This window comes from Geotrypetes seraphini, chromosome 8 (genome assembly GCF_902459505.1).
Source record: "Geotrypetes seraphini chromosome 8, aGeoSer1.1, whole genome shotgun sequence".
Classification (NCBI taxonomy): Eukaryota; Metazoa; Chordata; class Amphibia; order Gymnophiona; family Dermophiidae; genus Geotrypetes; species Geotrypetes seraphini.
Window position 1 is genome coordinate 34,880,512 of NC_047091.1, and position 102,976 is coordinate 34,983,487.

Below are 102,976 nucleotides of genomic sequence, written 5' to 3' on the forward strand. Positions count from 1 at the left end.
GAGGGAGAAGTATTAGGATCCGTCAGAGCTAAAGTGTCATAGAGGTCTGTCAGAGCCATAACCTGTCCTAGGCTGAGACTAAAAGTGGCACAGACCTCAGATTTTTAAGGACGTGCAGGTCAGATCCGTGAGGTCTGCGTTTTACCCCTTCCCACAGTTGCTCTTTACCGTCCCACGAAAGCTGCTACCTTGGGCGCCCGCCTAGTCTTGCTTAGTGGTTGAGCCGGCCCTGTCTCCTCCCCCTCCCCGAGCTCGCGCTGCCCCGCCCCAGGGTTTCCGATTTGCATAAATAACCCCGCCCCCCAACCCTCGTACGCTGGAAGTTTAGTGCGGCCCTGCCAGGGAGTTGGGGGGCGAGCGTGCAGAAAAGTTGGCGAGGAGGTGGCCGGGGGGGCGACCGAGGCGGCTCCTCCGCCAGCCATGGACGCTCTGAAATCGGCGGGGAGGGCCATCATCCGGAGCCCGAGCCTTGCCAAGCAGTCGTGGAGCTCCGGCAGGCACAAGAGTAAGTTCTTCCTCTTTGCCCGGCCCCGGTCGGGCCACAGTTGCAACTCTGCCGGCTCGCTGCTGCCGGCTCGCTGCTCCCTCGGGTCCCCCGGGGGCCCTTTGCAGTGCGTCGAATGGGCCCCGGCTGCACCGGGGAAGCCCGACGGCTTGTGCCGGCTCTGTAACGCTCTTCCCCGGTGCAGGAGCTTGAGGTCAGGGTCCAGGTCTTGCCGAGGTTGTGGGTTCGAATTCCGCCCTGGGCAACTCGCATGGGAGCTCACTAGGACAGGGACAAACGCTTGAGAACCTGACTAATTTGCATAGAATTGTAGGATATGCGGTGTCTAAATGATTAAAATCTAATTGGCATGAAATAGTCCCAGAGCCTAGGACCTGGCTGCTTTTGGGGGCAAAGTGGGGAGGGTAACGCCCAGCTCTGCTACCTAAGGTTTAAAGCCCCAGCAGCCCATGTCTGGCATCAACACTTTGCCCCCAGGGAGCTCCTGTAGTGCCCAACATCTCTGGTTAGAGGGCCAGGCTAGTGGCAGGCAAAGGGCTCACCAGACAAGGAAGCAGTGAGGGAGGAACATGCAATTTAACATTTGGCTTTATTTAATTTTGTTGCTGTTTAAAGCAACAGTGGCACTTGTAAACTTTTTTTATATTGTGGTAGCTTTACTTTTCAGCTCCGGGAAGGGGTAAAACGCGGACCTCAAGGACCTCGCGGATCTAAAACTGCACAGCCTTAAAAATCTGAGGTCCTTGCATTGACAAGTCTGTCTTTTAGCTTATTCCACCGCTTTCCCTGCACACTCAGCTCAGGCCCCCCCTGCGCTGCCTTCCCTAATGGCTAAGGAGGGAGGCTTTTGCTAATTAGCCCGATCGTCCCTTCCTCCAGATCTCTCCCTCCGCACTGATTCTGAGAGCCCCCACCATATGACACTGGATGGCAAATAGCTGGGTTTGGGGGAGGGGAGGTTAAATGTGTGCAAAGGTCTGCAGTGCATCTGACCTCGCGGACCTGAATGCACATCCTTGAAAATCTGAGGTTCGCGCCACTTTTAGTCTCCAGCTCTGACAGACCTCTATGAGAGTTTAGCGCTGACGGATCCTAACGCTTTTCCCTCCCTATGCTGAGACTTAAAAGTGGGGAAGGGGTAAAACACGGACCTCACTGACCTTACGGACCTGACTTCATACCTTTCCTCTTTCTAATTGCAATATTTTCTAGACCAGCAGCTTTAAGCTTAGAAAATCAATGTTGTAGAAATTATTCAACTGCTTCTGCCTTTTTTTTTTTTTTTCAGGCTAGACTAGAGAATTGTTCAGGTCCTGCCTTAGGGTGGCGCTCTTCCTGGTAAGAGTTTGATAACCAGCACGGATGCTCCCTATCCTTAAGGATTTGCCTATTTCTAGATGAGGGAGGAGATCTTGATTCTGGAAAAGTGACGGACCACTAAGGTTCTTGGCATGCTCCGCTGCCGTAGATCCGCGGTCTCAAACGCAAACCCCTTTTCAGGGCCACATTTTGGATTTGTAGGCGCTTGGAGGGCCGCAGAAAAAAAAATGACAATTTTGCATGAGGTAAAAAGAAAAGAAATAAAAACCACACTTTTCAAGAAATTCCTGAAACAGCAATAACACCACGACCTCTTAGTAACTCTAAAACTGACATTTGATCTACCCATTACTACACTAATTATAACAAAAGAATCTCCACTATGACCACCTATTAACTCTCTTACAAACCACCTCACCTTCAACAACCCGCAAAATGTTTATAAAATCTACAATCTACCTCTCTAGCTAATCATTGTAACTCTGTTCTTTTTAAATTAACCTTTTGTAATCCGCCTTGAACCGCAAGGTAATGGCGGAATAGAAATCCCTAATGTAATGTAATGTAATGTAATTTATAGTTTATAAATCTTTCCCTAATTGCTTCTGATAATTTCAGCTATACACAGCTGAAAGCAGTGCCACATGCAGAAAGACAAAAACCAACAGAAGCAATTAAGGAAAGATTTATAAAGTATAACAAGTTTTACCTCATGCAGCATTGTGATTTCGATTGGTGTAGTCCTCTAGGCCTTTTTTTTTTTTTTTTTGTAGAGGGGAGAATCGGTATCTGATTTGTGCCTGGAAAACTTGTGCCTTAAGTGTCCAGTGGTCGTGTCAGTAATTGCCTTCAGCTCTCGCCTCCTCCAGCACTGGATACAACCGCCATCTTACATCAAGCAGTCAACGCCAGGAGAGGTGCTGAATTTCACAAAATTACGTACACACGCACAAGCTGCACTGCCTTCAGTGGTTACCTAACATAGAAACATGACGGCAGATAAAGGCCCGCCTCACTGCTGTAACCTCACTCATTCGCTTTCTTGCGTCTGTACGCGATTGGCCTCTCCATTCCACCTCACAATTGCGTACAGACACAGGAAAGCGCATGCGTGAGGTTATAGCAGTGAGGCGGGCTACGTTCCAGAACAATGGTAACATAACCAGGGCCTTAAAATAGTACCTGGCGGGCCGCATGCAATTTGAGACCACTGGTATAGAGGTTCCATCTCTCTTCCAGCTGATCCATAACGCTTCTTCCATTCCCCAGGACCCCGTATTTCAGCTGCTGTAATATTTTTCGCATATAGTGCCACCACTCCATCCTTTTGGCCATCTCTAGCCTTTCAAAAAAGGTGTTAGACTGGTATGTTTGCATCCCACTCATGCGATAGCAATAAGATCTACGTAATCCAGCTTCTAACATCGGAGCTTGCAGATCCTGAACTTTATTAGCTAAACTATAAGCATTTGTGCTTGTCACATTCCAGCAATGTTTTACTGGTATGTCCTGTATAGTGTTTTGCCTATGCTCCCCTTCCCTTTTGTTGATGTTGGCGTTATCTACCCCTCAGCTGTTGCATTTCTGCACTTTCTGGGGGGTGACCTTTTTTTTGATTCCACCCGTTTCCCTTTGTCACCCCACACTCCCGTTTTAAACACTTAGGACCCGATGCACAAAAGGTTTCCTCGCAAGTAAGACTGGCTTCAGGGAGTCCTGCTGGCTCAGCTGATCAAGGCTTCCCCTGCTGAACCGGCAGAGGGAGCCCTAATTGTCTCTTCCCCCCCACACCCCCTATACCTCTGGATGAAAAATCATCAGGAGGGATGCCCGCTGCCTCTTCAAAATGGATACCTTCCCTCCCAGTGCATTCCAAGGCTTTCTCAGGGTTTGAGCCAATTAGAGACTTAGAGCTGCTTCTTCAAAATGCCCTTCTCCTCCCACTGCATCCTGGGATGCACTGGGAGGAGCCTATCGGCAGTAGGGAGTGGCCAGCTCCTGCCATCCTTTCTTTTCATGCAGGGGGTGTTAGGGATGTTGGGGGTGCTTTCTTTGGAGGGGGACTGGGGGAGATCAGTCAGTGGGTGGGAGGGAGGAATTGGGACTCTTCCTGCCAGTTCAGCTGATCACAGCAGGGCAAGCCCCGATCAGCTGAGCTGGTAGGACATCCCGACATCCCCCTTCTTTTTTTGGTTGGTTTATGGCAGAGAAATAACCAGCCACCAAATTATACCAGAGTTTTTCAGATATTGGTCAAAGAGGAGAATTGCTAAATGTTTGCCAGCCAATCAATGAAAACTGTAAAATAAAAACCAAGCAATGAACTTGGCTCTCTTCAGCTGTCGTCTTCTCTCCCAAAAGCAAAGGTAATTAAGGGAGGTTTGGAAAACGACTTGAAGCGTTTAAGGCCTCAACGTTCAAAAGCACACTGGCAGGCTTAAATGATGGGAATTTAGGACATCAGCCAGGTCACAAATGTTTGTCTAAAGGATCGGATTTTGCAGGTGGACTTCAGCCTCTCAGCTGCCGAAAGTGGGCGAATCTCTTGACACGATAAACTGTAGCTGGATCATGCCCCCCCTTTCGTTAGACATTGGTGGATTTTACCTTTTTTAGGAAGGTGAAGGTTTACTAGTGTCTAGCTCGGAATAAAAGGATCAAATCACTTTGCTCTCCCCCCCATTCCTTTTCCCAGCACAGAAGAATTTACCATGCCATACAGGTCAGGGCTTGCAGAGAACAATGAAAGTAATGTTTTTAGTGTGTAGATCAGTGCCAAATCCCCCCCCCCCCCTGTAGAATTCCAAGCATGCAGTGCAATGTGCATCCCTTAAGCTTCCAAAGTATACAATTATGGTAAGGAACATGAGCCCCACTTCTTATTCCAAATCATTTTCTGGATTCACTCTAATGCCTTTCTGTAAGATGCCAAGTTGATGTCCCAGCATGCTTCTGTAAACGTTTTGATGGCCTGATGTAGACGCTTGGTCACATAGGACTATATTGTGCTCCTTGGTTTGGCTTGCAAGCTACTTTTAAATGACCAAGTCAAAATGATCTACCAACAATAAAATTTTAAAAAAACACAAAGCACGCTGTATGCAGAGAAAATGTTAATAATTTATATTCCGCGGGTTTTTGAAGAGGTCAAAGCAGATGACTTTATGCAATGTCACCTCAGTAACAACTATACAAAAATAGACAAATATACCCCCTCGCAGCTCCCTGTGCTAAAAACCGCAATAGCGGTTTAGTAAAAGGGGGCATAGTGCAAAATATAGACAGCAGATATAAATTCTCTAAATGGACATATTTTGATCACTAAATTGAAAATAAAATCATTTTTCCTACCTTTGGTGATTTCATGAATCTTTGGTTGCACTTCCTTCTGTAAATCCAATATTTCTTTCTGCCCTCTCCCCTTTTCTTTCTGTCTTTCTTTCTTTCCCCCTGCCCCCTCTTTATTTCTTTCTTACTTCCCCCTGCCCCCTTTTTTTCTGTCTTTCTCTCTCCCACTGCCCCCCCAAGCCACAGCACCGATTTCTCCCTGCTTCCCCAAGCCAGGCCTGGTACATACAAGTGCTGAGCCCAAAAGCCTTCTCCCCCGCCCCCCCAGTGATGTCAATTCTGACATTGGAGAGGAAGTTCCAAGCAGCGATTGGCTGGCCCAAAACTTCCTCTTCGACATCAGAATTGTCGGAGGTGAAGGCTTCTGGGTCCGGCGCTTGTACGCGCCTGGCCTGGCTTGAAGACGGGAAGAACAAGATCGCAAAGGCAATGCGATCGATACACGTTGCCTTTGATCTACTAGTCGATCGCGATCGACCGTCTGGGCACCCCTGGATTAGGTATTGGGTCCTTGGGTTTTAAATAGTTTTAGTAGAGAGCAAGACTGTAACTTCTGTGTACCTTTTGCTCCTGGACTCGGTCCCAGCCACCTCAACTTATCAAACAAAACAAGATCAGGGTTAAGGCATTTGACGTGTTTGATGTCTGATTAATTTGCAGCGATGCAGTCGGCCTGCTGTAGTTAAACCCAGTGTCTCGTACTTGTCATTCACAATAGCAACTGTACTGTGAAAGCTCTACAGGAAGTGGTTTTCCTGATTGCAATGGCTTTTCCTGTGCTACCTTATTTTGTAAACATTGAGCCTTGCTGTGATGCATCAACCTTGGGATGGCAGAGGTTATGCTGGAGAAATACATTTATTTACTTTATTAGGGTTATATTAACTGCCTCTTCATGAAGATTCACCCAAAGTGATATATAATGCATTGGTGGCAAAGTGAGGGTGAGAGGCATTCCCCCCTCCTCTCCCCGTACCTCTAATTCACCCCCGCGGGCAACAATATCGATGTGCTCCTCCCGTCACTTCCTCTGCGTGGCATCTGGAAGCGACATCGGTGGGAGAGCTGACACAGTCACGAGGAACATGTTGAAGTTGCTTGTGGCGGTGAGCAACTAGTTATTTAGAGCAGGGGTATCAAATGTCGGTCCTCGAGGGCCGGAATCCAGTCTGGTTTTCATGATTTCCCCAATGAATATGCATGAGGTCTATTAACATGCACTGCTTTCATTGTATGCTAATAGATCTCATGCATATTCATTGGGGAAATCCTGAAAACCCAACTGGATTGCGGCCCTCTAGGACCAACATTTGACACACCTAAGATAGAGGGGAAGGAACGCACACGTGGTGAGGGGAGGAGTGGGAAGAGGAGGAGGGTTGCTGGTGCCCTTACCAACATGGCGCCCAGGGAGGACTGCCCCCCACTCCTATTGCAGTAGCATAGTACATCGAATAGTAATCGGCTACTCGAGTATTTTCCCTAGCTGTCTGGCAGGCTTAGTTGTACTCGGGGGTAGGCAATTCTGGTCCTTGAGAGCAGGAGCCAGGTCAGGTTTTCAGGATATCCACAATGAATATGGATTTGCATGCACTGCCTCCTTGAGATGCAAATCTATCTCATGCATATTTATTGTGGATATCCTGAAAACCTGACCTGGCTCCAGCTCTCGAAGACCAGAATTGCCTACCCCTGGTCTAACTATATGTAATCAATGTTCTGGTTGCTGTTTTGTAACAATTTTATTAAAATATAATGCTAACTATTTAAGGATATCCTTGTTTGCTTGCAGAGAACACACATTGGAACGTACAGTCAAATTGTAAAAACTAGACTTACTCAAGCTGTAGGGATCTTCATACGTTACCTGCTGTTGAAGTTATCTTGCCTCTGAAGAATGGTAAAATCAAATGCACGACTTGTATTCCACCAGAGTATTGTTTTTCTCGTGTTACCCCTATCCTCCTCAAGTCGCTTCATTGGCCCTCCATCCACACTCACTTCCACATACAGTTAAAACTCCTCTTAATGACCTACAACAGGGGTAGGCAATTCTGGTCCGCGAGAGGGGAGCCAGGTCAGGTTTTCAGATCTCCACCATGAATATGTATGATATGGATTTGCATGCACTGCCTCCTTGAGAAGCAAATCTATCTCATGCATATTTATTGTGGATATCCTGAAAACCTGACCTGGCTCTGGCTCTTGAGGACCAGAATTGCCTACCCCTGACCTACAAGTGTATTCACCCTTTAGATCCTCTATCTCTCTCCCTACACTCCTCTCCAGGAATTCTGTTCATCAAGCAAATCTTATCTGCACTCTTCGCTTCTACTGCCAAATCCAGATGGCACCCTTTCTCTCTTGCTGCACCTTATACCTGTAATAAACTGCCCGAGTCGGTAACGTTGCTCTCCGTCCCTGGAACTATTCAAATCAAGAGTAAAAGCCCACCTCTTCAAGAATGCATCACCCTGATAAGCTCCATAAGCCCCTACTTGTCCTGTTGCCTGTCAATTTAGATTGTAAGCTCTACTGTGCAGGGACCTTCTCAGTGCTGCATATGCTTATCAATGCTATAGAAACGTTTAAATAGGAGTAAATACTACATTTGAAACTTATGTTGGTACAAAGCATGGTTCTTCAGTTCAGCGAGAGATTAGAGAAACTGGGCCTCTTCTCCCTTGAAAAGAAGAGACTGAGAGGGGACAGGATCGAAACATTCAAGATAATGAAGGGAATAGACTTAGTAGATAAGGACAGGTTGTTCACCCTCCCCAAGGTAGGGAGAACGAGAGGGCACTCTCTAAAGTTAAAAGGGGATAGATTCCGTACAAACATAGGAAGTTCTTCACCCAGAGTGTGGTGGAAAACTGGAACGCTCTTCCGGAGGCTGTTATAGAGGGAAACACCCTCCAGGGATTCAAGTCAATGTTAGACAAGTTCCTGCTGAACCAGAACGTACACAGGTAAGGATAAACTCAATTAGGGTGCTGGTCTTTGACCTAAGGGCCACCGTGGGAGTGGACTGCTGGGCACGATGGACCACTGGTCTGACCCAGCAGCGGCAATTCTTATGTTCTTATAAAGATCTCAATACTTCTATTCCCTCTTTTCCCCAAGCAGCCATTTGGCCTTATTTGGTGAGGGGTGATGGGGGTCAATTGCATGCAAGACAGACGCACCGACAATGCCGCCCGGACAATTGTGCACAGGATGTCAGCATGCTGAATTTAAACAGTATTTTAAAGTGCTCCAAGGGGGTGGGGGGGGCCCCCCACTTTACTTAGAACTGTTGGTGCTCCCGTGAGGGGGGGAACCCCTATTACAGAGGAAACTGTAATTTTTCCCTAAAAACAGGGAAAAAAGGCTGTTTCCTCTAATTGGGTGCCCCCCCCCCAACGAGAGCGTCAGCGCTTCCAAGTAAAGTGGCGGGGTTCTCCCCACACTCCTCAGAGCACTTTAAAATACTGTTTAAATCAGCACGTTTACATCCTGCGCGCGATTGGGCAGCATTGTCTGCGTGTCTGTCTCGTGCGCTTTCGTCTTATGTACCTTGGTGAGGAGGAGAGAAAAGTTAAGTTGCACATGCTTTGCAAATTGCATGGAGAATAGCTTAGTGGTTAAAGCACTAGACTGTCGACCCCAAAGTCAGATTCAACGCCCACTGCTGCTACTTGTGGCTTGCCCAAGGTCACTTGCCCTCCTTTTTCCTCTGCTGCAAAACTAGGTTATCCCAGGACAAGTAGGCAAGTATTGTCACATTTGGTTGACGTCATCGACAGAGCCCGAATGCGGACGCCTTGCAAGCAGACTTGCTTGAAGAAACTCGAAGTTTCGAGTCGCCTGCACCGCGCATGTGCGAGTACTTTCCCACCCAGTGCAGGGTGCGTCTCCTCAGTTCTCAGTTTTCCGCGGAGCCGAGAAGCCCGTCTTTGACTCTGCGTTTAACTCGTTACTTCATGCCTTCTCTGAACCACGGTTTGTATTTTTTTTCCTCACGAAACGCTGTTATTTTATTTCTTCATTTTCAGCTTAAAAAAAAAATAATTTTTTCCTCTTCCGTCCGTTTCTCGGGACGGTAAGTAACTGTGCTTTCAGCAACCTCTGGGGATAGGGAAATTGCCTAGTATAGTAACTCTGCTCTGGCTGCCACAGAAAAGATATGAGCTAAATCAAATCCAGCTGAAGTGATAAATGGAGATGTGGTTTTTGTCTTGGAGGAGGAAATACTGAAGGCAAGATTCTCAAAACTTTAACGCCTTCGCTAAACTGTCTTCCGGCAGTTTAGCCTGCATGCATTATAGCAGCGGGTTATCTGTCTTTAGCGAGGTTTCTAGCAGTCTCCGACAATGTGGTCTTCAACATTGAAATGAACCCTCCGGTGGATTCTTAAGTCGCTGAGGCATTTTTGAAGAGCGTCGTCTTTTGGCGATAAAGCAGCGACTGGTCCGGGGTGCCGTTAGTGCCAGCACATGTGTTTTGACTGTGGCTAATGAAAAAAAAATGTGTATCTAATATTTTAAAGTGGAGAGTAGTGAAATCACGCTTCTTTTGAGGTTTTTGGGGAGAGAAAAAGCATTTTTATGTGCGATAAGTCTCTCCTGCTGCCAGCGGGGGAGGTTTTTTGGGGGGTTTTTTAATGGTGTTTTTTCTGAACATGTGCCCATCAGCGATGGGCAGATGCAAATGTAGGAAATCTTCGCTGTTGTCCACCGATCTTATTTGCATGCGTGATTTTTTTTTTTTTTTTTTAAAGTCTCGGGTTTTTAGATTTGGTATCAAAACAGCAGCATTAGCTGACTGTCGCTTTTTAACACGGGTTTTTGAGAATCCTGGCCTGAATCTTTCATAGGGTTTTGTTACTGCATGTCCTTTAGTCTTAGCCTGATACCTTTTCTCTTAGAAACAATGCAGGAGATGAGTCTGGCATTACACGAGTGTAATAAACACTTATCAGACCTGTCAAGTGGATTTAACAAGTGATGTTGGTCCATTAGAGATCTCATCTTGTTTTATGGACAGCATTGTTTGTTAGGTCATTTTGATTCAGTGGTACCTTTTTATTATAGACCAGCTGTTGGGACCAGTGTGGAATGCTAGTCTGGACAAATGCCGAGTGAGTAGGACACTGGCGCGCGGCATATTAAAATGAATTCTAATGAGGCTATTAACGCTTCAGTCCCAGTACATGGGTGACTTTAAAGTGTGCAACAGTGCTGGAACTTGGACACTAGCTCTGAGAAGATGAAGTGTTTCATCCTCTGGTATTTTATCCTCTCTAACCGAACTGCAGACTTTTTTTCCTTTTTGCTGCAAGCATCATTTTTAACGCAGAACGGGAGGTGACAGTTCTGCACACAGGACCGAGCAGAAAAACAATGCATCTGTGCATAAATATTCAGCAGTGAAATTGGTGCAGGAACAATTCCTCCTACACTCCTGCCCAATGCACCGCTTCACCACTAGACCACCAGGGCTTGAGGTCAGTCCAGCGGAAGCCCACAATGGGTCCATGAGAGGGGAAAGGGGCAAGATGATGCAGAGTTTGAGTATAAACTGATTTACTGCTTGGACCATCAGGGCTTGAAGTAGGCCAGACAGAGGCCGCAATGGGTCAGGGAGGGGGACATGGTGTGAATCTGTGCATTTCACTGCTTTAAAGGTAAGCTTGAGACAGGGAAGGGAGGCTGGGGGTGGTCTACAGCCAGCCGGTTCAGGACACGGGAGGATATTTCTCCTGTCCCTGCTCACCGCTGGGCCTCCAGGGCTTAAGGTAGGCCTGGTAGAGGTCCACAGTGGGTCCAGGGGTGGGTCGGTGCAGAGCCAGGGAAGAAGGCAGGAATATGAATGTCAGGAAGGAGAGAGGGTAACAGTATTTGAATATAAACCCTCTGATATTTGGCTTGACTTTTTTGATGGGGGGAAGGTTACCTCAGTTTATATTCTACTATATACAGTAAATGCTTAGGTTTGAATCTACCCCTAAGTGTTGCCATTAAAATGTTGGGCTGATTTTTATATCGTGAAAAGTCAGTGAGGCTCTTATTTAAAACATAGGCTTGAACCACCAAAATGCAAGGTTGCTTGGCCTCTGCTGGCCCTGGGAAAATTTGTCCATATTGTGTGGAGCTTCATATGTCTTAATGTCTTGTGCTGCTCACTACTTGCACCCTTGAGTCTGATTATGCTGTAGACAATGACCTTGAAGACCAAACAGTCTTTAAGAGAAGGAGTTCCCAAGCAAGGAAGGATGTGTGTTTCTGCGACCTTGACAATTATCGTCATACTTTAATCTGTGGCTGGTCATCTGAAGTGGAAAATGGCCAAGTTCCAGACTGAACCTCCCTCTTCAGTCTTTGAAAAGGTCCTTGAGCTACCCCAGTGCTAGGGATGCTGTGTTTTGACGTTCAGTAGTGCCTCTGTGTCGGATACAGTTGTATAGGTAGGCTGATGCTTGGTACCAGTCTACTTTTTGTAGACTTATTTAGATCGTTTGGGATCGATGCAGAAGGCTTCTGTGAGTGAACAGGTTAAAATATCAGGAATGGAGAATACATAGTTTAAAGAAGGGGTGTTAGTCCCTCCTCGAGGGCCGCAATCCAGTCGGATTTCCCCCAATGAATATGCATGAGGTCTATTAGCATACAATGAAAGCAGTGCATGCAAATAGATCTCATGCATATTCATTGGGGAAATCCTGAAAACCCGACTGGATTGTGGCTCTCAAGGAGGGACTTTTGACACCCCTGGTTTAAAGTGATTTCAACTAGACCTGATAAGTCAGTGATCAGACCTGTAGCTAAAAAAGCAGCTGTTCCAGCTTGGGAATTAATTCTGGCTCCCAGTGCCTTCTCTGACAACCAATAATAAGCTGCACAGTCTTCCCTGTTCTCTTAGCAGGCTTCTGTCAGACAATTCCCCTGGGTGCTCGTGAACTCTCTTCCCTCTTCATCAGGTATGGCGCTGCTTAGAGCGTTTCAGGCAGGCATAAAAATAGAGGGCCGTGTCCCCTTGTGACTTTTTGCATCCATTGCATGTGTAATATTTAATCGGCTTGAGGTGAGGAGTTAATTCAACCGCAGGCTTCTAAATTTGAGCCTGAAATCCCAGGGAGGGGGTGCGGGCTGGGAAATAGGATCCTGCAAAAGTTGTTTGGCAGGATGTTTGTTAAATCCCTGCAGCTTTTAAAGAAATTTATCCTCCCTAAAAGAGGTCCGTTGTAGACTTGGCTTTTGGATCCAAGCTAAATAAGCTAGGGAGGAAGCGAGACTGAGAAAACAAGCAAAGACAAGCAGGCAAGGCCTTGGTTTGTCCACTTCAGAATTGTTCACTTTTTTTTTTCTTGCTTATATAATACTAGTGTTTGCAGAATTTCAGTTAGACTAAATCTTAATGTTCAAAGGGTCTGAGCATACACTTAAGCCTCAGATAGCGAGTAATGCAGTTTGCGAGTTTTGCTAGATGAGCAAAACATTTGATTTTTTTTTTAACTCTCAAAACGAGCATTGTCTTGCTATACAAATGCAGCACGCAGAAGGACACACAAGAACGCACAACATAAGCGCAGTGCATACACAAAGAACCAGAACAAAATTACAAAAACCGCAAAGCCCCAAATAAAGGCTTAAACTAGATGGAGCGTGCATAGCAATCTGTGCGCATTGTAGCTTATAATACTAATACGCCGAGCATTCTAGATGGGGTTAAGGGGACCAAGTAAGTTAACAGAGGGAAAGCTTTATAAAGCTTCGGAAAAAAACAAAAGGAAAACAACGAACAGAAAGCATAAAATAGAATTTTAAAAAAAATAATCCTTTGGGGGCGAGACCAGACTGACTGGGTTCTGTTTGCTATAGACTTGGTAGCAAGAGTTTATAAGTTGTACTGTTCATTTCTGCCAGACACTTGTGACTTCGGTTGGCTACTGCTGGAAGCAAGATACAGTGCTAGATGAACCATTGGTCTGACCCAGAATGGATACTGGGTTGCCAGATTTTTTTCCTCATATAAACCCCAAAAGTGTGGCCCCTGGCCCCTCACACACCCCTTCGGGGCCACATCTGGGGGGCATCTGCTCATGCGTTGATGCCTTCCAGATGGAGCCTCGAGCTCGGTGGTTTCAAAACCCAAACAAGTGCCGAGTTTTGAAAACCCATCCAGACACCTGGACAGGTAAATCCAGACATCTGGTAACCCTATATTTTCTTACCCGCAGAGTTGGATCGAGAGTGTGATTATTGCATCCCTAATAACACATCATGCATGGAACACACTTGCAGTATTCGGACACCAGCCCACACAAGCCGTTTCCGGCTAGTTTCTCCCACTGCCTTAGAGCTGCCACCTTGCCAGACTCGGGTTCTGGCTTTAATTGGGCACCGTGCCCTTCTCTTCATGCTTGAGGGATGAAATAGCTGTCCATTTGAATTTCCATACTTGGAAGCAGATGATTTTTTTAAGACAATATTTACATTCCAACTTCAACTGAGCTTCTGCAGAATAACATATTTATGGCAAGAGATGAATCTTTTCCCTGCCCCAGCCTGACAGCATGTGACTGGCATCTCTAGGTATTCAGCTAATTATAGTAATTGAATATTTGCTGATCAAAGGCTGCCATATGCCCTGTGCAACCTGACCTAGATTTTGTCTCATTGGCTGATTATTGCTCTGGTTACACTGCTTATCTGTGTGGGGTGTTTGGTTTTTGATTTTTTTTTTTTTGGGGGGGGAGGAACACTAGCTAGATATACCACTCATAAAATAGAGCATATACAATTTATTTGCAGTGGTACAAGCCATTTGTATGACTTGTTACAATGCCTAGCACTTCTGGGAGAAGATATTGATTCTGGGGCTCTTAAATGAGCCCAGTTTCATTTTTATTTTGGCAATTTCTTTCACAATTGGATCACATGGCCATGCCAAACCTAGCTAGTCACCGTGATTCACTCCTAATTCATCAATTTGTAGTTGCAAAACATGCTTATTGCTTACTAGAGAAGCTTGTCACGAGTGGGTGGGGAATGAGGTTTTGTAAGTCACCACAACATAAATGCGAGACACCCGATAATACCACCCAAAATGTGTTGCCTTTTGTTAGTACAAAGTACTTTGGGGCGGGATTGAGTTCTAGAAATTCTAGGCTTAAATTTATTTCTTCAGCTGTGAGACATTAAGTGCAAACTTGACTCCTAGGAGGGGGGTGGAGAATTCACATCCTCTGATCTTTGACCATAATGTAGAGCCCAAGAGCTCGTCTTGATCGATGACTTTAACAATGGGCTGGAAGGCCCGAGTTGGTCACCCGTTAAAGAGTTTCTGGATGGGTCCTTTTTTTTGGGGGGGTGGGGGAGAAGGAGGGAGGTAGTTTTAAGTTAGGTGCCATTGACTTATGTTAGAATCCTAGTAACTTGATTTTACAGATCTAAAAAAAAATCTGTTTTGTGCTAGTCTGGTAAGGGCCTCCAGCATCATCCCTATGGCTTTCAACATTTCCAGCCATCTGATTGCAGGTTGCCCTCTTTGTCTGGTTCCTTCGGTCTTCCCAAACACAATGTCCTCCTCCAATGATCTTTCTCTTCTGACGGTGTGATCATTTGAGCGTCAAGTGACATAGCTGGTTTGGTTTGATCTCATCCAGACGTAGGGAAAGTCTCTGCTTGCCCTGGATAGGTCACTTCACACCGATGCAAATAATCCCAGAGGGTAATAAACAAGTACAAAGCTAACAATCCCTCTATTCCAATTTAGAATGGTGGGTAACAAGGTTGTATTACCTCAAAGGGGTCAAATAACCTCTGTATCTTATCCTAAAATATTTAAATCTTTTGTAGATGTACCCTCAGTGCAATGATACCCCTTTAGGACACAGGGCATGTAATGACTAGTATGTGCTATTTCTTTAAATGTGGATTCATTGACCAACCCGAGTAATGGTAAAATCTATTGATTAAGGGGATCCACCAAATCCACTGAAATGATTTATGGAATCATTTGCCCGTGGCCTCATGGAATATAGGTCGAATTAAGGCAGTGTCTTGAAACACTTTGGATTTTGCACGTGCATGGAAGAGGGTGAATGGCAGTTCAGCCTTAAGTTGCATTCACTTTTGGCCTCATGTAATCTGTCCTCTTAAAATTCAACTGGTAAGTTTTTATTTTGGGTGTGAGCATGTACCCGGACTTTAATATGCCTGTAGGGTGTTTTTTGTATTCCTGGGGGGAGGGGGGAGTTCTTTTACATATGACCTGGATTGGCCACTGTTTAACAGGGCTTGATGGATCTTCAGGGTTCGATTCTGGAAATGACGTCCTGATTGTAGTTTGTTTTAGGCATCCAACCTACCGCCGTCTAACGGACCAATCGGGCCGCACATTTAAAGAAACAAAAATCTGCGGTGAGGTGTCTACAATGTAGGCATCTGGCTTGCACCTGTGGAGGCATCTAGGCATGCGTAGGGACACTTAAGGCCTTACATGGGTGTGGCTTATGCTGGAAGTGGCCTTAGGCATCCGTAAGCTTGCCTAGGTGCTTCCGTAGGCGGGAGTTGCTGGCCTATACTTAAGGTGTCTGTCCGAAAAATACACTCTTCTGGATGCAGTGCCCAACTTTGATTTGCATGCGGTTGATGCCCGTTTTGCAGGTGTTTACAGCAGCAGGTGCCATTTCCAGAATTAGGCTATTGTCTGTGCCAGTATGGCAATGCTCGTGTTCTTAAATCCCAATAAAACAACCACTTTTTTCCCAGATTGTTTAGAACAGGTATAATCTTTGGTTAGATTGCAATGACATGGGTAAAATTAACCAGCTTGTTTGCAATGCTTTCAGGAATACATTCAGCTATGCCGGTATTTTCCAAAAATGAGATCATATGGCCACAAATGATGAAAATACCCCCCCCCCCCTTTCCCTTAAAGTATAAGAGCGGTGGTCAGTTTGTTCTCAGACCCCAGTATTCTGTGGATTTCTAAAGTGCTTAACAGGAATCCCATTGGGGGGAGGAGAGTGTGAGTGTTCAGACTTGCAAACCCCATGTTAACTATGGCTTCTGGTACCCGCCACAGTCCAGGCCTAGGGAGGAGGAAGTTCAGTTTCTACAACTTCTTTCAATTTGGGAGCAGCTGAGCTATGCTTCAAACGTCTGAAAGAGTTAAACTTTCTCATCTGATACTTGCTTACGAGTTTGCATTCACATGTGCCTCAAACAAGAGCTGAAACGGGGCAATCTTAGGTACTGCTGTATTAATCCCTCGCAGGCCAATGTTCAGATCCTAACGCTGGCGCTAGAGGCGACGAGTGCCCGTATTAGGGTGTGCAGAATGTCCAGAGGGAGCCAATGCCGGCAGCGTGTGCTCCAAAGTTGGCCACAAGCGGCATTTAAATGTTTAATCCTATGCAAACATTTTCCCTCCAATGCTCAAACGGCACACAAATGACACGAGGACGAATTTGTCCCCATCCCCCCCCTTAGGAACTCAATTTCTCCGTCTCCGTGGGGTTTGTCGCCGTCCCTGCCTCATTCCTTTAAGCTCTGTCTTAAACTGCACAAGCCTCAATATGTATGAGGCATGTCCAGATGACGACAGAGCTTTCGGGGATGGGGGAAAATTTGTCTATAAAACTTAGTAGTCACTAGAGCAGAAGCGAAGATGAGTACGTGAGGCAATTTGGAAACTTTCACCACAGATATCAACTTCACTACTTAGGGATTTGATTGTAGAATGGCTTCACAACTTCTGTCAATGTTCTGTATATATTCATTCAAGCCTTCTATAAGATGGTAGCAGATATGCTTATTCAATCAGCTTAATTGCTTACTGTTAGATTAATATCTAAAAGAAAAACAGCAGCTTAAGTCTCTTACTTATCCTTTAATGCAGTGTCTCAAGCATAAGCATGCCTGACGGGACCCGTTTCGCCCATACGGGCTTTTTCAAGGGTTCAAGCAGGAGCTCTTATTTCAGCGTCTTCACAATGTAGGGGCTAGAGCTGCTAAGCACACACCCAGCATTCCTCCACCTTATCTCTCCAATAAGGGGTGCAGGCCTTTCCCGTTCTCTCACAGCAAGCACGTGGGGGGTGTAATGTCCCGGCACTTCGTACGCAGTGCAGGCAACGGAAGAGCTTGCTTACAGCAGCTCGAGCACTGCGTCCGGGCTAGGCCGAAGCGGCAGTCTCACTTGGCAGCAGTGCCACGCCATCTCTGGGGAAGGGTGTCTCCTGCCCTGGGCAGGCAGGGCTCGATGGCACGCTTGGTGTGGCGTGGGAGGAAGGGAAAAAAGCTTTGGAGGGGGAGCGAGGTTAAGAGATGCCTACTTCGGGTTCGGGCCCACCCACTTTGGGCCAAAATTGGCTGTCTGGCTACACCACTTCCCAATGCTCAATGCTAGCAGCATACATATAACTTGCATACCATTGGCGCAGAGCACAGGTGTCGAAGTCGGTCCTCGAGGGCCGCAATCCAGTCGGGTTTTCAGAATTTCCCCAATGAATATGCATTGAAAGCAGTGCATGCACATAGATCTCATGCATATTCATTGGGGAAATTCTGAAAACCCGACGATTGCGGCCCTCGAGGATCGACTTTGATACCCCTGGCGCAGAGAATTGGGGAAACTTATTTTGCTGCGCTGTTGTATTTTCTGGCACGGTTCGTACTGTGCCAGTTTTGAGCATGAAGAGGAGCAGACAGATTAAAACTTAGAAACATGATGGCAGATAAAGGCCAAATGGCCCATCCGCAGCATCCACTATCTCCTCCTCTCCCTATTGGCTAAGGCTCTTAACACTTGTGTTGTGGATGTCATAGAGCTTTATGGTACTTGTGTTGTGATGTCATAGAAACATGATGGCAGAAAAAAGTCAAATGGCCCATCCAGTCTGCTCATCCACAGTAACCACTATATCTTCCTCTCTCTAAAAGATCCCACGTGCCTATCCCAAGCTTTGTCGAATTCAGTCTTGTCACCACCACTTCCGGGAGATTGTTCCACGCATCTACCACCCTTTCTGTGAAAAAAGTACTTCTTTCGATTACTCCTGAGCCTATCGCCTCTTAACTTCATCCTGACATTTGAGAGAATTTGACTTGTTTAAACTTGCCAGAGCGTTCTTAATGGCACCACCTCTTCGCACACAATTTTCAGTTTAGCTCTGCTGCGATTTTTAGCTGGGACCTGAAGTTCAGGTCCGCGAAGATTCAGTAACGCGCATGAGGATTTTAATCATAAGATTCGTGAAGTGAAGGAAGAAGATGAGCACAATGAAATATGCGTGAAACTACTTTTCTGAGCAGTCTGAAGGGATATAATGTTTCTGTTAAATGCAAACATAGCAAGACTTATTGGTTAGCGAATTATGCAAGATATAAATTCCACAGTGTTTTTGAAGAGTTAAGGATTGATTTACTGTCTCTTTGAAGAATTTTACCCAAGGCTGTGTCCAGCAAGAATAACTGTTTTTTTTTTTTTCATATAATATTTATTTATTGGGCATAAAGAACATCAAACAGTACAACATCAAACTTGTATATGGCAGCAACACCTAGACAGAAACTAAACCAGAGAAGCACCGCCGATACAGGTATACATATCATCAAAACAGCCCAATACAGCATTTTATTATTAACCCCAATCCGCCCTCCATGTGAACCTCCCGTCTATTCCTTCACCCCCACACCCCCCCCCCAACAACCCCCTAAACCCAACCCCAACCCAAACCCAGACCCGTGTGGTGCATAACACTCGGCATGAGGATATACCAAATGAAGTGTAGAAAGAAAGAGAATAAGAAAGAGAATGCGAAAGGAAATCAGGACCAACGTCCCAGCTCATACACTGTGAAGGACAGAGCTCACGGACCCCCACCCCCACCTCATTGTCCCATCTATCAGTTATTCAATAGTATACTTCGTTCCCTATGAGAGAGGGACAACCAGTACCCCTCCCACACATCCTGAAATTTAGCCCATCTGCCCTCATCAAGGGACCCCACCATCCTACGCTCAACCAGCGCCAGTTCAAATAGGGACCCCTGCCATTGGGGAAAGGATGGGATAGAGGAAGCCCGCCAAAATATTAAGATGGTCCTCTTGGCCAGGAGTAAAGCCTTAAACACCAACAATTTTTGTCCCCCAGAGCAATTTGAGAGAGCCGCTCCATCGTAGAACAGCGCTACTTCCGGGGTACATGCTGGGAGCGTGAGGGAGATGGAGGACAAGAAAACCCACACTCGCTTCCAAAAAACCTGTATGAGAGAACATCCCCAGAACATATGTCCCAGGGTAGCGGGAGTCATTGAGCATTTGGGACAGCGCTCATGCTCCGCAAAGCCAGCTCTGTAGGCTCTCCGAGGAGAGATGTACATTCGCTGAAAGAATTTATACTCCTGTTCTCTGTGTATCATATTGCAGGAAAGGGAGCGCAGGAAACCAAAACAATGGGAAAGTATATTGGGTGTAATAGTGCAGTTCAGGTCAGCACTCCATGCCCTAGCCAAGAAGATAGCCCTCTCCGATAACAAGAACAGCCCCAGCTCAATAACATAAAAACGCAGGCGCGGAGCAGAATCCTCTCCCAATGCCAGGCAGCGACCCAGCCTTTTTGCCGCCGCAGCGCATCGGTCAGCCCCCTTAAGCCCAGCAATATAGTGACGAAGCTGTCCATAACTAAACGTATCTACTCGGTCTAACCCATATAAGGACGCCAGTCCCTCGGCGGATATAATAACACCATGGTCATCAAGAACATCCCCCACTCTGCGAATTCCCCGCGAATGCCAAAGTCGAAAGACCCGATTGTCACTACCCGGGCTGAACAGGGGGTTCCCCACAAGTGGTAATAGTGGAGAGGCATCATAAGGTACACTCAGACGCTTACAAAGCAATTTCCAGATGATTCTCATATATGCCCATACCACGTGTCCCCGTTGTAATAGGTCCAACTGGGCCGATGGGGCATGCAGCAAGAACAGCCCGGAGACCGGATATAAAAAGTCCCGTTCAACTGAAAAAGTCAGGAAGGAGGAGCTCTCTAAACACCAATCTCGGACCAGTCTCATACCACACGCTAGATTGTAAGCTCGTAAGTCCAAAAGGCCGAACCCGCCCTGCGCCTCCGGTAGCATCAATACACTCAGGGGCAATCGGGGCCGCCGCCCCTTCCACAAAAATATCCGCAGGGCTCCATACAACTCATCTAGATCCGCCCGGCGCAACCAAAGTGGCAAAGTCTGTAGCAGGTACAGCCAGCACGGCACTATCATCATGTTATATAAAAAAATTCGACCTGCCAGGGAGACCGGCAGAGCTCCCCATAGGCGGAGGCTCTCAATAGACCGCCGAATTAGGGGTCGGACATTTATCTCATATAGGCGAGATAACGACGCTGGGATGAAAACTCCCAGATATTTTACCTGTAGGGAGGCCTCCTTCATGGGGAAATCTGACCAATTATGCGCGATATTTAGATGGATAGGTAAAGCCTCAGATTTAGATACATTAAGCTTCAGACCCGATAGAGCTCCAAACGTATCAAACAGGTCCAATAAAGGGGAAAGATGAGCAACCGGATCGGTGAGGAGGACCATGATATCATCCGCGAAGGCCATGCATCTCAAGGATGAGCCCCTCATCTCCACTCCCACAATCGAAGGATGGGTGCGGATACCCAATAATAGAGGTTCTAGAAATAAGATGTAGAGTAGGGGGGACAAAGGGCAGCCCTGCCTAGTGCCTCGCCGTAGGGAGAAAACCGAGGATGGTTGCCCATTAACCAGTACCGCAGCTTCCGGATTGGAATACAGTGCTTGTAGAGCCCCCATAAAAAACCCCCCAATCCCATATCGGTGTAACAATGGGAACAGAAAGGCCCACTCCACCCGATCAAAGGCCTTTTCGGAGTCAAAACTAATGGCTAAAGCTCGCTGTTCCTGGGAAGCGCAATAGGCCAGTGCAATCAAGAGCTTACGGACATTATGACCTGCCTGTCTCCCCTTCACAAAACCCGCCTGTTCCACCCCTACCAATGAGGGAACCATAGGGGCCAGTCTATTAGCCATTATTCGGGCCAAAATTTTTAAGTCAACGTTGATGAGCGAAATAGGGCGGTAAGACTCCACCAGAAGCGGGTCCTTGCCAGGTTTAGGTAGAACTGTTATCAACGCCCGATTGGATCCCATCGGAAACTGTCCCCCGTCCACTGACTGTTGAAAATAGTTTCGCAGCGGGTCCGCCACATAGCCTTGGAGTATCCTATAGAACTCCCCACTATAGCCGTCCGGGCCCGGGGACTTACAGAGAGGGAGAGTCTTTAGTACCCCCAATACCTCCTCCCGAGTAATTGTGGTGGCCAATCTGTCTCTATCCTCCTCTGAAAGGCTCGGCAGGGGTAGAGAGTCTAAGTAGTCTTGAATCGGAACATCCTTATCCACTACCTCCGCCGAGTAAAGGGTGCTATAAAATGTAACAAAAAGCCGTTCTAAGTGGGATTGTGCTGTCACTAGTCGTCCCCCGGCCTCCCTGAGAGAGGTAATGGAGGAGGATCCCCTCCGCGCCCTAGTTAACTGAGCCAGCATTTTACCCGGCTTGTTGCCAAAGCGATGTAACCTATACTTATAGTAAAAGAGGGTCTTTTGGGCACGTTCATGTAAAAGGGCATGGAGCGCCGACTGCGCCATTTGAAATTCCCGTTTATGAGATCCCGTAGGGGACCGCAGGGCCAAAAGCCTGCTCTCCCTAACCTTGCGCTCAAGGGCCAGAATCCTGGCCGCCAACATCTTCTTTTTACGAGCACAGTATGCCAGCACCGCACCCCTAAGCACCGCCTTAGCTGTTTCCCAAAAGAGACATCCATCCCCAATATGTTCCCCATTGAATTCTGCATAATCTCGCCACTGTTGCTCAAGGAAAGTTTTAAATTCAGGGTCTGAGTACAATGCTACAGGAAATCTCCATTTACCCCCTCCACCCTGTTGGCCCCCTGTCAGGTTCACATCCATCCACACCGGAGTGTGGTCAGAAATGACCAGCGCACCTATTTCTGAGGTATATACTGCTGAAAAGAAAGAGCGAGACAGGAAGACAAAATCAATTCTAGATGAAGAATCATGCGCTCTAGAAGAATGTGTGTAGTCTTTTTCATCAGGGTGCAAAGTTCTCCAAACATCCACCAAATTCAAAGCATCCATCCACGCCAGTAGCCCATTGTCAGATCTACCCGACGGCCGGAGGTCTCCCCTGACAGAATCCAATACGGGATCTAAGACAGAATTAAAGTCCCCCAAAAATATCATAGGGACCTCCGGCGTCTGAGAGATGGACATCAGAATCCCCAAAAGTTTCTTGTAAAAGGCTCGTTGGGCACTATTGGGAGCATACACTGATACCAAAAGCACCGGCCTATGGGAGAGCTTGCCCTGAACTATCACGTAGTGACCCTCTGGATCCGAAATAATTCGAGAATGTTCAAAGGGTATCGCTTTATGTATCAGCAAGGCCACCCCGGCCTTTGCCTTAGGGGAAGAGGCTGAAAAGCATTGTCCTACCCACGACCTTTTCAATTTACCATGTTCCGCTTCACTAAGTTTAGTCTCCTGCAACCCCACAATATCTGCCTGGTGTCTTGCTAAATGTTGTAAAATCTTAGTCCTCTTAATAGGAGAATTGATTCCCGAGACATTCCACGTCACACAGCGAACTCCTCTCTTAGGGGACATCCCACACAAAATTCATGTCCACTTTCAAACCACATGTAAAGGAAACCGTTGCCAGGAGTCCCAGCCCTCCCCCTAGCAACCAACCATCCAATCCCCTTTCATCCATGTCCACGTCAGCACCACACACATCCCCTCCCTTCCCTCCCCTCCCAGAACCCTCACACCCCATCCCCACCCTACCTCCCCCCGCCAAATACCACCACATCAACAGGGGGGCTTACAGAGGCCCAGTCCCCCTCCCCCGACCCATGAAAAACAGTGCCCCAGAAAATCACAGCTCTAAAGCACAACATAGTAAACCAGAATTTAAACACATAAATGTGTCTATACCCCATCCCAGCTAAGTTAACAAACCCAGGTACCCCCACTGAGTTCAGCCCTTGAACCCCTTAGAAAAAACCCATCTAGTGAGTACTGATAAGCCAGCACTTAGCATATGAACATAGTCTCACAGACCCTAGAGCCAGAGAAACAGCATACATCAAGGAAGTCCCACTGAAAGCCCTGGAAAGGGGCTCACCCGTTCTTCAGCAGCCTTAGGCCGCCAGTCACTGGACGCCAGGAGCCAGCGCGCCCCTTCAGGTGCGAGCTGCCAGGTCAGGAAACCAGGCATTCAGCTGCGTGCGGGCCGCCGCACTCGTGTCAAACACTACAGGTTGTCCATTGTAAAGAACCCGAAGTTTGGCTGGAAATTGTAGGGTAAACCGCAACTGTTTCTCCACCAAGATTTTGCAGACGGGTGAATAACCTCTCCGCAGGGCTGCCACCTGCGCTGAATAGTCCTGAAACAGCAGAATCCTATGGTTCTGGAATAAGAGTTCTTTCCGTTGTCTAAAGTTCTTCAACAGCAAATCCTTAAGAGCAAAATTCAGAATGCGTATGATCACTATTCTGGGTTTAGGTGACCCCTCCTGCTTTCTGCCCAGTCTGTGAGCCCTCTCAATCCTGAGCGGGCCGAAGGTAGAGGATAGAAGCAGCTCCTCCGCTAGCCATTTCTCCAGCACTGTATGTAGGTCAGAGTCCAGCACAGTCTCTGGGATGCCTACCAAACGTAAGTTATTTCGCCTGGAGCGATTCTCCAGGTCTTCCAACTTGTCTGATGTGCTCTGGACTGTGCATTTGAGCTGGCGCAGTTCTTCCTGCACCATAGTAAGGGAATCTTCAGTAGTGCTTACTCGTTGCTCCACCTCAGTCACCCGGTTATTAAAGGTAGTCACAGAAGCTGAGAGTGTTGCCAGGGATTCAGTAACCTGATCCAGCCTAGTCCCCAGTGCCAGAACCACCGCCTCCGTGATTCGTGCGACCATGTCCTCGCACGTGGCTTCCGCGGTCTCCGGAGCGCCCGCCATTTTGCCTTCGGCCCCCACTCCCGACTTCGGTTTTTCGCGCTCCTTTCTGCCGCCTCTAGTTGCCATCTCCGGGGTTCCTTTATGGACAAATTTGTCCATATACTTGCTGGCTGGTTATGAAGTATTTTGGGGTATTTTCGAGTAAAGAATTTCGTTCAAAAGGGCCGGTGCAGAGGGAGAACAGCGGAGCTCAGGGGAAACACGTCTTCCCTGCGCTCTGCACGGCCACGCCCCAATCGAATAACTGTTTTTTAAGACACACTATTACAGCAGTCAAGGTGTTTGGTTTGTTTGACCTAAATGGTTTATATTCAGGTACTCGCGCATTTTCCCTGTCTGTCCTGGCGGGCTCGCATTCGATCTCCATTGCCCCAGGTACATTAGGTAGAGTGACTTGCCCAGGGTCGCAACAAGCAAAGTAGGATTTGAACCCACAACCTCAGGGTGCTGAGGCTATAGCTTTAACCACGGTGCATGTTTTGTAGTTGAATGCTTTTCATACATATCTACATGCTGATTGTAGGTCCATGTGAAGTGGAATAGAAATGGTTAAAACAAAGGTGTCATTAATCCAGCAAAACAAAGTTTTTGATTTTAACACTTTTTTCTAGGATCCGGGTTGGACAACTGCAGCCCTCAAAGACCACAACTCGGGTTAGGTTTCCAGGATTTCCACAATGAATGTGTACGACATTGACATTAGAGAATGACATGGGGAAAAAATCTGTCCCCTTCACCGCCCCTGCGGCCCAAGAATCTCCCTCCCTCCCCCTTACCTTTGCGGTGTAAAGAAACTTGAGGGAAGGTGTGCGGTCACGGATTGCACACCCGGCCCCTTCCCTCACTCCGGCCAAATCTGTCTCCCTCCCCCTTACCTTTGCGGTGCTTTAGAAAAGAAACTGATGCCAGCAAAGCCTGACTGTGCCTCCCTACAGTCACATGTGTGTGAGAAGAAGCTTGTCCTCTGACAGTTGTCTGTCATTTTATAAACACAAAACAGAGCAAGGTTCAACAAAACCCATCTCCCCTCCCTTTCATAAATATCCCCTTCTATTGTGAAAACTGAACAAACCAAATTACTACAGAATGCTACATGGAAAAATCAAGCTAATGGAATACTTTAGTCACACATGGCAAGAATAATGCTAGGGGAGTGCAACTGGGGCAACAGCCCCCTGGTCAGAGAGAGCCCTAAGCTAGCTGGAAGCTAAAGAAGCAGCTTTGCGGTTCCCAGTTATGTCTAATACCAGTTCTAGCAGGATACATATTTCAAATCTGAAATATTCTAACTACAAAATATAAAATTTATTTTATTTTTCTTTTTGTTTGGTAATTTTATTCTTCAAATCACATTGGTCTCGGGCTTTGGTTTTAGGTTCCTTCTGTCTTTATCATGGCATGGCTTGGACCTGAAGGTAAAATAGGTGCAAGAGGAGCTGGGGAGAAGATGCCGAGTCTGACACAGGCGCAATTTTTTTTACCACAGGAGTAAGACTTTTCACTGCTCCCACGGGGCGGTAAAAGGTCTTGTCTCCATTCCTGCGGATTTACTGCGGTTTACCGCGGTAAGCAGTCCCCGTGTCATTCACTAATTGACGTACGTACTGCTTCCATTTGTATGCAAACAGATCTCATGCATATTCATTGTGGAAATCTACAAACATTGTTTAAAACCCTAATAGCAGTACAAAATACTGCTAATTAGGGTTTTAAGCAATGTTTGTAGACATGACCTGGTGACTAGTTTTGAAGGTGCACAAATTTTCAATTAATGCACAAACATAACTTTTTTTTTTTTAAGCTTTATATTTAAGTACCATACGCACCAGTTAGAAACACGTTTCTCCAACGCTCAGCAGTTGTCTCTACCCTCAGTTCACCTGGCAAGAGTAGGGTTGCCAGATTTTCCTTTTGGAAAATCCAGACCCCCCCCAGCCCCGTCCCCTGCTTCCTGCTCTTGTCGGGCTTGCTGTGCTCCCTGCCAGCTGATCAGTTGAGCCAACAGGACTCCCCAAAGCTGCCAGTCGGTGGCTTTGGGGGCTTCCTCTGCCACTCAGCTGTTTAGGACTTCCCCCTGCTGGCTCTTAACCAGTCTTACTGGCACGGGAACATTTTGTGCATTGGGGCCTCGGTAAGCTAGTGTAAGTCTGATCCTGGCCAGGTTATGTTTTAAAGTTTGGAGATGTTATAAAATTTTCCAGAACTCCTTTTTGACATGCAAAACAAGTTGAAAGCTTTTAAACTGCTTTCAGTCAAGGATAGAAACCTGTTGTAGCCCTGAGCCGAATGCCATGGCTGAGTTAATTGGCCTCCAAATGAGTTTTATAATGAAAACATGGAGGGTGCCAATGTAACGAACCCTGTCGCTCCTGTATTACCACTACTTCCTCCAAATGTTTGGCGTTTACTCATTAAGCGCACTTTGATATGTGGATTGTATTCAGTTTAATTTTGGTGGTTTCAGATTTGGATTATTTAAACTGCCCCCTTTGGAAACTGCACGTCGACCTGTGGTTCTCGTTGCTCTAGTCAGCAATACATCTTTTTTGTGTCTCTGTTTAATATCAGCAAATTTAGGCTGAAGGTGTTAATGAGCAAGGTGGCATCGCATTTTATGGTCTAATTTTGAGACCCTGCTTCTAGCGTTGGGTCTTTCAGAACAGATGGCTCTGGTTCCAATGACATTGTGTGTTAAGTGTTGCTAATTGATTGATTTAGTTTTGAAGGGCAGCGGCGTTCTGTTGCATTTGTAAATACACACGCCATTTTAGAGCAGTGCGACTCGTGTTCACTCAAAGCCCAAATGATGAAGTTGCGACTTTTTTTTGGTCACATCAGAAGAGAGGTCATTGTGTTTGGGAAGATCAAAGGAACCAGGCGAAGAGGGCAACCTGCAATCAGATGGCTGGACCAGTTGAAAACAACCATGGGGATGACGCTGGAGGACCTTTCCGGGCTACCACAAAACCTGATTTTTTTATTTTTTATTTTTAGATCCGCAATTCATCAAGTCACTAGGACTCCAGCATGAGTCAATGGCACCTAACAGTCATGCATGGCAGCCCAGCCAGCTTCTTAATTTGAGAGAGAAAATAAGTTTGGTTTTTTTTTTTTTTTTTTTGTTTTTGTTTTCTCACTCCTTAAGAGTATCTGAATCTGCTTCAAATAGTTGAAAACACCTCACAGGTTTCATTTAATTTGACTTTAATATTTACATCCTGCCACGCTGCCATTTGAAAAGGTTTATACTTACCATACGGTACATATTTAAAGTCCAGAACAAACAGTAGTAAAACAAAATTTAAAATAACTGAGCCAGATAAAATGTTCTTTTAACATGCATGTCCATCTTCTAACATTTCAGAGCTTGTCACATCACCACTCGCCCACAAGAAATGGGTAGGCTGTCTAAATGTCTTTCCTTTTTAAGGTTGTTTTTTTTTTTTTTTTTTAAGGGTTGCTCTAATCTTAATGGGATGACAACATATTCAATAACTTGGGGCCCCATAATATGAAAAAGTACCTTGAACACTATCTGTTCACTTCATGCCTCCCTCCTTCCACAGCTGGTACACGGTGATAACTGATCTCAGCTAGGTAACTTTGTTCAGCTGGCCAGTAGGGGTCACTGTTCTGTAGTTCCTGGGTTCTGTCTCACAGCCACAGGGAACTTGCTGAAATGTTACAGTATCCAGCAACTCAAATGTGCATAAGTGAATTGTCTCTAACAACTTTTATGTTCTAGGTAGAGAATGACATGGGGCCAAATTATTCCTCATCCCCACAGGAACTCATTTTCCCATCTCGTCCCGATGAGTTCTTTTCCCATCCCCTGCCCCATTCCTGCAAGCTCCATCCTCATCTGCACAAGCTTCAAACACTTTAAAATCTTAAGTAGCAACATTCTAGAGCTCAGATTGTGATGTCATAATGCCTCATTCCACCAATGCCTAAGCTCCGTCCTCATCTACACGAGCCTCAGACGCTTTCAAATCATAAGTGTTCGAGACGTTGCGGTTAAGGCAGAGCTTACAGGAATGGGACAGGGAGAGTGACAAAACTCATGGGGACGGGGTAGGGAAATTTTGAGTTCCTGCGGGGATGGGAAAAAAATTTGTCCCTGTCATTCTCTAGTTCTAGGTTTTGTTCCTGAAAAGAGAAATGATTTGGGGGAAGTAGTCAAATGCACAGCCTTGGTGCAGCTTAGTCCGTTTCCATAGCTGGATCTTCTAGAATCTCTTGTACATGTTCAGTTAGGATTTTGATAGAAAGCAGTTGTTTGAAACCTACGCAAGGTTTCCGAGCAGAGTTCTTGCAAGTGGATGGTAACTAGCGACGCTTTCAATGTCTGCTGTGACACTGGGGCGCAGGTATTGTGACTGTAGTATGTTTAATGCTGAAAAAGAGAGCGCAAACAGTCGCATTAGTCTCGCTACTGACGGCAGCAAAATGAGGCTTCAGGAAAATGGATGGTGCAGTGAAAGTGCAAATTGCATGTTACAGATTGAAGAAATTGCTTTGGGGGGGAGGGGTTGGAACTGCGCTGTAACTTAGCACGTGTTCACCCTTCCCTCGCTGCCGAGTCCTTACACTAGCTCAGGTCTGATGTAAAGATGTGGCTGGGAGCAAAAACGGTCATCTGAGGTGAAGTGACATTTTTATCCTCAAATAGCCCGCTACAGCTCCCCCATACCTCCAGTATTAGGAAACAAGGATGTCCTTTTTGGGGAGCGAGGCCCACTTAGGTCTTCAGAGAACATCATTTTTTTATTTATTCAATTAAGTCCATCTTCCCATAGGAGGTCGGAATGGGTTAAAATTGTGTACTTAAGCTTTTTCCCCATCTGTCCTGGGTCTATCTTCATGGTTGGAGTATGTGTCCTAGGGCACAAGGGATATTTTGGGGCAGGGTTACCAGATGTTTTGATTCACCTGGCCATGTCCTCTCTTTAGAGGACTGTCTAGGCATCCGGATGTGTTTTTTAATACCTGGCACTTTGTCCGGGTTTTGAAAACCGTTGAACTCGGGGCCGCATCTGGAGGGCGGCTGCACCTGCATGGATGCCTTCCAAACGTGGCTGTGAAGAGATGAGGTGGTTCTGCGGTAGAATGGGGCAGGGCCACACATCTCCCCCTTTTATTTTTTTTTTTACTAAAAACATGGTAACCCTCTTTTGGGGGGGGTCTTGGAGTCTGTGTCAAGAGCATCGGAGTGGGGAGGTGCAGTGGAGTGTCAGGTCTGTGCTGTTTGAGCACATTTGTTCTGGGCCTCTATTTTTTAAAGTATGCAATATGGTGGTTAATATTTACGGTATATGGCCAAGCTCTGCAATATGATTAGAAGGTGGAAGAGAGACTAACACACAGGCACGCTGCAATTTAAGAACTGGGTGTTGGCACTTTCCAACTCAAAAAAAAAAAGGGTTAAAAGGTGGTTATAGCTGCTTATTTATCAAGCCACAAAGAAATGGCATGATCTTTCTATGGATATTAGAACATTTACATAGAAACATAGAAAAAAGCAGCAGAAAAGGGCTATAGCCCACCAAGTCTGCCCATTCCAAGTATCCCCCCTCTGAATTTACTCCCTTAAAGATCCCACAAGAGTATCCCATTTTTTCTTAAAATCCGTCACGCTGCTGGCCTTTATCACCTGGAGTGACTATACAGTTTGGAAAAGTCTTAAATGGGTTATTTCAAAAATGTGTATTTGACTTTTATGCTTTGTATCTTTCCTTCTTTCTTTAACTGCATTGAACTAATTTAGGTATACACTTCTTCCGTATTTGTGGTTTCGATTATTTGTGGTTTTTAGCTTGCTGGCTCCTCCCCCAAATTACTTCAGCTTGCATAGAGAAATCGCCGATCCCCAGCACTTTTCTTCACCGTGTTCATGTCCTTCAGGAACAGGCCTGGTCTCCCGCCATGTTCATGGTTTCACCATATTCACAATAGTTTAATAGATAACAGCGAATAACATATGAAAAAGTTATTCAATTTTTCTGTATTTGTGGTTCTGTTAATCCCCTATCACTGCGAATACGGAGGGAGACGTGTATGTGGGGTATAAACATTGCACCTGTATCTTGTAGGCTACATGGTTACTGCTTTGGGGAGCAAAACTTTCTCTTGCTGCTAGGAAACTGTGCTAAGGCTTAAATACTGTTAAGATTTTTGCACTGGTCCTATTTCTGGCTAACATGGCACTGAAGACCTCGCTTCTCCTCTGCTCTTGTCCACTGACCCTCAATAGTTATAGATGGGGGACATAGGAAAGATACTTGAAACATTCTCTAGCAAAAAAACTGTGTAGATACTCAAACTTCCCACTGTTTCTAAACAGCTCCCAAACCGAAAATGTGAGTTCTTGAAGAAACCAGGCACGTTCTATGCTTGGATACTTTCCAGAATTCTCTAAACTGGACTCAATGCCAGACTCTTGTTAGACTTCATACTCTAGTCTAAAGCTTCTAACTCAGGGATCTCAAAGTCCCTCCTCGAGGGCTGCAGTCCAGTCAGGTTTTCAGGATTTCCCCAATGAATATGCATGAGATCTATTAGCATTCAATGAAAGCAGTGCGTGCAAATAGATTTCATGCATATTCATTGGGGAAATCCTGGAAACCAGACTGGATTGCGGCCCTCGAGTTAACCAGTGTGCTTTACTGGTGTACTTCCTTAAGGCTGAAAAAATAGTTGGCTAGGTGAAGGATGATGTCTAAAATACAGGTTGTCCAACCTCAAACCTCGCCAGGTCGGGTTTTCTGGATTTCCACAATGAGTATGTATGAGGTATAAATGGATAGGGTGGGAGGGAAAAGTATGTTAGGTGGGGAATGGGTGGAATTAGTGACCATCTGGCTCAGTATAGGTGATCGAGTATTACGTTAGCATTTATGGATTGCTAATACTCCCCAGAAGGAGTTCAATGCAATTTACCAATTTAGAAGAGCCTGGCTATATCTTTAGGTTGGGATTGGTTTCTACCATTCCCCAGGAGAGCTCAGAATGGTTTACATGAGTTTCTTCTGGTACTCAAAGCATTTTTCCCTGTCTGTTCCAGTGGGCTCAAAATCTATCTAATGTACCTGGGGCAATGGGGGGATTAAGTGACTTGCCCAGGGTCATAAGGAGCAGCATAGATTTGAACCCACAACCTCAGGGTGCTGAGGCTGTAGCTTCAACCACTGCACCACACTGACTTGCTTTCAACTCCTAAGTCCTCTCACATTGGGTTCTGCATCCCCAACCCTGTGTCAAGTCTGTCCAGGTTAGGTTGTAAGCTCTTCTGAGCAGGGACTGTCTTAAATGTCAAAATGTACAGTGTTGTGTATACACCTATCAGCGCTATTTAAATAGTAGTAGCAGCGTATGATGTTGGCGCATGGTTTATATTCTTAAACTCTTTCCAATTGCTCTACAATGAACCAAATTTGAGTGCAGATGGACCTAATGTGGCTTGTCGCATTGCTTCCAACTAACCAACTTGCCCTGTATCGGTAGCATAAAGTATTGCTAATCCTTGGGTTTTGGCCAGGTACTAGTGACCTGGATTGGCCAACGTGAGAACGGGCTACTGGGCTTGATGGACCATTGGTCTGACCCAGTAAGGCTATTCTTATATTTTTGTGATAAAGTCTCTTGTGTTTCTCTCGCTTTCCTTTGACTGCTATATATTCCAGGCTTCCTTCAGCCTTGCGTTGCATCGGTGACATTTTTTGATGCAAGGGGGCTGTTCCTTCCGTTCTGGGAGCTAGCAGCATGACTTATGCTTGCAGTCCCTTAGACTCCCAAGCAGCGAGCCCATAAAGGGTAGTTAAGGACTTGAAGGTTTCTGGTCTGCCCTGGTTTTTAATCATCAAGCCAAGCCGAGTCGGCTCAGAGCTCGAGCTTCCTGTTCCTCGCAGGGGTGTCAAAGTCCCTCCTCGAGGGCCGGAATCCAGTCGGGTTTTCTGGATTTCCCCAATGAATATGCATTTAAAGCAGTGCATGCAAATAGATCTTATGCAGATTCATTGGGGAAATCCTGAAAACCCGACTGGATTCTGGCCCTCGAGGACCGACTTTGACACCTGTGCTCTACAGTTTGCTGCTTCCTCTCTTCAAAACTAATACATGCAAGTGCAGTTTACTTCAGCCTGGCCAAAAATATTTGCTGATGTGTGGTGGTGTGCATTTTTTCTCCCCCCCCCCCCCCCCCCTACTTCTCCAGAGTTGCCAGAAAACTGGACAGACACCAGAGAGATGCTGCTGGAGGGCATGGTCTTTAACCTGAAGTATCTTGGAATGACACTGGTAGAACAGCCAAAAGGGGAGGAGCTGTCCGTCGCAGCCGTGAAAAGAATCGTAGCAACCGTGAGTATCTCCTGTAACTTTGTGAAGGGACCTTTCCCCCTGCTTTGGAGAATAAGACATACTGTGATATTCTAGCTGGGGGAGGAGGGGGGGCACATTGGAGGTTGATTCATAGTTACTGCTGGCTTTCATTTACCCATCCTTTTTTAACCCAGGATAGAGGCCAGGATAGAGGCCAACCAAACCCAGGATAGAGGCCAACCAAATAACAGCTTCAGCTTTGGCACTGAAACCGGACCGAAGTCTGTATTCAGCCGCCTTCTGGTTTTGACTGAAACAAAAACTTTTTTTTTTTAATCCTGGCTCTTTTCTCTCACCTCTTCACCGAGTCTGTCCTTGTCTAGTGGATAGTTGGGGCTGGAGTGATGACCGGTGTCAGGTCAAAAGTGCGCCCAGACAATTGAGCGCAGCGCGGAGGCGCGCACCGCTCAAAATTTCTGTTTTTAGGGCTCCGATGGGGGTGTGTGGGGGGGAACCCCTCCACTTTACTTAATAGACATCGCGCTGCGTTGTGGGGGCGTTGTGGGGGGTTTGGGGGGTTGTAACCCCCCACATTTTACTGAAAACTTCACTTTTTCCCTGTTTTTAGGGAAAAAGTTAAGTTTACAGTAAAATGTGGAGGGTTACAACCCCCCATAACACCGGCGCAATGTCTAAGTAAAGTGGGGGGGTTCCCCAACAAAACCCCCTGTCGGAGCCCTTAAAAACAGTAATTTTGAGCGGCACGCGCCTCCGCGCTGCGCTCAATTGTCCGGGCGCACCTTTGTCTTTCGCGCCGTTGTCTATGAACCGTGATGACCAGTTGCTTCTGGCCATTCCCCCCCCCCCCCCCAACACCAAAAAAAGTCTGCTGCAATCTTTATCAAACTTTCAGCTGCAGTTTTGGCTTAAACTAAAGCAACCATTTCTTTCAGTTGCCCTCTAACCCAGGGAAGGGCCAGAACTGTGGGACTGATGAATTTCAGTTGGTAAGAGACTGGGTAAAATAGGAGCGGAGTGAACTGAAATTTAACCCAAAATGGTTCTGAATGTGATCCAGATGGCTAGGGATTCCTGGGGTGGGGAGCCTTATTGTAAGCAAAGCATTGTAGATGCCGTTTCTACAAAATAGTCAAGTGGACTAAAGGGTCGGACACCTTTTATAGGACTAACTACATCCCTTAGCCTTTTGAAAAAGTTGAGTATTAAATAAGCCCTGCCTGCAGCTTTTAAGCCCAATCTACTCGGAGATGAGGTTAGTCATTCTGTGACGTGAATTAGCTTCCTATGCCTGAAACGAAGCGTGAAGCTCTCCACTAGGTTTGTTTATTAAAATCTTTCTATACCGTCTATAAAGCCAAAAAGAATTGACATAATAACTTAAGCATATTTAAGAAAGAAAATAAATGAACATTTCTAAAACATATCCACTAAAACTGTTATGAAATAAATCCAAATCAACACGAATCAGTACAAATTAATGTAGATTGAGGTCCCCATTCCATTCTTCAATTCGAGAGAGCCATTTGAAAAAAATGTGCTTTTAGATGTCTCATAAAATTTTGAAATGATTCTTCCTTCCTTAACTCTACTGGTAAATTGTTCCACAATATTGGAACTAAGTAGAAAAATGCACCATTTCTGGTTGAGGCAAGGTGGGCCTTTGAGATACAGGGAACAGCTCCTCGATTGTCATTTAAAGATCTCAACGAGCGACTTGGTGTCTAAAATAACACTAGATTAGAGAGAGATAATGGTTGTAACTCAAATAATGCCCTATGTGTCCACACGGAGGCTGGCTTGTCATTTTTTTTGCAGCTCTCAACCCTGCGCCCCCTTCTGTTAGTTCCTGTTACTGCTGTGTCTGCTGCGGAGGCAGAACTGGCCAGGCTTTGACAGGCTCTGTAAATTTTCAGAAAGTCTATTCCACACACTGCAGTGTTTAAATCTTGCAGTAACATGAGGGAAGAATGAGCAAACCTGGTCCCATTCCTCTCCTCCCCCCCCCCCCCCCACTCCCCCCAATTGATGTGTAACTTTTCTGATCCTAGTATCTCTCTTGCGCTAGTGTTCCTGTGTCTGGTATTTTCCTCTTAAACCTCCACTTATGGACTGGCCATCTGATCATTGCACTCATCTGCTGGCTGGATGCATGAAATGTGGTTGGACCATGGAATAAGATTTAATTTCTACAGTATTTGTGGCTTTCTAATAAAGACCATTACATTTCCATTTCTAGGCAGGAACTAAACATATTATATTCAGTGTAGCAAAATAGGCTTTTAGTGTCTGGAGAAGTCTAATCAGAAATAGTACCAGGTAATGAATGTGCATGAGATTTGCTTATACTAAGGATTTCTGATGCATATTGGGGTTATCTTAAAATAAACCCGGCTAGCTGGTAATGGTGAAGGGTTCACCTTCTGCCTTGAATGCAGAGTTCAAGGGACGTTACAATTCCTTTTATCTTCAGCATTAAAGCTCCATTCTCCCTAAATGGTATTCTAGCATTATGAAAATGACCAAAGGAAATGTCTGCTTTACTCTTATTTTTGGAAACACTAAGTTGCCAGTGAGGAATAGGAAGCAGGTTATTAGTCTGGCTTTTTGCACCGTTGCCTGTAGAGCAGGGCTTCACAAACCTGTCCTGGTTTTTCAGGATCTAATCTAGTATTTGTGTGTCGTGCACACCTAAACAGGCTCTAGGCCAGTGGTTCCCAACCCTGTCCTGGAGGACCACCAGGCCAATCGGGTTTTCAGGCTAGCCCCAATGAATATGTATGAGAGAGATTTGCATATAATAGAAGTGATAGGCATGCAAATCTGCTCCATGCATATTCATTAGGGCTAGCCTGAAAACCCGATTGGTCTGGTGGTCCTCCAGGACAGGGTTGGGGACCACTTGTCTAGGCGACTTGAGGATGTCACGATGAATCATATTTAATCCAGTACTTCTGAGTCACACTATATTTTCAAAATTTAGAAACTGCTTGAATCTAAGCGGTGTACAAACATCATACGTACATAAATTATCCCAGGACAAGCAGGCAGCATATTCTTAACGCATGGGTGACGTCACCGACTGAGCCCCGGTACGGACCTTTTTAACTAGAAAGTTCTAGTTGGCCGCACCGCGCATGCGCGAGTGCCTTCCCGCCCGACGGAGGAGTGCGTGGTCCCCAGTTTCTTCGTTTCCGCGGAGCGAAGAAGTCGCATGTGGTTTCAACGGCCGTTGAAAACTTCCTTTTTGCCTTCCCGCTCACGTTATTTTCTTGTTTTTTCTCTTTTTCCCTTCGGGTTTCTTTTCCGTTCTAAATTGTAAAAAAAAAAAAAAAAAAAACCCTTTTGTTTTTTCCTTTATTTTTCAGGCCGGCCCCGGCGGGGCCTGTTGCCATCATACAAGCCTCCGGGTTTGATTTTGAGGAGGCCGTGTTCCCATTCATGCCCCCGCAGCCGGGTTTTAAGAAGTGCCAGCGGTGTGCACGCCCGATCTCCCTCACTGACCCACACAATTGGTGCCTACAGTGTTTGGGTCCTGAGCATCGGGCGGACTCCTGCACCCGCTGTGCTACTCTGAAAAAAGTACTCTAAAGAATCGACAAATCCAGCAGAACATCCTCTTCGGCACCGCATCTGCTATGGAGCCAATTCCGTCGACTACGGTACCGCCAAAATTGGCACCCACCACTTCGACGCCCGATCCTTCATCGGCGTCGCTGGCGCCAGGTAAGCCGGCTAAGAAGCCTTCCACCTCCCTTGAGCACCCTCCGGCCACAGTGGCGACACCGGTCCTACCGGCTTCACGCCGACCCCGGAAACGCTCCGCCCCGATCTCGGTGAGTGCCTCGTCATCGGCCTCCTCATCGCCGGGGCATGGAGCGGCACCTAAGGAACCGAAGCAGAAAAAAGCGGTTCCGGTGCAACCACTGGATGATTGCATCGCGACCATCCTCCAAGACAAATTACAGGAACAGCTGCAGCAACAACTCCAGCACCTGTTACCGACCCTCCTGGCACTGCTCCTTTCGGTACCAGACCGGCCCGAGCCTCGTACCGTCCAACCGGTATCCACCCCATCGGTGCCCCTTAACTCTTCCATGCCGATTCTCTCGGCTGAACACCTTCGTGCCCACCCCGTAGGTCATACCCACGCTGATGCCGATCCTCCTCGGTACCAGGCGGGGCACTGGACCGAGACCGGCACCGTTCTTCCCGGGACCGAGACCAGCTTCGCTCTTCCTCTCCCGGTAATGTCTCGGTGCGCTCTGGCAAATCTCTGTCTAAGACCCACCATACTGAGCCTTCCACCCCGATATCTCGACATGCGCACACTGATGTCAGGAACCCGGACCTATGGGAAGACTCCCCTCCCGGTACCGAGGAGGACGCATCATCATCGGACGAGGAGCCCTCAGCGCCCGATACCACTTCTAAGCCTGAGCAATCCTCCTTCTCAAGGTTCCTCAGGGAGATGTCAGCGGCTCTCTCTATCCCTCTAGAGTCTTGACTCCAAAAATTCCCAGGCCTTTCTGGAGGCCTTGGATTTTGAACAGCCTCCCAAGGAGTTTCTCAAGTTACCCGTACATGACATACTGCGGGAAACTTTTTATAAGAACTGGGAGAACCCACTCACCGTCCCCGGGGCCCCCCGTAAGCTGGATAGCCTTTACAGGGTCATCCCGATCCCGGGTTTTGACAAACCTCAGCTACCCCATGAGTCTCTCCTGGTTGAGTCTACCTTGAAGAAAACTCAGGGCTCCAGTGTTTATGCCTCCACCCCTCCTGGCAGAGAAGGCAAGACGATGGACAAGTTTGGCAAGCGCCTTTATCAAAACTCAATGCTGGCCAACAGGGCGAACAATTACACATTTCATTTCTCATTTTACATGAAACATCTGGTTCAACAACTGTCCACCCTTCAAAAATACATTTCAGAACGTAAAGTTCCGCTCTTCCAGCAGCAAATTTCCAGCCTTCTTCAACTGAGGAAATTTATGGTGCGCTCTATTTATGATTCTTTTGAGCTCACCTCCCGTGCATCTGCCATGGCCGTGGCCATGCGCCGCCTGGCTTGGTTGAGGGTATCTGATTTGGACATCAACCACCAAGACCGCCTAGCCAACGCTCCCTGTCTTGGGGATGAACTTTTTGGGGAGTCCCTAGACTCGACCACCCAAAAGCTCTCGGCCCACGAGACCAGATGGGACACTCTTATTAAACCTAAGAAAAAGGCCCCACCTGCTCGCCCTTACAGACCACAGTCCTCATATCAGCGCAGGTTCTCTGCCAGACCCCTCAATCCGCCTTCATAGCAACCTCGGCGACCCCATCAACAACATCAACACACTCAGGCTCGTTCTCAGTCTAGTCAACCTGCCAAGCCTCTCCCTCCTTCGAAACCTTCTCAGCCCTTTTAACTCCTCTCTCCAGGGCATAGCCAGTCTTCCTCCCTCGTTGCCTCTTCCTCAACCAATCGGAGGATGTCTACATATCTTCCTCAGCTGTTGGGAGGTCATCACATCAGACCAATGGGTCCTCAACATCATCCGCCACGGCTACTCTCTCAACTTCCAGACTCTTCCACCGAACAATCCTCCCGTAGAGTCTGCTTCTCACTCCCCCCAAACCCCCCTCCTCCTGAGGGAGGTTCAATCCCTCCTTCTCAATGCCATCGAAGAGGTGCCTCCGGACCAAAGGGGTCAGGGATTCTACTCCCGCTACTTCCTGGTTCCCAAGAAGACAGGAGACCTGCGTCCCATCCTCGATCTCAGGGACCTCAACAAATGTCTGGTCAAGGAGAAGTTCAGAATGCTCTCCCTTGCCACGCTGTACCCTCTTCTTTCTCAACATGACTGGCTATGTTCCCTGGACCTCAAAGAGGCCTACACTCGCATCCCAATCAATCCGACTTCACGTCGCTACCTACGGTTTCAGATATAGCACCGTCACTATCAGTACAAAGTGCTACCTTTTGGCCTCGCTTCATCGCCCAGGGTGTTCACCAAGTGCCTTATTGTGGTGGCGGCCTTCCTCAGGTCTCACAACCTCCAGGTGTTCCCCTACTTGGACGATTGGTTGGTGAAAGCTCCTACGTCGCCGCTTGTGCTGCAAGCCATTCATCACACCATCTCGCTCCTCCATCTCCTGGGGTTCGAGATCAACTACCCCAAGTCGCATCTGCTTCCTACACAGCGACTTCAGTTCATTGGAGCAGTTCTCGACACCACACTAATGAGGGCGTTTCTCCCCTCCGATCGTCAACGGACCCTGCTCCACCTCTGTCGTCAGGTGCTCCTTCATCACTCCATTCCCGCCCGACAGATGATGGTCCTCCTGGGCCACATGGCCTCCACGGTACATGTGCTTCCTCTGGCACGACTCCACCTCAGGACACCTCAATGGACTCTTGCCAACCAATGGTCGCAGACCACGGATCTTCTTTCTCATCCCATCTCTGTGACATCGTCTCTTCAGCAATCTCTTCAATGGTGGTTGAACTCCTCAAATCTTTCCAGGGGTCTACTCTTTCATCTACCCCCTCACTCCATGATCATAACCACGGATGCCTCCCCCTATGCGTGGGGAGCTCACCTAGGAGATCTACGCACCCAGGGACTCTGGACCCCTCAGGAGCGTCAACATCGCATCAATTTCCTAGAACTCAGAGCCATGTTCTATGCTCTCAGAGCCTTCCAGCACCTTCTCTGCCCTCAGGTTCTTCTCCTGTGCACAGACAATCAAGTCACCATGTACTACATAAACAAGCAAGGCGGCACCGGATCTCGCCTCCTTTGTCAGGAGGCTCTCCGTATCTGGACCTGGGCCACGGCCCGCAATCTCTTCCTCAAAGCTGTCTATATCCAGGGCGAACAGAACTCCCTGGCCGACAATCTCGGCCGCATTCTTCAACCTCACGAGTGGACTCTGGACCCGTCCACACTCCACTCCATCTTTGCTCGCTTTCCTCCACTACCTCTGATGTTGCGGACGTTAGCCAAACTCCGCAGGGACAGGGCCACCATGATTCTCATCGCTCCTCGGTGGCCTCGTCAACACTGGTTCTCCCTCCTGCTTCAGCTCAGCTCCAGGGAGCCCATTCCTCTTCCTGTGTTTCCTACTCTACTTACGCAGCAACTTCAGTCTCTACTGCATCCCATTCTGTCTTCGCTCCACCTGACAGCTTGGTTTCTCTCGGGCTGACCTCTCCAGAGAATCTGTCTCAGCCTGTCCGTCGCATTTTGGATGCCTCCAGGAAACCGGCCACCCTCCAATGTTACCATCAGAAGTGGACCCGGTTCTCCTCTTGGTGTCTGCTGCATCATCACGATCCCACCTCATTAGCGGTGGAAACTGTACTGGACTATTTGCTCTCTCTGTCCGTCGCTGGCCTCAAGTCTACCTCAATCAGAGTCCACCTCAGTGCCATCACTGCGTTTCATGAGCCTATCCACGGAAAACCTCTCACGGCTCATCCACTGGTTTCCCGGTTCATGAGAGGCCTCTTCAATGTCAAACCACCTCTGAAGCCTCCTCCTGTCGTCTGGGACCTGAATGTGGTTTTATCAGCCCTCATGAAACCCCCTTTTGAGCCTCTTGCCACAACTTCGCTCAAACTTCTAACATGGAAGGTGCTTTTCCTCGTTGCCATCACCTCTGCCAGGAGGGTTAGTGAGCTGCATGCACTGGTCGCCAATCCACCGTTCACTGTTTTTCACCATGACAATGTGGTTCTGCGTACCCATCCTAAATTCCTTCCCAAGGTGGTCTCGGCTTTTCACCTCAACCAGTCCATTGTGTTGCCTGTCTTTTTCCCTAAACCCCACTCTCATCCTGGGGAACAGGCGTTGCACACGCTTGATTGTAAGCGTGCCCTTGCATACTACCTTGACCGTACCAGGGCTCACCGCTCGTCCCCTCAGCTCTTTCTGACCTTCGATCCTAACCGTCTAGGTCGTCCTGTCTCTAAACGGACGCTTTCCAACTGGCTTGCTGCCTGTATTGCGTTCTGTTATGCTCGGGCCGGTCTCTCACTGGAAGGTGCTGTCACGGCCCACAGGGTCAGAGCTATGGCTGCTTCTGTGGCTTTCCTCCGTTCCACGCCCATCGAGGAAATCTGCAAGGCTGCCACTTGGTCCTCAGTTCACACGTTCACTACTCATTACTGTCTGGATGCCTTCTCCAGACGGGATGGACTCTTCGGCCAATCCGTGTTACAAAATTTATTTTCCTAATGGCCAACCATCCCTCCTCCCTCTCTGTTAGCTTGGAGGTCACCCATGCGTTAAGAATATGCTGCCTGCTTGTCCTGGGATAAAGCACAGTTACTTACCGTAACAGGTGTTATCCAGGGACAGCAGGCAGATATTCTTACGTCCCACCCTCCTCCCCGGGTTGGCTTCTTAGCTGGCTTATCTTAACTGGGGACCACACACTCCTCCGTCGGGCGGGAAAGCACTCGCGCATGCGCGGTGCGGCCAACTAGAACTTTCTAGTTAAAAAGGTCCGTACCGGGGCTCCGTTGGTGACGTCACCCATGCGTTAAGAATATCTGCCTGCTGTCCCTGGATAACACCTGTTACGGTAAGTAACTGTGCTTTATAAACAGAGAAAACATTATAAAATACTACAATTGGTTCAATTTAATCTTTCCAAATTTTCCTTGGTACCAAAACTTACTGAAATCTAGATAAAGCAAAGCCCACTGAGTTTAGAGAGGCATCTGTGAATAGTTATATTTTTAATAATTCCTTAAATGACATACGATCTGTACATAATCTCATTGTTCCTGGGATAGAAATCCAGAGGCTTTTACCAGCAATGGAAAAGAGATTTTAGATTTCAAATAACGAATCCTATCATCTTTAGACTACGCAGTTGGTAACACTTCCCAGTAGATCTCAAACTTCTTGCAGGTTGATAAATTTCCCACAGGTTCAAGGTGACTTACAATATAAGGAATTATAGAATGTATAAACTACATTATATTGTAGCAATTTGAAGAGAACAGAGTTATGAGTGGAATAATGGAGAAGGGAGGATTGAGGTTCCATGACTGTACTGGTATAAGTATGGACTTTAGTGATACTAAGTATATCGAACGAGTCATCTATAGTGCATAAGCTCTCAAAGAGGTATTTTTTTTTTTTTTTTTTCAGAATTAGTTGTCAAATGTTCCATCCTAAGGTCAATCAGGAGGTTGTTCCAGGTCTTGGTGTCAAGTTGAGTGAAAAGCGAGTCGACTATGCGTTTGTATTTAATTCCTTCGGGAGATGGGATGAGTAGTTGAAGTGATTTCAGTTTCCTGGTTGTTGGCCAGGAATTTGGCAAAGTTTGAGTGGTGCTGCTGTTTGCATATAGAATTTGAAACATAAATGATAAGTTTGAAGGGGAAGTTCATATAGTAAGGCAAAACGGGAGTCAATTTTTTTTTTTTTTTTTTTTTATTTGAATTAGTCTGACCATTCCATTTCATATCATCTGCAGTTTGTTCCGGAGTGTAGAGTTTAGACCAGTGGTTCCCAAACCCTGTCCTGGGGGACCCCCAGCCAGTCGGGTTTTCAAGATATCCCTAATGAATATGCATGAGAGAGATTTGCATATAATGGAAGCGACAGGTATACAAATCTCTCTCATGCATATTCATTAGGGATATCTTGAAAACCCAACTGGCTGGGGGTCCCCCCAGGACAGGGTTTGGGAACCCCTGGTAGACCCTGAAGGCTCAGTAAAGGGAATGGGACCTGCCTTTCTGTGGGTGCATCAAGGCAGTTTACATATTATATATAGGTAGTTATTTTGTACTTGGGGTATTGGGAGGATTAAGTGACTTGTCTGGCGTCACAAGGAGCTGTAGTGGGAATTGAGCCCAGTTCCTTAGTTTTCAGCCCACTGTACTAACCTCTAGGATACACTTTGACTGATCTCGTGCATTTTCATATCCTGAAAACCTGACCGGCTGTGGGGTTCCCAAGACAGGTTTGGGAAGCCCTGCTCTAGTGTTTGCATAATATCCGGGTAACCTCTTTTGCTAATTCCTAGAAGATCACCTGTCTAAATTCCGGAAACTGAAGAACCATGGGGTGGACGGAGATGTACATAGATGATCAGAAACTGGTTGGCGGGTAGAAAACAGAGGGTACAGGTGAAGGGCCACTACTCGGACTGGAGGAGGGTCACGAGTGGTGTTCCACAGGGCTTGGTGCTCAGGCCGCTGCTATTTAATATATTCATAAATGATCGAGAAACAAAGACGAAGTGTGAGACAATAAAATTTGCGGACGACACCAAACTATTTAATGTAGCTAGGACTAAAGAGGACTGCGAAGAATTGCAAAGGGACATGAACAAACTAGGGGAATGGGCAACGAGATGGCAGATGAAGTTTAACGTTGAGAAATGTAAAGTATTGCACCTGGGAAGCAGAAACCCGAGGTACAACTATACGATGGGAGGGATGTTAGTGAATGAGAGTACCCAAGAAAGGGATTTGGGGGTAATGGTGAACATGACAATGAAGCCGACGGCACAATGCGCAGCGGCTGCTAAGAAAGCGAACAGAATGCTAGGTATAATCAAGAAGGGTATTACAACTAGGACGAAAAGTCATCCTGCCGTTGTATCGGGCGATGGTGCGCCCACACCTGGAATATTGCGTCCAATATTGGTCACCGTACCTTAAGAAGGATATGGCGTTACTCGAGAGGGTTCAGAGGAGAGATAAAAGGGATGGAAAACCTTTCATACGCTGAGAGATTGGAGAAACTGGGTCTCTTTTCCCTGGAGAAGAGGAGACTTAAGAGGGGATATGATAGAGACTTATAAGATCATGAGGGGCATAGAGAGAGTAGAGAGGGACAGATTCTTCAAACTTTCAAAAAAATAAAAGAACAAGAGGGCATTCGGAAAAGTTGAAAGGGGACAGATTCAAAACAAATGCCAGGAAGTTCTTCTTTACCCAGCGCGTGGTGGACACCTGGAATGCGCTTCCAGAGGACGTAATAAAGCAGAGTACGGTATTGGGGTTTAAGAAAGGATTGGACAATTTCCTGCTGGAAAGGGGATAGAAGGGTATAAATAGAGGATCACTGCACAGGTCCTAGATCCGTTGGGCCACTGTGTGAGTGGGCTGCTGGGCACGATGGACCCCAGGTCTGACCCAGCAGAGGCATTGCTTATGTTTTTATGTTATGTTAAACAATTGGCTGGGGATATTGCCTTTGACTCTGAAGTCTGTGTGCGTTTGCATGAGATGGACACTCCCAACAAAGTTTAGGTCTTAACCATTTTCTATAGCTGATCTTTAATGTATGGCTTCTTTCACTAATACATGAGTGTCTAAGTGTTTAGAACAGCAGACTGTGAACCAGTCGGGGTTCAAAACCCATGGCTACTCATCACGGCCTTGAGCAACCCTCCAGTGCTTCAGGTTCAGATTTGGTGGCCCTTTAATAAAAGCTTAGTGTGAACTAAATGCTAAGAAGCTTGTTTCATACCCATGGGGGGACTTGGGTGTTTAGCATGAACTAACTTTTTAGTAAAAGATCATAAGTTCTCTGGAGACGAGGAAATGCCTCCTGAGTGTAACTCACCTTGTAGTATCGCTGGGAAGTGAGTTAAAATATTAAAATAAAAGGAAAAGTCCAAACAATCTAAAGTTAACTCTTGATGACTTGTTCTTGTTGGGGATAAGTTAAAACTCTCTTAAAATGTAAGGTTATAAAAGTTTATGCTCTAAAGAGGCCAGTGACACTTGGCATGTAACATTTTATCCTTTTGTATGCTTTTTGAAGAAATCAAAGATTTTCTGTTTTTAAAAAAAAAAAAAACCAACCCAACAAAAACTTTGGATGCATGGTAGAAAATGTCCAGTTGGGCAGGTACAAAGTGAGCTAATCTGAATTAAAATAGGGTTACCATATTTTACATGGTAAAATGCCAGATGCATGGCCACATCCTGTTCTGCCCCAGCCCCCAGAAAGCTTCATCTCTCCATTCCTGACCTCTGGGCCACATCCAAAGGCCTCCGAGCATTCGCAGATGCATGTGACGTCGTCCGTGCATGCTCAGAAGCTCTCCAGACACAGTTAGAGCTTTCCAAAACCCGGACTACTGGGTGTTGGAAAGTCTGGACAAGTCACATCTGGTAACCCTAGGGCAAACTGCCAAACGGAGGGGCACCTAGGAGGTTGCCTTTTTGACCCTCGCCACTGTTTTTGGAGGCTACTCTGTTGTCCCGAATGCCACACTATCCCACTTGGAAACTGCTGATCCTCTAAGCTGGGTGGGAGTCTTCCATCTACGTTCCTGCCAGTGACGCTGTTTCACTATTGCAAGTTCTACAGGACTCCAAGGACCAAGTGACTGCAGAGGTTGTGGTAAGAGCAGATAGTGTGGCTGGTTTTAAGAAAGGTTTGGACAAGTTCCTAGAGGAAAAGTCTATAGTCTGTTATTGAGAGAGACATGGGGGAAGCCACTGCTTGCCCTGGATCAGTAGCGTAGAATGTTGCTACTCCTTGGGTTTTGGCCAGGTACTGGTGACCTGGATTGGCCACTGAGAACAGGCTACTGGACTTGATGGACCATTGGTCTGACCCAGTAAGGCTAGTATGCTCTTATGTTCTTTTGTAATGTCTAGGTGCAATTATTAGCATACCTGTGAAACATCTCTTTATCCCCCCTCAACTTTTTTATCTAAAAGGCCAAAGCGAGTGGAAAGAAGCTGCAGAAAGTTACATTGAAAGTATCTCCCAGAGGAATAGTTCTCTTCGACAGTGGCACTGACAATTTGATAGAAAATATTTCGATATACAGGTACGTCCTTGATTTGGTACTATTCTCATGCTGAAGTAGGGAGTGAGAAGTGTTCGGTGCATATTGAACTTTCACTTAACTAGTTAACCCAAAAAAGGATAGCAAAATGGGAAATTTTGTTTAAACATTACTGAAAGCCACTCACTAAGGGGCTGATTTAACTAAACTTGAGGGTCAGCTGTACAATTTTCCTAAGATGACTCTGGGGCAGAAGTGACCTGGGATTGCTCCCATCTGGGTGTTTAAATTTAGGGGTAAAGTGCAGGGGAGGCATTCTGTCTGGCTTTATCCCTTGTTTTTGGTAAGGGTTGGGCTTAAGGGGGCAGGGCCTTGCACCAGGGTCAAGACTGGAGAAACTTGGGCCAAAAGTGGGTTGGGGGCCTGGCCACTGAGGATTAGAGGTGGGGTACCTGACCTGGGACTTCTGGCTCTTTGAAAAGACTCTGTGGGCCTCACAGACAGCCACCTCAGTGAGATAAAAATGCTTTTACAAAGCCCATAGTAGTTTTCTACCTGTTATATTGAGTAAAGCAGCTTTTTTTTTTTTTTCCTCTCAGTAGCTGTGAACTTAAGTGATGTGCCAAGGGTGGGGTGTGGTAGTGTATTTTACATTTGCCTGATATAGTCTCATCTGGTCTTTCTCCTAGGACTAAGGGGGCATGCTCAAATTTAAAACAGAAAAATATTTCTTCATTCAACTTGTAATTAAACTCAAATTTGTTTCCAGAGAATGTGGTGAAAGCAGTTAGCTTAGCAAAGTTTTAAAAAGTTTTGAATTTTTTTCTAAAAAGTCCATAAGTCCTTATTAGGTTGTCATAAGGAAAATCCACTTTTTTTTTTTTTTTTTTTTTTTTGGGGGGGGGGGTGAGTGGATCTTACCAGGTACTTGCAAGCTGAATTGGCCACTATTGGAAACTAGGATACAATGGAGTCCTGAAAAGTTCTCAGCCCAACCAACTTCCTAAATTCTGAGCGTTATTTTGCCACTGTAGCTGAAGAGTGGTATTTCGTTAAGTGCCAATTTGCAGAAACACAATTTTATGTTTTGACAATTTCAAATCATTGATTGAACCATATCCATGTCATTCTCTTGGTTGGGCTGAAACTATCCAGCACTCCCTTGTAGTGTGAAGACTTTCAGTCTCTGGTAACGAGAGCTGAGCTTGTGATGTCATAATGCCTTCCACCAATAAGAGCCAACCTCATCAGTGATGTCACAATGACTTGATTGTCCTATACTTGGCTGCTTTTATTACGTACAAGAGGGGCTGCTGAAAAGTTCAGCCCAAACAGCCAGTTATTTTGCCACTGTAGCTGAAAAGAGCAAAGTGCCAATTTGCAGAAACAAAATTTGGTTTTGGCATTGTTACAGATCATTGATTTGAACCATATCATGCCATTCTCTTCAGCACCCCTTCATACTAGGTTTGGACCTTGTTAACTTGCAGAGAAGTAGCAATGCTCTATAGTGTATATTTCAGAATGCATCACAATTGTTTCTATGGCAACAGATTGATACCACCTTAGAAGATTTGCAGGTTTTTTTTATAAGGAAACAAAGGACATTGCAGCCTTGCACTGGCTCTATAAATATACTCCAGCATGGTAGAGCACAGAGCATTTCAGGCTCCATTTTTTACATGCCCCTGTTCCGCCATCTAAATTTGTTCTAGTATGAGGTGAGATTTTAGTGCTGTTGGAAGTTCCACTCGCAGGACTCGTCTAGTGGGGTCCGGAGGTAGGTTTGCTTAGCACCAAAAATGAGCTTTCACCCTCTTGACAGAGTGACACTGAATTCATCCACACAGCATCCATTTGCCATGTTTTGCTAGTAAGAGTGACTGGGTGAGACCATCTTAAGCACAGGTAAACATACAGGAAAGCTGGTAGAGAAGAAACATTGGTTTGGAAAGCTTGAAAAGCCCCCCTCCACTTTTGAGAATCTATTGGTTTGCATCTCTCCCAAGAGGCCAAAAAACTACTGTTGTGTTGGACTTCCTGAAATGCAATTTCAAGTGATCACGTTTTTTTTTGTTCTCCAATTTCAGGATATCGTACTGCACGGCAGATAAAATGCACGACAAAGTATTTGCATATATCGCTCAGAGCCAGTTGAATGAAACTTTGGAGTGTCACGCGTTCCTGTGTGCAAAACGGAAAGTGGTGAGAACTGTTCCCTGTTCAGTCTTTGCTCGGGAGGGGAGTTTATCCTGCCGCTTGCGCCTTTATGGTGAACTGCCATGTCCTTTAGGTAATGGGTGGATTTCTCTCTTATTTTTATTTTTAACCTTCAATTGCACTGATCCTCTAGTTTAAAAATAAAACATTCCATCTAACCGTAGACTCTAGTGTTTAAAATCTTGGGACAGCTGAGGCTTTTGGCTGGAAGACGAGCAGTTGTGTTAACCTGAAGAGCTGCTCTGGTAGCTCATTGCTTGCATTTGCCAGGATGCTGTGTGGAGGCCCGGAGGATGAATTCCATGTTCTTGAGCAAAAATACGGTGATCCTTGTGATTTTCAAGTGGAGACCCACTTGATCTTCAGCGATGGAAGAAAGAAACTTCACAGGCCTGCTTAAAGGCCTTCCTTTAACAGTCCCTCCCTCCGATGTAACTTGTTTTCATGAAGGGCGCATGGCAGGGGGGAGGTGGGGAGAGGTGTAGAGGAGCTAACGTGTAGGCTTGGGGGTTTTTCTAGCCATGGGGGGAGTTTGCTGGAGCTGTTGGCTCCATGGGGGAATCCAGGCTGACTCCAGAGCTGGAGCTGAAAGGAATGGGGAGAGGTGCTGGGGGGAGGGAGGGAGGGAGGGAAGTGCCAAACCCCCACCTGGGAGCTGGAGGGAACAAGAGACATAAAGGGGGCAATGCCAGACATGGGGGTGGTATTTGGACCCAGATGGGTGAGCATGGCGAAAAGAAATGTCAAATGGGCAAGAAACCTTGGCGAGGCGAGACCAACGTGATTTTGAAGAATTAAAAAATGAGACAAGGTATTTTGTGATTTTTCTATTTTGGGATTAGAATATATCAGATTTAAAATGTATCTTCCTCACTGCCAGTTCTGGTGTTAAGACATAACCAGGGACCACAGAGCCCACTACCAGGCTGTACCTTTTCCAGTAGGCTTGGGGCTCTCTGGCCAGGGGTCAGTTGCCCTAGTTGCGCTCCCCTAACCTGATGTGTGATCTTTGCTTTGCACAATATAGGAAGAAATGGATCTTTCTAGTTCTTTGGTGTTTACTCCATGCAAAGGTGTGGCATCTTGGGATTTTGGGTTTAATTTACTGTATCATTTTTGGTCAGCTATTATGAATTTGGTATTTGTGGTGTGTGTCCGAGGTATTCTCTTAGCATGATTTTTCTATAAGGGAGGACAGACCACAGACCACCCTAGGAAGTATCTTCATTTGAGGGGGGCGCACTGGAATCGGCACACCTCCTTTTCTCCCTCCCACATGCCTCTTGAAATGTTCCCGGGCGTAAGCAGGAAGTGGAAGACGCTGCTCGCACCAGCGAACATCTCAAGAGGTACGTGTGGGTGGGGTGCATAGCATGGCAGGGAAGAATAGGGGGGAGGGGGAAATGGTGTGGCAATGTGCATTCTATAGTAATTTGGGTGGTTTTCTCTAACGGAGGGGATATTTGCGAGAGGGGAGGGGAGACGGGATTTTGTTGCTCCTTGTTTTGTATTTGTGATTTTATAAAATGACAGTTGTACAGAATATTGGGGGTTTTTTTTGTACTTTAATATTTCATTATAAAATCGTAACTATTCAAGGCTTGTGCGAATGGGATCAGACAGTTTGCGGGGACTACCCCCCTCCTCCCTTATCCCTTAATGTAACGTCATTTCAGTCTTGGCCGTAACTTAGGAACATGATGGCAGATAAAGGCCTAATAATAATATAGTTTATATACCACAGGACCGTGAAGTTCTATGTGGTTTACAATGATTAAAAATGTTAGATTGAGTAGTACTAACGGAGTTTAAGTTTAGCGGTCCAAATGGCCCATTCAATCTGCCCATCTGCAGCATCCACCATCTCCTCTCTCCCTATAGGCTAAGACTCTTTAAACCTGAGGTCAGAGCTTTATGGTTATAGAAATATGACAGCAGATGAAGGCCAAATGGCCCGTCCAGTCTGCCCATCTGCATTCTTCCCCCCTCAAATCAAGCACAGCTTTGAGAACAGTTGGTAGTGGTGGGTTGGTGTATGTTTTTAAATTGGGTCCAACACTTTCTGAATTTGTTCTAAGAACAGCACACAGCAGCACTGAAGGGTCCCCGTGTGCTTGTCTGCTGTTCACAGATCACGTAGGAATATTAATGTTCTGTACATTTCACATCTCAAATGGGAAGAAATGAGCGTCACTCTGGAAGTGCAGGGCAACTCAAGTCTTGCATTGTGAAGATAAGGGACTTCTGCAAATTGAAAATTGTAATCTTTCCGGCACACAAGCATATCTGGTTTTTATCCAGGTGGGATTCCACCCCCACCTCCTCAAAAAAGCAGACAATTTTGCAGCATTTTATGAAGGTGGTGGCTTTTTTTCCCCCCTTGTCTGAATATTTATATGAATAGCACTGAATCTAAAGCCTTTAAATGGCTGGTAGACACATGCAGTAGCGTCTTTAAAAGATCTTCAAATTTATCTTCTGTAGTGGAGACATTGACTTCGTAGGATGATATCTGGGCTAGTATATTTCTTATTTTGCTATAATATGCTGCTGCAGGGGCGGGGCACAATGGTATCGCAAGGAGACCTGTTTGTTTCCTAAGCCTGGCTTTTTACGGGCTTATTTAAGGCTGGGAAAGCTGAAGATGGCATACGTACTGCCCAAGGCAGCTCTTCTGGTACACAGTAGCGATGCCTAGGTGGCCAGATCGTAGGTTTCTAGTCTAAAGGGAGTCTCCACAGGTGGGAGGGGAACGCGGGTGAATATTTACTGAAAGGACTGGGGTCCGATTGCACACGGACACATAGGGCCCTCTGTCACTATTGACGTTGATGCTGTGTTAATATTTTGGAAGGTTAGGGGGAGGAAGTGGACGAGGGAGGGGGGTGTAGTTTTTCACAATCTGCAGTCGTATGAATTTGTGTTAACAGAGTGTTCCTTCTGCTTCATGAGCAGGCTCTCTAGGGGTCCTCGTATAAAGCGCTTCAGAATGGTGAACAAACTGACAAAACGGAAACATTTTAATACTGTAGAACGTGGATTTAAAAAAAAAAATTAATTCCTTTTCTGCATTTCATGTTCTAACAGATTTTGTTTCAGCTACTATTTAAAATTTCTTGGTGGAGCAAATGAATTTAAGGTTCTTTTCCGTTAATACAGCTTGTTTTAGTTTGCAAAATTTTCACATTCTATCAAAGATCTGGGACACCTGCGTGCAATGACCTCATTTTCCTCGAAGACTTTCATATGACCTTTTTTTTTTTTTCCAGTATTGCACAAACTAATTACATTTTTTTTATAATTATAAACTTAATAAAGCAGAAATGAGCAGAATGCCAACTGCATAGAAACTATGCATGTCTTCCCCTCCCCTTTCTCCTCAAATAGTTTGTTATATTGTAGGTAGACTTTTTCTATCGGGCATAAAACTACCCTAAACCACACCTTGGTGCCATACTCCTCTGAATCAATTGGGAGTGAAAATGGCTAAAGTACTATTTTCACTTAGTTTCCAGCCTATGAGCTCAATAAAAATTCTCTAAGATACTTCCACTTATTTCAACTCTTCTATCTTCATACATATAATATGCTATCTTAGCCGAAGACCTCAAAACACCACCACCGTCCCTTGTACACAGTCTTTCATGGGGAGAATTATGTGTTGAATCCTCACTACTCACAGCTTCCAGATTTGCATTTTTAACTTATCCTCAAACTCTATAAGTTAAATTAATCTTTATATTGATATTTTAAATATTTTTGCTTATCTTGGCAGTAGTCGACCTCATTTACATATTGGTGGACTTAGCGGTTGGACCCGACAGGGATCCACTCTGCAATAAATATCAAAATGTTTACAATATCTTGCATTTGTTGATACTATTTCATAAATATTGAGAATGTCAACCACTGCCGCTGTCATCCGACTCGCATACTATCTTCAGTAAGATGGTGGCGGCGTTCTCAGGGCTCATAATTTATTCAAAACTAAGCAGCTGAGACACCAGCTCCTTATGTCTTAGGTGTTCGGCTAAGATAGCATATTATATGTATGAGATAGAAGAGTTGAAATAAGTGGAAGTATCTTAGGGAATTTTTATTTGAGTTCATACCCTGAATGGCATATGGGAGCCAAATTCTACAAAATGTACCAACTGTTGCCATCGTATGTCCCATACTAATAAAGAGCCAGGAACACAAAATATTTGAATTTACAGACTTATGACTTTATTTATATTATGTTTACAATAGCCGTAAATGATAACAGTGAATAATACAAAACTTTGCTAAAATAATTACGATTGGAACCAGTGTAACGTAAAATTATTACGATAGGAAAAGGTTAATCATTCAATTAGACATTTTAAAAATCTTTAACAGAGCTGGGCTTTTGTAGGTAACTCGCTTCTCTTCCATTAAGATGCCAGATGTATTCTAGCCGCCATCTTCACCAGAACTAAAGCTACAGAACCTCCATTGCCTGTCCTGGTGGCTAACCATTCAGCAAAAAGATACACCTTTCCACAGGAACCATAATTTTCAGTGCGTCTTCCAGATTTTGGCAAACCGTGGTCCAATAGCTGTGGGATTTTTCACACACCATCCAGACACGCACCAAGGTTCCAGTGGCGTACCTAGCATATGTGACACCCGGGGCCCATCATTTTTTTTGACACCCCCCATCTGTATGAAAAACATGATTTTTAGCAACAAGCCACACGTCACACATGAGTACCTAGGAAAAGGCATCATCTTACATATGCAGTAAGCAGTACAACATCAATACACCCATTGTAAAACTAAACAAGCCAGACCAGCACAGATCAATCCTAACAGAAAACCATGTCTTTTGAACACACAGAACACACCTTCGCCTAGTATGAAATGTCATCACAAACTAACCCCTCCTTTTACAAAACTGTAGTGTAGATTTTAGCCATGGTGGTAACAGCTCTGACACTTATAGAATTCTGAGCATCAGAGCTGCTACCACCACAGCTGGTGCTAAAAAATGCTCCACAGTTTTGTAAAAGGGGGGATAAAATAGAAATACATAGACAAAGGTTAAATTGAACCAGTAAGAAGCTGGACTCTCTGGATACAGTGTACCATAGAAACAGTGACATGTCTCCTAAAGCAATAAATAAATAGAAAATTTTTTCTACCTTTGTTTTGTGGTTTCTGCTTTCCTCATCTTCTTGTAACTCTCTTCCTTCCATCCACTGTATGCCGTCTCTCTTCCCCTATATGGAATCTTCTCTCCTTCTATGCCCTTTCCAGAAACTGTATGCCCCCCTTCCATCTCTCCTTTCACCCCCATTGGTCTGGCATCTCTCTCCTCTCCTTCCTTCTCCCACACCTCTCCTCTGCAATCCCTTTCCCTTTTTTTCCCTCATTTTCCTTTTCATTTTATTTTCTGCATCTGTCTAGATTACATTCTTACTACCCTCTCATCAATGTCCTTTTTTACTGTTTACCTAAAGCTTGCCACCTCTTTCCTTCACCCCTCCAGTGTTTCCCTAACTCAATCCTTTTCTCCCCATCATGTTTCCCTCCTTTTATTTATCCCCTCCTTCCATCATGTACCCTCTTTCTCCAACCCTTCCATCTAGTACCTTCTCCTCTCTGTCCACTTCCATCCAGCGTCTGCTCCCCTCTTTCTCTCCTCCCATTTCCTTCCTGCATTTGCTCCCTTATCTCTCCCATCTGCACTTCCATCCAGCATAGGCTCCCCACTACCATCCAATGTCTGCCCTTTCTCTTGCCATCCATCCCTCTTCAATCAGCATCTGCCCCCTTTCTCTCCCTCCAATATCCTTCCCACTTATGTCTCTCCCCTTTCTCTGTACATCAATTCTATCAGCACCACCCTTTCATACCACCCTGCCCCCTTTCTTTCCCTCCACCACTCTTCCATTCCAGCAATCCTGCTCCTTTCTCTTCCTTCATGCAACAAGGTCCCACAATGATTGTAGCTGCCGGCTGCCAGTCCACCCCACTCCAACGTACTTGCTCTAGAGCGGACTCAGCAGCCGCATGCTGGAAGGTCCCATGATGACTCGTCTGCTGACTCAGTCCACCCCACTCCGGACGTACTCGCTCTGGAGCGGACTCAGCAGCCGCATGCTGGAAGGTCCCACGATGACTCGTCTGCTGACTCTGCTCCAGAAGAAGAAAGTTACGTCGGAGGGGGTGGACCCGGCAGACGCAGGGAGTTGTGGCAAAGTACCGCAATGACTGTCTGCAGGGTCCACCCCCTCCAACGTAACTTTCTTCTTCCGGAACAAAGCCAGCAGACGAGTCAGCGCGGGACCTTCCTGTACTTCAGCACGGCTGCCGACTCTGCTGCAGAGAAAGTAAGTCAGAGGTAACGTGACCATTTATTTTTTTCATCAAAAGGGGACATCTATTAATTGACTGACTGTGTATCCTGTCTTTCATTTCTTTCTTTCTGCACTCAAGCCCAACAATTGTCCCTTTCTATTCCCTCCCTCCTTCCTTCCCATGTCCATAGTGCTCCCGGTGCCCCCGTCCCATGTCCAGAGTGCCTCCTTATGTCCCCCCATTACCTTCTAGATTTTGGCCACCCCCAAAGCCAGCCTGCCTGTCTACCTATCTCCCTCCCGTGCTAAAGCCAGCCAGCGTGCCTGCTTACATCCTGCCCTCCCTGACGCAATAAAAAAAAGCGTCTCTCCTCTTCCTTTCCCCCGGTCCGTGCCTGCAATCTTACCTCCCCCCGCCGACAAGAAGTCTTTCTGATGTCAATTCTGACGTTGGAGAGGACGTTCTGGGCCAGCCAATCACTGCCTGGCTGGCCCAGAATGTCTTCTCCGACGTCAGAATTGACGTCTGAAAGACTCCTTGTCGGTGGGGGGAGGTAGGATTTGTAGCAGCGCAGCCGGAGGAAAGGAAGGGCAGGAGGACCTGGACCTAGCCGGCTGTGCACCCCCCCCTCCCAAGCCGTGCACCCGGGGTGGACACCCCCCCCTTGGTGCGCCACTGCAAGGTTCCCTGTTGAATATTTCTAGCAGTGAGTGAATTGGACATGGTTTGTGTCTGGTAAAAACTCGCATCCTGGCTCCACACTAACTTCATGGAAGTTGGTGAAACACATTGGGGGTGGGGAATGAATTAAATACGATTGGGTAAGGTGTGTGAAACTAGATCTCCATTTCGTAGCAGTTTTGTGAAGTCTGAGGTGTTGCAGGATTAGTATTTAAATATGCAAACCATTCAAGGTTGAAGTATGGTTTTGGGGGGGTGGAAGAGGGAGAAGGTTATCCAAGGCAATCCTGGAAGCAAGATAAATCTTCCTCTGTATTGGGAGAACTTCATATTGTGTGTGTGCTGTTCCAAAAAGTTTACTTCTTTCTGTATTTGTGGTCTAATTACTGGTCCACTAGAGAGCTTGATTCCCAAGTGTAGATGGTGGGGATGGGGCAGAGTCTTTAGTAGCCAGCCATCTCTTATCTAGAGATTTCCCTTTAATTATATTTATATTATACCAGAAACACCATTTTCTCTGTTCTCATGCTTTCCCTTTGGAATGCCATGCCAACGAATCTTCATTCTGAAAATTCCTTAAATTCAAAACACTCCTTAAGACATTCCTCTTTAAAGATGCTTATCAAAATTCCAATTAAGTTCATAAATAACGGGACAACAAAAACACTTCCGGGAAGCAATACCTCAGTTTTTCCTCGTTTTATCCTCCCCTCCTCCTTTTAATTTTATTTATACAATGTAATTTATAAACTTGTCCTTCCCTCTTCTCCCCTATGTCTCATACCCTTTAAGTCTTTGAATCGATCTTACTCCCCATTTTTTTATTTTTTGCTTTTAATATATAACTTTTTAATATAATTTGTATTTCTTACTATTGTGATGGTCGGTATAGCAAAATATTAATAAACTTGAAACTTTTTTTTTTTTCTAAATAAAAACCTGGTCCACAGGCATACAATTTCTTCCCTTGAATTCTAAAAGCCAAAGGTGGAAACTAAGGCTTTGTCGTTTCACTTCAATATCAGTGGTCCCAAAATACTAATTGAGAGAGAGGGAGACAACCAGAAGATCATCAGAGGAACAAAGTGATCTAGTAGGCTGGTATCTCGGGGGGGGGGGGGGGGAATGGCAAGTTGTGAAGAACTTTTGTAAGTCGAGCAAAGAAGTTTAAAGATTCTCTGTTCTGTGTGAAAGCCAGTGGCATGGAATTAAGATTCGTGCAATTATTTGAAAATTGAGTTAGGTGCAACTTTTCATACCGCTTCCCTGTGTTTTTGTGGCCAGTGGCGACTGAGGGGAATGATTTGTATTAACACAACAGCCTTACTTTCTACCTTTTTAGTCCAATTTTTTTAAACATGAGATTTGTATTCATTGGGGGCCCAGATTACAGTAGTTTCTCTGCTTGGTGTTGCCTCTTAATGGCTGGAGACTTAACTGTAATATCTCCCTTTTCTTTCAGGCTCAAGCAGTCACACTGACCGTGGCTCAGGCTTTCAAAGTAGCGTTTGAGTTCTGGCAAGTGGCCAAAGAAGGTGAGTCTGCCCTGGAGAATCGATAGAGAAATAGAAGTGGGCAGGGCTGGGGGTAGTCTCAATGTCTGCCTGCTTTCTGGAACACGTAAAGACATGTTTGTGCTCTTCTCTTTTCCACATGATTTAGTTGCCATGTCCTCTGCAAAAGCTGGAAAAATTTTTTGGGTTTTTTGTTTAAATCTAGGAAGTCCTCTACCCCCCACCCCGCCACTATTTAATGGGGTGGGGAGAAGCTGCCTTCAGTTGCCGTTCTGGAAATGACACACAGCCCCATGGAGATTAAAGCAGTTAACAGCAGGCATGCCTTCTGCTCCCACCGTCTGTTTTCACAATTTAAGAATGACGCATTTTTGTAGCTCACTAGCCCTTAATGGCTCCCAGGGCCTATCTCAGCCTTGCACACAAGCCCCTAAGCTCTGTAGCACCAAGTAATTCGTATGCATTTGGCTCCAAGCGGGTGAAGTGGCAGCATATGAAATACAAGGAATAACCTCTATTACAAGTTGTATAGTGTTATAAAGTAGCTGATGTCCAGGCATTAATTTCTGTAGAGGCCTTAGCCGATGGAACAGCCTCGGAGTGATCTCTCAAGGAGCTGTCATACTGGTTTCCCACTTTAGATGTAAAAAAAATTAATGTTCCACAGAGCAATATAACTTCCATTCGTTTGGTAAAATTGCTGCAGTGGTTTTCATACCCCTGGTGCAATAAACTAGGATTTTATTGGGCTGTGTGAAAGTGGCAGGATGGTGCTTGGAGCTTTCGCTCTACATAATCAGTAAATGGATTTTCTCCAGCTCGTCCAAGGAATGTTTGGTTTTTTTTAAAAAAACTTGGTGAGGAGTTTAAAGAGCAAAAAAGGCCTCAGATTCAAATCTCCCAGCCGGGTACTCTGGGCACATGTCATTGTGTAAAACCCACAGCTTGCCTTTTGGCACTGGAAACTCGTGATGTGGAGGTAGCCGGTGGCTTCTGAGGTATGCACATGTCGACACTTGCTCTAGGGACCCGCAGGGTGACAGTAGAACTAGGTGGAGATGTGTGAAAAAAGATGGGAGAGAATGATTTGTTTCAAGTTATTTTCTCAAATGTTTCTCTCAATGTTCACTCCAAGCTATATGTTGAAAAATGTTTTAAACTTAAAAGTTTATTTTTTGACACATAACTTTGAGTGAACATTTTTTTGAGATATAAGCTTAGAATATTTTATGAAATGCAAGCTCTGTTCCAATAATGTTAATAGTGGTAGGAGTTTTTCAGGAATGGGAACTTGCAGCAGAGATATAAAGAGGTCCAGACAACCCTCGCTGCACTTTATAAATTCTGTTGTATACTATTTAAAATATGTTTTCAGAATATTAAGCAGCAAAACGTTGGAAAACATTATCAACTAATATTAACTAAATTTAATTTTAAGTTTTTCAAAAAGTCCTAAAGACCTATCTATTTCAAGAATTTGTTGTTATTCGTTCCTAAAATTCAATTACTTTTAATAATTTGTATCACCATATATATTTATATATACCGCTGTGAACTTCATGGAGGTATTGGCAGTTTGCAAGTAAAGATTGTATTGTATTGTATCGTGCAAAATCAAATCTTATCTAAATGGTATAAAATTAATAAAACAAATGAAAGGGAAAAAAGAAAACTGCAATTTATAATGGAAAAGGGTCTAAATATTCTTGCTGGGGAGTTCTAGAGTGCATATAAAAATTTAATATAGTTCAGAAACGGCAAATAGAAATGTATTAAGTGAAGTTTGTAGTCTTATTTGGAAGTAAATTCCACAATTCTGGTTCCTGAACAGAAAAAAAATGGAATTGCGTATAGAATCTAAAAATATCTCCCCAAATGATGGCACTATCAAACGATTTAACGATCTAAATATTTGAGAAGTAAGAGGAGCCTGTGGTCAGTGCTTGCTTGTAAAAAACAAAAAAATAAAAATACGGTGAACATGTTTGGTCTTGATTGCATTCAGCACCATGGGCTGGACAGCTCCTGTGGTGGGTAACACTGCACAACAAAGTTTTTGCTTCCTGAACACTGCTGGGTGTTTCTTATAGAATTTTGGGTGCTGATCATGAATATTACATCAAAAATTACCCATCACGTACCATTTCAGAGAAATCTTCAATTTTGTCGTGATTTTTTCTTATATTTGGATGCAAACAATTTTTTCTCCCATAAGTGTCTTATCAACAACGGTTTGTGCCGCCTGGGTATGTCCATGCATAAAATCTAGCCAGGTTGGAAGCTGTTTTATGGAAGATGACATCCTGGGCATGTCTGGGCAGGTCTGAACGAGCTTGCGCTGTCTCACCATGCTATAATGGTGGTTTCCATACACCGATCCTGCTCATTTGGTTAATATAGATAGTCCGTGTGTGTATATAGTATCAGTATAGTAAAGTATAGTAGTATAGTAGCTGTAGCAATATAACAGTAAGTAAGCTTGATGCTATAGACGTTTTGGTGTCGGGCAATATGTCTCGTCGGTGTCGTAACAGCCGCGACACATTCTGCTATATCTGTGGGGAATATACACTTACGCCTCAGAGACGTTCGATGACTGCCCTTGTAAAGAAAGCCTATCATCTGTATTTTGGCTGCAAAATAGGTGATCAAGACAAGCAATGGGCGCCTCACATTTGCTGTGCGACATGTGCTGTTAGTCTGAGAGCCTGGCTCAGAGGTACTCGAAAGACGATGCCATTTGCTGTTCCGATGATATGGCGAGAACAGAAAGACCATGTGACGGACTGTTATTTCTGTTTGACTAATGTGTCTGGTTTCTCTGCCAAAAACAAGAAGTCAATTGAATATCCTAATCTGCCTTCAGCAATGAGACCCATGCCACATGATGACAGTCTTCCAGTTCCGAAACCACCAGAGGATTGGACCTTAGACGAACCAGATGAAGAAACTGCAGTGCAGGGTTCTAACAGTGACATTGACCCGGATTTTGAACCATCCTCATCAGGCGATCCACATCTGATAACACAGTCCGAATTGAACGATTTGGTCAGAGATTTGGGTCTGTCAAAAGCAAAAGCTGAGCTGCTAGGTTCGAGACTGCAGGAATGGTGTTTGCTATCACCAGGTACGAAAATTTCTGTGTTTCGAGACCGGCATCATGATATAACCAAATTTTTTGCACAAGTCGACAGTCTCTGTTTCTGTTGTGACATTGAAGGATTGTTCTCGGTCTTTGGTTGTGATCACAACCCGGAAGAGTGGCGTCTTTTCATTGATTCGTCAATGTTAAGCCTGAAAGCTGTTCTGTTGCACAATGGCAACGTTTATCCTTCAGTACCTGTTGGCTATGCAGCACATATGAAAGAAACATATGAGAATATGGAAATGTTACTAAAGTATGTCCAGTATACCAGGTATAACTGGAATATCTGTAGAGACCTCAAAGTCGTTGCTCTGTTACTAGGACTGCAGCTTGGCTATACAAAGTACTGCTGTTTCATCTGCGAATGGGACAGCCGAGACAGAGAGTCGCACTATTCTAGAAAGAACTGGCCACTCCGTAAAAAGTTAGTTCCAGGACAGAAAAATGTAGCACATGAATCGCTTGTTGACCCGACAAAGATATTTTTGCCTCCTCTTCACATTAAACTGGGACTCATGAAGAATTTTGTGAAAGCAATGAACAAGGAAGGGGAAGGTTTTCGTTATTTAAGACAGATGTTCCCAAGAATAACTGATGCCAAGATCAAAGAGGGTATTTTTGTTGGCCCCCAGATCAGACATGTTATGAGTGACAAGCGATTTGAAGATCTGTTAGTTGGGCCGGAAAAAATTGGCTGGAAAGCCTTGAAAGACGTTGTTGACAATTTTCTGGGCAATTACAGAGCCCCAAACTACATTCAGCTGGTAGACAAACTTCTCAAAGCATACAAGAGAATGAAGTGCAATATGTCACTCAAGATTCATTTCCTCCATTCACACTTGGACTTCTTCCCCGCAAATCTCGGTGCTGTGAGTGACGAGCACGGTGAAAGGTTTCATCAAGACATAGCTACGATGGAGAAACGATACCAGGGCAATTGGAATCCGTCAATGCTTGCCGACTATTGTTGGATGCTACAACGTGATGCACCAGACACTGAATATAAAAGAAACTCGGGAGCAAAACACTTTTAATTCTGTTTCATTTAGTCGCTTGTGCGAAACGTAAACTTGACTATATATTTTATTGTCAGTAAACATAAAAATGTCTATTTCTCATAGTTCTTACGTGATGCAGTAAAACCAAAACCATATTTGAGCATACCAAGTTGGTACCTGTCATAATCACCAAAAACTTTTCAGGAATCAAGACTTAACCAAAAAATTGTTGTGCAGTGTAATTAGGGCTATACTGTACTGGTGCTTTTGGGCATGTTTTACTGGAGTGGTGTTTAGGGGTCTTGTAATGAAACTATTAATAAAATCTTTTTACTACTTGTATAGATAAATATAGTAACATAGTAGATGACGGCAGATAAAGACCCGAATGATCCATCCAGTCTGCCCAACCTGATTCAATTTAAATTTTTTTAAATTTTTTTCTTAGCTATTTCTGGGCAAGAATCCAAAGCTCTATCCGGTACTGTGCTTGGATTCCAACTGCTGAAATCTCTGTTAAAACCTACTCCAGCCCATCTACACCCTCCCAGCCACTGAAGCCCTCCCCAGCCCATCCCCCACCAAATGGCCATACACAGACACAGAGGCCCTGATTCTGTATAGGACACCCAGGAGAGGTGTCCTATACAGAATCGGTCCTACACGAAACCCCGATTCTGTAACCGGCGTCCATGGTACAGACGCCGGTTAGATAATCGGGTTAAATTAGACAAAGTCGCTACACTTTTATCGCTGCAAGGGATCTCTCCCTGCTGCAATAAGTATAGCGGCCGCCTGTCCCATCGCCGGCAGGAGGATGCCCAACTCCTCCTGTCGGAACCCCGAACCCCCCTCCCCCCAACTCGTAATCGCCAGCAGGAGGATGCCCAACTCCTCCTGCCGGAAAGCCCGACGACCCCCCCTAACTAATCCCCCTCCCCCAACTAACCTTTAAATGTTGGTCGGCTGGACGGGTCTTGCTGCCGTCCAGCCGACAGGCCCGCCTCGTGGAAATGAGATGGGCCCGCCCCTTCCCGGCCCATCCCCGCTAAATCTAAGGCCTGATTGGCCCAGGCTCTAGAAGCCTGGACCAATCAGGCCTTAGGCATAGCGGGTCCGCCCATCCCCACTAATCCTAAGGTCTGATTGGCCCAGGTGCTGACCTGGGCCAATCAGGCCTTAGATTTAGCAGGGATGGGCCGGGAAGGGGCAGGCCCGTCTCATTTCCACGAGGCGGGCCTGTCGGCTGGACGGCAGCAAGACCAGTCCAGCCGACCAACATTTAAAGGTTAGTTGGGTGAGGGAGATTGGGGGGGTGGGGGTCGTCGAACTTTCTGGCAGGAGGAGTTGGGCATCCACCTGCTGGCGATTACGAGTTTGGGGGGGAGGAGGGGTTCGGGGTTCCGACAGAAGGAGTTGGGCATCCTCCTGCCGGTGATGGGACAGGCGGCCGCGGCCGCTATACTTATTGCAGCAGGGAGATCCCTTGCCGCGATCAGTATAGCGGCCGTGTCTACTTACAATGTAGACCAGCATTTTGCTGGCTTACATTTTAAGCGTCTCTTCTCTACTAGGTAGACGCGTAGGGCCGCCTAGGTTCGCCTAAGGCCCTTAGGCGTTTTGCGGGCCTCCCTAGGCTCCCAGAGGCACCTTCAATATAGGCGGCCTGCCTGGGGAGCATTTTTTTAAAAAACATGCATCCCTATTGACTGATTAGACAGCTGTAGGACGCCTACAGCTGCTTAAAATCAGGACGCACTTTGTAGAATCAGGGCCAGACTGCAAGTCTGCCCAGTACTGGCCATAGTTCAATATTTAATATTTTCTGATTCTAGATCCTCTGTGTTCATCCCACGCTTCTTTGAACTCAGTCACAGTTTTACTCTCCACCACCTCTCTCGGGTGCGCATTCCAGGCATCCACCACCCTCTCCGTAAAGTAGAATTTCTTAACATTGCTCTTGAATCTACCACCCCTCAACCTCATTATGTCCTCTGGTTTTACCATTTTTCTTTCTCTGGAAAAGATTTTGTTCTACGTTAATATCCTTCAAGTGGGGGGTCGCATGATGGCTGGTTCCTGAACGGACGCTTGTGCACGGAGCTCCGCTCTGCCTTCCCCGATTTCCTCCCCTAAAGGAGCGTTCCTGACCGGCAAATGAAAAATTTCTTCGGAGCGCAGCCGTTGCTAGGCACCGGGAACCGGCGGTGAGTTGGAGGACCGCGGATTGCTTTATTTAACAGCGGGGCATGCCGCCAAAAGTTTTGCGGCCGACGAAAGTCAGTGGGAGCCCGGCGCGCAAGATGGCGGAGACACAGACAGACGCTGCGGCGGCCCACTCCCCGGATGAGGTACTGCAGGTCTCCATGAGGCACCTCTCAGAGCTGCTAGATGACAAACTGGCCAAGCTGCATGCTCTATGGACGACCTTAAAGATTCCCTGGTGGGGCAGGCTGCACAACTACAGCAGGTAGAGGAGAGACTATCAGCCCAGGAAGATAGAGCTGGAGTGGCCGAAGGCAGGCTCGCTTCTCTGGAGGCCCGTGTCTGCCAGTTGGAGGAGAAGGTGGAAGACCAGGAGAACAGGGCTCGTCGGAAGAACCTTAGAATCATTGGAATCCCGGAGAGTGTAAAAGATTCGGAGCTCCGGCACTTGGTTGAACAATGGCTACCCAAGGAGCTCGGCTTGCGGGACACTGAGGGCCCTGTGGTGGTGGAGCGTGTTCATTGTGTAGGGCAACGACGTGATTCTGATGGCAACGGACCTCGAGCTGTGCTGGCCCGCTTCCATAACTATGTCGTTAAGGCTTGCTTGCTTGACCTCTTTAAGAAGTCGCGACATCTGCTTTATGAGGGCGCTAAACTACTGATTTTTCAGGACTTCTCTACTAAAGTGACGGAGCAAAGAAGAACCTTTACGCCTTATTGCTCTCAACTGGTCTCTAGAGGGATTCGATTTGCTTTTCTCTACCCGGCTAAGGTGCGCTTAACCTATGAGAACCGCACCTTTACGGTGTCCAAGGCAGAAGAGTTGAAGCGCTTCATTGAGAGCCTCCCTGCTCAGTGATGTGACTGCTCAACTGGGGGGCAATTCCTGCCGGAGGAAGAGGAGAGTTCTGATCTGGGGGTGAGCTTTTGGGCCTCCCTTGCTTCCCAGGGGTTTCATTTTGGACAAGGACCATTACTGCCTGTCTGGAATCCTCCGCTGCCCTTTGGTTGGAGCTTCTCTGCTTGGATATGCTTGACATGCCTCCCGATCTGGGGAGGGGGAACCTTGGCAGCTTGCAGGGAAGGTATCTGTGGAGGGGATGCCTCTCCGAACCGGCTTTAGAGCAGGCCTGGACATCTGATAGACTTTTTTTTTTTACTCTCTTTTTGACTTGATCAGGAGAGCTGGATGCCTTCTTTTGTTGAGAGGGTCTGGCTTCCTTTGTTTTTCTTTTGCTACTTTCTGACCTTTTGCTTTTAGTCCTTCTACCTAGAGTTCTGGACATCTTCTTGTCCTTAGTTCCTTAATGTTTTATTTTACCTCTGTCATGGACGAGACTGGTATCTGATGTTGGACTTGTTTATGGGAGGGGGAGATTGGGGGAGGGCGAAGGGTGAGTGTGAGTATCTGTGTTTGCTTGAAGTGGGAGTTGGTGATATGGGGGTGTGGTTGCCAGTATGGATGGGGGATGGGGTGGTGGGGCTGCTGGGAGGGAGGAGGGCGGGTCACTTTGATTGTGAGGGGGGGGATTGTTTGGAAGAGTTGGTAGTTGAGTTGGGGGGTAGTTGGGGGGATGGGTTGCATCCTGGGAATCTGGCTCAGTTTGAGTTTCTGTCTGAGTGGGCGGAGCGCCGGCTCGGCTGGGAAGCCGGTGCTGCCGTCTCGTATGATCTTTGGTCTTTTTGTGCTTTATGGACATATCGATAATTATGCCCGGGGTTAGGGTTGCTAGCTTTAACGTAGATGGGTTACACTCTCCTGTTAAGCGTAGTAAGGTACTTCAGTACTGCAGGAAACTGCAGGTGGATGTCTTGCTTCTTCAAGAGACACACCTCAATGTTACTGAGCACACTAAGCTCCGCAGGGACTGGGTGGGTGAGCTTGTCTTTGCTTCCTTTAATAGTAGGCAGAGAGGTGTAGCTGTGCTTTTCCATAAGAAACATACTTGTACTGTACATAAAGTGATTTCGGACTCTGAGGGCCGGTATGTAATCTGGGCAGGGGTGTTTCTGGGACAGAAATATGTTTTTTGCTCTCTATACGCCCCTAATGTGTATTCTCATCGTTTCTTTTCTGTTTTGGTTGCTGCTCTTGCTCCCTTCTCTGAGTACCAATTGGTGCTTGGCGGAGATTTCAATATTACTGCTGATCCTTTTATTGACTTTAAGCCTCCTAAGCCTCGTTTGCATCAGGGGAACACAAGGGGGTCAACTTTGTTAATTCGCAATTGGGCCTTGTGGACCTGTGGCGCACGCTCCATCCAGACGAATCTGATTTTACTTATTATTCCACAGTGCATAAAGTACATAGTAGATTGGACTACTTGTTAGTGGCCCCACCCCTTTTGACTGGAGTCCGGAGAGTGATGATTGAGGATGGGGTACTTTCCGATCATCATATGGTCTGGATGGAGCTCCTTGATCAACAGGCGCCCCAGAGGACCTTGTCTGGCTGGAGAATGAATCCCACATTGTATGAAGATAAGGACTTCCGCACTTTCTTGGAAGACCAATGGGATTCTTATCTAGCCGATAACTCCTCTTCTGATGTTTCCGAGGTGGTATTTTGGGAGGCCAGTAAAGCTGTGTTACGGGGTAAAATTATAGCTTACACCGCCCATAAGCGGAAGGTACAAGATCAGGCACTGGTTGATTTGGCCCGTCAACTAGGCCTGGTGCGGGGGGAGTTACATAGGAAGGGGTCTACAGCCCTCAAGAGCCAATACATGGAGCTGCGACGGCAAATTAATGACTTACTGGCGCAGAGGGCCCTAAGGGATATTCAGATGTATAAATATCGACTACATCGGTGGGGAAATAAGGCAGGGAAACTGTTGGCCTCCTTGGTTAATCGCAAGGCCCGCAGGCGTCGTATGCCTAAAATTTGGGCTCCTGATGGCTTTGAGGCGACTTTGCCCGCGGCTATTCAACAGAGCTTTGTAACGTTCTATCGGGCCCTATATGACCGGGGGAGCTGTGATACTGAGCAGAGGGCAGAGTTTTTTCGTGACCTTCCTCTTCCTGCTTTGACCCAGGCCCAGAGAGATGCGCTTAATGCTCCGGTACAGGGAGTTGAGATTCAGAGAGCTATACGGGCTTTAAAGCTTGTGAAAGCACCTGGCCCAGACAGCCTGGGCCCTGAATACTACAAAATGCTTGGAGATCGGGTGATTGGTCCTTTTCAGGCTCTATGTCAGGCCTTATGTGTGGGGGGCTTGCCTCCGCATCGACTTACTCATGCTCATATTGTTGTGTTACCGAAGCCGGGGAGAGCGGAGGACCGACTGGGGTCTTATCGGCCTATATCTCTGTTGAATCAAGACATCAAGCTTTTTGTGGCCATTATGGCTGCGCGTCTTGGCCAGGTTTTGCCCCTTCTGGTTCATCCGGATCAGGCCGGTTTTGTCCCAGGTCGGTATTCTTCTGCTAATGTTTTGCGAGCACTTTCTGTGTTGCAGAACCCTGCACTGTTACGGGACCACCCGGGTCAGGAGAATGCCCTTATTGTTAGTCTGGATGCTGAAAAGGCATTCGATAAGGTTCTCTGGGATTATTTGTTTTGGATTTTACCTCAGATGGGTATTATGGGGAGCTTTCTGGCCGGGATCCGTTCGCTTTATGAGCAGCCAACTGCACAGATTTTGGTGAATGGGACGCTCACCTCTTCCTTTTCCCTGGCTCGGGGTACGCGTCGGGGATGTCCGCTCTCTCCCATGCTGTTCGTGTTGGCCCTTGAACCTCTAGCGGCTAAGATCAGACATATGGGGGAACTTCGGGGTATACATTTGGGGACGCAAGAATTTAAAATCAATCTATTTGCAGATGATATGCTTATATTTATGGGGGATGCAGCTACGGGAGTGCCTGTTAATTAAGCTTATCCAACAATTTGGTGCGTCCTCAGGTCTGAATATTAATTTTGATAAGTCGGAAGCTTTAGCGGTCCACTCACAATGTGCGGCACATCATGATTCTTCCTTTCCACTAAAATGGTCTGGGGGCACGCTTAAATACCTGGGAGTATTTCTACATGCGGACCCTCGGGTAATCTATAGGAAAAATGTGCTGGAAAAACTGGATGCGGTTAAAGTGCTCTGTAAGAGGTGGATGGACTTTCCGATTTCTTTTCTCGGGCGTATTGCTCTTAAGATGGTCCTCTTGCCAAAGTTGCTCTATCCTCTGCAAATGGTGCCTATGTGGGTCACATGTAGAGATATACAGGTTTACAAAAGGTATTGTTTCTTCTTTCATCTGGCGATCTAGAAGGGCGCGAATTGGTTACCTTAAGCTTATTAGAGAGCGGTCTCAGGGGGGTGTAAATCTTCCAGATCTTCGTCTTTATAACGTGGCAGCTCTGCTCCGCTGGGTGCATGAAGCTTACACGGGTGCGACCAAGTTTGCTCCGCCGGGGTTTTGGTCCTTGTTGGCAGCTCCGGTGTCGGTGTTTAACACCTTGAGACCTGGGGCTGGCTCTTGTGCTTCCCTGTTACGACCTTTGCGCAGCGCTTGGGGATGGTGGCGCAGGGAAATGGGGGGCTCGTCGGGCCCCTCGCCGTTCCTGGAGTTTGTGGGTAACCCTGACTTCCCTGCGGGTGAGCATGTTTTCTTTGCGCGGGCTAGTCAGTCCGGGTGTCGATTTGTTGGTCAGATTATCGAGTTGGGTTCGGGGCGGCTGCCAGGTTTTCTTTCCTGTCAAGGTCAATGGGCGTGGAGTGCAGGGTCCGTACTGTTCTATCTACAACTACGCAGTTATTGTTCTTCGCTTTAGTTGCCGACCGGGCAGTTGCCCACTTTTTCCCCGTTGGACAGGGCTTTTCTTTCCCTTTCGCTTGAATTTAATTCGTTATCGGCTTGGTACAAGCTAGGGAGGGATTGGAAACCTGCTGAGGCTTTTTTGTCCCGGATGGCAGAGGGTTGGAGCTCTGAGTTGGGAGAGGAGGTCACGGTCGATGAGTTGTCTAAGTGTTTTGTGGACGGTGCTGGGGCGACTCCTAACGTTGCTTTACATGAAATTCATATTAAGATCTTACATAGGGCGTATATAACCCGCTGCGCTGGGCACGCTATGGGCCTGTGGCCTGATGCCTTTTGTACCCGGTGCCCTGCTCTTAAGGGGACGATGGTGCATCATTTTCTGGAATGCTCTTTAATGGGGCCGTTGTGGGTGCGTGTGCTTCGAGAGTTGGAGGAGGTTTTGGGGCGCTCCCTGGAGTGGTCGTACAAGACTGCTGCTCGGTGTCACGGGTCCCCTGGCTGAGGCGGGTATTGGTGAGCCTTTGCAACGCTTTGTGTTATTGGCTCTAGGGCTTACTAAGAAGCTTATCTTGCAACACTGGGTAGGGAGTGTGTGTCCTACATTCCAACAATGGAGAGCTACTATGTCCCAGATGGCGGTCTGGGAAAGGCAACGCATGAAGGGTGCCACTAGCTGGCAATCAGTGGCTTATCTGGAGTGCTGGAACTCTTTCTGAGCTGGGTCGGTTCTTTTAGGATGCAGGGGGGGTGGGTGGGGGTGAGTTAGGGTGGGTGGGTGGGAGGGTGGGAGATTTGTTTTCTTGCTGTTCTGTCTAAAAAATGAAAATTTTGGACTTTCATGAAAGCGCTTTGTTTGATTGTTTGATTTCTTGCCTAGCTGTATTGCTTATTTGTATTATTGTTTCTACAATGTTGTTCCCTTTTGGCTTGGTTGCTGATTGTGTCTCTTGTGATTTGTTCCTACAATAAAAATATATTAAAAAAAAAATACCCTTCAAGTATTTGAATGTCTGAATCATATCTCCCCTGTCTCTCCTTTCCTCTAGGGTATACATATTCAGGGCTTCCAGTCTCTCCTCATACATCTTCTGGCGCAAGCCTCCTATCATTTTCGTCACCCTCCCTGGACCGCTTCAAATCTTCTTACGTCCTTCGCCAGATATGGTCTCCAAAACTGAACACAATACTCTAAGCGGGGGCCTTACCAACGACCTGTACAGGGGCATCAACACCTTCTTCCTTCTACTGGCTACGCCTCTCATTATACAGCCCAGCATCTTCCTGGCAGCAGACACTGCCTTGTCGCACTGTTTTTTTGCCTTTAGATCTATGCACGACCTTGAGGTGATAGTGTCCTATCAGCTTCTCACCTCCCAGCATATACGGTTCCTTCCGATTATTAATCCCCAAATGCACAAAAGATCTCAGCAGTTTACAATATAATGAAAGCCACAAAATGATGGGAGGACTTCACTCAAAACAGCTCACTTTGTTCAGATGAAATACCCCGCCCCAAAATCCTAAAGGCCTGAGCACTAAATACTAATATAAATTTTTATTGCAAAATTAAACTTTTTAATGGAGCAATCTGTCCTGAAAAATTAATGGAGGAGATTCTACAAAGTAGGTACCAAAAAATAAACCCACTGGTGTAGGTTAGCACCCAGTGTTTAACCAGTACTGCAGGTGACACAATTTGTATATTGTTAGGGGGCATGAACTAGATGGACCATGGGCAGAGAATAGGCACGGACCACATAGGTGCAGTGAGCACATGGTTCTTAATACGTGCTAAATTTCATTTTTGCAGCTTCACTAAGTGCAGGGTTGGGGAACGAGGGCCACAATCTTGTTGGGTTTTCAAGATTTCCCCAATGCATATGCATGAGATATATTTGCATATTTGTTGGGGAAATCCTGAAAATCCGAATGGATTGCAGCCCTTATTCCCCACCCCCCTTACTTAGTGCCACCTCACTAGGAGACACTAAGCTTCATTTGGAAGCCATGCTAATTGCGGCCAGATTTTACACTCGCTCACTCATGCACGTGTCCAAGTGTGAATTCTATGTCGGATGCGCCCCTGTCACTAACAGCAGGAATAGACATGTGTTGCACTTTTAACTCCCCCCCTTCATTTCAGAAGCACGCCAGTAACTTTTGTGGCAGTGAAGAAATGGCTGTGTAGGACTGGACCAGCTGCAGCTAGACCCATTGAAGCAGGAGTTCCCACCAGCAGAGATACAGGCTCACTGGCACCATGGTCAGAGGAGATGAGGACAAGAGGGTGGGGATGAAGGGTTGACTCGGGTCATGCCTTTTACTACTGATGTAATCCCACCTCTACCTCTCAGCGATGTGCTTTTTTTCTGCTATTTTTAGCTTGCAGTTTGGAGAACATTTAAAAATGAGGAAATGATTTTGTGTAGTGGCTGTTAAAAGCTACACATATTCAACACTCTAAATATATATAGTGGGTAGTTGAGAAGAAGGAAGTGTTTAAGTAGGCTGCAGCAATAATCTTGTAACTATAATTGGAAATTCTTCTTCCCTATGTGCATCACACTGCTTGCCTATTGTATTTCATCTGCTGTTTGGATGACCAGTCTTGTAATTTCTTGCAATCCATATTCAATTTAAGTATGAATTGTCATCTGCAAACCCGATCACCTTGCTTCTCAAGAAAGACCAAAGGTGCATAATTCATTTTCTCTTCACTGTGATTTGACCTTTATGACTGACTGACTCTTTGAGGTTCATTTTGAAAGTGCTTAAGTGGTAGTTTTTGAGTTTGACTCAATAGCTACTATTTATTTCTATAGCGCTATCAGACATATGCTGCGCTGAACAGTGTCACAAAGACAGTCCATGCTCAAGAGTTTACAATCTAGACAGACACAGGATGCAAGCTTCTGACTATCTGCCTTTCTTATGGCTGCTTTAGAGCTAAACTGCTAGTACTTAGATATTCTCTGGGTCCTTTTTTCCATTTTTTTTAAATATATTTTTACCCTTTCACAGCACCTTTTAACCATGCCAGTGGTTTGGCCTTCTAATCTGTGGAGTACATCTGGTCTGAGCTTCCAAAATGGTATCTAAACATTCAAGCCTGATGCCAACAAACTTTGCAGTTGTGCCTATTTACTTTTCTCATTACAGAACCGTTTCTTTTGAAAGTTATACTAGTGTAGTAGATTTAGTTTTGGTGTCCTCTCTCCAGCTTGAGTCAAATGATCATTAGGATAATCATTTCCAAGAGGCCCCAACAAATCAAATCCTGCATTTTACTAAGGACTAGGCCTAAAATGCCTTTCCCTCGTGTTTTCCTGATCCATTTGCTCCTCGAGGGGGCATTTAGTGCACCTAGAACTTTACCTCCCTGGCATGTCTTGACATGACCCCTATCTAGTCAAAATTGGGATAATTGGAATGGCCCATTGTGGTGTCTGATTTTGTTAGCTTCTCTAACCGTTTACCAAAAGTTTCATCTGTTTGTTCTGTCCAAGGGGGTGGGGGAAAGGACACCCCCACCACTACAATCTTTCTCCTGGAAACAGAATTTCTTTCCTTAACTTGTGTAACTCATTGTCCTTTAATATATAGTGGTGTCACTCTACCAGTTTGATTTACTCTTATGATATGGTCTGTATCCTGTTATCGGTATCCCATTAGATATTCTCCTACTAGGTCCCCAAGATACCTTTTATCTACCTCTTCATTTAGTTTGATAAATTATCTTGTATACATTTTTCTTTGAACTTTCCTTTACCAAAAGGCATCTCTCCTCGCACCGCTTCCTCTAGGTTCTAGTTTCCTCAACTCTCCATTTTTTTAAAATGTTGGTGCTGGCAGCTTGGTTCTACTTCAATTAAGGAAGAGCACATTCTTTTCAGGATAGGACTCTCCCTTAAGAGTTCCCTGCACCATTCTCTCTCCAGACTGTACGCCTCTTGCATACTGAATGTGGCAAAGTGTGTGCAGTTCTATCCTCAAAGTTTTGGATTTCAACTTTCTAACAAGTCTAAACTGGCTTCCAGAATCTCCTTCCACATACCTTCCTAAATAACTGGGACTCAAGTATACCAAGTGATTTGCCATCTTCACACTAGGAAGAGAAATGATCAAGTGGTCATTATGCCCACCAGCCACCCAGTTATCTTGATGCCTAATGACTGAATGAACTTCTTCTCTAGCATATCACCAATGGCTGTGTCTATATACTGTGTCTGACTTGACTCCAGTCTACCTTCTCTTCAGATTAGTCTTGTTCTGGGAGGCATAAGAACATAAGAAGCTCCATCTCCGGATCAGACCTTCGGTCCATCAAGTCCGGCGATCCGCACACGCGGAGGCCCCGCCAGGTATACACCTGGTTTATTTTATAGCTACCATATCTTTATATGCCTTTCTCAAGGAGATATGCATCTAGTTTGCTTTTGAAGCCTGGGACTGTCGATTCCGCAATAATCTCCCCTGGGAGAGTATTCCAGATGTCCACCACTCTCTGTGTGAAGCAGAACTTCCTGACATTAGTCCTGAACTTGTCCCCCCTTAGCTTCATTTCATGTCCTCTTGTCCGTGTCAAATTGGACAATGTAAATAATCTTCTCTGCTCTATTTTGTCGATTCCTTTCAGTATTTTGAAGGTCTCGATCATATCCCCCCGCAGTCTCCTTTTCTCAAGGGAGAACAATCCCAGTGTTTTAAGTCGATCCTCATAGACCAGTTTCTCCATACCCTTCACTAGTTTAGTTGCTCGTCTCTGCACCCTCTCCAGCAGTTTTATATCCTTCTTTAGGTAGGGAGACCAATGTTGGACGCAGTATTCCAAGTGAGGTCTGACCATTGCCCTATAAAGCGGCATTATTACTTTCTCCGATCTACTCGAGATTCCTTTCTTTATCATGCCCAACATTCTATTTGCCTTCTTTGCCGCTGCCGCGCATTGTGCCGACGGCTTCAGGGTCCTATCTATCAGTACACCCAGGTCTCTTTCTTGTTCACTTTTTCCCAGAGTTGCACCTGTCATTTTGTACTCGTATTCCTTATTCTTACTGCCTAAATGCATTACCTTGCATTTCTCCACGTTGAACCTCATTTGCCATTTCTCCGCCCATTTTTCTAACCGACACAAATCGCTCTGGAGTTCCTCACTATCCTCCTGCGATCTGATTGCCCGGCAGAGTTTTGTGTCGTCTGCAAACTTGATGATCTCACTGGATGTTCCGTTTTCCAAGTCATTGATATAAATATTAAAAAGGATCGGCCCAAGTACCGAGCCCTGGGGTACATCACTAGTCACTTTCTCCCAGTCAGAGAACTTCCCATTTATGCCCACTCTCTGCTTTCGGTTTTCCAGCCATTTGCCTATCCATCTTTGTATATCTTCCTCTATGCCATGGCTTTGTAGTTTCCTGAGAAGTCTTTCGTGTGGACCTTTGTCGAACGCTTTCTGGAAATCCAAGTATATTATGTCCACCGGCTTTCCACTATCAATTTGCTCGTTCACGGTCTCAAAGAATTGGAGTAAATTCGTCAAACACGATTTCCCTTTCCTGAATCCATGTTGACTGGGTTTCATCAAGTCGTGTGTGTCCAAGTGCTGAACTATGCTATCCTTGATCAGTGATTCAATCATCTTGCCGGGGACAGACGTAAGACTCACAGGTCTATAGTTGCCCGGTTCTCCTCTCGATCCTTTTTTGAAAATTGGTGTGACGTTTGCTTTCTTCCAGTCGTCTGGTATCTGTCCAGTTCTGATTGACAGGTTTGCAAGTTTTTGCAATAACTCTCCGATTTCAACCTTCAATTCCTTCAAGACTCTCGGGTGAATTTCATCCGGTCCAGGGGATTTGTCACTTAAGTTTGTCGATCTGGTAGTATATCTGATCCAAGTTCACTTCAACTGTGGTGAGGCTGTCCTCTATTTCTATTTCTATTTGTTGCATGCATAATGGCTGCTCATCACTTGAGAGATAATCGTACTTATGTGGCACTCGCTGCAAATGACTGGCTAGCTTCTCTCACTCCCGAACTGCTGTCTTAATCTTAGTTTTGGTGAGTAGATAACTGTGGGAAGCCATCCCACATCACATTCTTTAGTGTCTGTTTCGACTTCGGTCCTTCTGCACCAAAATTCTTCAATGCAAGGCTTGAGGTTCAGTGGTTCTGCCCAATCATACTCCGATTCTTATGTGAGCCAAGTATAGGACAATGAAGCCATTGTGACATCACTGGTGAGTTTGGCTCTTAGGCATTGGTGGAATGAGGCTTTGACATCCTAATCTAAGTTCTGGAATGTTGTGACTTTGGGTTTCTGCCAGGTACTTGTGACCTGAATTGGCCACTGTTGGAAACTGGGCTTGATGGGCCTTTGTTCTCCCAGTACAACACTAATGGTCTTGTGTTCTAACCATCCCATGTCATTCTTTGTTTCTATTTCAACCTCAGTCCTTATACACTAGCATTCTTCAATGCAAGGCTTGAGGATTGGTGGCTGGGCCCATTTGTACTCCAATTCTTCCCTCTCTTCTTAAAGAATAGCATCGGGGATGGTGATGAATTTTGTCACCATGTCATTCTCTATTGGTGAGATTGTCTATTTAGTGTGTCTAAAGGAATAGAAATACTCTATTAAAGTCCCTTAAACTTAAAGTATGTTGAGTGTATTTTGTCTGCTTCAAATTGAACTGCAAGGACCTAGAACTAATTTGTTCCTAAGAGTTAATAACCTGCTGATGAAAATGCCCAATTAAAGACTTCAGGTGAAGTTTCCCTCCCATCCTCTTAATTTGTTGAACAGCCCTATATATCAAAGAATTGAGTCCAGGGTGGGAATAAAACACAGAACAGAATTTTTCCTGCTAAGGTGTTTCTGAACTGGCTTCTAATAGTTTTGGTTAATATGAAATTGTGTATTTAAATCTCCCTTTTTTTTTTCTTCAAGTGTAAGACCATTTTCCTAGTGGTTTCCTATTTAAAAGATTAATTTTCACAGCATCCCAGTTTGTTATGCACCAGTGATCTTCTGCCTGTAAGAGCAATGTAATTGCAACTTGAAGAACCTAATTTGTACCTGTGCCCACCCCCTCCCCCTCCCACACACTTTCATCTCGAGCTATTTAATGTCCAAACATGGCAACCCATTCTGGAGGCATGAAGAGGTGGTGGCTGGGAGATGTATATCAACGTTGAACGCCTGTCCCCAAAAGATAAGGTTTTTTCGGCATTCATTATGAATACCCTGTAATCGAGACTTCTTTGGATCTTGCACTAAAGCTGTGATATTTTCATAAATAGAAATGGAGCCTTTAATGGACTGACGCAGCCATCACATGGATTTTAATGCTGCGAATGCTGCAGCAACCATCCAGATCGAGTTTGTCTTCCAAACTCCTCTGTGGTGATCTGTGAGCAGGTCATTCCGCTTTCATGCACTCTAGTCTTAACGTGGAAGGGTTGTGTCTCACGGGTTGAGCTGCTGCCTCTGCACCCAGAGGTGATGAAATCAAATCCTGGTGCTGCTCCTTCTGACCCTGGGTAGTCACTTAATCCTCCAGTACACACACCGCTTTTGAATGTGAGCTTTGAAATGCCAAAGCCACAAAAAGGCAGTATATTTAATTAGTTTTCAATACCGTTGTCCCCAAAGAGCTCAGAACGGGTTACAGGTTAAACATATGTGGAGGGGCATAATCAAAAGAAACGTCTAAGTCTGTTTTGGGTCTAGGGCACCAGGTGCTCAAAATCGGCAGCGTCCAAAATCCATTCTCAAAATACATGTAAAGTTTATTTTTATTTTTTTTTGGGGTGTGTTTTTGGGTTGGTTTGTTTTTTTTCGAGAATCGTCTATCTGGACGTTCAGGCATTTGATCATCCAGCCCGCCGTTGTTTATCTTTATACCACATTCTCGACAAAAATTTTGTCTAAGTTCCAAACACCCAGGACAAGATCTTTTGGATATGGGAGGGGCCAACATTGTGATGGACTGGCCACCTTACATGGCAACAGAGGCACCTTACAGGGCACAGCTGTTAACATCACAAAAAGGATGCTATATAAACATCTTACCAGAACTTCCTTATAGGCTATGGTGACCCCCCCCCCAAAAAAAAACCAAACAAAAACCCCATTATACCCACCTGTCTACAACCTTAATAGCCCTTATGGCTGCAGGTGCCACCTATATGGCAGTACAGTAGGGTTTTGGGGGGGGGGGGGGGGTTGGCAGGCTCGCATTTTCCACCATGAATGTCGTGGTTAGTGGCTTATGGGCCTGGGTCCTCCACTCTATGATTCACTTGCGCACCCCCCCTCCCCCCCCCCCCCCCCCCCCCGACTACTTAAGCCACCTCTGTGCAGTTCTACTAGGCTTTCCTATTCCGGGTGCTGATGTTCCGGAGGCAGGAATGTACGTTTCTATTCCCATTTTTGTAGAGGTGCAATGGGGTCAGTGAACACAGAGGGAGTGTGTGTGGGTCTTTACCTTGCCTGTCTACAGTGGCTGTCTGGTCACTTTCAATACCTTTTGGGCACTTATACCCGATTTTAGATCACTTAAGTCGCAACGTACAAGTTCTGTCCAGGCAGCCTCATCAAACTTTCGATTATCGCTGCAGGATGACTAAAGTTTGGTCAGCCCACATCCCACCCTAACCACTCCTCAAAACACCCCTTTTCGCTGTGGATGCACAGCGGCAATCAAAAGGCCTAAGATGCCTTTAGATACATCTAAAACCTGTTTTGATTATCGGTGCTTGGACATATTTAACATTGTAGTCGTGGTAACTAGAAAGTTTTTGAATTAATAAATTGAGTTTACAACAAAATGATTCTTAGTTTTTAAAAATGGTCCTCATAGTGAACCGCGCAGATGGCCATTATATCAAAAGGCCTGTCTGTCTGACAGAACCTATGTTGATTCAGGAAATGCCTTCTAGTTTAATCTGGATTCAGGAGGCAGTTTCTAAGGATGTAACCATGACAGTCGAGATGACTTGTGATGCTCGGCTGACGGGAGAGTATGAACTGCTGGACAGTTGATCTTCCCTGACACTTCATTTATGTCGGAGATGTCCTCTTCAAAGCATCGGCCAATTAAAAATTTTTGAGCTTTCATTTTGCCCGTCTTCTGTTGAGCTGGCTTGATTTCTTGAAAAATCATCTGCAGGATGAAGTGCTTTGTCCCTTTTTCTGCAGCCACAAGATAATCCGGTAACAAACGTCCCATAGTAGGTAAGTAAAGTGGTGACTCTCCGCTCCCCCCCTTTTTTTTCTTCATATCCTTCCACATGGTTGTGGTTCTCAGTCTTCTGGCAATACTAAATTTCTTTCTACATGCACAGATCCAGTTGGGGTGAATTACTGACAGCAACTGCAGAAAGATTAAAATTTCTAATGAATAGTAAGACTCTCCCAGGGTGAAACTCTGAGCTCATCAGTCGGAGCAGGATCCTTCTGCAGAGCACCCCACTGATCGCTCCAGTAATGGCTTGTACAGGAACTCTGGCCGTCTCCCTCTGAGGCACTGGAATGAATTGTGTTAAAAAAAAAAGTGTCAGCAGATTCGGAGGACTGAGCACAGAGAATGGAAGAGCCTTGGGGGAAAATGAAACAAATGCTTTTCTTCTCTCCCTGTGCTTGGATAGTCTTTTAAATCGGGTGGGGGAGGGGGAGACTGGCTTTGACCTAAAGAAATAGTGAGAACTCTCATCCTGAGTGGCTTCCAGCTTTGAGCCAAGCATTCAGTGGCCCCCCAAATCCAAAGGGAATGGGGCAGAGAATGTAGACAGGAGCAAAAGGCTATAATGTGATAGCACTGTAAAATTAGCAAATCGATAGGTAAATGATGGCAGAGAGAGACCCGAGTGGTCTGTCCAGTCTGCTCAACAATTGCATTTGTTCTTGAGGCAAAGTTGAAGCAACAAACCAGAAATTTATACATTTTACTTGCCAAGTTCCGGTATAAGATGTCTTCTTCCCTCCCCCTCCCCCTCCGCAGATAGGTAAGACTTGTACTCAGATGATTTGAATGTGGTATAAAATATGCATAATTGCTCCTGATCAGTCTTGCTGCATATGTAGGGTTACCAAATGTTCAAGTTTCAAGTTTATTAGGTTTTTATATACCGCCTATCAAGGTTATCTAAGCGGTTTAACAATCAGGTACTCAAGCATTTTCCCTATCTGTCCCGGTGGGCTCACAATCTATCTAACGTAATGTCTGGATTTTCAAAACCCGGCACTTTATCCAGGTTTTGAAAAGCTTCCCATCAAAATCACACTGAAGAGACATGAAACAGATGCCATCTGGGGACAGGACAGGGCGGGCCTGGGGGCTGGGCCTGGGAAGGAGACCAAGTCTGTCCGGTATCGGCTACATTGCCCAACTGCTGGAGTCACTGTGTAAGATAAATTCCAGCCCCTCCCGATCCGTCTTGCTATATGGGACCCTAGAAGTCCATCCTGCATCGTCTTCACTTCCCCGCTGCCATTCCTGCGCATGATGTAGTTCTTGCAGTAAGCATAGGGTTACGAGACATCCAGGAAAACCCAGACGGGTCCCTCTTTTTGAGGACTGTCCAGGCTCCCGGATGGACTTTCCAAAACCTGACATTTTGTCCAGTTTTGGAAAGCCCCGAGGAGCTCCGGCCGCATCGAGGGCCTCTGAGCATGCCTGGATGTCGTCGCACACACCCGTGTATGCTCCATGCCCTCCAGACGCGTCCGGAAGAAGAGAGGGGGCTTTGTGGGGCTTGAGGCGGAACAGGGCAGGATCATGTGTCGGGGTTTCCCAGAGATAAATATGGTGCACGGCTCTCGTGATTGCCCAGACAAAACCAGCAGTTCAAATATCCTATATCCTGTATTTCTTCTTCCATCTTCTTCCTTTCTCTCTTTCTATGGCCTCTGGGGAACTCTTTTCTTTTTCGCTCCTTGTTACTTTCTTATTCACCCTTCGCTTTCCCTCTCCACCCTTCTTTTTCTTTCCTTTCCCGACCTTTCCTTGTTTTCTCCTTGAATACTTTTCCATTACCTCTCACAAAACTCGAGAAATATTTTTACCTTATTGTATGTACCTAATTTTTCGTTGTGCTTGAATATTTGTTTTTATCCATTTTTTGTCCCATGACTATGACATTGATTGTTTGTTTTTCCTTTTTCTATTTTGATAAAATTTCTAATAAATTTTCATTAAAAAAAAACAGCAGTTCAAGCATGCATCGGTGCTGTTCTATGCTTTATAATTGTGAGCCTTTCAAAAATTGTTCAAATATATATTTATTTTTTGAAACTTTCATAGTGAAGTGCAGAAAAACGGGTGCCGATGTGTACTTTCACTTCCGGTTTTGCGTTTTTCACTGTCGGTGCTTTAAACTTGCATGGGCTTCTTCCACCTGTAAAACAAACCCCAACAACCTGCAGTTCAGCGCTGCCCCCTGAGTTGGCAATAACTTTGTGCGTAAAATGGGCTGTCATTTTCTTCTGTACTTTGCAGTGGTTCCATCTGAGCATGATGAAGGGAATTGCTTACTGACCTAACATCTGTTTAAATACCATTTTAATAAATGTGTGGCCATTTATAGTACAAGCGTTAACATCTGCTATTTGACAATTGCCGCACAATGTGCGTGCAAACCCGGTGCTTACAGCTTTTTAACACTAACATTAGTTTAGAGCAGGGGTAGGCAATTCGGTCCTCGAGCCACAGGCAGGTCAGGTTTTCAGGATGTCCACAATGAATATGTATGAGAGATTTGCATGTGGGTGCAGAGGTGCTGCCGTGTGCTCCCCTCCCCCTTTACTATGCCATTGGTTGCCCAATTGATCCAATGTACATGTCAATTTCAACAACTTATGACTTGGGCAAGTCGCATGGCCCTCTATGGCCTCCAGGTACAAATTTTTCTAGTGCGTTAATGTGTTGGTGTAGTTGTACATTGATAACGCAGTTTATCATGCATCAATATCCAGGTGTGCATTAATACAAGTCATTCTATCCTTAAGATTGCAGACTTAGTTTATCTGGATCCATTTTCCCATTTAAGTGAGTTTGATCAACCAAAAGGGGCGAACCAAACACTTTTTTTTTTCCAGGCAAAGAAAAGCGAGAAAAGACTCTTCTGGATGGTGCAGCTCTGCGTACTTCTCCAATGGAAGTCTCTGGAAGGTGTTCCAACCTTAAGGAAGGTAAATTTTCCCCCCCTCCCCCCACTTTGTTAGAACTAAATTGGGAAGGTGGAGGCAGGGTAGCGCAGATTTTTATAAGGGATTTGCCAAGCAGAGGAGTGAATAATTTGCTGTGCAAATTAATCTGGAACTCATTATTGGATACAAGTCGTATCTCTATCTAAAATTACCATCCATCTGTAAAAAAGCTTGCTGGGCTCAGAATATCAAGTGGCAAGGAAGCTCCTGATTTTTTTAATTGTGTGGCACTATTTCTGTCGGATGTAGATTCAGGTTTCTTGAGCAATCTTCCATTCCCCCACATTGCAGTGGCCTTTGTAAAGGTGCACCTTTAATGTCACTAGACTAGAAGCTCTCTTCAGTTTTCTAACACTACTGGCCCATAAATAAATACTCGCTTTACTTACGGACACTGGAATCTAAATTTGCACTGGAGAACATAAGGAAAATCCACTGCCTTATTTCTAAGATAAGCAGCACAAAATCTGTTTTACTCTTCTTTTTTTTTTTATGAGGGGAGAAGGGGTAAATCTTGCCAAGTCCATCTTAATAGCTTATGGACTTTTTGGAAATTATCTAAACTTTTTTTAACCCTGCTAAGCTAACTGCTTTTACCTCATTCTCTGGCAGTAAATTCCAGAGTTTACATGTTTGAGTGAAGAAATATTTAATCTTATGCTTTACATATAATTCTATAATTCCTAATTTAGTCTGTTTTGACATTTTTCCTGGCTGGCTGGTTATTGTCATGGGACTGTGGCTTCCTTTTGGATCTTGTCTAACAAAAGAGCAAATGTATTATAGATTCATGTTTTTATGGAGATGTGAGTTCCCACCTCCTACAGAACAGATAACCAAAGGCGCTGCCAATTAATGAATTACCCATTTGCTCCGGGCAGTGAGCCTCATTGCAACTAAATTCAGGAGGATCACTCGTTCAGATAGGAATAAAATGACCAATTTCTGACCTGCCAGTCTTTCCCCATCACCACAAACCTCAAATAAGCCCTTCAAAAGGCAGGATATACCCCCAGCACGCCTGTACAGAGTCCTCTCGAGTAGAGTGAATAAAATGGATTGCAGCTTCACCCTGTTAACTAGTCTGCATGTTTTGAGTTGGACTAAAATATAGTTTGTGGCTTCCTTTCTCTTATTTTATTTTATTCAGTTTTCTATTCTGTTCTCCTAGGGGAGCTCAGAATTTATCCAGGTACTCGAGCATTTTCCTCATCTACCCTGGTGGGCTCACAATCTATCTAATGTACCTGGGACAATGGGGGGATTAACTGACTGACTTGCCCAGGGTCACAAGGAGCATGTGTGGGTTTGAACCCACAACCTCAGGGTGCTGAGGCTGTGTAGTAGAGAATGACATGCGGACAAATTTTTTTCCTGTCCTTGCCCCATTTCTGCAAGCTCCATCCTCATCCGCACAAGCCTCAAACACTTTCAAATCATAAGTAGCCACATTCTAGAGCTCAGACTGTCATAATGCCTCATTTAAAATGAAAGTGTTTGAGACTTGTGTGGTTAAAGCAGAGCTTACAGGAATGGGGCAGAAGCAATATTTTTTTACCAAAGCACAGTGGACTGTATCCCCCGAGACTTCAAACCAGCTGTGTTTAACTTGAAGGGTCATAGAGTTTGAGATGTATCTACAAAGAACATATTGACTGCTCTGCTTTGTTGGAAAGACGGGTTTTGCACTCACCTTTAGATGATTTGGCCCTGCGACGTCGGGAAATAGTTCTAATATGACAAATCTAACGTGTTCTTATTTTTTGGGGGGGAGGGAATTGAGGTATACGAGGTAAATTGAGCACTATTCCAATTGGGGCAATTCTTCATACGTTGCCTGCTTTTTAAAGGTATCCAGTAGTAAAGAAGTTGTTCTAACTAATTCCACACACGGTTTATTACAGAACATCAGCATAAGTTCACAATTGCGCATCTAACTTGAGGCATGCACAACTGCACAGTGGCAGAGTAAAGGGGGTGTGGACCGGCCTGGGCACCTTCTTGGTGGGGGCGCTGGCATCTCTCTGCCCCCATGCCACGCTCACGTCCTCCCTTCCTCGCCTCTGTAAATCTTCGCTAGCGTGAGCAGCTTTTTCAGCCTGTGGCTCGTGCTGATTTCTAAAATCACTTCCAGGTCATGGGTACAGGAAGTGATGTCTGAGGAGGAAATGGCTTGAGCAGCAGGCTGGAGATGCTGCCCACACTAGTGAAGATTTAAAGAGGTACCGGTGGGGGACGGGGGTTGGAGAGGAGAGCATGGTGGGGCACCACTGCCCTGGGTGCCTCCTACCCGTGCTATGTCACCACACCTGCTTAAAGGCCATCTAAATGCCCACATGTAATATACAGTTATTAGAATGTAGGCTTGCCCTTGACCCCTTGCAGCTTTATGCTATTGATTTTACAGAATCCCAACAAGCGGACCGTATTTTTTTCATGCAAAAAAAACCCCCTACATGGCCCCGCCCCATTCTTCCCCAGCCCTGCCCACACACAAACCTTCTGGGCCACATCTAGAGGACCTCAGCACATGTACGGATGTGATGCGATGGCTTCACATGCATGTTTGGGTGCTCTGCAGACATGGCCTCAAGCTCGGGAGCCCGTCCAAAACTGCTGAATTTCGGAAATTCGTCCAGACACCTGAACAGTCCTTTATAAAGACGACATGTCCAGGAAAATCATGACATCTAGTAGACCTACATACAACTGGAGCCAATAACCGATGTTAACTCAACTTAGCTAAGTCACACATGCAACTGACATTTCTGTAACTTTTGCACCCAGCTTTGTGTGCTAAGAATAGAATTGTGTGCTAATTCATGGATTTGGTGGGGGGGATATTTGTGGACAAGCTGCCAATGTGCCTAGCAAATAATGCCACAGTACCAGTACCGAAGTATTGCAGAACATCCTTGAGATTCATGTGGCTGTCTTCCTGGGTGGGATGAGCTGCTCCAGTGAAGTGATTGTGTACTTCTGGGTTTGCTAACGCTGGCAGCTAGGCTGTAACTGAATATCGGCAGCTTGCAGACAACAGGAAATGACCCCCATCTTGTACAGCAGCTGTGATTGTCTAATGAAGATACTGCAGGGGGACATGCTGGGAAACAAAAACCATATCTGCTTGCTGAATATCTGCAGCTGTCGGGCTGTGCTTGGTCATGTATGACGGACACATATTTTTTAGGATTATGGGGCTGGATTTTGCCAGTTCTGCTGCATGGATAATAAATCCTGCAGATTGTTGCCATAGGAGGTGTAAACTAATGGGTGTCTCTTTGCCTTTTGAAGCCTGTGAAACCGTTGTCGTAGATCAGTAGCGCTGTGAAGCTTCGCTTGAGCTGGCAGGGAAAGCAGCAGAGCGGAGAGCTGCATTCTGGGCCGGCAAGGGTGAGGCTGTTAATGGTTTCTGAACTTGGCTAAGGCTGAAATGCAACCCCCTCCTCTGTCCCCCCCCTCAAATGCTAATGTGTTCGTTTTTAGAATACATTCTCTCCCTTTTCTGGGAAGCAGTTCTCTGTTTTGGAGCTCTGTGGGCGTGCCATTCTGCTCTTAGGCGCTGTTTACAGAATCTGGCCCTAAATTGGCAGCTGCCTATTACAAAAAAAGGCATGGCCGCATGTCGATAGCGCTTAGGTGCTATCTAAAGGATCGCAGCTAATGGCGCCTATCGCATAAGAATAGCCTTACTAGGTCAGACCAAAGGTCCATCAAGTCCAGTAGCCCGTTCTCACAGTGGCCAATCAAGTCACTAATACCTGGCAAAAACCCAAATAGTAGCAACATTCCAGAATCTCAAGGAGTAAACAAGATTCTGGAACCCCAAAGAGCGGCAATGTTCCATGCAGAATCCCCAGAGCGGAATCACCGAGTGGCAACGTTCTATGCTACCAAGCCAAGGCAAGCAGTGGCTTCCCCCTAGAGAATGACACGGTGACAAAATTCATCACCGTTCCCGTCCCCGCGGATAACCGCGGGAAACCATCTTCATGTCATTCTTTAAGGAGAGAGGGAAGAATCAGAGTATGAATGGCCACAACCACTGACCCTCAAGCTTTGCTTTGAAGAATGCTGGTGTAGAAGGACCGAGGTTGAAATAGATACTAGAAAATGACATGGGATTATTTCCCGCGGTTATCCGCGGGGACGGGAACGGTGATGAGTTTTGTCACCATGTCATTCTCTACTTCCCCCCAAGTCTGTCTCAATAAGACTATGGACTTAGATGCCGGTAACATAGGCCCACATTACAGATGCCTAGTTCTTTTGCAAACTGCGCCCAAGGTCATCTCTGTCCCCTACCCTAGTAGGCGCTTCCTGGCAGCTACTTTTTTTTTAAACAAGCTTAATTTTTAACAGCATGGTAAATTACCATGCCGGTTAAAGCAATTACATTAGGCAGTGGTAGGGCGCCTAGCTTACGTTGCTGTTTACAGCATCAGACCCTTACTGTCGCATCTCTGAGCATATGTGACTTAGTGTCTGGTTAAGGGGAAGAACAAATAGTTTGGTATGGAAAATCCATGGTTTTGGAGAATCCAACCTTTTGGCTTCCCTGGGCCGCATTGGCCAAAAAAAAAGTTTCTGGGGCTGCGCAAACACTGCAGCAAGACAGAAGAAGGAACCGGCAAGATGGTAAACACCTGGGGGCAGTGGAGGAAAACACTGCATCGCCCTCGACCGGGGCCGCAGGTTGGACACCCCTGGTTTAAAGGGAATAATATAGCATTATCCCTTGATTTGAATAAAAAGCACAAAACATAACACATTCATATTTTGGGCATGTTCCCAATTTGTGCATGCAATTTAATCGAATGAGTTAGTGTAGATGAGCGTGAGACTTAACTGAATTGGAAGAACTTGGTGTTTATATATTGTGCATTATGATTTGCTTGGTTTTTTTATGTTATAATCCACTTGTATCCAAGGTGGAATACAAAAATGGTCATCTAGATTGAGACTTTAGGAAGCAGTTATTGGTGCTAATTGGATTTTATTAAGCTTGTTGCAGGGTTCCAGGACTCACTACATCTTGTCGGGTAGAAACAGACGTTTCAGCCATCGTGCTGTGGCTTTCTTCAGGCTATGCTGTCAGGTCTGCAGTTTCTTTGTAAATAGTGGGTCCATTGATCTGATTAGGAACAGGGCAGTCCATTGGTCAACCATTTTGAATTTTGGTGGGAAAATCAGTTAGCCTCCCCCCCCTCCAAAGAATGGAAAAGTCTCTGAGTTTAAAGAAATTCTCCATGTGAAGCTGGGTTAGATGTTCTTTTTCTTGGGGGGGGGGTCCATAGCTGGCATTGTGCTTTGTTGTAAGTTTCTGGGTCTCCATTGAGTCTTGTCAGGTAGAAACCGACATTTCAGCCATCGTGCTTTGTCTTTCTTCAGGCTATGATGCGAGGGGTGACGGGACAAAAGCGCGCCGGACAAAGCCGCGCTGACAGAGCAGACAATTGAGCTCAAGTCTCCAGCGCGCCGCCATAAAAGTTTATTTTAAAGAGCTCTGAGGGGGTGTGGGGGGAACCCCCCCCCCACTTTACTTAAGTGTTCGTGCTGCTGTTGGGGAGGGGGGTGCAACCCCACACATACAGAAAACTTAACTTTCCCCTAAAAAATAGCAAAAAAAATTAAGTTTCCTCTCTAATGGGGACCCACCGGCAGCACTAAGTAAACTGGGGGGTTTCCCCCCTCACACACCTCATCAGAGATCTTTAAAATAAACTTATGGCAGCGCTGGAGTCTTGCGCTCAATTGTCTGCTCTCTGTCAGTGTGGCTTTGTCCCACACTTTGTGAACCACTGCGAGGTGTTAATTGATGCCAGTGGCAGTCAGTATATCCGTTTTAACACCTCTCGGCTGCGTCTTTAACCACCTTCACTGTGTAGTCAATGTTTAGCCAAAGTATGTTAAATTGTTATGATGATTTCCAGGCAAAGTGCAGAATAGATATTGAAGGTTCCTTTAATAAAATACTGCTAGATTTTTTGGGGGGGGGCATAAAATGTCTTATCAATGTATCATTCCTGAGTGTGAAAATATAAGTTTATAGCTACAGTAGGATACCAAGAAATTTTGTTTCATTAAGCAAAAATAGCAGCAAATTTTTTAAAAAAACAGAAATTTATGTAATCGATGACTTTGAGGGACCCCAGGATAGGCTTTAAAAAAATTTTTATTTTTTTTTTTTCATCAATCAAACTTCATTCATACAGGTTTTCCAACTTTACCCCTTCTTTTTACTAAGCTGCGGTAGAAGTTTCTACCAGCCCGGAGCGCTAAATGCTCTGATGGTCATAGGATTCCTCTGAGTGTCAAGCATTTCTACTGTGGCTTAGTAAGAGGGCCTTAGGGTTTTCTGGACATGCACAGTTCAGCTCCTCTCCTGGGAGGAGGTTGAATATAGCATATGATAGGGGGAGGGTTGTCTTGAGGTGTTGGGGCTTCTTTCCCCTGTTGTCTCTTGCTCACTCTCCTCTTTGAACTCTTGTAACCCCTTCCTCTCCACTCCAGTACTCTCCACTTTCCCTCATACTTTCCTGCATTGTGTGGGTGGTTGGGGAAGTAAGTCATGTGTGTCCAATGTTGTATCACCCTGCTCTGCTGTTTATCCTTCACCAGTTTCCCTCTTCCTTCTCTACCGTCCAGTCTTTGCACTATTTTTACTTTCCCCTGCTACCTCCTTGACCTCTTGTATCCTCCAAGTTGCCCTTTTCCTGCACCAGTTTCTTTCCCCTTATGCCTCTCCTATGACCCACCCCTTTCCTTCTGCTCTAGCCCCTCCCCCTATCCTTATGTTCTTCTCCTCAGCTGCCCCCCCCCTGCCTCTTCAGCCAAGCAAGCCTTGGTTTCCCCCCCCCCAGCACTTTAAATCCAATGCTCTTCTCCTACAGCAGGACTTAAGGACTTCTTCCAGCTCTTAAGGCTCCTATTCTGTGAGAGAAGATGCCATACGCTTGATGGGATGGAGCATCCCCAGCAGGAACTATTGCTAAGAATATTTTTTAAAGAAGCAGAAAAATATACGTCGTTAGCCAGTTGGAAACTTATCTACTGATGGACGGTGTTTTGCAAGACCATTTAAAAACATCTTGCGCTCAATCTGAGTTTGCAGCGTTACAGCATTGAGACCTTGAGCGCAGCATTCCAAGACCCTTGGACAAGGGCCAAGAAGGTTTTCCTGTGTAATTAAATTCTCTAGATTAGAGAATGACATGGGTGACGGATACCCGTGGGGCAGGAACTGGTCATTCTCTAAACTTGAGACTAGTATCAATATGTAAAAACTTAACACATCTTGGACAATTGGCCTCTGAATTCAGTGATTAGAAAAAAAAAAACCCTGCTGAAGCTGCTTTCGAATGTCAATGAACTGCTGGTAAATTACATTGTTTCGTGTCTGCCATCTGCAGTGTCCTTTCATCATGTGCCCAGCTGCTCTAGCATCTTACTGTTAACTGCAACAGATTCATCCATCGTTGCTGGCATCGAGGAACATTTTCTAACATTTAATAGACACTTACTTTCCTATTCATCCACTACATGGTTTAGGTTCTCTTCTGCACCCGTGTTTGAAATACAATCCAATTACCTTCCCAGATGGTGTAAAAACACAGGCAACTGAATTATAGGGAAGGTTGTACCAAAACCGGATCGAGATGGAAGACTATATTTGTGATTAATAAAACAGGTGTACAGAACATTGCCCCTTTTTTTAAGGTTTAATTATAAGCGTTTTGAGACTTGTGCAAATGAGGACAGAGTCCATAGGGCCGGAGACAGAACTTAAGAGACAGGGTAGGAACAGATGAAGCATGCTGGTACAGGGACAAACTTTGTTCCCATGCCGTTCACTGGATTACTAACACTACTGCAATACTTGTGATGCTCAGTAGTGGGCTTGCTGAGTTGTGATTTGTTTGGGGTTTTTTTTTTTAGGGGGAAGTGTGCAAAGTTTGTCAAGCGGTATCAAACTTCTAAATTGTGGTGTGTGGTATTCTTATCGCGGAGCTAAGCGATTGTAAAAATATTGGGATCTCTTGTGTTGTATCAGTGCTTAGATGACATTCATGCATTTATCCTGGTGTAAATACAATTGGAAGGACTTCAGCCCTCTAATTGTGAAATTATGGTCTAACAGTGTCCAAAGGTATTAAGATGTACTAAAATAAAACCTTGAAGTTACTGACTTAGCTGTTTCTATTGGAAAAACATGTTTCACTATTTTAAAGTGTTTAAATGTATATTTCTTTAGGTAGGGATTTCTAGAGACCTAGGACAAGCAGTGGAAGATAACCCAGTACTGCAAGAACAGTTGACTATTTTTAGCCTTTCTCAAAGGTCTCTTCCATAATAAGTCACTCAAAATATACAGGACTGTCTGCTATTGTAAATGCAAATGGCTTTTGCTTCAGTGAAGTCTCAAGGGTTGGCTTTTTATTTTTTTGTTTGTTTAAATTGCAACCGCGTATGGATCACGGGGCTGTCAAGGTGCATTCAGCTGTAAACTAGATAAATATGAAGGGACTAAACTCATCTTTAAAGGTTAAAACAGCAGACTGCTGATTTTAAGGGCATTTTAGTGTCTTAGGAAAATAAAGGCTTTGAGTTAGCATTTAAATTTTGTGGTGCTCTGTTTTGGACTGTTAACCAGTTAGGGGCTGCTGTTTGGCATAGAGGAGGACTTTATGTAGCCTTTAAAAAAAAAATAGATTCGTTACTGTATTAATGTTTAATTCATGCATTATTGCAAGATTAGTCAAAGCTGGATTATGAAAGTCATCAAATAAGGTGGGATAGAAATGCCAAATTGAAATCATGTTATCGTAAGGCAGTGGCTGGATAAACTGATTGACCGATGGACCAAAGAGTAAAAAACAAATTAGGACATGCATGATTTAGGTTGGGAATATCAGGCACTAGTTGTTAACTGTACATTTGTGGTAGTGGCTTTAAGATTTTGCACACAGCACTGTGTAGCAACAACACTGTAAATGTGACTTGCCGCACTAGAAGCAGCTCCTGCCATTAAGGAAACATGTTGGCTTGTTTTTCTTTAACCACAGGGAACCTTCTTGATATAGAGGAAGACGCCAAAGCATCCCAGTGTGCTTTCAGCACGAATGAGTGTCTGCAGGAGATATTTGGACCAAACCGTTCGCCTGAAAACAACAACCTAGTGTGGGTAAGTACATAAGGGCTGTCGGCAGGGTTGCAGTGCTGTTCTTGCACTGCCCTCTAGAGGGAGCTGTTCCAACCTGCTACAGGCGGGTGTTAAACTAGCATCTCTCCTCTTTTACGAAGCTGCGTTAGCGGTTTGACACACGTAATAGCGTGCGCTAGCCACTACTGCCGCCTCTTGTGCAGGCGGTAGTTTTTCGGCTAGCGCAGGGGTCAGCGCACGCTAAAAATGTGCGTCCGATAAAGCCGCTAACGTGACTTCATAAAAGGAGCCCTTAGTTTCCCCAAAGTCGTTTTGACTTCAGACTTGGCGTTAACAATATTTACTCTGAACACAGTGGGAGTCCTCCACTTGCATTCTTGCCAGTTGGTGGTGCTGTTTCCAGTATCAAAATTCTCATTAATGAGAGAGCCCAGATCTGCACAGCTCCAGGGAAGCTGCCTGTCTCCTGCAATTACAAAGCATTGATGTAATACAAACACTGGCAGGAATGTGGTTGGAGGACTCTTGAAAGGTTTAGAGCAAGGGTCTCAAAGTCCCTCCTTGAGGACCGCAATCCAGTCGGGTTTTCCCTAATGAATATGCATTGAAAGCAGTGTATGCACATAGATCTCATGTATATTCATTGGGGATTGCGGCCCTCAAGGATTGCGGCCCTCAAGGAGGGACTTTGAGACCCCCCTGGTTTAGAGTATAGTTGAAAAAAATGTATACTAGGCCATGCTAATGCTTAAAGATGGAGCTTTATTTTAGAGCAAGGAGGTCATTTTTAATATACACTTAGGGCTAAGCTGCGTTAGGGCATTAACGTGCGCTACAATGCCGCACGCTAACGCCAACATTGAGCTGGCGTTAGTTCTAGCCGCGTAGCATGGGGTTAGCGCGTGCAGATCTGCTGCGTGCACTAAACGCACACCTTAGTAAACGGAGCCCTTAATTTTAAACATAATCAAGAACTTAAAGCTTTTCAAAGTCCTTAATTTGGAGGTTTTGTTTTTTTTACCATACTACAGGATACCACATTTTAAATAAACTTGAAAGTCAATACCCTAGCTGGTGGATCTTGAGCCCTGCCAGTTGTCTTGCTGCCAAGCTTTGCGGTTAATGGCAGTCTCTCAGAGCCACTAATCGCTGGCACCTCATGCCTGCTCATGTCTCACAAATGCATGAAAACGGACCATGCTGAGCTTGACAGCAGGGGGTGCTGTAGTTGAAGGCGCCTAGATAGGGAGTGCTACTGCTGGATGGCCCGCGCCTAAAATGAGTGAGTCCCTGACCACGCATGGTTTTGCTATCGATACAGAGCTAGTAGTTGAGATGCCTTTTTTTTTTTTTTTTAATATATAAACAGTGACTTAGCAAGATCCTATGCCTAGTCTAAGCCCTTTGCATTGACTTCTGGTAGTGAGTCATTGCATGATCAAACTGTTTTCTGGCACATCAAGTCAGGCTGCTTTATTCTGTATTCAAAACTGGAGTTGAATTTATGGGAAACCAGTGTAAAGGGCTCAGTCTATACTAGTGGTCTCAAACTCGCAGCCCAGGAGCCACATGCGGTTCACCAGGTACTATTTTGCGGCCCGCAGACTACTACTGCTGCTCGCTCTTTGCAGCGTCCTCTGGCTACCCCTCTGGCCTGCCGCTCTTACCTTCAGATAATTACCGCAGCCTGCAGAGAGGATTGCCGGTGCTGTAGCGATCCTTGCAGGCTGCTGTTGTCCTCAGCAGCAAGTTCCCTCTGCCGCGCTCCTGCCCCTGATGTCAGAGGGAACGTGCTGTGGAGGCCGGTGGTAGCCTGCAAGGAACACTACAGCACCGGCAATCTTCTCTGCAGGCTGCAGTAATTAGCTGAAACTAAGAGCTGGAGGCTAGGGGGGAAGCTGGAGGACGCTGCAAAGAAGGGGGGCATGCACCACCCCTGGAGAGCAGCAATGAATGATGGTCAGTTGTAGGTATTATCCCAGGACAAGCAGGCAGCATATTCTTAACGCATGGGTGACGTCACCGACGGAGCCCTCGGTACGGACCTTTTTAACTAGAAGTTTCTAGTTGGCCGCACCGCGCGTGCGCCTTCCCGCCCGACGGAGGAGTGCGTGGTCCCCAGTTTCTTCGTTTCCGCGGAGCGAAGAAGACGCGTGTGTTTTTTCAACGGCCGTTGAAACCACTTTTTTGCCTTCCCGCTCGCGCTTTTTTCCCTATTTTTCTTCTTTTGCCTTCGGGTTTCTTTTTCCTTTGATTCGTAAAAAAAAAAAAAAAAAAACTTTGCTTTTTTCCCCTTTTTTCGATTTTGCCCCGGCGGGGCCTGTTGCCATTATACAGGCCTCGGGGTTCGATTTTGCGGAGGCTGTTTTCCCCTTCATGCCCCCGCAGGTCGGTTTTAAAAAGTGCCAGCGGTGTGCACGCCCGATCTCCCTCACTGACCCACACAATTGGTGTTTGCAGTGTTTGGGTCCGGAGCATCGGGTAGACTCCTGCACCCGCTGTGCCACTCTTAAAAAGAGAACACTTAAAAACCGAAAAATTCAACAAACTCTTTTGTTCGGCACCGGGTCGGCGATGGACTCCTCGACATCGACAGCGGTACCACAGAAATCGGCGCCATCTACTTCGACACCGCCCGACCCCGCATCGGCGTCTCTGGCGCCAGGTAAGCCGGCTAAGAAGCCTTCCTCTTCCCTCGAGCGCCCTCCAACTATGGTGGCGACACCGACCTTGCCGGCCTCGCACCGACCCCGCAAGCGCTCCGCCCCGATTTCGGTGAGTGCCTCATCATCGGCCTCCTCATCGCCGGGGCGTGGAGCGGCATCTAAGGAACCGAAGCAAAAGAAAGCGGTTCCGATGCCACCCCTAGATGACCGTATTTCGGCCATCTTAAAAGTTCAACTCCAGGAACAGTTACAGCGACAGCTCGAGCACCTGTTGCCCACTATCCTGGCACCGCTCCTTCCGGTACCAGACCGGCCCGAGCCCCGTACCGAGCCCCTGGTATCTACCCCATCGGTACCTATCAACACCTCCATGCCGATTCTTTCGGCTGAGCAACTTCATACCCATCCGGTGGTTCACTCCCATGCCACGACGGATCCTCCTCGGGACCAGGCAGGGCGTCGTACTTCCCGGGACCGGGATCGACGCCGGTCCTCTTCTCCTGGTACCGTTTCGGTGCGCTCTGGAAAATCTTTATCCAAGACTCGCCATACCGCACCTTCCACCCCGGTGTCTCGACATGCACCAGAGATCCGGGACCCTGACTTATGGGAGGAGTCCCCTCCCGGTACCGAGGAGGATCCCTCCTCATCTGATGAGGACCCGTCGGCACCCGATGCCACCTCCAAACCAGAGCAGTCCTCCTTTTCGAAGTTCCTCAGGGAGATGTCTGCAGCCCTATCCCTTCCTCTGGAATCTGACTCAAAAAAATCTCAAGCCTTCCTGGAGGCTTTAGATTTTGAACAACCTCCTAAGGAGTTCCTCAAGCTTCCCGTGCATGACATCCTACGGGAGACTTTTTACAATAATTGGGAGAACCCCCTTACGGTACCGGGGGCCCCCCGTAAACTGGACAACCTCTATCGTGTCATCCCTATCCCAGGGTTCGACAAGTCTCAATTGCCACAAGAGTCCCTTCTTGTTGAATCCACCTTAAAAAAGACTCAGGGCTCCAGTGTCTATGCCTCTACCCCTCCTGGCAGAGAGGGTAAGACCATGGACAAGTTTGGCAAGAGGCCCTACCAGAATGCCATGCTGGCCAACAGGGCGAACAACTATTCATTCCATTTTTCTTTTTATATGAAACATTTGGTCCAACAGCTGTCCGCCCTCCAAAAGTACCTGCCGGAGCGCAAGGTTCCACTTTTCCAACAGCACATCTCTGGCCTTCTTCAATTGCGCAAGTTTATGGTCCGCTCGATATACGATTCCTTCGAGCTCACCTCCCGTGCCTCTGCCATGGCCGTAGCCATGCGCCGCCTGGCCTGGCTGAGAGTCTCCGACCTGGACATCAATCACCAGGATCATCTAGCCAACGCCCCCTGTCTCGGGGATGAACTTTTTGGAGAGTCACTGGATTCCACCACCCAGAAACTCTCCGCCCATGAAACCAGGTGGGACACCCTGATCAAGCCAAAGAAGAAGGCTCCACCTGCCCGACCTTATCGACCTCAGTCGTCTTATCAGCGCAGGTTCTCAGCCAGGCCACTCAATCCGCCTCCTCAACAACCTCGGCGGCCCCGTCAACAACAGCACCATGCCCAGGCTTGTTCTCAGGCCAATCAACCCTCCAAGCCTCTTCAGCCTGCAAAGCAGTCTCAGCCCTTTTGACTCTTCTCTCCAGGGCATAGCCAGTCTTCCACCTTCGCTACCTCTTCCAAAACCAATCGGAGGTTGTCTCAGCATATTCTCCAGCCGTTGGGAGGTCATCACATCGGACCAGTGGGTCCTCAACATCATCCGCCACGGCTACTCTCTCAACTTCCAGACTCTTCCATCAGACAACCCTCCCGTAGAGTCTGCTTCACACTCATCTCAAACCCCCCTCCTCCTGAGGGAGGTTCAATCCCTCCTCCTTCTCAATGCCATCGAAGAAGTACCTCCGGATCAATGGGGTCAGGGATTCTACTCCCGCTACTTCCTGGTACCCAAAAAGACGGGAGACCTCCGTCCCATTCTCGATCTCAGGGACCTCAACAAGTGTCTGGTCAAGGAGAAGTTCAGAATGCTCTCCCTTGCCACGCTCTACCCTCTTCTTTCTCAGCACGACTGGCTATGTTCCCTGGACCTCAGAGGCCTACACTCACATCTCCATCAACCCGACTTCTCGCCGCTATCTGCGGTTCCAGGTACTGCACCGCCACTACCAGTACAAGGTGCTACCGTTTGGCCTCGCTTCCTCACCCAGGGTCTTCACCAAATGCCTCATAGTAGTTGCGGCCTTCCTCAGGTCTCACAACCTCCAGGTGTTCCCCTACTTGGACGATTGGTTGGTGAAAGCACCTTCATCTCAACTTGTGCTACAGGCTACTCATCACACCATCTCTCTCCTCCACCTCCTGGGGTTCGAGATCAACTACCCCAAGTCGCATTTACTTCCCACCCAGCGACTTCAATTCATCGGAGCTGTTCTGGACACCACCCTAATGAGGGCTTTTCTTCCCTCCGATCGTCAGTGGACTCTGCTCCATCTCTGTCGTCAGGTGCTCACACATCCCTCCATTCCTGCTCGACAGATGATGGTCCTCCTGGGACACATGGCCTCGACAGTACATGTCCTTCCTCTAGCACGTCTCCACCTCCGCATACCTCAATGGACTCTCGCCAACCAATGGTCACAGACTACGGATCTTCTTTCTCATCCCATCTCTGTGACATCATCTCTTCAGCAATCTCTCCAATGGTGGTTGAACTCCTCAAATCTTTCCAGGGGTCTGCTCTTTCATCTGCCCCCTCACTCTATGATCATCACCACGGATGCGTCCCCCTATGCGTGGGGAGCTCACCTAGGAGATCTACGCACCCAGGGACTTTGGACCCCACAGGAGCGTCGACATCACATCAATTTCTTGGAACTCAGAGCCATGTTCTACGCCCTCAAGGCTTTCCAACATCTTCTCTGCCCTCAGGTTCTCCTCCTGTGCACAGACAATCAAGTCGCCATGTACTACATAAACAAGCAAGGCGGCACCGGATCTCGACCCCTTTGTTTGGAGGCTCTACGCATCTGGACCTGGGCCACAGCCCACAATCTCTTCCTCAAGGCGGTCTATATCCAGGGCGAACAGAACTCCCTGGCCGACAATCTCAGCCGCATCCTTCAACCTCACGAGTGGACGTTGGACCCTCCAACTCTACTCTCCATCTTTGCTCGCTGGGGCACTCCGCAGGTGGACCTCTTTGCAGCACCTCACAATCATCAGCTGCCCCAATTCTGCTCCAGACTCTTCTCTCCTCACCGTCTGGCCCCGGATGCATTCCTGCTCGATTGGAGGGATCGATTCCTGTATGCCTTCCCTCCACTTCCTCTGATGTTGCGGACCTTGTCCAAGCTCCGCAAGGACAAAGCCACCATGATTCTCATCGCCCCTCGGTGGCCTCGTCAACACTGGTTCTCCCTCCTGCTCCAACTCAGCTCCAGGGAGCCCATTCCTCTTCCTGTGTTTCCTACTCTACTTACACAGCAGCATCAGTCTCTACTGCATCCCAATCTGTCTTCGCTCCACCTGACAGCTTGGTTTCTCTCGGGCTGACCTCTCCAGAGAATCTATCTCAACCGGTCCGCCTCATATTGGACGCCTCCAGGAAACCGGCCACCCTCCAATGTTACCATCAGAAGTGGACCAGATTCTCCTCGTGGTGTCTCCGGCATCATCATGAACCCACCTCTTTAGCGGTGGAACTTGTATTGGAATATTTGCTCTCGCTGTCCAATGCTGGCCTCAAGTCTACCTCCATCAGAGTCCACCTCAGTGCCATCACTGCGTTTCATGAGCCTATCCTCGGAAAACCCCTCACGGCTCACCCTCTGGTTTCCAGATTTATGAGAGGTCTCTTCAATATCAAGCCGCCTCTAAAGCCTCCTCCTGTCGTCTGGGACCTGAATGTGGTTTTATCAGCACTCATGAAACCTCCATTTGAGCCTCTTGCCACAACTTCGCTCAGGCTTCTTACCTGGAAGGTGCTTTTCCTAATTGCCATCACCTCTGCCAGGAGAGTTAGCGAACTGCATGCACTGGTTGCTGACCCACCGTTCACTGTTTTTCACCATGACAAGGTCGTTCTGCGTACCCATCCTAAATTCCTTCCCAAGGTGGTCTCGGCTTTTCACCTCAACCAGTCCATTGTGTTGCCCGTCTTCTTCCCTAAACCTCACTCGCATCCTGGGGAACAGGCGTTGCACACGCTGGATTGTAAGCGTGCCCTTGCTTACTACCTTGATCGTACCAGAGCTCACCGAGCATCCCCTCAGCTCTTTTTGTCTTTCGATCCCAACCGTTTAGGTCGTCCTGTCTCCAAACGGACGCTTTCTAATTGGCTTGCTGCCTGTATTGCGTTCTGCTATGCTCGGGCCGGTCTCTCACTGGAAGGAGCTGTCACGGCCCACAGAGTCCGAGCTATGGCTGCTTCTGTGGCTTTCCTCCGTTCCACGCCCATCGAGGAAATCTGCAAGGCTGCCACTTGGTCCTCAGTTCACACGTTCACTACTCACTATTGTCTGGATGCTTTCTCCAGACGGGATGGACACTTCGGCCAATCTGTGTTACAAAATTTATTTTAATAATGACCAACCATCCCTCCTCCCTCTTTGTTAGCTTGGAGGTCACCCATGCGTTAAGAATATGCTGCCTGCTTGTCCTGGGATAAAGCACAGTTACTTACCGTAACAGGTGTTATCCAGGGACAGCAGGCAGATATTCTTACGTCCCACCCACCTCCCCGGGTTGGCTTCTTAGCTGGCTTATCCTAACTGGGGACCACGCACTCCTCCGTCGGGCGGGAAGGCACTCGCGCACGCGCGGTGCGGCCAACTAGAAACTTCTAGTTAAAAAGGTCCGTACCGAGGGCTCCGTCGGTGACGTCTCCCATGCGTTAAGAATATCTGCCTGCTGTCCCTGGATAACACCTGTTACGGTAAGTAACTGTGCTATATGGACCTATTGGAGCTGGTGACTTGGGTCTCGTCCTCTTCCCCCATGATGTCCTGAGGAATCCACAGATTTAAGACTGCAGCTGAACAAGTAGTTTGTGTTGGGGGTTTTCTCCTTTCCCTAAAGATTTTATTACTTCATAGGAATGGAGGCTTTAGGGATACAGTTGGAAGTATTTGCAAAGTGAAGCAAGACTGCAGTTATTCAGAAATGATAAAAAGCAAATGACTGGGTGACTCACTCATCTTTGTATTGTTGTCTGTAAAACAGGGATGTCAGTCTCTCCAAGGGCTGCAATCCAGTTGGGTTTTCAGGATTTCCCCAATGAATATGCATTGAAAGCAGTTGGGGAAATCCTGAAAACCCGACTGGATTGGGGCCCTCGATGAGGGACTTAGGCATCCCTGCTGTAAAACATCAAATCCATGTAAAGCCAGGTCTTCTGAAGGGGGCACATTTGCTCCTTCACCACCCCAACCCCCGGTCTGCCTGCTTGTCGTTATGGCATGCTGCCTAAAAGGGGAGGGGGAGATGCAGCTTTCATCTTAAACAGAATGTTCACTCCAGCTGATGCTTTTACACTGCCATATTCTAAAATTGTTCCTTTTCTTGGATTTTCAGGAGCTGGATGATGGGCTGGATGAAGCCTTTTCCAGGTGAGTTGTACATGTGTATCGCCTGAATTCAGATGGGAATAGAAGAGGCTAATGAAGGGTTAATTTGGGATGTGATGTGGGGGCCTCTGTCCCAGGAATGAAATTGGACCAGCGGTTCTAAACAAATGGAGGACTTGGTCTGAACTATTTTATTTAATCCCTAAGGAGCTTGGAATGGATTACAGATTGACACACACACTTCTCCCTTCATATTCATGGTTTCAGCAATCGCGGTTTCGATTATTTGCATTTTTTAGCTTACTGGTTCCCCCCCCCAAATTACTTCAGCTTGCATAGAGAAATCGCTCATTCCAAGCGTTTACAGAGAAAATTGTTAATTCCCAGCACTTTCTTCACCGTGTTTTGCCTCTCCTTCAAGAACAGGCCAGGTCTCACACCATGTTTGCGGTTTCACCATATTCACAATGGTTTAATAGAAAACAGCAAATAACATATGAAAGATATTCGCAGGTCTGTTCCCTATCACAGCAAATACAAAGAGAGAAGTGTATAATACAGTAAATTTATACTAAAATAACTTAACGGTGTGATCTAGAGCCGTAAATCAGGTTACCAGACGTCTGGATTTCCCTGAACGGCTTTTCAAAACCCAGTACTTTTTATAGGTTTTGAAAAGCCGTCTCAGGCAGGGAGGGGTGGGATTAGGGCATTGCAGGGAGGGATGGGTGGGACTGGGGGCAGGTCTATCTGGCAACCTTAGCCATACATATTTTAATATATATTTGTTTGGGAGGGACAGACTATTCCCAGCACAACCCTATTAAAAATATCTTTAAAACAGATTCTAGTCTGCTTAGGTTCCCCCCTCAGGTCTCTCATTGGTACATGTGATGTGTACAAAGTTTGGTTTTGTGCTTTTTTTTTTTTTTAACTTGCCTATGCATTTAAATACCTTAATTTTCAAAACCACTATAAAAATGGAAAACTGCTGTGTTCTTATGGCAGAATCATGATTCACTTCAGTGAATTACAACTTATAGCTTCTGGCCCCCTGCCTTGGTTTTTTGTTTCCCCTTCCCCCCCCCCCCCCCACTTCTAAAACTAGCAAGGTGGTTTGAAAACGAAGCTCTCGATGCAGGCATTGTTGGTGACTTTCACAGGCCTGATTTATTGTATAATGTGTGTGTTGGCTTTCCCTCCCTCTCTCTAGACTTGCTGAGTCCAGAACTAACCCTCAGGTTCTGGACATTGGCCTGACCTCCCAGGACTTGCAGACAGAATGCCTCTCGCCTACCGACTGGGAGAAAGCCGATTTAAATATCGCTGGCCAAGATGATTTTTTCAGCTTTTGATGGTTCTAAAGATCTCCAGTCTCTGAACCACTGTTAAAATGGACTCTACCAAATACCTTTTCTAAACTCAAAAGGATGTGTTAAAACTGTCCCCAGGAGTTTGCACGTGCCCTTTAAGCTGCTACCCCCAAAGATTTAAAATGAGGCTGAATGCTGGCACTGTCCCCTATATTTCCTGGAGTTGCACTTGGGGTTAGTCTGGCACTTCTGGGAAGTACAGTAGCTCTGAGCTTTGATGCACTTAGAAGGTCCAGCCACAGGAAGGTCACTAGGTCCAAAATAATGCATTCAACTCTGGCTTTGGGTGATCTTAATCTATTCCAGATCAAATATTCTTGAGTTTCTTTTGGTGATCTTAATCTATTCCAGATCAAATATTCTTGAGTTTCTTTTGTAAGACAGATTAAGGCTGGAACTGAGCACTTAGCTAACAAGTGTCCATCGGAAAATCGGTGTATCTATTCTTGACCACGTCCAAATTTTGATAGATTCAGGTGGAGATAGTGATTAAATCCAGAAAGTACCTGATACAGTATTATTGCCTTTTATTCGTTTCCATAAAACATGAAACGGCTGCTAGGTAACTATTTTGTACATATGGATGGTGCTTTTTCATCTCTACTGTTTTGTATAAATATTTATTCCTCGGTTTTTCCAGGTCTCTGTAAAAACACAGGTTTTATAAAGAAGCTTTAATACTCCAAAGGGAGCTGCAAATTATATTGCTAGTTGGGATATGCTTTTCTTTCTGTTTTTGGTATACTTCGGTGGGCTCAGTACTTTATATCCACAGAGTTCCAGGGTTACTTTTGCACTTTAGAATGTACAATCAAATGTAAAACATGACCAAAGAATCCTGTTTTGAGTATATATGTTCTGATACAAGTAGTTTTTATGGCTCACACTCTTGCATCGTTGACATCGGTAATCTAGAATTTTGTCGCAACTTCTCCCCACTCATCACACTTATCCTATTGTAGTGAAAGCCCAGGCTGATCTGGGGTCACCAGGACACTGTGCTATCCTTCCTCCATGCCACTGCTTGAGCATGAAACTCAGATAGAAGCTGCCTCCTATTCTCCTCACCCCCCCAAAAAAAAAAAAAAAAGACGCTACATTACTGTAGATACATGTATCTGTTGGTGGAGCTTTCTTTCTAAAGCGTCTTCTCCCCACCCAATCACTTTATCCCAGTGATTAAGGCATACATATCTACCTGTTGGAGTGGAAGCATGCATTTGCTCAGTCTGAGCTTTGCTTATGGCATGCACTCTTCCTACTAAAGTGTATTCCCAAGAGCAATAGGGGGAGACCTGAGGTTGACCACAAAGTGCCAAGGAAGCTCATTTTAGTATGCATCAAGCAAGGCAAGACTCCTCTTAAGCTTTGTCGCATTCCATACGTCCCATGACCCTTGTAGCCAAAACTATCTACCAAAGACGATGGACCTTTTTACCTCTTCAGGAGCCTGGTGTAAATGTGTCCTTTGAAAGATTTGTATGTAAGATGAAATGTACAGGATGCCTAAAATACCTGAGGTGGTGTCGCCATGTGGAATGCCCTATATAACACCCTATGAGGACCTGGATACAACTGTAGCTTGCATAGAAAGCACAGAGCATGAACCAGCAAGGTTTAGGGGGGACATTTTATATCTTCCAAGAGATTGAAATGGGGCTGTGTAAAAACAAAGGAAAGGTAATGTGCACATCTAAGATTAGTTGTATTTGCATTAGGTACAGTCTTGAAAGTATCAAGGGCACAGCTTCGCTCACTGTGGTCCCTTCATCCCAAAGATTTTCTGGAGCCTCCATTTCAATTGGCCCAAGCCTCTACTGAAGGCTACGCCATAAGATTTTCTTTACAATAGCTGAACAAAGCTTATTTTTGTTCGTTTTAATCCAGCCATTATGGGGATGGGGATGTGCACCCAAGAGGCTGTAAACTAGGCCTTGAATTATCAAGCCTTGGTCTGCTGCATCAGTGTGGCTTTTACTATCTTAGTCATAGATTCCTATACAGACTGGGCTGAAGCATGTGAAACCAATGCTAGTGAAAGTTTAAACAGTAACAAGACTGACTGAAATATAGAGACTTTTACTTTTGGGGTTATTTTGTAATTTTACTATGCTGTCTGTATTTTCACCATGTTTTCATCTTTCATTCTTGAAATGGAATAAAATTTGTTTCAGCTGTGATGTATGTATACACTGTAAATATTGCTGTTAAAAAGAAATGCAATTTAGAGCATTAAAATTCTGGGTTTTGAAATAGAGTCCTTGCCTTGTTCTTACAGAAAGTCAGAACATTCATTAAAGAGCAATGGCTGTTGCTGACAATCTGACTGGATTCAGGGGCAGAACCTCAAGACCAGTGTTTCTCAACTCTGTCCTGGAGTACCCCCTTGCCAGTCGGGTTTTCAGGATATCCACAATGACTATGCATGAAAGGAATTTGCATATAATGGAGGTAGTGTATGTAAATCAAGTTATGCATATTCATTGTGGATATCCTGAAAACCTGACTGGCAAGGGGGTACTCCAGGACTGACTTGAGAAACACTGCTCTGGCCCGTGGTTGTTAAACATCAGTCCTCGAAGACCGCAATCCAGTCGGGTTTTCAGGATTAACCCCAATGAATTTGCTTGAGCTCTAGTTTGCATGCACTGCCTACTTTGTATGCAAACGGATCTCGTGCATATTCATTTGGGGAAAATCTGACCTGGCAAGGGCCACCCCTGCTCTCGACCATTGCAGAAAGCCATGAGAAGCTTGCACATGTTAGGTCCAGTGATAACATAAAGACCAGCAATCTGTTGCACTGGACTGTCCTGCTTATTGGTGCTTCAGTTGAATTACTTCTGCCACTGGACTGCTTTTGTCTCCCACTAGACGCAACTGGTGTAAAAAAAAAAACCAACATGCTTATACTCTGCAGAGGGTTCTGGTATTTGGCGTGTATTAATGCTGTAAACACCGAGACCAACGCACATAGAATTATTCTATCAATTGTTAGTTTTTAGGGAGATGCTTACGCAAAAGCAGTAAACTTGCTGCGTTATTCCAATTCATCAGGCTCTGTTTTTCTTCATGAGTCTCCCAGTCTGTGTACTGCATTATCATATTTAATTTCTTTTAAAAATTTTATACTTGTGATACTTTTATATAAATTGTAAGATATATATTCACTCCACTTGCTCAAACTCGGGTTTTAAAGAGAGCCAGCCACTTATCTTAAGTCGCATCGGGGAGTGTTGTAAATGTAGACACACTCGCGTTTCACCCATGTCTGGCTGTTTCAAGGCAATTCCCCCCTCTGAAGATGACTTTCACATTATATAAAATCAAAATAGTTCCACTGAAAATCTAGTCATTCATTTTACTTCTCAATCTCTCCACCTTGCACACAATCTCAAACGATCCACCTTGTTAAGACATGGCCGTGGCGTCTTTTTGCTAAATTCTCAGTGTCATGGTCATGTGATTATATACTGACCAATCATTTTACTCCTGGCTTAGACTAGCGTCAATCCAAAACATGCACCAAGCACATTAACTTTCACAACTGCTTAAAGACATTTTCTTCTGTGCTCAGTCGTGTACACAATGAGACCGTTGAGAGAGCAAGAAGCCTGCTGTTTTGTTCCCAATCACAGTTTTAATTTATAAGCTTGATAAATCTTCAACACTTAAATACTTTATATTTCAAAACGTGAATAATTCCTAGTAGACTTAGCTTTGTGAAGAAAAAAGGTTGTCTTCCTCCAAAGGGTTCTGTTGCGTTATAACAACATAGGACTTGCCGCTGCTGTATCAGACCAGTGATCCATCATACCCAGCAGTCCATTCACATGGCAGCCCTCTGGTCAAAGACCAGCGCCCTAACCGAGACTAGCCCTATCAGTGTACATCCTTGTTCAGCAGGAACTTGTCTAACTTTGTCTTGAATCCCTGGAGGGTGTTTTCCCCTTTAACAGCCTCCGGAAGAGCGGTCCAGTTCTCTACCACTCTCTGGGTGAAGAAGAACTTCCTTACATTTGTACGGAATCTATCCCCTTTCAACTTTAGAGAGTGCCCTCTCGTTGTCTCTACCTTGGAGAGGGTGAACAACCTGTCCTTATCTACTAAGTCTATCCCCTTCAGTACCTTGAATGTTTCGATCATGTCCCCTCTCAATCTCCTCTGTTCGAGGGAGAAGAGGCCCAATTTCTCTAATCTTTCGCTGAACCCTGAATAATCTTCAACCGGACTCTGCTCACACAGTCTCTGCAGAAATTGATTTAGATCACATTGAAACCAGCATGTGAAAACATACATTATACAAAAAATTCAAAACTTCATTCACGGCAATCGTTTGGAGACCATACCTTTCACCACTTCAAAAAGATGCCAACCTTACAGGCTCCTCCCTTCTTGAATGGCACGTATCGTGTTGTCACAAATTTGAATGTACTGTATCAACCAACTGATTGGTAGGTGAGAGCTTCTTGTTTACAAATCTGTCAAAAATGAAATACTGCCCATCCTGTTAGCCCGCACTTTTGGGGAATGATGGTAACTACACAGAATTCCCCAATCTGTAAAATCTTGACATCCCGATTGAACAACATGTTAAGTCCGTCTGTCCTGATCCATTAGTGGAAAAATGCTATTTTCTTGAAAATAAAAAAACCAAACGTCAACTGTTATTCAAACTTTGAAAGTACACAAAGACTCTAGATTTAGTCACAATTCATCAGTTCCCATTTAATTTCATCTTTCTTTTTTTTTTTTTTAATACCGATTCATCCCAA

At 45.9% G+C, this 102,976-nt stretch overlaps 1 protein-coding gene across 2 annotated transcripts; it reads left to right on the forward strand.

Moving 5' to 3' along the window:
• Nucleotides 1-299: 299 nt before the first annotated feature.
• Nucleotides 300-100,381, forward strand: LDLRAP1 (low density lipoprotein receptor adaptor protein 1). 2 transcript variants are annotated; one of them, XM_033954456.1, is made up of 9 exons: nucleotides 301-505; nucleotides 32,454-32,596; nucleotides 45,273-45,385; nucleotides 47,434-47,548; nucleotides 56,031-56,103; nucleotides 79,286-79,378; nucleotides 88,462-88,580; nucleotides 96,836-96,870; nucleotides 98,042-100,381. In XM_033954456.1, exons 1-9 carry the CDS (start codon nucleotides 421-423, stop codon nucleotides 98,181-98,183), a joined length of 918 nt encoding a protein of 305 aa, XP_033810347.1. In that variant the 5' UTR covers nucleotides 301-420; the 3' UTR covers nucleotides 98,184-100,381. The 2 variants fall into 2 exon arrangements, with proteins under 2 accessions (XP_033810348.1, XP_033810347.1); XM_033954457.1 differs by lacking the exon at nucleotides 79,286-79,378 and having other exon boundaries at nucleotides 300-505.
• Nucleotides 100,382-102,976: the final 2,595 nt, after the last annotated feature.

Bases quoted from the DNA above. Each gene is read 5' to 3' on its own strand.
- LDLRAP1 (XM_033954456.1), top strand. From the start codon at position 421: ATGGACGCTCTGAAATCGGCGGGGAGGGCCATCATCCGGAGCCCGAGC. The intron at 47,549-56,030 runs GTGAGAACTGTT...CTTTTCTTTCAG, and splicing joins TGTGTGCAAAACGGAAAGTG to GCTCAAGCAGTCACACTGAC. The intron at 96,871-98,041 runs GTGAGTTGTACA...CCCTCTCTCTAG, and splicing joins CTGGATGAAGCCTTTTCCAG to ACTTGCTGAGTCCAGAACTA.